At 40.0% G+C, this 119363-nt stretch overlaps 3 protein-coding genes across 7 annotated transcripts in view; 1 reads left to right on the top strand and 2 right to left on the bottom strand.

The window, feature by feature from the left end:
- The first annotated feature begins 44113 nt into the window (after nucleotides 1-44113).
- LOC131227652 (DNA polymerase epsilon subunit B) lies at nucleotides 44114-63851 on the top strand. Its single transcript, XM_058223453.1, has 13 exons — nucleotides 44114-44328; nucleotides 45557-45731; nucleotides 49480-49633; nucleotides 50372-50504; nucleotides 52269-52345; nucleotides 52970-53074; nucleotides 53198-53278; nucleotides 53365-53495; nucleotides 53935-54029; nucleotides 60027-60126; nucleotides 62605-62719; nucleotides 62807-62917; nucleotides 63330-63851. The coding sequence occupies exons 1-13, from the start codon at nucleotides 44166-44168 to the stop codon at nucleotides 63468-63470; spliced, it is 1581 nt and encodes a 526-aa protein (XP_058079436.1). The 5' UTR covers nucleotides 44114-44165; the 3' UTR covers nucleotides 63471-63851.
- Nucleotides 63852-65198: 1347 nt separating this feature from the next.
- LOC131227116 (uncharacterized) lies at nucleotides 65199-89405 on the bottom strand. Of its 3 annotated transcripts, XM_058222831.1 has the most exons (16): nucleotides 89127-89402; nucleotides 88433-88516; nucleotides 86072-86212; nucleotides 85912-85982; nucleotides 81431-81524; nucleotides 78643-78720; nucleotides 77865-77931; nucleotides 76336-76421; nucleotides 75586-75636; nucleotides 72990-73037; nucleotides 72652-72772; nucleotides 71864-72044; nucleotides 69616-69753; nucleotides 69416-69528; nucleotides 68977-69048; nucleotides 65199-65529 (listed from the first exon to the last, which is right to left on the bottom strand). In XM_058222831.1, the coding sequence occupies exons 1-16, from the start codon at nucleotides 89331-89333 to the stop codon at nucleotides 65408-65410; spliced, it is 1674 nt and encodes a 557-aa protein (XP_058078814.1). In that variant the 5' UTR covers nucleotides 89334-89402; the 3' UTR covers nucleotides 65199-65407. The 3 variants fall into 3 exon arrangements, 2 of the variants coding, with proteins under 2 accessions (XP_058078814.1, XP_058078816.1); XM_058222833.1 differs by lacking the exon at nucleotides 78643-78720; XR_009162072.1 differs by lacking the exon at nucleotides 69416-69528 and having other exon boundaries at nucleotides 65390-65529; nucleotides 89127-89405.
- Nucleotides 89406-99336: 9931 nt separating this feature from the next.
- The window catches only part of LOC131227994 (protein NRT1/ PTR FAMILY 8.3-like), a 23827-nt gene continuing 3800 nt past the window's right edge, over nucleotides 99337-119363 (bottom strand). The window contains exons 2-5 of one of the 3 annotated variants that reach the window (XM_058223807.1): nucleotides 104514-104625; nucleotides 103705-103922; nucleotides 101497-102053; nucleotides 99337-100346 (exon numbers count right to left, since the gene is read on the bottom strand). In XM_058223807.1, coding sequence (XP_058079790.1) covers nucleotides 99524-100346; nucleotides 101497-102053; nucleotides 103705-103922; nucleotides 104514-104625 — 1710 coding nt within the window. In that variant the 3' untranslated portion in view covers nucleotides 99337-99523. Of the gene's footprint in view, nucleotides 100347-101496; nucleotides 102054-102191; nucleotides 102334-103704; nucleotides 103923-104513; nucleotides 104626-119363 lie in introns of those variants that run through there. The other 2 variants (XM_058223809.1, XM_058223810.1) reach the window with 2 other exon arrangements.

Here is a 119363-nt window from a genome sequence, read left to right as displayed (position 1 = left end):
ACAAATTTTTATCTACATCATTATTTGGCTCATGCCCTAAAATGATATCTCAAAATTGATCGACGGTGTGGATGTAACACATACAGCATAGTGGGGCCCACAGAACTTGGTGACGTTACGTCAGTAGCCTTGAGAGTTGAGGCAGTAGCCTTGTCAGTAGCCTGCCCGATGGGACAACACATGCAGCATGCATTTATACAAATTTTTTATAGTCATGTGGGGCCCACCTTGATGTATATATGTTATCTAAGCTGTTCATCCATTTTGACATATCAATTTAGGCGTTGAACAAAAAATTATGATACATTGAGGATTAAAGTGGACCACACCATATGAAATGATCCAAATAGTGTCCAACCCGATCCGACTCAATTTCCTTCACCGACTCAGACTCGGATCGGGTCAAATAAATCAAGTATCGGATTTGTCCGAGTCCAGTGACCTGGACTCGGTCTCGGATCTCAGCCATTGGCGGGTGGCAGGGGGAGTAGCCAATCCGTTGCCCTATCATCCAATCCACTTCGTATGCCTTGCATGTCCAGGGCAGACACTATCAGGTTGGCAAAATTACATGGCGAGATATGATTGGTGGACCATGCGTTGTCAGAAATGGACAGGCTGAGAAGGCATGGGCCCATTTGATAGTACGCCACACCATAAAAAAGTGGTGATTGGACATCCCCCAATAAAAATTTCTTAAGACTCACCATGATATGTATTTGATCACACCGACTTGTTGAGAAAGTCATGTACCACCTTAACGAAGGGAAAACACAAATATGATCTTTGATCTAAAACTTTAATATCTCTTAAAAGTTTTTAATGATAGAATTCAATTCCTTAAATATTTGTTAGATTGGGAACATTTGAACGAGTGTTACCTTGAATATGTGTTACACATCCATGTGGTCCATCCATTTCCCGGGCCAATTTTAGCATTTGATTTTAAAAATTAAATAGATTCAAATTTCATGTAGACCACACATAAACTGTTGTAATTGAATGCCAACCATTAGAACTTTCCTAGGCCTCTTATAAGCAAATTTATAATATTTATTTGTCATCCAACTCATTTATAAGGGTCCGTTGGCTTGGACAAGATAAAAATTTAAAAATCAAGTTGATCCTAAACTTTTATAACTTTTATAACATTCAAGAAGTTTTTAACAGACATTAACCACTTTCTACGCAATAAGGCCTCATTTAACATCATGGATTTGTGTTGTTGTCCACCTGTGTTTTAATATGATTAATTTTTGGACTTATGCCCAAAAATAATCTCGCAAAGTGTATGAACGGTGTGGATCTGATAAATACATTATATGTTCATCTAACATTAATGTCCTTAGAACCGTTTGTACAACTCGAAGCGGTCAGGTTGAGCGGAGAGACTCTGAAGTGACGCCACCACGTTATGTGGCACCCACCATAATGTATGTGTTGTATCCACACCATCCATCCATTTGGAGATATCAATTTAGGACATAGGTCAAAGAATGAGTAAGAGCCAAAGCTAGCTGGATCCCACCATAAAAAACAGTGGACAGAGTGACACCAACTATTAAAATTTTCTAAGGGCCACAAAAGTTCTCAATCAAGCTGAAATTTGTGTTTTCCCTTCTTTCATATATGTCCTAACTTACAAACAGGTTGGATCTCAGATAAACATCACAGTGGGCCTTAGGAAGGTTTCAACAGTAAGGATCACTCTTCCCACAGTTTTCTATAGTGGGGTCCATTCCAGACTTCGATTTGACTCATTCTTTCTCTCATGCCCTAAAATGATCTCTCCAAATGGATGAATGGTACGGATATAACACATATATTATGGTGGGTCCCACGGAACTTAGTGACATTACTTCGGTAGCGACTCTCGCTACTCAACCTGTCAGTATCGAATCCGCGTCGCACCAGCCAGGTCGGTCTAATGGTACGCTAGCCCGTCCGATTCCATTATTCCTTATTTTACTTTCTAGAATGTCTTCGAAGATGGTAGGAATTGAAATCGCCAGTAAGATAGTGCCTCGTGGTGCGTCTGACGTGGCAATCGCGACCGACAAGGCGGGGAATACGAGATGCAAGTTTCTGCCTCGGGATGCTGATTGCCTACGAGAGCTTCAGTAGCGACGTGGCTACCGCCAGTGCTATGTAGGCTGATAAATGTATTATATGTATTTTTCAAGATTATTTTATAGCAGGAGATGAAAAATGAGCAAGATTCAAATCTCGTGTGGGCCACACAACAAGAAAGGTTGTTAATTGAAAACTCACTGTTAAAAACTTTTAACGACTACAAAAATTTTGAATTTAGCTAATATTTTCGTTTTGTCTCCATCCAAGTTTGAAAATGCTAATCAACAATTTTGAAGAGAAATAAATATTACAGTAAATCTTAAGGCGTGTTTAATTTTTCGCCTCAACTGTAGTTATCACGTAAATGGGTAATAATATTTATCTAGGTAAGTAACCCCATCTTTTTCAATATTGTGGTGACAACTTACTTTTTTAACATTTAAATTAAGAAATTTATAAAATTAATGTGGGCCCATCATGATGTATGTGATGTATACACACCGCTCATTTGTCATGTTAGTTGAATTCAATTCAGGGCATGAGTAAAAAAATAGGGCATATCCAAAGCTCAAGTGAACCACACCACAAGCAACAGTGGGTATCAATGTATTTCCCTTTATCCATGCCTGTGTGACTTTATGAACGGGTTAGATGATGAAAAAACCTCAATGTGGGGCCAATAAAAGAAATAACTTTCAACGATATATGAATTAAGGTCATTGTTTCCTTCCGCGTGAGCCATTTAAGTGTTGGATCTACCTCACTTTTCCACCTCATGCCCCAAAATGTTCTAATAAAATAAATGGACAGTGTAGATATATCATATACATTATAGCTAGTGGGGTCCACATATTTAAGTCAACACTTTTGTATCGATTTTTTAGGTGAAATTACTCTCACATTTTCAAAGGAGCTAAAAAAGTAATAATTATTTATTTACCAAGATTTACATGTATCATGGAAAATTAAATGAGCCTTTAGGAAGTTCTGAAGGGTGAGCATTCAACAACACCGTTTTCTTATGATCTGATCTACTCGAGATTTGAATCTACATCATTTTAAAGATCATACTCTATAGTGATCTGAAAAAATAGGTGGACGACTTTGAAAATTTACATATATCATGCGGGGTTAATAGAGTAAGTAGCTACTTGGGCACTCCGTGTCCGCTGCCTAGGAAGGTATAGGGGCGAACTGTGATTTTTCGATAAATCCGCTACGTCCATCCGTTTTTTCATTTCATTGTAGGCAGGTGAAATCCAAAATTTAGTGAGCCACACAAAGGAATAGGTGGGGTAAGAAATACATGCACTTGAAATTTCCTCACGTCTTTATGTTTATCTTCCATTCAGACTATTCATGAAGTCATTGCCACGGTTGGATGAACTGAAAAAAAATCTCAGACTAATACAAAGCTAATCATGGCCCTCCAATATATCAACGATGGTAGTTCAATCCTCACCTTTTCTTCTTATATAGTACTTAGTTTTGTATCCTCTCATTTTTAGTCCCCTATCATCAAATGAGCTGCAGAAACAGATGAATAGGATGAATTTCGGTCCCACTGTGTTGACGTTGATTGCGTGCAGCGCCTGTCTCTATAATATCTATCATCATCCACACTGTTCGTCCAATCTTCCAACAATACCATATGAATCTAGGGGCCCGTTTGATTTTCCAGTGCACTGGTAAATACCAGGTAAAAGAGTAACAATTATTTCCCTGTGTATTTACAACATACCTGATTTGGCTACTTACTTTTTTACACGAAAATTGAAAACATTACAATATATATGGGACCCACTGTGATGCATTTCGCTTATCCACACCGTTCATCCATTATGACATTTGAATTTATAGTACGAGGAAAAAAATGAGGTATATCTAATACTCAAGTGGACCACACCATACGAACAAGGCAATCGAATACTTATTGTTAAAAACATTGTGGGGCCACTGTTTCTTTTGGTGTGGGCCACCTGAGTGTTGTATCACTTCATTTTTTGTCTCATGCTTTAAAATATTATGGTAAAATAGATGGATGGAACGGATATATCATATACATTACTATATCATTCAAAAATTAAAATGATCTCTTTTGAACTAGTTTCAATGGCACAAATACCTATGAATTTTCAAACTGGGTAAACCGTAATAATTACCCATTTCCAATGTATTTACACTGGCTTTGAAAAAACAAACAAGCCCCAAATGTAAGGGGTCATTTGGCACCATAGATTGGAGGGGATTGGAGGGGATCTGAGGGGGTTTCAAATCCCCTAGTTGTTTGGCCGCATACTGGGGTTTCAAATCCCTTATTGAGGGGGTTTGTAATCTAAGGTGAGAGCTTGGATTACACCTAAAATCATTTCAATAGTTGTGGGTGTAACATGTGTGTCACTATACACCATCATTCTATTGGGCACATGGCCTGTAAGATCCGTTTCCTAGACCGTACCGATCCGTAGGTTTCCGCGATCTTTCCAGTCGAATTCCGGCAACCTTCGACCCTTAACTAGTATTTGCGCACGACCTTGATTCACATGCCGTCAACCCGAGTCGACTCAACCCAAGACTTGTACCCCTGCGATCGCGCCATCGCCGTGGTTCCGATGCCGTGTCTCGCGCGCCGATCCGATACTCTGGTTAGGAGATGTGGGCCAACGTTCAGTGCGAGGAAAACACCGTGCGTGCGAATTACGAGAGAATCTCTACGATATGTCACCCCAATCAATCAATCAATCCATCTCATCATGTCAAGTACACATCACCTTTCACCCATCCCCAAGCAACCCAAAGTCAAAAAGTCTCTTACACACCCATGCCTTTCTTACACCAAGCAACCACAAAAGTCAAAAGAAGCCTTACACACCCATCCCTCTCTCTCCCATCCATCACTCCATCACACATCACCCATCTCTCTTTACAACTCTCTCTCTCCTTCATTTTCAAATCACAATCCAAGCAACCCAAAAACCTCCATACGTCCAAGCTCTTCCAGTCCAAGAGAGACACAAGTGTGGCCCACCTTTCTTAACCTCTCATCTCTCATCTCAACTATCTAAACCTCATCTCCTCCGTTGGAATCAAAGCTAAGGAGCTAAGGAAGCCTAGGGTGCAAGGAGAAGCTAGTGGGTGATCGTAGATTTTTATTTTTCATTCTTTGTTTGATTTAAGGGTCCATATCTATTGGGACCCACCTTGATGTAGGCTTTGTATCAAAGAGGGGCCCATAGTGGCGGGGCCCCCTCCATCTTCACCGATGTCTCTCTCTCTCTCTCTCTTTCTCATGTATTGTGAACCCCACTATGATGTATGATCCACGCTGTCTCACCCGTAGGGCCCACCTTGCTGACCACCATTGGGTGGGTCTGGATGTAGGAGAAACACGAATGTCAGCTTGATCCAAAATTCAGGTGGGCCACATCCCTGTGGGACCCACCATATTGCTTGTGTTATACCCACACTGTCCAGCATTTAGGGTCGCTGGACGAGTGCTAAGGGTGAAGTATGGGCTGGCAGGGGGCGGCTAACAGTGATGTGTGACTAGCATGGGGTCCATGGAACCCATTCCTATCCTCCACCCCTCCAAATGGGCCACATCATGATGTATGTGTTTTATCCAAACCGTCCACCGCCTTGGACGGTGGGACCATGTCCGTATGGGGCCCACTTCCACGCCCAAATCCATAGCTCATTGGCAGACTGAGTGGGGATGCACCGTTTCAACGGTGGGACACACCCAAATCCATAGCTCACTGGCAGACCGAATGAAAGATACCTCATTTCACGCTGAGGTCCTGGCATCTATCCCTGGTGCGGTGGCTAACAGGGAAGTGTGGACTGACGGTGGGCTGTGGGATCCATCCACACCGTTCATTCATTTGGAGTGGGCCACACCACCACGCACGTGTGGTGTCCACCATCTTTGGACGGTGGGACCCACCCCCACGTGTGGGGCCCTCCCTGGTTTACGTGACCGTCCAGGCCCTGGACGGCCTGGACGTCATGCATATAATATATATGTATTATATTATATATATTATATATATTATATAATATATATTATATCTGATATTTTCAGCTACTGTGGTGGGCCCTACGTGGGACCCACCTCTGTTTTGTCTCTGACCAGAGAAAGGAAAAGAAAAAGTATAAAAAATAAAAAATAAAAAAGGCAACTATGCTGCTCATTTTAGCAGCCACGTGCTGCTCTCTCTCTATCTCTCTCTGTCTCACTCTCTTAACGTCCAGAGCCCTGTGGGGTCCACCATGACACACTTGTGATCTGACAGTGGGACCCACACTAGATGTATGTGTTTCATCCCCCTGGCATGGGCCCCAATGATGTATGTGCTTTATCGACATTGTCTACTATTTGAACGGCGGGGCCCACCATGATGCATGTGTTGTATCCATGCCCTCCAACCATTTGTGAGATCATTTTACAGCATGAAAAATAGTGGTGAGCCAGATCTAAAGTTCAAGTGGACCCCACCATTTAAGTAGTGTACCGTGTCATCCACCGTTCAAACCCTTAAGGGCCATGGTAATTTCCAATTGTTTCATTTTATCTATCTCTATGATAGCTTATAAATGGATATGTCGGATCTCAAACACATAAGGGTGAGCCCGATTTGATACACATTTGGCCCATTTGACTCGGCTGTTTAAATCAGCCCATTTGACTAGGCCCAATGCGATGTACTTGGGGCCCAGTTGGTTCGACAGATATGATATACGAGGCTATTGTTGAGGCCCACCTTGATATGCATGAAGCCCATATGATTAGGCTCATCTTGATGTAATTATGACCCATCTATTGAGGCCCACCTGATATATATAAGGCCCATGATTATGCGGCCCATTTGTTGTATCTAAGGCCAATGGGTTGAGGCCTAATTGGATGTACACAAGTCCATTACAATGTGTAACTCAACCATAGTTTGAGTAATGATGTTTATGATATCTATGCCTTGGGAGCAATGTTGGTTTGACGTCCACATTTTTAGAATAATGTTGATTAAATGTCCACATTATAATTCTCCCTAGGGCCCTTTGCTAGGCACATACTTGTAGGCCGTCTAGGCCCATGGTCGTTATGAATAGCATTCATCACCCTATAACATGTTTAGTATAGTTCCATGATTCATGATCATACACATCATATATATTCTTGATATGAGAAGTGACTGATCATAGCATATGCCTTCGGACAGATTGTTTAGGGGCTCCCGATTAGGCGATGTTACCCCACATGAGCGCACGATACGCGCAGGATTACCGCATGACTGGATAGTGTGATTCATGCATTTCACATTGTGTGACATGGTTATTGTACGCCCTAGCGACATCAGGGCCATAGCCGCCACAAGCATATCGTGGTTGGTAGGATTGGATACCAGAAATCTTGTTCTACATGGGGTGCTATAGATATCCCTGGGTGAAAGTCTCTAAACCCTTATGGTACCAAGAAGTTGCTCCAACGTTTAGACCGAGTGGTTGCATGAGCGTCGAGTGCCGATTACCAGACGGTCGCGCTTTCCACTGTGTCGTGGTCGGTTGGAAGGGGGTGTGGCCTTACCCGCCCGAGAGGGAGCAAAACTAGGCTGAGTCTGACCAGCTCGAGGAATGGGTCCGCTATCGACGAGCCGAGCCCGATATTGGCAAGCAGATAGTGAGGTCTCTTCCACTCGCCTTATTACGCGCGATGGGGCTGCAATCTGGTTTGTAGTGTACTACACCCCGGTGATATCCTAGAGTTGAGCTGTATTGATATGTGGACTTAGATAAGAATTCGCATGCTTGAGTTGCATTTCGCACTGCATGGCCTTAGTATGGCCGACATCATTCATGCCTTGCACCGCATGGCCTTGGTACGGCTAATAGCATTCATGGATTCATCAGCATATTCCGCACTACTCTGTACTACATAACTACTACCTTGCGCACACACTTACACCACCCTCTAAGCTTTCCATAAGTTTATGCACGATCGTTGCGTGCAGGTGACGTTGGAGCGCAGGAGCGCTGAGGCAGGAGCGCTTTGCAGATCATCTTGAAGCTTTTTGTTCATTATCATTGTATTTCCTTTTATGCTCATTGTACTTGTAAAGTTTTTTATCATAGTGAAAATGTGATGAAGTTTTTGGTTGTTGTTTGTGGGTTATGCCTTTGGTTATGCTTATTAAGAATCAAACTGATGTTGAAAATCCTCCTCGTAGCATCTAAGGATCGGAACTTGGCGAATGGGCGCTGGGAGCCGAGAATGGGGTTATACGGAGGCTGTCGGCGCATGATTCGGCGATCGAGAATTCTGTGAGCCCGGTTTTCAAGTTTGGGGCGTGACATAGCCCACTAATGATGATCAGCACTGTTCAAACATTGTCCATGTAAATCAATACCGTCCAAACATCGTCTAGCACCGTCTAAACATTGTCAATGTAAATCAACGATTAAAAATCGTTGGTTAGTCACTCATAGATGATCTTGTGCTCACGGCCCATTCGGGACTTGGAATTTCATCATTTTCGGGCAAAACATATATTTCAACAGGCTTGTCACAACCATTGTGTCAAAAATTACATATCTCACTAATTAGAGATATTAAAGTCGATTTAGTAATTAAATTCAAACCCCAAAAAAATACCATGCATAGGTGCTTTTGGATTAAAGTTGATTCACACTCCAAGGTGCCAAACGCACTTTGAAATCCAGTGGGTTCCAAATCCAGGGGTTCCAAATCCATGCTCCCAAATAGGCCCTTGATATAAAACTTTCATGCCTATAAAGTTTTTAATGGTAGGTATTCAATCCGCTTGATCTTTACATCTGCTCGCCTTTTAGCCTATGACATAAAAGTGGTGTATGGGTTGAATCCACATAGGTGGGTGGATACGTGACTCTGAGGCCTACTTTAATGTGTGTGCATTGTATCTACGCTGTCCATCTGTTTTGAAAGCCCGTTTTAAAGCATGATTCCAAAAAATAAATCAGAGCTAAATATTATGTGTACCCTAGTAAAGGAAATAATGGTAATTGATTGTTAAAAACTTTTACTTGACTATAAAAGTTTTGGGTCAAGTTAATATTTATGTCTGTTCATCCAAGTCTTTGTGGCTTATTAAAGATTGATGTCAAATAAACATTCAATATATGGTGTGGTGTACTTAAGATTTGTATCTACTTTAATTTTGAGATCACACCCTAAAATGAGCTATCAAAATAGATGGACGGTGTGGATGTAAGGCACCCCCACAACTAAGGATCCACTAAAACTGCACCTATAAAAATGATTCATAAAAATGGACCGGATGGTGCGGATAAAACACACCATGGTTTGGCTAGTGACCCCAACTCTAGGGCCTCCATGATGTATGTGTTGCATTTACACCATTCAATTCGCAATGTTTTATGTGGTGTGGTCCACTTGAGATTGAGAGTACTTGCCTCATTTTTAGATTCATGTCGTAAGTTAGTTGACAAAATGAATGTTTGGTAGGGGATAAAACACATACATCGTTGTGCAGCCTGAGAGCTTTGACACCAGTTAGCTGGGTGGTGTTGGGTGCAGCGTGGATAAACTGTCGCCCAAAACGGAAGTCGGCACACGGCGTGGATAAACCGAAATTGGATTGCGCTCCTATCGTGCTGAATAAACTCAATTGGGCCACCTTGAATGTATGTGGTTTATCCACACTGTCCATCCATTTTTCCAGCTAATTTTATGGGTTGATCTCAAAATTGAAGTAGATCGAAAGCTCAAGTGGACCATGCCACAATAAACAGTGTGAAATAATGATTTCCACCGTTGAAACCTTCTTAGGGCCCACAGTTTATTTGTCATCCAACCTGTTCATAAGATCACAAAGACATGGATGAAGAGAAACTATAAACATTAGCTTGATTCAAAACTTAAGTAGCCAAAAAGAATTTTTTAATGGTAGAGGTTCAATCACACTGCTTCCTGTAGTGTGGTCCACTTGAGCTTTGGATATGCTTCTGTTTTGGGCTCAAGCTCTACAATTATCTGATAATATGTATGAACAAAGTAGATAAAATAAATAAATAACAGTAATCCCACAAAGTTTACTCAGTACGCTAATGGTTACTCAGTACGCAATCCGTCCCGGATAAACCGTCGTCCAAAGCGGAAGCGGATTGGCTGGTGTATCACACACCGGCAACATGGTGTGGTAAGTGTCGTAGGAAGACAAGCTCCACGCTACCAGTAGTATGGACAGTTAAAGGAGAACAAAGATAGGTGGCCCCAAAATGATATATTTATTATATCCGTCAAAAGATAAATTGAACATTCGTGGGGCTCACCATAAAGTTTATTTTTCATCTAATCTGTTTATAATGACAAAAAGACACGACGAAGGGTAAAAACAAATGTTATACTGGTCCAAAACTTTCATGTCCCAGAAGGGTTTCAATGGTAATCGTTCAATCCCTCACTGCTTTTTGCAGTGTCTCCAGCTTGATCTTTAGATCTGTATTATTTTTCAACTTAAGCCTTCCCATGAGTATAAAAAAAAAATGTATGGACAGTTTTGCATATAACACGCATCTCACGGTACCTACGAAATTTGATGATGTCAAAACAACAGTTATATTGGTAGTGTGTACACCAGGCAATCGGCTTCCTGTCCAAAACGCACACGTCATGGTGAGCTCAGTAGCTAGTGGCTTAAGCCACGTCTTGCACGACGGGATATTTCCGCATGCAAGCGGCCGCAAGCAGTCCACGTCCGCATGACAGAGACCTGGACAGGAAAGAAAGGAGGCGGATTGAGTACTGAGAGTCCACCGTAATTTACATATTTTACCTATTCGGTACGTATATTTTAATCGATAATTTGATGGCTGGAGCCTAAAAATTAAATATATCCAAATCTCAGGTAGACGCAAGCTGATATTTGTGAATTGAAATTTTCTTGGCGACCTCACCATGGGAAACAGTGTGAATTGAAATTCCACCGTTGAAAATTTCTTATGGCCCATGGAAGTTTTGGATCAAGTTGATATTTTTGTTTTCCTTTCATCCATGTCTTTGTGATTTTATGAACAGGTTGGATGACAAATAAACATCACTTTGGGCCCTAGCAAAGTTTCAACGGTAGAAGTCATTATTCCCACTGTTTCCTTTGGTGTGGTCCACTTGAACTTTGGGCATACTTATCTTTTGGACTCAACTACTAAAATGATCTTTAATAATGGATGGACAGGGTGGATAACCCAAATACATTCATCGTAGGCCCAACTGAGTTTACTCAGTACGATAAAAGTGTACTTAGTAACTTAGTACGTGATCCCACCGATCCCATTCAGGTAGAGTTGGGTATCGGACCGAGTCGGATCGGATTGGGTCCAACTCGATCCGATCCAAAATCTTAATGGCCTAACCTGAACTCGATCCGATTCGGAACCGAGTCCGGGTCACTTGACTCAGACCGATCCGAAATCTACATTGCCTGATCCGATCCAAGTTCGACTCAGTCAGAAAAACTGAGTCAAATCGGATTGGACACGGTTTGGATTGGTCCACATAGGGATGGAAAAGGAATGGGCACTGAGACTTTCGGTGAGTAAGAATAACAGGAGTTGAATCTGGCAATGCAAGTGGCTTTAGAGAGAGAAATTGATGACACTGAAAGATTCCCAATGTAGATTCGATGAAAGAAATGGATTCTGGTATCCGACGATGATGGAGTGGGATCTAACACTGATCTAGCAACCTTTAGGGCTTCTCGACACAGATCTAATAACGTTTAAGGTTTCTGGTGCAATTTCAGCAATGCGCGAGATATATCCCAATGTATATCTGATGGAACCGGAGCCATCTGGGGTAGATCCAGCAACACTGGATGATTTCTAGGTAAATCTGATTCCAGATAACTCACCTGACTTGGATTCTATTATTGTTGAAGCTTCTCTAGTGAGATATCCTCCAAATAGAATAGCCGGTGAAAAATCTCTTCCGAATGATCCGCTGATGCATTACAATGCATATGTGGGATGGTGATGGAGAAACTCTCTCTTTCACCATCTAACAGATTGGAAGAAGAAAACAATCGGTGGACCTTCAAAACGGAGTTTGTAGCAATTTCAATGTGATGATAGAAAGTAGGAAAATTGAATCGGATCCAATCGGATCGAATTTCGGATTGGATCGGTTCGGATTGGTATTGATCCGAACTCGACCCGAAAAGATTTTGGATCTGGATTGTCTTACTCGATCTGTACCGATCCAAGCTATCGGATCGGGTCAGATCTGTTTGGATCCACCGGATCGGGTCAGGATTGCCTCCTTCTATGTTTAGGAAAGAATGGGCAAGCAAATTGGCTGGTGTGATGACATCACCAGGTTCTGTGCATCTCATCATGAGGTATGTGTTATATCCCAACAGTCTTTTTATTTGGCGAGCTAATCTTAATGCATGAACAGAAAAATAAGATAGACCAAAAGATCAAGTGGACCACACTGCAAAAAGCTACAGGGGATTGAATGTCTACCATTGAAACCCTTTTGTCACAAAAGTACTAGATGAACGACATTTTTTCCCTCTTCATCCTATGACTTTATGAACAGATTGCATGGAAAATAAATATTATGATGAGCCACAGGAATGTTTTAACGGTAAGAGTTATTGTCCCCGCTACTATTTCTGGTGTGATCTACTTAAGCTTTGGATATAAATAATTTTTATTATAATACTGTAAAATAATTTTATAAAATGGATGAAAAGTGTAATTATAATAAATACATCATTTCAAGGCCTCTACAACTTGAGTCCGGATCCTCCGTTATAAGGTCAACAGTGAATTCCTGATACCTAAATTCTCATTGGTCCACGTCACCGCTCACTAAAAAAATAAAAAAAATAAAAAACAGCTTCGGAGGCCAAACCATTAGGGTAATAGGAATTCTCTGTTGACCTGATACCAGAGGATCCCGACTCCGCTAACTTTGATCTCATTTAAATCGTCTGAACAAGTGGAGCTCGCGGAGCTGGAGCGCTCATATTCGCATGACAGGTACGCGCACCAGCCATATATTTATGATGTGGCCGGTTCGCTTTCAAGACTGGGGGTTGGGTTGTCGGACGCGCGGAAGCGCTTCGCATGAAGTTCCTCGCCAGTAAACCTAGGTAGGGCCCACCGTGATGTTTTTGAGAAATCCACCCTGTTCATACGTTTTGAGATCATTTTAGTGAACAGAGAAAAAATGAACCGGATCTAATACTCAAGTGGGCGAAAACTTGAGAATTGAACGTTCATAGTTTAAATATTAGTGGGCCACAAAAGCTTTGAATCAGGATAATATTTTGTATTTTCAGTTCATCTCATTAGGAATGATGTTATGAACGGTATGGATGGCTTGTAAACATCACTGTAGACCCCAGGTATGCTTCAACGGTAAGAATTTCCCTACCGACCTTTTCCTTTAGTGAGGCCCACTTGAGCCTTCCATCTTTCTAATTTTTTACTTTAAGTCCTAAACTGATCTCAAAAAACGGATGGACGGAATAGATGTCTCACAAACATCACGGTGGGCTCCACCTAGGTTTCCAGCGTAGGTACTTCCAGCGAAAGGCTTTCCCAGGAAATCTGCCAGGCGTCGCTTTTGTCCGTAGATACGTGTCTGAAAAAGACGAGTGGTACAGGTGAAACGGATTGGCTACTCCCCCTGACACCAGCCCCGGAGCTGGTGGTCGGTGCTCTGTGGGCCCCACCATGATGTATGTATTTCATCCATTCCGTTCATCCATTTTTAAATATCATTTTATATCTTTATTCCAAAAATGGGAGGGATATAAATCTCAAGTGGATCACCCCACGTGAAAACAATAGTGATTAGATATCCATCATTTAAATCCTCCTAAGGCTCTCTGTACTTTTTATTTGACATCCAATCCGTTGATTTGGTCATAAAGACCCAGATGAAGGGAGAAAACAAAGATCAACTTGATCCAGTACTTTTATGGGCCCCAAAAAGTTTTTAACGGTCGAAGTTCATTCAACACCGTTTCCTGTAATGTGGTCATTTTGAGGATATACCTCATTTTTTTCACATTACCATAAATTGATCTAGAAAAATAAATGGACGGAATGGATGAAACATATACATCATGGTGGGCCCACAGAGCACCGACCACCAGCTCCGGGGCTGGTGTAGGGGGAGTAGCCAATCCGTTTCCCAGGTACTGTGATGCAGAAGGTTGCGAGATCTGCAAGGCAACACGACGCATGAGTGCGACGTGGGACGGGCGCGGCTTCAGTGCATCCATGGGACGACCCATTATGATGTGGAAGTGGATTGCGTACTGTGTAACTCAGTACCCTTGGCGTACTGAGTAAACTCTGTGGGGCCCACCTTAATTCATACATTTTATTCAACCCGTTCATCCATTTTACCAGATAATTTTAGGGCTTTAGCCCAAAAATAAAGCCTATAAAAAGATTGAGTGGACCACACCAACGTAAACAGTGTGAATTGAACTTCTACCGTTGAAAAGTTCTTAGGGGCCACAGAAGTTTTAGATCAAGCTGATATTTGTTTTTTTCCCTTCATCCATTTCTATTTGATCTTATTAACAGGTTGGATGAAAAATAAACATTACTGCGTGCCTCAGAAAGGTTTCAACGGTGGAAACCAATACTTCCACTGTTTCATGTGGTATGGTCCAGTTGAGGTGTGGATGTACTTCAACTTTGATCTAAACGTCTAAAATGATCTCTAAAAACGGATGGACGGCGTGGATAAACCACATGCATTCACAGTGAGCACAACAGAGTTTACTCAGTAAGATAAGAGCGTACTGAGTAACTCAGTACACAAGATTTCTTATGATGTATATGCCTTACGGAAACGGATTGGCTACTCCCCTGACACCAGCCAATGGCTGGTGGTCGGTACTCCGTGGGCCCTGTCATGATGTATGTGTTTCATCCATGCCGTAAATCTATTTTTACAGATCATTTTACGACATAAGACAAAAAATGAGGTATATCTCATTCTTAAGTGGACCACATTACAGGAAACAGAGTTGAATGAGTGTCGACCATTGAAAAACATTTTGAGGCTATAAAAGTTTTGGATCAAGCTGATTTTTGTTTTTTCCCTTCATCTGGGCCTGTATGACCTAATCAACCTATTGGATGTCAAATAAAGGTACTGTAGGCCTTAAGGAGGATTTTAACGATGGATATCCAGTCATTATTGTTTTCATGTGGTGTGGTCCCCCTGATATTTATATACCTCTCATTTTTGGGATCAAGCCATAAAATGATCGTTAAAAATGGATGAACGGATAGGATGCAAGTCATACATCATGGTTGGGCCACATAACATCAACTACCAGTGGGGCTGGTGTCAAGGGGAGTAGCCAAACGTCCCATGCTCATCCATCTTCGTAGCTAATTTTAGAGCATTATTACAAAAATGAAGCAGAGCTAAATCTCAAATGGACCACAAATCTCATATGGACCATACCATAGGAAACAATGGTGTGTATAGTATCAGGCGGATTGGCAGTCCATATGCAAAATTTATCTAGCCTTGGGAAATGATAGGAGAGATTGGATCAATCCCAATATCATATCACCCAGTGTCAATAGTAACTACTATTGGATTTTATGGTGAATTTTGAAATCCACCACATTTGTGGGCCCCACATCGATGCATGTGTTTTTATTTATGTTGTTCATTTATATATTTATATGTGACATTTAAGTTATATGTGTTGTTGAAATTTGTGGTTTTTGAAAACTCAAAATATTTGAAATTTTTTAGAATTTTTATTTTGATGCCAAAAGGCTTTTTTGAAAATTTGAACCGAAAAATGTGGCATGTGCTTTTGTCCCACGTCGGAAATGAAAATAGGAAAATCGTTGTTTATATATGGAGGTGTGTGTAATATTCTTACTTGGAGCTTTAGAAATTAAGATACTTAGGTTGCGTGTTTTAGTGCCACTCATTGAAACACACACTCAGGCGTGAGCAGTGTGGCTATAGTGGTGTTAGTTGGCGCACTTCGCATGTGCGCATCATGTCGAATAGTAGTCGCTCTCTCGTAACCTCACGCGAGACGGTGCTATAACATATCCATCTTAGAGTACCGTAAACATATCTACTGTTTGATTCTACCAAAAGATCCGCCACCCATCAAATAATTAACCTTATTTTATTTTTATTTTTCGGTATTTCTAACACATTTTTCCAAAATGTGTATAGGTGATTGGGATCAATTGTAAATTATGGTTGGTTGATTATTATTCTATGAACCCTGGTAGGCAAGTCTTGTGTCAAAACAGCATGGTATTTCTAAAGATGTAATTTTTGTACAATGATGGTGTTAATTCGATATATTGCAATTATATACCATTTAATTCCCTGCACCAACTAAAGAGGTCCTAAAAACTTCCCAATTATTGATGAAGCTTATATTTGCATAGCCTTTCATTAGACATTTGACTTTATCAATAAAAGGTTGGATGAAAAATAAATATTTCACCTATCCCAAAAAGTTTTTAATATTGGGTATTCAATCACTATTATTTCCTGTGGTGTGGTCTACTTAAGATCTGGTTGTGCTTCATTTTTTTATCATACCTAATTTTAGCTATTAAAATGGTTGTACGGCATGTGTAATTCACATACATCAAGGTGAGCCCCACACCCAGGGATCCACCAAAGCTACTCACGAACACAAATCGCTTGATGACACAAATAACAGCTTGATCTAAAAGTTTTGTGGCATCAAGCCGTTGTTAATGATGAGCATTGTCCAGCAACAAGGCATCATCTCAGAATTTGAATACTTTACCTTTGGTTTCGGTATTATGTGAAACAATCACTTTCTCTAAGAGTTAAAATTCTTAGATGATGGTGTGTTAATATATATATATATATATATATATATATATATATATATTAAGAGACTTTAACAAACTTGTTGATAAAAAAATAAATACAAATATCAACTTAATTCAAAACTTTTGTGGTCCACAGGGAATATTAATGATAATCATTTAATCACCATCGTTTCTTGTGGTGTAGTTTATTTAAGATTTGAATCTGCATGATTTTTTGACCCATGCCATAAATTGAGTCGACAAAATAAATGAATGGCATGGATATGCCACACACATACTTCAAGTTAGGTCAAACCCTAAATGCACTTTCAATGGATAAGGGACAGCCGCTTCGATCAAGGCATCGCGTGGTGTCATTCCACTGGCCCGTCAAGACAAGAATTGATAATATGGCTGACAACCTTTTTAAATTTGGTGGACCCCACGGATCAATAAAACGAAGCCCCATCTCAGCCTCACAGAATTCTGACATAACTCGGCAATACCTCACCCGAGGGGGAAGCGGATTGGCTGGTGTACCACACACCGGCTATTTGACCCACCGAACTTATTGACGTTGATACACCAGCTATATAGCTTGTGTGTTGTACACCAGCCAATCCGCTTCCTACTCGACGGCCGCTGTTACCGGACGCGGATTAGCTATTGGAAGGTTGATGCCACCAAGTTTTGTGGGTCTTACCATGATGTATGTGTTACATCCATATTGTCCATCTATTTGGAGAGATCATTTTAAGGCATGAGCCAAAGAATGAGGTAGATCCAAAGCTCGAGTAGACCTCATCACAGAAATTAGTGGGAAGAGTGTCACCTACCGTTGAAACCTTCCTAAAGTCTAATGTGATGTTTATTTGAGATCCAAACAGAGACATTAAAGAAGGGAAAACACAAATATCAACTTTATCGAAAGCTTTCACATTCCTTAAAAAGTTTTTAACAGTGGGCGTCTCTCTTTGCATTTTTCTGCAGTAGGGTCCACTCAAGATTTTGATTTAATTCATTTTTTGTCTCATGCCCTAAAGTGATCTCCCATGATGGATGGATGGATGGTGCTCGTAAAAAAATACATCTCCATAGGACCCACATAACAAGTCTCACACCTCAACCTATAAGTGGCTAATCCGTGTCCCACCGTTTCCTCTTCACGTAAGAGCCGCGGATTAGCCACTTACAAGTTGAGCAGCGAGACACACTACTAAAGTGATGTCTCTAAGTTTTGTGGGCGTCACCATAGTATATGTTTTGTATCCGCACCTTTCATCCATATGGAGAGATCATTTTAGGACAATAGTAAAAGGATGAGTTAAATCTAAAGCTCCGGTGGACCCAGGACAGTGGGGAATGTGACGCCTACCATATTAAACACTGTAAAACCATGGAAGTTTTAGATCAAGTTAATATATATGTGTTTTTCTTATTTCGTAGCCTTTTTAACTCTTGAAGAGGATGGATTTCAATTTAACATCATGTTTAGCTTGTTTCATGTGGTGGCCCCTTACAGATTTTAGGATAGCTTTAACGGTAGGAATCACTCTCTCCCCTGTTTCATGTGGTGCCCCTTACAGATTTTTGACTTGAAATGATATCTAATAATGGATGGACGCGTAGGTATAACACGTACATCGTAATGGGGCCCACAAAACTTAGTGACGCCACTTCAATAGCTTCAGTAGCCGACTCGCTACTCAACCTGTCGGTATCCAATACGCGTCCGTAACGTTACGCGCTGATTCGGCAATCATTCGATGAGACACCACTTGCCAGCCGTACACGCGTGACCTTCTTTATGAACGGACCCGAAGTTTTGCACAATTCCATCTTTGCGTGGGCCCACCGCAGGCATCCACCAATATCGGTGACAGTTGTTAATCTTGCACATGCGATGACATGTGACGCTTGGGAAACTGAATGGTTACTGGCTATTGGTAGGTGCCATGTGGGCCCCTCCATAATGTAAGTGTTTCATCCATTTAGTTCTTTCATTTTTTAAGATTATTTTAGGGCTTCATCCCATAAATGAGAAGGATATAAATGTCAGGTGGACCACATTATAGGAAATAGTTTTAAATGAGCGTCGACTATAAAAAAACATTTCAGGCCCTATAAAAGTTTTGGATCAAGCTGATCTTTGTTTTTTCCCTTCGTCTTGGTCTGTATGACTTAATCAACAGATTTGATGTCAAATAAACAGTACAGTTAGCCTTAGGAGGATTTTAATGGTGGATATCCAATCACTATTGTTTTCCTGTGGTGTGGTCCATCTGGGATTTATATCCCTCTCATTTTTCGGATAAAGCTCTAAAATGATCTTTAAAAATGGGTGAACGCAATGGATGAAACAAGTACATCATGGTGGGGCCCACAAAGCACCGACCATACACGTGGCACTTGTAGACCTTTCAAGAGAAAGATGATTTGCCCGAATACATTCAAGGCTTCAAGTGTAAATACAATAAGTCAGAACTTTAGCCTTTGTATGTGGGCCATCTTTCAATGATCTAAACAATTAGTATTATGATTATTGAATATGGGCCATCTTTCAATGATCTAAACTGTTAGTACCATGATTACTATATGCAGGCCCTCTTTCAATGATCTAACCTGGTAGTACCATGATTATCGTTTTGTATGGTGGAAAATAAAACACGAAAGCTATCAATTGTGATTAAGACAACTGTTGAATAATTTTGCTCTTTAGCATTAAATGTCAAAGGTTATGATCTTGTTTGGGATTTTTTCACATGCAATCCTGCCTTTTGAGTTATAGTCCAAAAATTTATTACTTTTAAATTAATTTTCAAAATACACTCATCGTTTTTCTCCTTATACGTTAAGTTGCCTGCAGTTGGCTTGTGGTATTTTTGTATTGATTGAACTGACGTAACTTTGTTGAACAGCCATGCAACCTCGCTAGATTGAAGGTGAAACAACGTATGACTCTGACTTCCAAACATATGTAAGGTCCACCAGGATATTTAGGAGAAATCCACCGGAAGCGGATTGCGCACTCAGTAACTCAGTGCGGTAAGCATATTGAGTAAACTCTGTGGGGTCCACCGATGATTTACATATTTTATCTACCTCGTCCATCCATTTTAACTGATAATTATATGGCTTGATCCCAAAAATGAGATATATTCAAATCTCAAGTAGACCTCACCACGAGAAATAGTGTGAATTGAAATTCTACCGTTGAAAATTTCTTGGGGCCCACGGAAGTTTTGGATCAAGCTGATATTTGTGTTTTCCCTTCATCTATGTCTGTGTAATCTTATGAACAGGTTGGATGACAAATAAACATCAATGTGGGCCCTAGCAAGGTTTCAACAGTGGAACTCATTATTCGCATTGTTTCCTTTAGTGTGGTTCACTTAAACTTTGGGAATACTTCTGTTTTAGAATCAACCACTAAAATCATCTGAAAAACAGATGGACAACATGGATAACTCACATACATTCATAGTAGGCCCAACTGAGTTTACCCAGTACGATAAAAGTGTACTGAGTAACTCATTACCCAATCCTATTCCAAATCCACCATCTATCGAAATCGGAATGCTTATTGAGTACGCTCTTACCGTACTGAGTAAACACAGTTGGACCGACCTTGAATGTATGTAGTCTATCCACGCCGTCCATCCATCTTTTCATCTAATTTAAGGGGTTGATTCAAAAGTTGAAGCATATTCAAAGAACAAGTGGATCATAACCTTGAAAACAATGAGGATAATGATTTCCATAGTTGAAACCATTATAGGCCCCATATTGATGTTTATTTGTCATCCAACCTATTCATAAAATCATATAGACATGTATGAAGGGAAAACACAAATATAAGCTTGATCCAAAACTTCTGTGATCCTTAAGAATATTTCAACGGTAGACGTTCAATTTAATTGTTTCCTTTGGTGTGGTCCATTTGGACATGGGATATGCCTCATTTTTGGGCTCAAGTCCTGAAATTATCTGGTAAAATGGATGGACGGAGCAGATAAAATACACAAATCATGGTGGACCTCATAGAGTTTACTTAGTACACTAAGCGTAGTGACGCAATCTGCTTCCCCATCTATCTATTTTTGCAGCTCATTTCAGCAAATGGCCACCCTAAAAAAGCTCAAAGTGGGCCACATGATGGCTCTAAGATGTTTCAATGGTGCCATTTAATCCCACTGTTTCGTGTCGTGTGGCCCATGGGATGGATGGAGTAGATTTCTCACAGGCATCAAGGTGGGCCCTAGTATTACCTTGGAGTTAGAGCAACAACTACTCTATAGCTGCCCAAGACTCAGATGAATTAATGTTGGTCAGCATGCGAGGCCTACATTAATTGTTATAAGAAATACACCTCATCCATCTTTTTTGCATGAGGCAGATTCAATGCCCTTAGTTAGCCCCTTGATAGACCTGTGATATTTTAACAATACCATTTAATTTCACAGTTATGTGGTCCGGCTCACTTGAGCCTTGGATCATAATGCAAGGCAATTAACTACTTGCTCTAAAAGCTTGAACTGTTAGATTATGGCGAATTAATCGATTTATCTCATAGTCCAAACCCCACATCTCATAAGTTTAGGATGTTGTATTTTGTTTCAAAATATATTAAAAAATTTGGTTTTTAAATTTTTAGTTTCCCTCTAAAATTTGAAATTTTTGATGTTTTTGAGTTGTGGGTTTTGTTCCATATCGAATTTGACAAAGTAATATATCTTGTATATAAGATAGACTTTTTGCTTTGGGCTTAAGCCCTATTCAGGGGGCATGTGAATTTGGTCTTGTGCGGTATGAGTGTACTCGCGTGGATGTGTGTGTATGGGTACTCGCGGGACTTTATTTGCAAGAGTGTACTCGCACTTGTACCTTTTCGTTTTAAATTAGAGAAATGCATCCGTTCTGGTTGGTCGCACCTGTTGGGTTTAAACCCAACAGACCTAACCTTTTGTAAAGGGTGCTTATGCACCACTCTAGAGTCTATATAAAGACTACCGATTCCAGTTTCAAATATACAAAAATATTATCTCTCTTATAAAACTCTCTCTGATACGGTTTTAAGAATTTTACTGAGTTCATCGCTGAGTCAACTCAGCACTTTCGGGTTAAACTGCAAGTGGTTCGAGCTCTTGTACAGTGAGTGCACCGCTGGGACTGGGTCATAGTCGTTGTATCCTGGAGATCGATTGCTCTAGAAACCTATTGCACTTAAGACGTTGTCCAAGGGGAGCAAATTCGATTTTAAGTCGAGTGACTCAGTCACGCCTCGACTCAATTAAATAAGTCATCTTTCTCAAAATTTTTATTTTCTTTTTTAGTTCTTGATTTTAATAATGTAAGACACGTATCCTAGCTCGTACCATTCTGTATGGCTCTACGATCCTCCCGGTCGAATTCTGACTACTCACGATCTGTTATCAGCGTTTGTGCGCAATCCTAAGTCGTGTCCCATGTATCAGAGTTGGCTCGACTCAAAACTTGTACCCTAGCGACTGCGCCGTCGCCTTGGTTCCAGCGCCCGACTCGCGCATCGATCCGATACCCGGGCCAGGAGATGTGAGCCCGCGTTCATTCCGAAGAAACGCCGCACATTGCAAATCGAGAAAATCTCTGCGACACATCACATCATTCCATCAATCAAATGTCAAGTACAATACCCATCCCCAAGTACAACCACCTCTCCCCTAAAGTTAACTCTCTCTTACAACAAGGTACACCCATCACACCCCATCCCTCTCTCTCTCTCTACATCACCCTCTCTCTCATTACTCCCAAGCAACCCCATGAGAGTCCAACGTCCAAGCTCCATGAAGGAGAGCTAGTGTGGCCCACCTTCCTACCTCCAATCTCCACCCTTCAAGCCTCATCTCAACCGTTGGATCACATTCTTTGGAGCTATAGAACGTGTTGATGGAAGAAGGAAGAATGGATCTTGAGGTGGGTGATTTTATTATTTGATTTATGATTTAAGGGCCCACATATGTGGGACCCATCTTGATGTATGTGTTGTATCAAAGAGGGACCCATAGTGGCGGGGTCCCTCCACTACTCCGATCTCCATCTCTCTCTCTCTCTCTCTTTACTGTTTGATGGCCCACCTGATGTGTGCATCCATGCCATCCATCATGGTGGAGCCCACCTTGGAGTATGTGAGAAATCCTCACCGTCCAGCAAATCTGAACGGTGAGACCCACCTGATGGATGTTTTTCATCCTGGCCGTTCGTCCAGGGTGGACATGAGGTTAGCCACGTGGTGGCCATCCATGTGGGACGTGGGGCCCTTGATGTATGCATCTTGCCAGTACCATCCAGCTGAGGTCGGGTCCACCTTGATGTACGCTGTATACACACCGTCCATCCTTCATGCTACTGAGGGAGATCCGAGCTCAAATGAACCACGCTGTAAACCAGCGAGGATTGACGTCCACCATTGAAACGGTGGGACCCACCCCACGTGTGGGGCCGCACCTAATGTATATGCCTTGCATCCAGGCCGTCGTTTAGGACGCTGGATGCTGGCGTGTTTTTTAAAAAAAAAAAGAAAAGAAGAAGAAGTAAATAAATTATTATTATAATAATATAATATAATATATATATATATATGTTATATTGTAACATCCTAGATTTTCACTGTTTTGGATTTCCAAAAAAATTCTTGAAATTTTTTTTTGTAATTAACTTATAATATCACTTATTGACTATTAGCACTCAATGTTAGTTTATACACGAGTGAAACCAGTAAAGAACCACATAAGTCCGTTTAATCAACCATAGGAAGTCAACGAATCCGCCTGATCACTTGAACATTAAGTTTAGCCCCATGATTTACTTACATAAGGCCCAAATCTAATCGACCCATCATTAACTAATCAAGACAATCATAACTAAATTAAATATCTAACCGAAGCCGAGTCAGATAAAGCCGCTCAATACCTAATCATTGCCCATGAGAAATCTCAATACCTAATTCATTCCAAAAATGCCCTGATTTTCTAAACAAGTTTTAGACCGCTCGTTGGTGGGCCACTAGTTCCAAAACTATACAATAATGTTCGTCTTACTAGGCTCGACGTTCATCGCAAGAGTCAGACCTGTGTAGTGTCCAGAACCACTCAACTTAAGCCGAAGGACGAGTGCATGAGAAGTGTAAATACCCTAAAGGAAGAAGCTGAAACCTAAGTGAATTGGGTCATCTACTCTTATGCAAAATTGAGAATTTCGAACCATTGGTTTACGACCAAACTTCATGTGTAGAGTAAGGATATTTCCCTGCTCATATCTGTATAGTCGCGGCCCCGATCGACTATCGGTGATCGTTGAACAGATTTTTAATCATATCTGTCGATCAACGCATCCAAATGGCGGGCCGATTATATCCATACGTAGATCATCATTAGGGCTAATTATCCTACAGTGTATAACAATATCTACACCCCATAGTGGGCCCTAGAGGTTAGAAAAATCCTCCCATAAGGATAGTACAGTAAAAACCCAACCCATGAGGCCATTTACACCAAATTTGGCGTTATAAAAGGGCCTCATTTGGGCACCCCCTTCTCTCATACGAATTTCATGCCCTACTTTAAGTAAAGGAGAAGAGAAAGAGAAAGAGAGATGGAGAGAAAATGAAGAGAAAGATAAGGGAGAGAGTGTTTGTATGAGTGAGGGGAATCTCGATGCTTGTAGGGTTGATATTTCCTCAAACAAATCGGTGGCTACTACAAAACCTCCACCAAACCCACCCATACCAAGAATCGGAGGTAAGAATGGTATATTTTTCCTTCAATTGAGCAACCTAGTGTAAATTTCTAGTCATTAATGTCATTTTTCTTAATTTTGATTTAGGAATTAGTGGTTTTACCCAAATCCCCAAACCTTAAGATCTCAAAGAATGAAAATCTCTTCTTAAGGTGCGGACTATTATCCTTAGGTGGCCTAACACCGATTTTACTATGAGTTTAACGATTATGAGTGTTAGGATGATGTGCTTGAGTAATCTATAAACAGAACCTAGTCAAGACCCTACATGATAGGTCCCCCTAAATTCCATGAAATGATTAAATGCTGTTTATTTGTTCTTCAACATGATTATGTTTAATTTTCGTGTGGTATGTTCATCCCATATATGATTTTAGTATAACCTTCCTTGTGGCATGTATGATTGCATAAAATCCTTATTGTATATTGGTGCTTGCATAAATTCTGGTTGTATGTTTGTGCTATGAATGATGTATAACTTTTGATCTTTTCAGTAACTCATCACAACACACATGCACATTAATTTCTTATTTTTGTTAGTAGTTGCATTGTAGAAAAATCTGAATTTTATGTTTAATGTATGAGAGCATGACTTCACTCATGTAGAAAATGAATCCTGAATTGTTGAAATATTATTGAATGTCATTAAACCCTTAGGTTGGTTAGGGAGCTGAGGTGGGAGGATGTGGTCCCATTGGTAGGACCATCTTGCGGCTAAACCAGCGGGTTTGGACAGATATGAATGAGCGACTGTAGTTGGACTACATGGGTCGCTTGTACTCGATGTCGTCCGTCGCGCACTCGCCTAAACTCGCATGGTCTAGTCCACTTACTGACCAACCACGTTTGTTAACCCTATCTGCTCACACCTGTATGGAACCTGGAACACCCTTCAACCATTGAAGCCTATTGATAACTATTCAAAACCGATCCACAGACTCAAGAGCCGGGTATAGTGGAATGGGACACTGTGTTCGAACTGTCGGCCTACGCTGGGGTGACGAGTTTCCCTATAGTGATCGCAAGCGATCCCTCTTCTCAGCACTCCTCATATGCTTGAAATCGGGGATGGAGAATCCGATGGGATCAAGGATCGCGGGGTCCTGGTCTTGCACGTTGAGGGGCCTTAGCCTCGCAACTAGTTGATGGTAATGATACGTGGGGTGTACCAGTTTCCCCAATTTGTTGGATGAACAGAATTAATTAAATATTTGACTAACAGTATTCATGCATCGCATTAGCTAATATTTGGCGATTCGACAGTTGATGTCGCAATGAGGGAGTGTTGGTCATGCGCGACCGTGAGATGAAGTCGCTCGAGGGAGTATTGTTGCGAGGTCATACATCATATCATAATACATGCATATACATTAACAAGACTAGTTAAGGATCTGTGAATGTATGCCTTTCATTAAATTCATCATATAATTGATGCTTATTGTAACTTAAGGCTAATAGTAACCATTGAGTTAGCTACTCACTCCCACTTTGGGATGGTGTTTTAAAACACCAACCAAACCATTTACTAGATGCGGGTGAGGCGGAGCTCAACGAGCTGAGCGAGGTGGGCATGGATGAGGAAGAAGAGCTTCCTCCTTCTAGCTTATGGGCGGATCACCGTAAACTATGCGGGTTGATTATGGGTTGTTGAGTTGTGGATCTAGTGCACCATTTTTTTTGGACATTTATTTTATAAATTCTTTGGACGACGCCTTGTGCGACCCATTTGATGTTCCTATAGACTTGTGTTTCTTAGCTGCATTTCTTTCAATAGATTAATTGTAGTTGTAGTTTATGTTCCAACCGATTCCTTTATTGCTCATTATTTACACGTATCTACACATATCTAAATATATATTCGGGTAACTAGATAACATCATTTCAATAGCAAGTCTCGTTCCTCAACCTATAAGTGGCTAATCCGTGTCCCACCGTTCCTCTTCATGTAAGAGCCGAGGATTAGCCACTTATAGGTTGAGTAGCAAGACACACTACTGAAGTGACGTCTCCAAGTTTTGTGGGCGTCACCATAATGTATGTTTTGTATTCGCACCTTCCAACCATATGAAGAGATCATTTTAGGACAATAGTAAGCGAATGAGTTAAATCCAAGCTCCAACGGACACTGGACAGTGGGGAATGTGACGGCTACCATTAAAAACAGTAAAGCCACATAAGTTTTAGAACAAGTTGATATTTGTTTTTTTATTTTTAATTTCGTGGCCTTTTTAACTCCTGAAGAGGTTGGATTTCAAATTAACATTACGGTGAGCTTAGGATAGTTTCAATGGTAGGAATCACTCTTTCCACTGTTTTATGTGGTGGGCGCACTACAGATTTTTATCCACCTCATTCTTCAGCGCATAACTTAAAATGATATCTATTAATGGATGGACGTTGGCCCCAAAACTTGGTTAGCCGACTCGCTACTCAACCCGTCGGTATCTAATACGCGTCCATACGCGTCCGTAACGTAACGTGCTGATTCGGCAATCATTCGATGAGACACCGCTTGCCAGCCGTACACGCGTGACCTTCTTTATGAACGGACCCGACGCGGATTTCCTGCGAAAGCCTTTCGCAGGAAAGTTCCTCCGCCAGGATCTGGGTGGGGCCCACTAAAATGTATGTGAGAAATCCATTCCGTCCATCCGTTTTGATATCTTATTTTAGAGGGTGTGACAGAAAATGAGGTGGATAAAAAACTCAAGTGGATCACGCGAGAGGGAAAATTAGGGAAAGAAATTTTTACCGTTGAAATCTTCCCCGTCTCCACCTTGATGTTTATATGTTATCTAAACCGTTTATAAAGTCATTGTCAATGGGATTAAGTGAAAAAACCAAAAATATAGACTGATACAATAATTTTTTGGGCATACGAATGCTTCAACGGTGCTCACTGAATGATCACTGTTTCCTCTCGTGTGTCCCATTTTAATTCTATATACATCTAATTTTTTATCTCAAGTCCTTAAATGATCTCAAAAAACGGATGGACGGATTGGATTTATCAAAAACATTTCGGTGGGCCCCACCCAGCATCCTTGCGCAGGAACTCCTTTAGCAGGAAATCCGCGTCCCGAAGTTTTGCACAATTCCATCCTTACGTGGGCCCACCGCAGGCATCCACCAATATCGGTGACAGATGTTAATCTTGCACATGCGATGACATGCGACGCTTGGGAAACTGAATGGTTACTGGCTATTGGTAGGTGCTATGTGGGCCCCTCCATAATGTAAGTGTTTCATCCATTCAGTTCTTCCATTTTTTAAGATTATTTTAGAGCTTCATCCCAAAAATAGAAGGATATAAATGCCAGGTGGATCACATTACAGGAAATAGTTTTAAATGAACGTCGACCGTAAAAAACATTTCGGGCCTTATAAAAGTTTTGGATCAAGCTGATCTTTGTTTTTTCCCTTCATCTTAGTCTGTATGACCTAATCAACAGATTTGATGTCAAATAAACAGTACATTTAGCCTTAGGAGGATTTTAATGGTGGATATCCAATCACTATTGTTTTCCCGTGGTGTGGTCCATCCTAGATTTATATCCCTCTCATTTTTTGAACAAAGCTCTAAAATGATCTTTAAAAATGGGTGAACGGAATGGATGAAACACATGCATCATGGTGGGGCCCACAGAGCATCGACCATACACGTGGCACTTGTAGACCTTTCAAGAGAAAGATGATTTGCCCGAATACATTCAAGGCTTCAAGTGTAAATACAGTAAGTCAGGACTTTAGCCTTCCATCTATCAGTGATCTAAACCGTTAGTAGTATGATTATTGAATATGGGCCATCTTTCAATGATCTAAACTGTTAGTACCATGATTACTATATGTGGGCCCTCTTTCAATGATCTAATCTGTTAGTACCATGATTATCGTTTTGTATATGTGGTGGAAAATAAAACATGAAAGCTATCAATTGTGATTACGACAACCGTTGAATAATTTCGCTCCTTAGCATTAAATGTCAAAGGTTATGATCTTGTTTGGGATTTTTTCACATGCAATCCTGCCTTTTGAGTTATAGTCCAAAAATTTATTACTTTTAAATTAATTTTCAAAATACACCCATGGTTTTTCTCCTTATACGTTAAGCTGCCTGCAGTTGGCTTGTTGTATTTTTGTATTGATTAAACTGACGTAACTTTGCTGAACAGCCATGCAACCTCGCTAGATTTAAGGTGAAACAACGTATGACTCTTGACTCCCAAACATATGTAAGGTCCACCTTGATATTTAGGAGAAATCCACCATCTATCCAAATCGGATTGCATACTGAGTTAGGCTCTTACCGTACTGAGTAAACACAGTTGGGGCCACCTTGAATGTATGTAGTCTATCCACGCCGTCCATCCATCTTTCCATCTAATTTAAGGGGTTGATTCAAAAATTGAAGCATACTCAAAGATCAAGTGGATCATAACCTTGGAAATAGTGGGGATAATGATTTCCATCGTTGGAACCATTATAGGCCCCATATTGATGTTTATTTGTCATCCAACCTGTTCATAAGATCATACGGACATGGATGCAGGGAAAACACAATTATAAGCTTGATCCAAAACTTCTGTGATCCCTAAGAATATTTCAACCGTAGACGTTCAATTTAACTGTTTCCTTTCGTGTGGTCCATTTGAACATTGGATATGCTCATTTTTGCGCTCTAGCCCTGAATTTATCTGGTAAAATGGATGGATGGACGGAGCAGATAAAATACACAAATCATGGTGGACCTCACGGAGTTTACTCAGTACACTAAGCGTAGTGACGCAATCCGCTTCCCCATCTATCTATTTGTGCAGCTCATTGTAGTAAATGGCCACCCCAAAAAGCTCAAAGTGGGCCACATGATGGCTCTAAGATGTTTCAATGGTGCTATTCAATCCCACTGTTTCGTGCCCATGGGATGGATGGAGTAGACTTCTCACAAGCATCAAGGTGGGCCCTAGTATTACCTTCGAGTTCGAGCAGTGGGTACTCTATAGCTGCCCAAGACTAAGAGGAATTAATGTTGGTCTGCACGCGAGGCATACATTAATGGTTATAAGAAATCCTCCTCATCCATCTTTTTTCCATGAGGTAGATTCAATGCCCTTAGTTAGCCCAATGATAGACCTGTGATATTTTAACAGTACCATTTAATTTCACGGTTTCATATGGTCTGGCTGACTTGAGCCTTGGATCATAATGCAAGGTAATTAACTAATTGCTCTAAAAGCTTGAACTGTTAGAGTATGACGAATTAATCTATTTATATCATAGTCCAGACCCCACATTTCATGGGTTTAGGATGTTGTATTTTGTTTCAAAATATATTAAAAATTTTGGTTTTTAAATTTTTAGTTTCCCTCCAAAATTTGAAATTTTTGGTGTTTTTGAATTATGGGTTTTGTCCCACAAAATTTGGAATTTTTGGTGTTTTTGAGTTATGGGTTTTATTCCACATCGAATTTGACAAAGTAATATATCTTGTATATAAGATAGACTTTTTTCCTTAGGCTTGAGCCTCTTTCAGGGGGCATGTGAATTTAGTCCTGTGCGGTATGAGTGTACTCGCGTGGATGTGTGCGTATGGGTACTCGCGGGACTTTATTTGTGAGAATGTACTCGCACTTGCGCCTTTTCATTTTAAACCAGAGAGATGCATCTGTTCCAATTGGTCGCACCTATTGGGTTTAAACTCAACGGGCCTAACCTTTTGTAAAGGGTGCTTATGCACCACTTTGGAGTCTATATAAAGACTACCGATTCCAGTTTCAAATATACAAAAATATTATCTATATTATAAAACTCTCTCTGATATGGTTTTAAGAATTTTACTGAGTTTATCGCTGAGTCAAGGATCAAACTGCATGTGGTTCGATCCCATGTACAATGAATGCACCACTGAAACCAGGTCCTAGTCGTTGTATCCTGGAGGTCGATTGTTCTGGAAACCTGTTGCACTTGGGACGCTGTCCAAGGGGAGTAAATTCGCTTTCAAGCCGAGTGACTTAGTCACGCCTCGACTCAATTCAATAAGTCCTCGTTCTCAAAATTTTTATTTTCTTTTTTGGTTCTTGATTTTAATAGTCTATTTAATTCAACCAAATATTCCAACAATCTTGAAATCAAATTGTTGAATTACATAGACTGTGGCTACAGTAACAGTAAATGCTTTTGCTGAGTTAGCCAAAATCGAATCGTTTGCTGGACAATGCTTTAAACGGTGGAAACAGAAACTGATGTTCGTATTTACCACCCTTAAAGTTTCATACATACTATCTGAATCATTTACTATAGATCCAGCAAATCAAACTGAAGTAGCAGATGAAAATAATTGTAAAAACTATAATCTAAAGTCTTTGTCCAACAAACTATATGACATGTATGCTTCTTATGAATCTGCTAAAGGCATATGAACTGCTTTAGAAAAGAAGTATATATTGGAAGATGCAGGTGCTAAGAAACAAACAATTGCTAATTTCCTTTATTATGAAATGACAGAAGATAAACCTGTCACAAATCAGATACACGATTTTCAAAGTCTAGTTCACAAACTATCGACAGAAGGAATTAAGTTGGATGAAGTGTTTCTGTCAGGAGCGCTAATAGAAAAGCTACCACCGTCCTGAAAAGAATATAAGAATAGAATGAAACATAAAAAGAACAGTATTTCTTTAGAAACTACTATCGTACATATACGAATAGAGGAGACCAATAGAATTAGAGACCAAAAAGAACATGCAAATGAGATATATTCAAAGGCAAATATCGTGGAATCAAGTCGGGCAAATAATAAGAAAAATGGCAACTGTCATAACTGTGGCAAACCTGGACATTACGCAAATGAATGCAGGCTCAAAAAGAAGAATGCAAATAATCAATTTAAGAAAAAGAGAAATTGCTACAACTGTGGAAAGCCAGAGCATCACATTAAAACCTGTCGGCTTAAGAAAAACAAAGATAAGTCGCAGGTTAATCTTATAGAAACAGGTAATGAGTCTGACATGGTAGTAGTTGTGGTGTAAGAAGTCTTTCTTGTAAACAACTTGGAGTGAGTACTAGACACTGATGCAACTAGGCATGTGTGCAAGGATCGTAGCATGTTTACCTCCTACCAAGTATCAAGAGATGATGAACAGGTGTTCATGGGTAATGATAAAATATCTTCAGTTGTAGTGAAAGGGAAAGTACTTCTAAAACTCACTTCTAGAAAGACTCTGATGTTGAATGATGTCCTACATGTGCCCGACATTAGAAAAAACTTGGTCTCTAGTTCGCTCTACAATAAGGCTGGTGTTAAGTTAGTATTTGATTCAGATAAGTTTGTAATGACTAAGAATGAAACTTTTGTTGGTAAATGATACTATAGTGATGGTTTATTCATTGTAAATGTATCCAATGATAGTAATAAGAAGACATCCAGTTCTGTTTATATCATTAAACCTTTTTATCTATGACATAGTAGATTAGGTCATGTGAATGTAGTATCTTTAAAGAAAATGAAAAGATTAGGTTTATTACCTAATATATCTAATGAATAATTCGAAAAATGTGAAACATATGTAGAATCAAAATTCATTAGAAAATCCTTTAAACGAATAGAAAGATCATCTGTTCTATTAGAGTTAATACACAGTGACTTAGGTGATTTTAGAAATCACATGTGTAGAGGTGGAAAAAGATGAAGCTTATCTGTTAAGGAACAAATATGGGAGGTGAATATGAATCTTCTCAATTTAGAAAATTATGTGAAAAGAATGGAATAGTTCACGAAACTACTGCTCCTTATATACCAGAACAAAACAGAATAATAGAACGTAAGAATAAAACTCTAAAGGAGATGATGAATGCTATATTAAATAATTCAGGATTACCCTCAAATATGTGGGGAGAAGCAATTCTGTCTGCTTGTCATATCCTAAATAGAATTCATTTTAAATCTTCTAAACAAATACCTTGTGAACTTTAGAAGAATTGCAAAAGAATAGTAAGACCAAAAGAATAGGACTGAGCCTCCTGCTCAGCGATCCAATCCCGCCTCTCAAGCTGGCGGAGAATCGCCCATCAACTGGAAGTAAGACAGCTCGTCCTCCTCCTTGAAGCTCGCCTCACCAGGCTCCTCAAGCCTTGAGTCACCTACATCTATGAATGAGTCCGGTTGGTGTTTTAAAACACCGTCCCAGAATGGGAGTGAGTGATCAACTCAGTAGGTGCTATTAATCTCAAGTTATCACAGGCATCAATTTTGATATGATCTTAATGAAAAGCAAACAATCACATACGTCTAAGTAATCTTATTAATGCGCATGTATGCAGCATGACATGATGCATGCCCTCGCCATAACTCTCCCTCAAGCGACTCCATCTAACGATCGCATATGACAACACTCCCTCAGTGAAACCTTGACTGCCTAGTCGCCACCCTAACTAGTGCGTTGCAATGCGATCGTGTTAGCGGTATGATTAGTCAGGTCCATTCATCAAGTAAATTTGAAAATCTGGTACACCCTACATATCAATGCCTTAAAAAGGTTGCGAGGCCAAGACCCCCCAATGTGTGAGGCCGAGACCCCGCGGTCCGTGATCCCGTTGGGTTCCTCATCCCCGACTTCAAGCACATGAGGAGTGTCATGAGAATGGGATCGTTCGCGGTCACTACGGGGCGGCTCGTCACCCCAGCGGAGGCCTACCGCACACGATCCCATTCCACCATGCCCGGCTCACGAGGCTGTGGACCAATTTCAAGTGGGTTATTGATGAGCTACAACGGTTGTAGGGTGTCCCAGGTTTCATACAAGTGTGAGCAAACAGGGTTAACAATCAAGGTTGGTCAGACAGTAGGCTAGACCACACGAGTCAGGCGAGCGTGAGGCGTGTGACATCGGGCACGAGGGTCCCATGTAGTCGAACTACAGCCACCCGAACACACCCGCTCAAACTCACAAGTCCAACCATAGCGTAGTTCTACCGATTGGACTACCGTATCTCCTCAAGTTACTGACCAACCTAAGAGTAGTAATAGGGGATAATAGCATGACAACTACCAATGTAATATCAAGCATATTCAACACCATGTTCTCATGTTGCTCAACATACAATTCAAATTTCTCTAACAAGCAAACTATTAACATCATAAATAAACTGTATGTGTGTGGTGTGGGTTGGTGAGGAAGTTAACACTTCTTCCATGTTGAGAAATCATATGTACAAGAGCAATAAATCATACATCCTATGAGGCAACAACACATGAGAAAATCACACAAGGCATGAACATGTAATCATCCATACACCAAATCATGTGAGAGGCAAGAACAATCATCATAAGAGTCAAACCAACAATTCCATATCATTTCAACAAACTTACAATTCCTAGGGTTTCTCTAAATTCTCCAAATATGACATCCAAGCAACCAAAATCATTAATCTCGTATTAAAATTGGTGCTAGGCCACCTAAGAACAATAGTCCGCACCTTCGAATTCGTTGGAGGCTTGGGAACGACCTAGGAGCGGAGATTTTTGGGGTTGAACGGCCGGAATCCCTAAAGCAAGCATTTGTATGTTAGAATCCATACTAATCTCTCCTCAATACATGGATTTCAAGAAAAAGGGGTGATGGATTTTACCTAGACGATCAACGGAGCGAATGTGTGGTTGTGGTGGAGGGTTTTCTTGGAGAAGAGGTGGAGAGTTGCAAGGTTGAGCTCCCTTGGGCCCCACCATCAACAACACCCTCCTTCACTCTCTTCTTCCTCTCTCTTTCTCCTCCTTTCTCCTCTTTCTCTTCTCCTTTTTCTCTCTTCTCTCTTTCCTTCTCTAGGGCAAAATCGTATGGGGAGAGAGGGTGCCCAAATGAGGCCCTTTTATAATGCCAGATTTGGTGGAAATGGCCCCAAGTGTTGGGTTTTTACTATACTAGACCTATGGGAGGGTCTTTTCAAGATCTAGGGCCCACTATAGGGTATACATATTGATATACACCGTAGGATAGTTAGCCCTAATGATGATCTACGTATGAACATGATCGGCCCGCCATTTGGATGCGCCGATCGACAGATATGATTAGAAATCTGTTCAACGGTCACCGATGGTCGATCGGGGCCACGACTATACGGATATGAGCAGGAAAATATCCTTACTCCACGTGTGAAGTTTGGTCGCAAACCGACGGTCCAAAATCCTCAACTTTGCATAAGAGTGGATGACTCAATTCACTTAAGTTCCAGATCCTTTCTTTAGGGTATTTGCGCTTCTCATGCACTCATCCTTCGGCTCAAGTTGAGCGATTCTGGACACTACCCGAGTCCGACTCCCGCGATGGACGTCGAGCCCAGTAAGATGAACATTACTCTATAATTTTGGAACTAATGGCCCACCAACGAGCGGTCTAGAGCTTGTTCGGAAAATCGAGGTATTTTTGGAATGAATTAAGTATTGAGATTTCTCGTGGATAATGATCAGGGTTTGGATTAACTATATTTATAGGGTGACCTATTTATAACTAGTGGAAGTGGATATTTGGTCATGATCACTCTAAACCGTCGGTTTTAGATTAAAAGAGTAATGGGGTTGATTTGGTCTATTATTCAAGATCCGGGCCTTATCTGACTCTGCCCCGGTTAGATCTTTAATTTAGTCATGCTTGCCTTGATTAGTTAGCGAAGGGTCGGTTAGATTTGGGCCCTCTGGCCTTTAGTTTCAATGAATTCCCACAATGGCCCTCTAGGATTCCTCATTGGCTTTGGGGCGGACCCAACACCCCCTTGGCCACCAAATTTGGTGTGTAGGTGCCTTATGGCCCAATGAGGGGCCATATAAAATTTGGGAACAAACGGATGAACGGTTATGGGGTTTGAGTAAACGGTTCCGATCTTCAAATGGCCCTGTGGGGTCCATTCCAGTGATTGGATCAGTTCTGGTGGCCCTCTGGTTATGAAATTCATAGGATAGTTGCTCCATGGCCCGATGAAGGGCCACGCAAAATTTGGGGATGATCGGATCTGGAGTTTGGTCGCACGGGCCCGATTTGCGATCAACGGTCACCGTTTCACGATCGGGTCCCAGAGTTTGTGAACGAGTGTAGAAAAATTCATTAGACCTCCCCTGAAAATATAGAAGAGATCTGACGACTGGATAGCCTTGTATCTCAGCTTCATTTGTGAGCGCCAGATTCCGGTCCTGGCATAAGTGGGGTGCATTTAGTCAGTGTCAGATCCGACTTTTGGGTGTCCACTGGGTCCGTGGTCCACGATGGTCCCCAAGCCCAGTGAGATCTATACTCCCCTAAATTTTTATAATTTTTTGATCTTCCCATGTCGCGGTATAGCCCGCACGGGCTGTCGCTAGGTGTAAACGGCCATCTGGCTTGGAGGCCCGCACCAGGTTCTATCAGGACCCGTCTGGCCTAATCAATTGGGCAAATCTTGGTCTAATTTATTTGTGATACCTCACTACGAGTAGCTTAAACGAACGGTCTTGTGGCAAATCCTACGTGGACGCCCCAGGACACTGTTCTGGTTGGGCGGGACGTTACACTACACCTGATGTTCAAGTGATCGGGCGGATTCATTGGCTTCCTACGGCTGATTAATCGGACTGGTGCGGTTCTTTACTGGTACCACCCCTGTATACACTAACATTGAGTGCTAATGGTTAATAAGTAATATTATAAGTTAATTAAATTTAGAAAATTATGTGAAAAGAATGGAATAGTTCACGAAACTACTGCTCCTTATATACCAGAACAAAACAGAATAATAGAACGTAAGAATAAAACTCTAAAGGAGATGATGAATGCTATATTAAATAATTCAGGATTACCCTCAAATATGTGGGGAGAAGCAATTCTGTCTGCTTGTCATATCCTAAATAGAATTCATTTTAAATCTTCTAAACAAATACCTTGTGAACTTTAGAAGAATTATGTTCCTAGTTATAAATATATTAAAGTGTAGGGGTGTCTTACTAAAGTAGGATTACCTGAAACTAAGAAAAGAAAGTTAGGTCCTAAAACGACTGACTGTATATCTATAGGTTACGCACAAAACAGTGCAGCCGATGGGTTTCTAGTTTTAAAAAGTAAGGATAATATTCTAAATCCTAATACAATTATAGAAGCTAGGGATGCAGAATTTTTTGATAACGTATTCCCTATGAAATCTAAATCTTTAGGAAAAGAGGAAGTTAATGAATCAAATATCGCATCTACAAGTAAAAGTGCCTACGAGAAAGTAGTAGAAGAGATACAACGAAGAAAAAGTACTAAGGTTAGAAGAGAAACTAACCTAAGAGATGATTTTTTCACATTCTTAGTAGAAGATGATCCTACAACCTATACAGAAGTTATTAACTCTCAAAATGTAACTTTTTGGAAGGAAGCAATAAACGATAAGTTGAAATCTATAATATCTAATAACACTTGGGAACTTGTAAATCTGTCACCTGAAAACAAACCAATAGGCTATAAATACACCTGGAAACAAACCAATAGGCTGTAAATGGGTGTTTAGAAAGAAACTAAAATCAGATAGAATTAATGATAAGTTTAAGGCTAGGTTGGTAGCGAAAGACTTTAAATAAAAAGAATGAATAGGTTACTTTGATACATATTCCACTGTAACTAAAATTACAGCTATCAGGGTCTTAATAGCGATAGCCTCCATATACAAACTAGTGGTGCATCAGATTGTCGTTAAGATGACTTTCTTAAATGAAGACTTAAAAGAAGAAATATATATGGAGTAACCTGAGGGTTATAAGATATTACGTAAAGAAAATGAAGTATATACACTAATTAAATCACTATATGGTCTAAAACAGGCTTCTAAATAATGACATGAAAAATTTGATGGTGTTTTAAAATCAAATGGTTGTCATATAAATGATGCAAATAGATGTGCATATAATAAAATTTTTGGAAATGATTATGTTATTATATGTCTTTATGTTGATGATATGCTTATTTTTGGAACTAATATTAAATTAGTTCAGGCAACTAAGAAATTCTTGTCATCTAAGTTTGACATGAAAGACTTAGGAGATGCTAGTGTAATATTGGGTAATGAAGTAACTAGGAAAGATGGTGTTATTATATTATCACAATCTCATTACATTGAAAAGATATTGAGAAAGTTTAACCATTTTGACTGTTTACCTGTCAGTACTGCTTATGATTATAGTGTAACTCTCATAAAGAATACATAAAATAGTGTGTCTCAATTGGAGTATTTCAGAATAATTGGTAACCTCATGTATCTAACAAACTGCATTAGACTAGATATAACTTTTGCAGTAAGAAGGCTATGTAGATATACACATAACCTTAGAAAAGAGCATTGGAATACCTTGCCTAGGATTTTGAGATACTTAAAAGGCAGTATGGCCTATGGTTTATATTATAATGGTTATCCCCCTATATTGGAAGGATACAGTGATGCTAACTGAATCAGTGATTCAGATGAGACAAAATCTACTAGCAGATATGTCTTTACTTTGGGTGGAGGAGTAGTCTCTTGGAAGTCTACCAAGCAGACATGTATCGCTTGGTCGACTATGGAATCCGAGTTTATTGCCTTTAAAAAGGCTGGATCAGAAGCTGAGTGGCTTAGAAATCTCTTAGCTGATATACCATTGTGGCCAATGCCTATATCAGCCATGTCTATTCATTGTGACTGTCAAGCAGCTATAGCAAAAGCAAAAAGTAAAATATATAATGGAAAGAGCAGACATATTAGACTCAAACACAATATAGTAAAACACATGTTGCATGATGGAGTCATATCTATTGACTTTGTGAGGTCAGAAAAGAATCTGGCAGATCCTCTGATCAAAGGACTATCTAAAAGCTTAGTCAATAATACATCGAAGGGAATGAGGCTGAGCCTAATATATGAGCTACCAGTGTTGGCAACCCAACCTATACAAGTGGAGATCCTATGATATAGGTTCAATGGGTAAACAACAAGACACGAGGTAGACGATTGCACTGAGTTATATGAACCCCTTCTATGGTGTACAGTGCGAGCAGCAACGTATAAGGATGGATTTTTTAGAACTCTTAATGGATCCATAGCCATATATTTGGTGGTGTATACAGTTACTGCATACACTTGATGGAATTTACCTATATGGGTGTGGAGGTGGAGGCCACTTCCTATGAGAATCTAGGTAAATTCTTTATAGTACTCATGAAATCCAGGTAATGGGTATGACCGAAACGCACCGAACCGCATAATCACTTGTAGAGGAAGAGTTGTGTGAGTGACATGTACTTGCGAGCTACATTAAAAGGATTCAGATTCAAGAATATGGTGTCACCTGATTCTTGTAGACTTGTCTTGCTTACTCCAATGTCGGTTCAAGTCTATGATGACACCGGCACCATTGCACAACTATTACGCTTTAATCCAAAAGAGTTTTATTTTGAAACATGTGGAGGATTATTGTATTTTGTTTCAAAATATATTAAAAAATTTAATTTTCAAATTTTTAGTTTTCCTCCAAATTTTAAAATTTTTGGTGTTTTTGAGTTATGAGTTTTGTCCCACATCGGATTTGACAAAGTAATATATCTTGTATATAAGATATATTACTTTTTCAAAATATATTAAAAATTTTGATTTTCAAATTTTTAGATTCCCTTCAAAATTTGGAATTTTTTGTGTTTTTGAGTTATGGGTTTTGTCCCACATCGGATTTGACGAAGTAATATATCTTGTATATAAGATAGACCTTTTGCCTTAGGCTCGAGCCCCATTCAGGGAGCATGTGAATTTTTTTTTTTGGGGGGGGGGAGGGGGGGTCTAATCTATGCCATTGACCAGACATGCGCGCGCCGAGCCGAGTCCGTGTCCATGTCCGTGTGCACGTGCGCGATGCGACGGGCTGGGCTTGGTGTGGGCACGGGTGTGGGTGCGGTATGAGTGGATTCGTGTAGATGTGTGTGTATGGGTACTCGCGGGACTTTATTTGCAAGAGTGTACTCGCACTTACGCCTTTTCGTTTTAAACTGGAGAGATGCATTCGTTCCGATTGGTCACACTTGTTGAGTTTAAACCCAATGGACCTAACCTTTTGTAAAGGGTGCTTATGCACCACTTCAGAGTCTATATAAAGACTACCGATTCCAGTTTCAAATATACGAAAATATTATCTCCCTTATAAAACTCTCTCTGATACCAATTTAAGAATTTTACTGAGTTCATCACTTAGTTAACTCAACACTTTTTGGTTAAACTGCAAGTGGTTCGAGCCCGTGTACAGTGAGTGTACCGCTGGGATTGGGTCATTGTCATTGTATCCTGGAGGTCGATTGCTCTGGAAACCTGTTGCACTTGGGACGCTGTCCAAGGGAAGCAAATTCGATTTCAAGCCAAGTGACTTAGTCACGCCTCGACTCAATAAGTCCTCTTTCTTAGAATTTTTATTTTCATTTTTGGTTCTCGATTTTAATAGTCTATTTAATTCAACTAAATATTCTAACATAGGACCTCGGCCGAACCCCCTTCGTGAGCTCCAGATCACATGGGCCGTCCACCCCAAGTGTGTCCCAGCATCCCACGGGCTACCCCACTCGAGTCCGTTATAAAATGCTCATTAATCACTCCTAGTGAGGAGTTTCGAACACGAGACCTCCCTCGTGGGCACCAAATCACATGGGTCATCCACCCCGAGAGTGCCCCCGCATCCCACAGGCAACCTCACTCGAGCCCAATGTGAAAATGCCCCTGCATTAGATCAGCCCCCATGTTTTGGACCATGCCTCCTTATAATGTGGGGTCCATCTTGATGAATCTTTTATATATCCATGTTGTTCATCCATTTTCTCTGATCCAAATCTCAGGTGGACTGCACCATTGGAAATAGTGGTGAATGACCATTAATACCTTTTTGTGGACCATAAAAGTTTTGGATCAAGCTGATCTTTATATTTTTTTCTTTATCCTGGTCTGGTTGAGCTTATTAATGGGTTGGATGGAAATGAAACAATATGGTAGGCATTACTAAGGGCCCAATGATATTTTTAATGGTGGGCATTCAGTAACTAATGTTTATTTTATTTTTATTTTTATTTTTTCTGTAGTCCACCTGATATTTGGATCTGCTTAGGTTTTTTTAAAAATGTCCTGAACTGGACTGAAAAAGTGGATGGATGAGGTAGATATACAACACATCGTTAACGTGGGCCCGTGGCAAGGGTAACACCTAGATTGCATCCTACCCTGCCTGTCTCGAGAACGCAACAGGCAGGGACTCTGGGTCCACCATGATATATGGGTTTTACCCACACCGTCCATCAACTTTACCATGCCATTTTAGTATATAAGTCAGTCAAGTGGACTACACCGTGAAGATCAAACACCTTTAGTTGAAAACTTCTCGGGACCTTCAAAAGTTTTGGATTGAGCTGATGTTTGTGTTTTCCCTTCATCCATGTCCATGTGACCTTTATGAATAAGTTGGATGACACTAACCATCGTGGTGGGCCCTAGGTAGGTGTCACTACCACTGCTGCCTGTTGTGGGTCCACTTAAGCCTTGGATTTGTCTCATTTTTTTTTTTTTGGCTTATATACTAAAATTATATGACAAAGCCAAGAACAATGTGAATAAAACTCAAACACGATCCGGATACAAGAGCGAGTGAAGGATACAATCCATCTTCTTAAGGTGTTACCTACTATGCTCCCATTTACTTTCAAATCCTTCCTTGGAAATAGAACTTTATTTACAGGCCTATTTACCACATCTTATTTTATTTTCACGAATTTACCCTCATCCAAACATACCTCAAATGTTATTTATCTTAATTTACTCCCATTTTCTATTTATCTTCATTTACTCTCCCATCCAAACGGCCCCTAACCTTGCAACTCAGCTCCTAAAGCACAAGGCCGTACCTGAAATGAGGTATCAAGTCAGGTCCAGCGGCCCAGTTGTGTTGAATATGTCAAGTTGGATGTAGTCGTAATCACGGTTTTCTGAACCGGCGACATGGTCCGTGTCATTGAGTCCTTCCTCCAGTTGGGACAGAGGTAAATCAAGTGGCATCCTGTCTGAGTTGAGCACATACCTAACTTAGACTAAATCATAGTCAACTTGGACAAGTTTCTATCAATCGCCCGACTAAACCTAATGTCAAGTCACTTGTGTTAACATTGTATTAAAGCAGATATATTAGGTTCAGCTATTTTATGAACATTTTTTCATGTATTATATGTGATGCAACATGCCTATCGAACAACTTAAATCCCAAGCATTTTGTTGTCATGGGTGGTTGGGATTAGCCTCGGATGGCATATTATCATTGTGGCACCAGCGTGAGCCATTGTCTTGAGCCCATAGCTCTCTTAGGACATGCAAGTGGTGTGAGCTAACCCCAACTTGCATGTCCTCATATATATGTGTACATACTTGGCTTATGTGATCTTATCAACATGTTAGATGGAAAATAAATATTATTGAGACATTACAGTGGATCTTAGGAAGTTTTTAATGATAGGGTATCAAATCAACACCGTTTCCTAAAGTATGATTCCCTTGAGATTTGGATCTTTTTGGTTTTCGGGCTCACGCAATAAAATGATCAAACAAAGCGAATGGACAACATGGATATAAAATATATACATCATGGTGGGCTCTACAGGTTCAAGACTAACATGTCAAAGGTAGGCTGTCTGACCTGGCCCAGAGGGATATAGGTCTTGTAATTCTTGTGGGCCCAAGACGTGATCCTTTTCTCTGATGGGTCCATTTTCCTACATAAGGGTCCGTGATGTCTTCCCCAGATAAATGGTGAGATGGGAACTCCCCTCTCGAATTTGGATTACTGACCATTTTCTTTAACTACCCGTTTAATGGCCACTGATTGGATGGTTAGGATCATCCAATCAGTGTCAGTTTGTCTATCGACACTGTAATGGGCCCAGCTATTTGGATGGTCTATCAACACTGTAATGGGCCCCACTATTTGGACAGTCTGAATTGATGTAACGCTATGTTCGATGTGGGACCATTATATAGATGGAATCAAATCGAACCATAAAGCACTCAACAAAGGACTGCTGCAAATTGGCTGGGCTCGGCCCTGGTCCAATCCGCTTTGGGTTGATCAGGGCCATAAATAGGCTTGCTGCCTGGATCAAGCCTAAGGGCACGTTTGGGAGCCTGGATTCGGAACCCCTTAGATTTGAAATCCCCTATATTTGAAATTCTCTTACTGGGTTTGGCATCCTACATTGGGAATCAACTTGAATCCAAGAGTAGCTATGCATGCTACTTTGACGTATGTGTAATGTTTGATACAATGGATGTAATAAGCCCACTATGCTTTGCCCTGAAAATGATGAAATTCCAAGTCTTGGATGGGCCACAAGCACGAGATCATGTCTGAGTGACTAACCAACAATTTTTAACCGCTGGTTTACATGAACAATGTTTGGATGGTGCTGATCATCATATTAAAGTAATTACAGTGATGCAATTGATAATCTAGTTGTCCTGGGATATCATTAGTGGCCATGTGCCCAATAGAATAATGGTTTGGTGACACACATGTTACTCATGCAACTTTTGAAAGGATTTTAGATGTAATCTAAGCTATTACAGGATTTCAAACCCTTCTTTGAAACCCTAGTTATTTTATGCCGCCGATGAACAAGGGGATTTGAAATCCCCTCAAATCCATGGTGGCCAATGACCCTACGTCAGCTCCTACCCACAGATTAAAGGCCCAGTATACCTAAACCAGTATCCTGCTGTGGTGGGCCTGGATACGGGGACTCCGACCGGTAATGACCAGTCGGTGCTGTGGGCTCCACCATGTTGCATGTGTTTAATCCACTCCGTCCATCCATTTTAGCATCTCATTTTAGCAATGATCGAATGAAATGAGACAGATCTAAATCTAAGGTGGACCACACCACAGGAAAACAATGATGATTGAATGGTCACCATTAGAGCCTTCCTAGAGCCACTGTAATTTTTTTTACCATCCAACCTGTTGATTAGGTTACACACACCTGGATGTGGATGAAGGGAAAACACAATGATCGGCTTGATCCAAAACCTTTGCGTCCCCAAGAAGAACATGGATCACCTGGGAAAGATCCAGAACATTCATCAAGTAACGATGCATATGATCAGCTCCTATCTAAAATGCACTGCGAGGAACTGCAACGGTCCGTATTCAGAACACATGTGTGGCCTATATAAGGAATGAACCGTCTGATTTTTCTATTCAGAGAATGCTTACAGCGAACCCTACCAGATAAACGGAAAGGATATTTCACACGCATAAAATTTTTGCACGTGTTCCTCGAAGACCTAGTCTATCTCACGCGAGTAATTACACGTGCGTCCTATGCAAACAACGTTCTTCTCCCTACTTCTTTCCCGCCATTTCCACAAGCGAGAAAGCGGGAAAACAGAGAGAGAGAGAGAGAGAGAGAGAGAGAGAGAGAGAGATGGGAGCAGGAACAAGGAAGAAGGTGCAACGGAAGTTCAAGATAAGGGGATATGCACTGAAAGTAGAAGCTTTGGAAGAGATTCTCTCATTCCTCACCCGATTCGAAGACGCTGAAGACGAAGCCCTCGATCTCCTCCTCGACGAGATCGAAAAGGAATCCCGTAATTTCATCATACACATTACATGCATCCATCCATCCATACATTCATTCATACATCACATCGAGAAATAGTGTGGCGATCCGCCTGCCCTAGCCTGGAAATCACGTCCGCCGACTTGTCAGGTGGGCCACACACGTATAAGGACTGGTGATCATCTTTATTTTTCATGACCGTCCATTTTTGTCAAGCATGTATGGCCCCTACCTGATGACTGGTCGAACCTGATTTTCGGACCACTCATGTTCATGGCAGGGTCCGTCCGATGAGTGGCACGGATCTCGTACTTGCATTGCACAGATCGCCCTATCATATATAGATGCCAGTCCGTAGGAGGCACATTAGTCTGGTGGCTCCACTATGGATAGACCACGCTCTGTGAATTTCCCAGATTGGCTGATCCCAGCCATTCAAAGTTTTGGCCGTCTTTCTGTAGATGCATTTTTTTTCTCGAGTATCTATTTGTAGGTCAAGGATTGAATGTTCAAGATTGTCCTATCTGGTAGGTTTTGGAGGGATGGGCTTTTCACAGATTGGCCAATCCAACCCAATCTAGTTGGTGGACCTTTTCTCATTCTGATGATGACCATTGCCAATATTCTTTTCTATCATCCATTCACTGGTCACCATCAGACCGTTAAGATGCTTCGCTGGAGATATTTCTCTACCGCAGCTGATATATCAGTGGGACCCACGCATTGAACCGTATGGAGCATGGGCTTTTTCTTGGATGGACCATAAATTTGTGAATATTTCCCAGATTGATTGATCCTTGCCATTTAAAAACTTGGCCTTCTTTCAGTTGATGCATTTTATCGCAAGTGTCTATTTGCAGGCCAATGATCGAATGGTCAGGATTGTCCCATTTGGTAGGCATGGTCTTTCCACAGATTGAACAACGCGGTCCAATCCATTGGCAGACCTCTTCTCGTTCCAATGGTGATCGCTGACCAATATTCTTTTCCAGTAAAAGACCATTAAGATGCTTCGCTAGTGATGATTCTCTACCGCAGCCAATCCACAGGCGGGACCCACAAATTAAACCATCTGGATCATTGGCTGTTCCTATTCATGTTCAATTTTATTTTTGTGGTAGCACCCGATAAGCATCAATGCCTTGCACCAAATAGATAATATCACCACCACTGTCATTTTATATTGCATAACTCTCCTCCTTTTTCATTTGATTTGGTTTTGGGTTTTCATCCATCTTCCGACTTCCGAATGGCAGTTAAATCTTCTATCCTGGACAAGGAATCCATCCACCGTGTTGTCAGCCTTCTACTCGAAGCTGAAGCTGCAGTAGAGACAAGTACCAGCTCCAGCAACCGGTCTGCACTTCGCATAATAGACTCCTTTCTAATTCCTAAATATTGCTATGATCCTATCAAGAAGGTCTTTTACGAGTAAGTTTCCACCCACGATTTGCTTTCAGCTAGTTGTTACCATTAGTGCGGAGTTTGTAACTTAGTTTATTCATTTTGATAGCCAATTTGAGGTTTTAACATTTGGATTGGGAATTAAGGCTGCGCTTATGTCTGCATTTCACCATTGAATTGAATTACAATTATTATTTCGATATATAGGAAGAGAATTGATCATCTATAGGTGCTTGCACTGCTATTTTCCATTCAGGGTTTTTTCTAGCCACAAGATGTATTAACAGAACAATTAATTTTTCTCTCCACCCTTAATGCATCTTGTGGCTAGAAAAGTCTGGTAACACAAATAGTGGTACAGGTGTCCGTAAGTGATCAGTTCTCATATAGGAAATGATTAAATTATTATTGCTAGAAGAGCTAAGTTCATCTTTTCCAAATCCCTTATGCCAACCCCTCCCTCCTCATAAGGTCTACACTCATTTTTCCACCCTACAAGGTGGAACCTTTTCCCATCGTGTGTTTCATGCCATAAAAAAAATGTGTCTTAGCCTTTTCAAGCTTGTTAAAACTTATTTTGGGTAGTTGAATAGGGACGTGAAATTGGAAGATTTGACAATGATGTTTTAGTAAGGGTGATTCGACCACCAAACAAGAGGTATCGAGATTTCCAGTTAGAGAGCTTCCTTGAAAACCTCTCCACCATCGCATCCCATAAGTTTTTTGCCGGCTTTCCAATACAAAGGTGGAGCCCTAGATAAGCGGAAGGAAAAGCCCCCACTCGACATCAGAGGATCGTTGCCATCTGTTCGATTTCCTTATTGGTCATATGCATCCCCAGCATTTCACTTTTTTTTGCAATATTTATCTTCAAACATGTGACCACTTCAAAGCATAAAATAATAATTCTTAACTTGTCCACCATAGTTTCACTTGCTTCACAAAAAAGCATAGTATCGTTGGTGAACTGGAGATTGGAGCGCTTGCCTTGCTGGGCCTGAAACCACAAATGATGTTTGCATCTTAACCTGTGGCTAACATTTTTCTTAGAGCTTTTGCCACCACAACAAATAAAAAAGGGGAGGGGGATCCCCTTACCGAACACCCCTCGATGAACTGAAGAACCCTTTAGGGGAACCATTATTTAAAATTGAAAATTTGTATGACTGGATACACTCCCTCATCTAACCCTTCCGCTTCAACCCACATCCCATTTGATTCAACAAATAGTTCAAGAATTTTCAATTGACATGATTGTACGCCTTCTCTATGACTCCATGCCCAATTTGCACACTAATCCTTTCACACCCTTCTTGTATCGGGAGTCAATGCACTTGTCAGCTATCAACGCACTATCCAAAAGCTGCTTGCCTCCAATGAACGTGCCTTAAATCTAAGCGCTACCATTTTTGCAAGAATCTTATATTAGTTTAGGTTGACCAGCCTAATGTGCTTCAAGCTATTTGCCTCGGACACCTTTGGGATAATAGTAGTGAAGGAAGCTCCCAACTCCGTCGTTAGATGACTCCTCTCGTGAAACTTTGCCATAAAGCCCATGACATCGCTCTTCATCACCTCTCAAAATCTTGGGAGAAGGCTGATGGGAAGCCGTTTGGACCCGATTCGTTTTCTCACCCCATTGAGTCAGCTACCTTGATTTCATCTTCTCAAAATGGTTTCTCCGAAGAGGTAGCCTCGATGTCGGAAAGGCCCTCAAGTCATCAATAGCGTCTCTCCTACCCATCATTAGTGAGAAGGGATTTGTAGTAGTTGACCACCTCGTCGCACACCTGCTTCTTCTCTTCAACTTTTCTACCATCCACCGCCACACTTCCAAACTTGTTGCTTCTTGCTGCGCACTCGCATTGCAGTGGAAAAAAATTCATATTTTTGTCCCCTTCTTTAAGCCAGGTTGCCTCAACCTTTGCCTCCATTTCATCTCTTCCTCTAGCTAATTTGAGTAGTCTTGCGATATTTTTGTCTAAGGATTTTTTTGATCCTCCGAAAGCTCCATATCTTCCGCCTTTGAGTTCAGCGACTACTCCTTGTTATAATCCCACCTAACTCATTCTCCTGACTTCCCAACACCTTCCTTTTCCATGTTAGGATTGTGGCTTTTCAAAGCGTTAACTTCTGACTCAATTTGAAACTAGCATAGCCTTCCGCTTCAAAGGACCTCCACCAATCCTTAATTTGATCTGAGAAACCCTCCATTTCCAGTTGTGTGAGCTCGAACAAAGGTTTTGGGTCCCAGCTCTTCACCACACCATCCAACATGATAAGGTAGTGATCAAAAGTTTTTCTCAAAAGCCTCTCAAAGAAGCCAACGGAAATTTCTCCTCCCAGTCAGCCGATACCAAGAAACGATCTAATTAGGGCATGATTAGACAATCCTAAACATTTGACCACGGAAATTTACTGTTGATCATTGTTAGATCAATCAGCTCCTGCAGGCTTAACCCAATCGGAGAAGTCCCGCATGCTTTGAGTGATTTCCCCTCCACTAGATTTCTCATTGAAATCCCCACCAATCCACGAAGGTAGGTCAAACCTACTAGGAACTGAATTGAGCTCAAACTGGAAGTCTTGTCTTCTTGCGGCCAGATTCAGACCATAGACCAGAGAAAAGCACCAATGGAACCCATTCACGACACCTCGCAGGACCACCGAGACGGAAAAAGAGTGAACCCCCGCCAATCCTCTTTCAACCAAACTCTTGTATCCCAGGCCACCATAATCCCCAACCAAAAATCCATCAGCTTCCTATCAATTGCTTGCATCTTCGTCTCTTGGAGTGTCACTACTTGAACCTTCCATCTCTGATAGACGTTTTTAATCTTCTCCCTTTTCTGCTGGCATCCTAGAGCATATCTTGAAAATCAACCGTCCAAACAATCGTACCATCCAATTTATGGCCATCAGTTGAAAAGAAAGTGGTCAGTGGTGGATTCCAGATGGAGCATATGTTGTAGAGGCTGGATCCAATACAAAGCTTTGCAAGGTAAGCTTAATGTGCAAAAGTGTGTCCAAGTGGATCTATATTTCAATACAATTCGTAAGTGCATCTGAGTACATGTAAGTGTATAGATTTAGATGGACTTAGATGCACTTTGACACTTAAAATTCACTTAGATGTGCTTAAGCATACTTAGATGCATGTTGTATGTGAAGCTTAATGTCCAAAGCTTTGTATTGGATTAGGGCTCTATCTCGAAATTACAGTCTAGTAAATCCTAACCATCCAATACGTGGCTATCAATTGGACAATTCAAATTCAAGGTGACTAATTAGATGGTTAGAGTATTCAATTAGAAGGATAACAACAAACTTTGTCCAAATAGAAGGATAAAAGAGATTGTCCAATTAGAGTGGTACTGTGGTATTTGGGCTGTAGCCTATCAACAATGAGGCCCACAATTTGGACAATCAGGATCTTCCTACATGTATGTCACATGTAGGGTGGATGAGTTGCCACCATTTTAAAACGGTGGTGAACTATAAACACAGTCTAGCTGTTGGTTCTGTGAGACCATGGCTTGATGATACAGACTGATGATCTGATGGGCCCCACTCTAGATGGGTGTGCCTCAGAATCTTCTAAAAGTGTAGTTAAAAGTAGAGTGCCTTGTGGGCACTATCAGCATTATCACATGTTTATGTTGCAGACCGATAACATTATCAGCTTTCTATATTAGATTTAGGTCAAACACTTCTAAATGAGTCTACTAAGACTTGCTTGTATGTCTTAAACAACCATCATGATGCTTAACTTTAGGCACACAGGGAAGCTACCAATTCATGGTGAAGCAAGCGCAAAAGCTGCTTTGTACCGGGACAGATTTCAGTTGTTGCTTCAGAGGCTATCTCGTGATCGTCATTTTTCTAAACCTGCATTTGATGCTGAAATGACTCATTCTGGAAACTGTGAGGTTAGTCTCAAATGCCCTTCTGGTTTCTTTACTGTTTTACTGCACCTTAGTCGTATTTACACTGCTGGCTGTACCCGTATTTTAAAAGGCTATCAATGATGCCTGGGCTTCGTGGCTCTATGAAGTGATGTTCCATGTCACATGCAATGAACATGTATGCTCATGAGGTGATCAGAACTGTTCATATGCTAGACCCTCATGTGGATGAACCATAGGACACAAACAGTGGCAGTTGGACAACTATGACCATCCAGTTTATGCGAGGTTTGCCTGTTGATTATGGACAATTGCACATTTTTGGAGTTACATTGCCCCTTTTCAGGATAATGAACAGGTGGATACCATGGTCCAATTGTCTGGCCTTTTGGGCTTTGGCCCATCTACACAATGCCCCATCAACTCAACTGCCTTCACTGTACACAAGTACCAAGTGTATAGTAGAAATTTTCTAGTGCACAATTCATGGAACACTGTAAGACACATGTTTCCTCTTTTTAAAATGCTAAATTTAATATTGTCGCATTCTGTTTTCTTCTCCCATTGTACACATGAGTTTGCATCTTATTCAATATTTGCCATGTCTACATGGCTGTATATTTCTGTTCAAGTTTTTTTTTTTTTCTTTCCTGAACGATCATCTGCATCTTATCTGAAATAATAAAGCCATGGAAGCGATGATCTTTGAAATTATTTTAGTGGTATAGGTAATGTTGCCAATTTTATTTTTTTTGGCTGCAGATAACTCCCATTCAATCTCTGATCGGATGCACAGGGAGGAGATGGATCATGGGGGTGATATCTCAATTGGAAGATGGTCATTTCTTCTTAGAAGATCTAACTGCAGCAGTACCAGTCAATTTGTCCAATGCAATATCCTCGATGCTGTTTGGGTTCCTGTTTTTCATGTGAATGATTGGTTACTTATGAATTTGCTCGAACATGCTCCTACATGGTTCTTCAGAAAAAAAGCACTCTCATATATGATGAAAATTACATGGTATGTGGAACGGCATACATTTTTTTTTTTCCACATGCGCTCACACCCCACACACACCCACGCACTCACACGTTACACCTCAGTGGGATTTCACCACAATGGATACTTGAACCCATGACCTCGTGCTGAAACTCTTGTGAGTCTACCACTGAGGCATGAGTAAGGACCCATGGAATGTCATACATTTTTAAAAAGTATAATGAACTATGCAATTTGAATTTTGAGCTGGTTCCAATACAAAGCTTTGTACGTTAAGCTTAATGAACAATGTGGGTCAAAGTGTGTTTGAGCGCGTCTAAGTGCATTTCTGTGCATTGCACTTAGATGAGCTTAGACATGCTTGCAAACTGTATTTAGATGCACTTAGATGCACTTTGACACACTTCTGTGCATTGCACTTAGATGAGCTTAGACATGCTTGCAAACTGTATTTAGATGCACTTAGATGCACTTTGACACACTTTTTTAGATTAAGGTAATGTCCAAAGCTTCGTATTGGATCTGGCCTCTTGAAATTTTGTTTGTTTAGTTGGAAATATTCCGAACTCTTGTGATGAGTTTTTAGAGCTTTCCTCACAGCTGTATCTACAGGCACAAAGTTGACTTCTGGTGTGTCTTGTATGATATTCTTATCTAAATCAGTTTACACCACCGCCCAACTCAACTGAATTCGTTCTTTCTTATGTAAGTGGTCTTGCTTTCCTTCTGGAAAAAAGCAACCATTTATATTATTTTATTCAGTGCAATGGTATGTCATCTTTACTATTGGGTAATTCTCTCTCTCTCTCTCTCTCTCTCTCTATATATATATATATATATATATATATATATATATATTATTTCTTTTACTGGCAGGTGTCATGCCATAGGACCATTCTGTCTTCTCATGGTCTTTTAGAATATTTATCCCACTATTGGAATTTGGTATATGATCTGTATCAAAGTTACTTGTATCACTTAACCCCTATGTTTTTTTGTCAGATCATGGGCCATTTGTGATTGGATAACTATTTTGGCAACCAAAAATTATGGCCTAATTTTTTAATACGATTCTACACGCAATATTTACAGTAATATTCATCATTTCAAAGATAAATTATAGCAACCCTTAGTGCAAAACTGTGTAATGGACTGGTTCTATGCTGCTGAGCAGAGGCCATGATCATGGTGGCCCGCTATTGGTTCATATTCTTTAGAATAATTTGTCGAGGAAATATGGCATAGTAAGAAACGAGTGACAGTAGCAGGCTTGAATGTTGAAGGTGTGAATAAAGGCAATTACAAGCTGACAGTTAAACCAATGTCACCTAAATTGCCAACCCCCCTATGGCTATCTAATTCAGGACATTGTGTGCCAAAGAAAAAAATGCGGCTCTTAAACATGGTTATTTTATTTATATAATATTCATTTTGACTTATATTGTCTTGTTTCCTTTTGGTTCAGCTTAACTAACAAACATGTCTATTGAATAATCTATAACACATAGGTTATTACCTAAGGTGACTACAGGGAATCATGGTTGTTGGAAACAAGTTATCTGGACTCCAACATTTCCTTTGCTTACATTAAATGCCAAATCTGGTAGCTAGGTTGTTAGAAAAGAATTGATATGATTGTCATCTTTGACGCTTAACACAAGATCACTTCGGGATTCTTTGTGGAGAACACCGTAATTGTGGCAGAAGGCGAGCTGCTCCCCAATGGCATTTTCCAGGTCAGGTTCTTTATATTTCTATTCACATTCTTATCTTTTGGTTTCTCAGAGAATATGTGAAGCATCCAAGGAACTTAATCCTTTTATTCATGCTGAAAAGTTCTTTTAAATGTAATGACTTAGTCTTGATGCACTTTGCATTGAAAACCAGAATAATGACATTCCTGTACTTCATAACCATGGACCACTGGCTGCTCCGGTGCATACAACGTGTTATCTACAACTGATCAGCCAAATTTCATAAAAAATGACACATGCACACTTACATAAGATAATGTGTGCATCATGGCTATCCTTTACATTTTCTGCAATAGATTGGCACATATCTAGAGATATACATGGAACAGAAACAGAGGCTACACTTCCATTTCGACGGGAAATCTAATAGAGAGGAAAAGCAAACTAATGAGGAATCTGAATAGTCTCTTGGGAGTTCGTTGGGGAAGTTGGACTGTTAGAGTTGGAGTGGCAACTTGGGTTCCAGTTCTAGTTTAGAGCTTTTGAAGAGAGTATCAAATTGGTTTTGTAGATAAGTATGGCGAATCATTTTATGTGCTGGCATTGCCTCTTTGCCTTCACTTATTCAAACTGAAGGAATAAAACTATCTTTTGATTACCGTGTAGGTAAATACATGTGGGTTTCCCCCATTAGAGGATAGGGATTCCTCTCTTGCACTCCTTGTCGGACTTGACTTCTTTGGTGGCGGTTCTCTGTCATCAGAAGAAACTGTATCCTCAAGCACACCCTTATTTATAAAACACAGTCAATCAATCATTTGTTAGTTCAATCATCAAAGGTTTGGAGTGACTGAAAATTGATGGTGGTGATTTTCCATTTTAACTTCCAAATAGCTCAGACTTGCAGGATTGGAAAAGAAGGCAATCAATGACATGTTTGTCATTCTCTCTGATGTTTGGCTAGACAATGAAGAGGTATAATTTCCTAATTTCTATTTCTTGACGTGTGATTATTGTTTGCATAGCCGCAATTTACTGACACTGTTTTATTCGTAGAGAAGACCATGGCAAAGCTAGCTGCTGTCTTGGATGGTTATGAGACCGTGGAGGTTGTGCCTTCTCTGTTTGTTTTGATGGGAAATTTCTGCTCTCGCCCCTGTAACCTGGCCTTCAACTATTTCTCAAGTCTCAGGTGAGAGCCCTCTTATGTAAGATCCTAATGTGAGACTCATTTTTATCCTAGAGATTAGCTAAATCCACATGCGTATACCAAGTGCCTCTAGAGGCCGGCACATGTGCGATTCCCAAGCTGTCCATTATGTGGGCCATGCAACGTGCGAATCAAGTAGGTGGTGGGTAGAAAAACTTGGCCAAGATTTTTCATGGTCCATTCTTACTGTAAGACCGCCCCGCCTGCTGGGTGGACTGACCTTATTTTTGGGCTGGGGGAATCAAAATGATGGGGCCCAATGGACAGATGGACTGCTTGGATGTGCCATGTGGTACGTGCAGCCACACATATTGTGCCTGTACTATAAACTGGTGAGGAATTAGAAAACCTCTTTTTGCTACTCAAAAGTTGGATATGTGATGTGTCGGTTTTATAAAAGATTAACACTCATGACATGCAGATTGCAGTTTGGAAAGCTCGGGGAAATGATAGGAGCCCATCCGCGGTTGAAAGAGCAAAGCCGATTTCTGTTTATTCCAGGTCCTGATGATGCAGGTATTAGCCAAGTGTTCTTATATTAAAGCTGTGGAGGCGTGAAATTTCCTCTTCGCTTGATAACTAGTCAAACATATTGATTCATCTTCTGAAAAGAGCAGTCCCCTCATCTGATGGCCTTCATTTTGAGTGCATGGGCTGAAATCACCAATGGTTTCAGTCGAATGCATATTTTTCTAGGAGGAATTGTTAGGTCCTGATGCATGAGGATATGAATAATGTCCTTACACACCTAGTGGATAGTGGATACAACAAGGCTATGGTTTAGTACTCCCGACCAATGTTTTAATTATCGACGATATCGGCTAATATACCCCACGATATATCTTGTATCCCACTTGTGCTATACGAAACGCACAGGTAATGCCGGTATATTCCACATGTTCGATCTGGTGAGCGTCTTCAATTTTTTATCCTTTTTTTTTTTTGGTCGAAATTATGTTAAAATCAGTGTCAAATGGTTATAAATCCATTGGTTCTTCATGTTTGCATGAAAAATCATGAAGTTGGTGCTTTGATTTCGATATCCATCGATTTTTCATGTTCTTCATTTTTATTGTATTTTCCAAAATTTTCCTTCAACCAGCTATCAATTGCGACTAATTTTGAAGTATTTAGGAGTATTTGATGAAATGATCATCAAATACACTCTAATTTTGAAATTTGAGCATAGGCAGTTTAATTTGGGAAAAATTCGAAATTCTCCAATTTCTCCCAAATTGCTTGCAATGTTGCACTCCAAAAATTAAATCAAGCATATATGAGGGTTGATCTACTGATTTGTCAAGTCCTTGTCAATTTTTTGAAAATAAAATTCATTTTTTTTTTTAATAACACAGGGTTTCCTCGCCCCATATTTGAGGCGAGACTATTCCCTAAGGATGCACGCAAAAGCAATCATCATGATTTTTCAATTTTAAAAATTAATAAAATTTGTTTTTTTAATTTAAAACTTAATAAAAAATTATTATTATTTTCTCGAAATTTCCCTTAAACCAACTGTCAATTGAGATTGAGTTTGAAGTTTTTTGGAGTGTTTGATGAAATGATCATCACATACACTCTAAATGTCATTCATTCTATTTGAATATAGTTGCATTAGTTCAGTTAGATAACGCATAGCCTAGGACCCTATACAAAGGAAACCTCTTATGCACACTTCTTTTTTGAGATGTTATGATTTAAAGTGTGTATTAAGGTCTTTTTTAACAATCCCTGAAGTTTCATTGAAAAATTCAACAATTTTCCTAATGTTTTTCCATGTTTCCCAAAAAGTGTGATAAATTACCCAATATAAACGATATATCTTGTGCGATAACCGATATGTGCTTGTATCCCAAGGATGCGATACGTAATGTGATACCAATATTTCGAACATTGCTCCAGACCATTGATCTAATGGGCACCACAATTCACGGGGGATGACCTAAAACTCTTCCAAACTGAAAGATACTAGCCATCCAATCTTTAGCCTTTTCTCTTGATCATTACTTTATTTTCTTAACCATCCATTTGTTAATCAGTGATTGAAGGGTTGGAATCTTCCAATCTGGGTATTTTGCATCCATGATGAGGTCCATCAATGGTCGGGATCGCTGAAACATAGAACCAACGTGTCTGTGCTAGACGCATCTGAAAATGCCCTTGTTTGTCAATTAACGTGATGGTTGTGTCATAGAGTCTAGTGAGCCCCACGTGAAAACTACAAGCTGAAGACTCAATAAAATGGACGTGTTCAATGATTTTCAAAGGAAAACTAAACCTCACATCCCATGACTAAAACACCTCAGGTAATAATCCCCTTAAAAAAATGTTCTAATCTATCCCAAAATCAACTAGGAAAACATCCTTGGAAGATTAGAGAACAGAAAATCAAGTTACATGAGCATACGAAAAATTTACAAGTTTTCTACAACTGACGATGACATCGAACACTGATTCGATGACATCAAAACTCAAGTTTCAATAACATCAAACTTTGTTCGATGACATCAAAAAAGTGCCCAAATATGTCCAGCAACCAAACCACATGTCTGGAGAATTTCTCGATGTCATCGAAATTCAAAATTTGATGATATCGAAAAATAGGCACCAAATGTCCAACAAGCTCAATACGAAAATCACGAATTACTCAATGTAATCAAATTGCATTCAATGACCTCGAAGTTTAAACTTCGATGATATCAAAATTGGGACCAATCTGTCCAGAGAGTTTGTGAAGAAAATCATGGATTATTCGATGCAATTGAACTCCATTCGATGCCATCGAAATTCAAACTTCGATGACATCGAAGTAGGCTCGGTGACATCGAATTTCGAATCCCATAAACTCTCCAAGCAAGCCTCAAGTACTTTCGGTAGAAAATCTCGATGACATCAAAGTCCGTTTGAGTCATCAAAGGAAACTTCGATGACATCGAACCCTAATAGACTTATACCGTTTGAACTTCATTGCCTATTTGAAGATAGTTGCTTCTTATGTTCCTTGTGAGAAAAAGAGAGATTTAAGAGAGTTATTGCTATAAAAGATCTACCTACCATCTTAAATTCATTTTCTCATGGGAGTTCATCCTTCAATCCTTTCTTAAATGCAATCATTGTTAAATCAATAGATTGGATTGAAGAATGAACTCCACCATTCAAGTATCCTTTAAGGAACACTTTTAATGGCAAATTATTAAGTTGGAATCCTTTGAATGATTAATCTGGAATCTCTTATTCACTTAAAGACCAACATTTAATAGAGAAGATTCCATAAAATAGCTTGACCCAACACCAGCGACTTGTATTAGAGCATCTACAGATGTTGCCGATCAAGGGAGCTGAAGATGCTCGATCAACAAGGATGGTCATCTTCAGCATGTGTTAGAAATGGGGCTCACCTACTTACAAGTAAGTCATTAGAGTCTAGAGATCCTGAAAACTTTTCCTTGTGTAGGACTGGGATTCAGAGGTTATCTCACAAACTTACTAAGACCTTCATAGGCCTCCGACGGGAGAATACGTTGAGTCCTTGTGTAGAATTTGTTACCCTTGTGTAGGTTGTGAAGGTTAATGGTTAACCTGATTTAAAACCATTTGATAGTGAAAATCTAGCATACTCTAAGGGGGAGTGCATCAGTCGGGCGTGGAGTAGGCACATAGCTGAATCACTATATATTGTTGTGTTTGTGATTGATTATTCTTGTTCATATGGATTGATTGCTGAAATGTTTACTTATGCACAATATATGTTTGATGAAATGCAGTGCCTTGATCTCTCACTATCTTAGAAAATGAATATAGATGATTTCTTGATAATCTTGCTTAGCTAGACTTGAATTGGTAGAATTTATTGTTAGTAGGATTATAGTTTTTTAAAAGTCCTATTCACCCCCCTCCAGGACACTTGGTCATACATCCATACCAGTGTTTTAAATAGCGGTAGCGTGATGCGTAGCGCTCAGCCCTCTATAGCGTGTAGCGTAAATACGTAGCGTGTAGCGTAAGCTACACAATATTTCTATTTTTTAATTTAAAAATAGGATAAATATAATAAATAGTGGAAAAAAAGGGGGGGAAAATATAAAAATGCCTAAAAGATGATTCATTTTATCAATTATAAGCATGTTCAAAAAAGTTATTAGTTATCATTTATCAAAAGCCAATCCACATATATAAGCTAAATCAAATAATTATCACATCAACAACTTCCTAAGTAAACCACTTTAATTAATAATGTCTAATTGAAACCACAAGTCACAATTATGAAAAGAAATAAAAATCCCATGGGTTAAAAGTATCAAGTACAATACAAGTGTCACATTGCTCAACATTAGAAACAAAGAAAACGTGAAAAAATAATAAAAAAACTAAAATAGTAAAAAAATAGATTGTAGCTTACGCTACGGACGCTACGCGCTACGTAGCTGTAGCGTACGTTACGACCCTTGTAGCGTGCGCTACAGGGGATTTACGCTATTTGGGACGCTACGTAGCGCTACGGCCACGCTACGCTACGTAGTGTACGCTACGGGCGCTATTTGAAACACTGATCCATACTTCAAGTGTAGTGATCTAATCACAATTTCAGTATCAGGATGTTATCCACATTCTGATGCATTACAACCGGAGTGTGTAGACTCTCGGCATAGGAAAGAAGGGCATTGTTTGCAAGCTGGAAATCAAGAAGGCCTATGATCATGTCAATTGGGTGTTTCTTGATCATATGTTGGGTCGTTGGGGTGCAAGCGAAAGTGGAGAGGGTGTGTCCAAGATTGCCTTCAGTTGGCCTAGTTTCCTATTCTTGTCAATGGGTCCTTTAAAGGCTTTTTAAGATCCTCAAGAGGCATCCAACAAGGGGATTTGTTTTCCCTATTTCTCTTTATGGTGGTGGCTGAGGCGTTGAGCAAAATGTTACTTGGAGGGCAAGAAGTTGGCCTTATTCAAGGGTTTAGGCTAGAAACTGTCTATTTTCAAATCTCTCATCTTTAATTTGCTGACAACACCCTCTCATCTTCAGGTGCTTTGAAGTGGTTTCATGGTTGAAGGTCAACATTATGAAATGTGAACTTTTGGGCATTCACATGTCCAATGACAAGTTGGGGAGACTAGTGGAGGTTTTTGAGTGTAGGGCTGGGTCCTTTACTTTGACCTACCTTGACCCGCCTTTGGGACAAGGTAGTGGAAAGAGTTTAAAGGAAGCTTTCATGGTGGATGAGTCAGTACTTATCCTTGGGTAGCTGGCTTATGCTAAGTAAAGCTGCAACAATGTCTGATATGCTGGTGTACTTTATGTCCTTTAGATTTCCTACAAATGTTTTGGATAGACTTGAAGGTTGAGGTGGGTATTCTTGTGGCGTGGCTCGAAAGCGAAGAACAAATTCCATCTTTTAAAATGGGAAGAGGTGCAAGATCTTGGAATGATGAATCTAGCACTTCTTGGTAAGTGATTGTGGAGGTTTGGGATGGAAGAAGAAAATTGTGGGGGAGGTTATTGCTTGCAAGTATGGATGTTAGGAAAGGGGATGGTGGGTTAGCTGGTCCTTATATAGGGCGTTAGGAATGTAGAACACAATGTCCAGATTGGAGTGCACTTTTAGGGAAGGGATAAGCTTTTCTATTGGCAATGGGGAGAAAGTTTGCTTTTGGGAGGATTTGTAGTTGGGGTTAATTTCGCTCAGCAACAAGTTTCTATGTTTAGTTTGCCTTTCCCCAGACAGACATTCTAGTTGCTCATCGCCTTTCTCTGTGGAGATGTTGTTTGGGCTCCCACTTGCTGTAGGAACTTGTTGGATGAGGAAGTCAACGAGTTTGTTAGGCTTCAGAGAAGGCTTCAAGAATGTGCCTCATCGTTAGGGAAAAGGGACATGGTGGTTTGGAGGAAGGATAAGACAGGTTATTTTTCTATCAAATCCTTCTGCAAGTTGCTTTTTGTCCCACCAAGGTAGGAGAGGATAAACTTTGCATGTCCAAGATTTGGTTCTGTAATGTTCCTCCGAGGGTTGTGGCTTTTGCATGATTAGTTGGGAGGAAGAAATGCGGAATTGATAGATCATCTCTTTATTCATTATCCTTTTTGCATAAAATTTGGGGTCGGTTCCTTGACATCTTCAATGTCTCATGAGCAATGTGGAGCACTATTGATGACTTGTTTTTGGCTTGGCACGGTGGAGGGACCAGGAAAGATCATAAGGCGGTGTGGGAGATGATTTTGTTGGCAGTCTTGTGGGTAGTGTGGGGAGAGGAGTAGGTGGTACTTTCAAAATAAGTGCCTCGGAGCAACGTGTCTTCAGTTGGGCAAAATTAAATGTGGTGAGATGGGTGTCTAGTTCTAAGGCCCTTGGTGGATGTAATTTTTCTCCTTTGATCACGTTGTAGCTTCGTGTGCTTTTTGGTGCTTTTCTTAATAAAGTTCTCATGATCTCATCGAGCATTTTAAATCAAAGACATCGCATTCTGACTCAATTTTTTGCTGGAATTTGTGAAAATTTTAAGCTTGTCTTTTGCCATGTGCAGGCCCATCAACTGTTCTTCCAAGGTGTGCCTTACCAAAATATCTAACAGAAGAGCTACAAAAGCACGTTCCCACTGCCATCTTCTCAAGTAATCCTTGCAGGTTAAACACCTACTCCTTACTCTTTTTATTCAATCAACAAGCTGCTTGCTTATCATGATTGTCATAAAGTACACAATAATAACATGGAAGTAAGCTGAAAAATGAAATGGTAAAGGATCTTCTGCTGAGAGTTGATACTAAAGTTAGTTATCAGGCACTCAATCTCCATATGATGCATACCCAAGGTGCATCATGATGCCCAACATGGGTTGAATTTGTGGGCTGCTTGTTGTCAACTTCTGGGTTTAAAAGAATCGGGGTTTATGGTTGCTATTTTTGGATGATTCTAGTTGAAGATTTTGCTTATTTTTGAAGATCTTAGGAGATGATTCTCTGGATTTGCATCAGCTATTTTTAGGCCATTACATTTTCGGAGAATCTTTCTAGATTCATTTGTTGCTATTTTGCTTTATTCGATTGATAAGAGATCTACTAAGAGTTGATAACTAAGTTATTGAGCACTTTATCTCTTTATGATGCATGCCCAAAGCCCACCATGAGGTCCAACATGTGTTGAATTTGTGGGCAACTGCATATGTGATTATGCGATTGCATATGTGCACAACCCCCTTGGGTTGCACGGTATAGCTTATGCCATTTGACAAGAGTGGACGCCCAGCCTTTATTCTCGTAGATCGCCCACCATGTTGCCTATATGCCATCCATTCCATTGATTTGAAACATCTGCCCCAGATGATGGCACACCTAAAAAAGTTAGGCCATTTCTAGGCTTGGATGGGCCCCAACAAGAGTCAAGGGTGGCATACCCTCCTAATTGTTCCTACTCGTGTGACCCACCTGAGTCATTGATTGGCCTAGTTTTTGGCCCATGGCGAAACAGGGGAAGGCGTGCATGATGGTTGAAATTGATTTAATACATGATGATGGGACCCTTGACAACCATTTGCACCATGTTGTGCCAAAAACGTTTACACTAGAATTTCCCTACACACATGTTGTGTGTATGCCATAAACATCTGCCCCAGATGATGGCACACCTAAAACATCAGGCCATTTCGAGAATTGGGTGGGGCCCAACAAGAATCAAGGGTGGCATACCCTCCTAATTGTTCCTATTTGTGTGGCCCAACTGAGTCATTGATTGGCCTAATTTTGCGGCCCATGACCAAGCAAGGGAAGGTGTGCATGATGATTGAAGTTGTTTTCATCACCACATGATGATGGGGCCCACGACAACTGTTTGCACCTTGTTGTGGTGAAAATGCTTGCACTAGAATTTCCCCACCCAACCACACACACACATGCACATCACATATATAGAAATGCTCACACAACTAGGTGTACATCCAACTAGTTCTCCTGATTCGAGTAATTAATGTTAATAAATGTCTGGATAGAAGAGATATTTAATGTAACTTTGAAAAAGGGGTGGCGACTATATATACATGTATATATGTAGGGAAAAGGTTCTATGAGGTTGACCTTATGGGAACTTCCCATGAGGTCAAGCTCTGTGGGCCCCACCGTGATGTGTTTTGGACATCCATGTTGTGCTTTTGGTGGGTCCCTTCTAGGTTACCGGATGTCCCAAAAATCAGCCATATCCAAAACTCAGGTGGGCCACATTAAAATCATGCCTAAAACATCTAAAAGCAGTTGGTGGGGCCCACTTGAGTTTTGCAATGGCCTGAAATTTGGTATGACCCCTCGTCTAAGTGGGACATGCACAATGGATGGGTTATATGTCTGAACCACATCTCTGTGGGTTCTATAAACAATCAGAAATGTTTCAATGGGTGGGCATCCACTCTCAACTTTTGTCTATAGTGTGGCCCACTTAACTTATGGATTGGCCTGATTTTTAGGCCTGTGGCCCACCATGGAAGGGTGCATCTAATTGATGGTGTGGATGTCCGATACATATTAGAGTGGGGCCCGTAGAGCTTGACCTCATGGGAAGCTCCCATGAGGTCGACCTCATATAACCTTTTCCCATATAGGTATGTACACACACACATGAGAAATAATCCAGTGCTTATAGTATGAGATATAATGCTCCTCGATGCTTTTGGATACTTAGTCTTATCCATGGATCTAGATTGTTCATTAGGTCCAATGCATATTTCAGGGGCTACCGTGCAAACATCACACCAATTTGACAAAATTTAACCATTTGATCAATGGCCTTTAATTTGGACAGTCAAGATCATTTACACATAAATAGGTCCAATCAACAATTTGATCCATCTGTTTGTAGGGCCCATCATGGATTGCTTATGATTCTAAGGAATCACTTTTGTTGGGCAATCATAGCATCTCATCCTGAGGGAGGGAGGGAGTTATATTCAGATATGGACATATTGGTATTTATATAGATCATAGTTTTGCCAGCTAAACCTGTGTTTTGTCTTGGCTTTTGTTTTGTCTTGTTAATTTCTTTTATGTTGGAGCTTTTCCTGAAACTAAGACCAGTGCTTGAAATTAACTGGCCTAGAATTTTTTTTGGGATGGATTCAGAATCAAGTTCTATACCCAAGAAATTGTATTTTTCCGGCAAGATCTTCTTTATAGAATGCGCCGCTCTTGTTTGATACCCCCTTCGAAGGAAGAAACCAGCGATCCTTTTGAGCATGTAAGTTGATTTCCTTTTTCCTTAAAGATATATCTTCCACCTATGCTGAACATGGGTTTTGAAGTTTGTGAATTTCGCTAATTGCAGCTTGTTGCTACCATTACTCATCAAAGTCATCTTTGCCCTCTTCCTCTTACCATACAACCCATTATTTGGAACTATGATCACTGCCTGCGATTGTACCCGACGCCACACACGGTATCTTCTCTACATCTCTTTCAATCTAGCACTGAATGAGTGCCACATATGTGCCAAAGTGACCCATGTGTGGAATCCTGGCCTTTAATCAGGCAGGGCTGATGGTGAATGTGCCCTAACCCAAAACTAGGCCATCCCACACATCAGCTGTGCTGCACATTAATGTTGAATGGGGACAATTGGTTATTGCTTTTTCTGTATATGTGGCCTACCTGATGAGTGGACCTGCCTGATGTTTGGGCTGGAGAAGTTAAATGATGTTGCCCATATGATGAATGGCATGGATAGTGCTTGTACATGTCACCTAGGCAAGTGCGAGGGTGCCTGCAGATGGTTATTCCTATCAGGACTATGCATGCCCTGTGTTACAGGCTATAAAAGGTTTCTCACATTTCTCCCATCTCTGATGCAGATAGTGTTGGGGGACCGGAGTGAACAGAAGGCGTTCAAGTACACCGGTGTCACCTGTTTCAACCCAGGTTCCTTTTCTAATGACAGCACATTCGTGGCATACCGTCCTTGCACCCAAGAAGTCGAGTTGTCAGCCCTCTAAAATTTAGTAGTTCTGAGCATTCATCGATCCCCATCGGGATTCGAATGGTGAAATGCAACTCTTAGCTGATCTCACCCTCCTGATGAATGCAATCCATGAACATGAGATTAGAAATTTCGGATCCATACATGCCATGGCCAGGGTCCAGAATGCAGGCTTGAAGATGGATCATCTGACCAAGGGCGGGAGCGGTGGAATGCAAACATGGAGGCTTTCATCAGTGATTGCTGCAGGCACCATGCTGAACATGGATTCAGCTTATTGTATTACTCATTGAGGATTGATTTTTGTATTAGTATGAAAAAATTTCTATATATTTATCTCTAAACAAAAGGAAATTCTTGAAGAAAGACAACAACCAGAAATGGGTTCAAAATCAAATTCCTGAATAGAGTTGTCTTGATAAAATAAAATGGGCATTTATCTTTGAAAACAGATCTGTTTGTGTTGTTTGCCAGAAATTCAGCATTACAAGTACCGCTAAGCAAATGAATACTGTTAGAAGAGTGCTCTGTCTATGTTTGGCTTGATGGCAAACCTGATGATTTGATCGGTCAAAATATGATATGGGGCTCATGAAATGCATAGGGTTTCTTTTTTGCAATTAGCTGTTAGGAATTTGTCACCTGTTTCTTTATTTTTATTTTTATTTCACTCTTTGGTGGGCCACCTTTTGGGTATACAACAAGGTTAGAATGACACTAAATTGGTCACTTTTCAAAGCCAATCGAGTTAGCTTTCAAGATGTTGTTTGAGTGAGTTCTAATCAGTTTATTATAGCTGAGATGGGGTTCAAGGATGATTAGGTCAATTCCTGTGATGATTCTATAACACGACAGATTTGGATATACACACACGTAAATCAGAATTGCGCACTGACCACCTGTTGCATAAATGATCCACACCATTGGTGTGTTGGCCCACCTTGGATGGACCATGCCTCAAAACTCCTCCAGATTGGAGGATGCTGGCCACAACTCTTCAGCCATTTTTTCCATTGAATGTGGACAGTTTCCGTACTGCTTCCTAACTGTATGTTTGTGGCCAACACATGGGCCATCATTGTCCAACCAAGGAGAATTTAGGAAAGCAGTTCATCAACAACTCTGGATCACTGAACCACGGGCCCCACGTCCAAACCGAAAACCATAGAATATTGTTGGATGTGAGGTGCAGATGGTGATGATCACCCCGATCTTTGTTTTCAGACCTGGGTAACGAACATATATAAACCAAGGCAGGAGGTTCTTCATCGACGGTCCCAGCTGCTTCTTCCGCGGTCGATCGACAACAGGTAGGGTAACATGGCCAGTAAGTCAGCAGCCAGGAGGACTTTGCAATTATGCAGGCAACACCATCTCCTCTGGTGAATCAGCAATCGTCGAATGCTCAACCACCGGTTCCGGAGCCGGAGTTTCACACGTGGAATCAGGTCTCGGGCATAAAGATTCCACAGACCTGTACAATGTGGGCCCAACCTTGGGCAGAGGATCTTAGAATTAATCCTTAGAAGTCTGGCAACTAGATGTTCTCAGCTTATTAATTACCAAATACCAAGGTAGATCTGTTCCTGAACTGATCCCAACAATCCAGATCCCTCAATTGACACATAGTATTCATAAAACACTCCATAAAGAACCAAAAACACAACATCAATTGGACGAGATGCCATATATTGTGGCAATGATTAGAAAATTACTAGTACAAAGTATATAAACTGAACATCAATTGGACGAGATGCCATATATTGTGGCAATGATTAGAAAATTACTAGTACAAAGAATATAAACTGCATGTACAACATTGCCCATCTGCATAATCAAAAGGAGCAATTTCGATGTGACATTTGCATTTCTTGCCTTCTCTTTTCATATCTTTCCCTGTGGTCTGTCATAATACCCAATAATCTTTGGAAAAACAGCACAGCCAGTAACTGTTCACGGTTTCAACTTGAGGAAACCTCTATTAAAGAAATGAACAGCTTCGAACAGCATCCTCTTCAATGTATCCATGAGTGAATGTCTGAATGCCTCCACCAATGAAAGAAACTCCAGGATTTCTGAAACATGACATGTACGTTAAGTTGGCAACTGTCTTACAACGGTTACCCATCACAAGGGTTAGTTTGGATGTTTGTCCATTTTCACAGATGGGACAGCACATGCACCACCCAATATGAGGATGCGGTGAAAATGGGCAGGAGCAATTTCATCATATTCCCACATTTTGCGTGTGGAGATAATTCACACATCCTGTTCTGTATTTTGAGGAACAGGACAGATGGTCAGCCACCCCAAATGCAGATGCGAGATGCAGTGATGCAGAAACTTCAAGGAGTAACTTCTTTTTGCTTAAGCATCCGTTTGGATGGTCTTTGGCTTGTTGCAATGATCTTTTCAAATATTACTATGTTTTTCAACCCATTTTTCGAGATTCAACTACTTTGGGCCTCAATATTTAAGTCAAAGGGGGAGGATGAATTTTTGTGAGTATATTTTGAGGTTTCTTGTTTTATGGTGTTATATTTTTGAAGGGTGTTTTGGGCATTTAATGTTTGCAATCCCGAAGGGTAAATGTTGCTTAGGGTTGAGTATAAATAGTCTGAGAAAGGAGTGTAGGGTAGTTCATATTTTAGTTCTTCTTTTATTCTGCTGCTACTTTACAGACTTGCAACGCTCTTTGGAGGCCATTGGAGAGTCTTTTCCACGGTATTGCAACTGAATCTTGGGTACTATCTTTTTTCATCTTTTCTGTTGGTTGCTCTACATCAAGCAATATTAGAGCAGGTATCTTTGCACTTGTTCCACTGAGAATCAACAAGATCACCATCCATGTCATGAGTCAAACTGTGATTTTGTTCAATAGGAAAGTGACATGGTTTGCATCCCATCATTCGGCTTTTTTTAAAAAAATAATAATAAATAAAACATCCAGTGCATACTACCAATGAGAGAGAAAAAGACCACCGTTCAGCAAGAAGAGGCCATGGGGCTTGAAGTGATACTGAAACAACAAGTTGATGCTAGAGGAGTTCAAGTTGAAGAGGAAATTAGAGGAAATGCATCAAACTTGCGGAAAGTGTTAATTGGTTACTGATGGAAGCAGCGATTCCAACTCTTCAAGTGAGAATCCCTTCCAAAATTGGTGGGAAAGAGAGGAAAGCTTACCATCAGCCAATCACCTAGGTTTAAGCCCTTGAATTAGAGTTGATGTCATTATGACATGTCATAAAGAATTTCTTGATTGGCTAGCTGATATAGAAGCTTTCTTTAAATGGAAAGATTTGAAAAACCCTATATGAGTAAAATTTGTGGCCACAAGATTGAAGATTCATGCTCTAATTTGGTCGCGACAAGTTCAAGCATATAGGGAAAGGAAGGGGAAGGCAAGAATTACATCTGATGCAAAATGAAATATGAAATCTTGTTTGCGGGGAATCGTTGTCAAATTGATTATGCTCAAGATGCATACAAACGGCTTCATCATCTTCATAAATAAATAAAAAAAGATGTGAGAATTCAAGAGTATATGGATAAGTTTCACATTCGATGAGTCGGATTGAGCTTAAAAAAACCAATGATCAATTGATTTCTGTTATGTTAGTGGGTTGAAGGCACAAATTTAAAATGAATCGATGATGTGGCATATATTCAACCTTGAGGAGGCATATCAACTGGCTCTGAAGGTTCAAGTGAAAAAAAAGAAGAAAAAAAGGTCTCTAACCAATACATCCATGAAGGTAGGATTAAGGTTTAATGGACAATATGAGTCCTGGACCGTGGTGGAAAGCTCCATCCATTCCAAGGTTCAAAGAAAGAGGTTGTATCAAACCGACCATCAAATGTTTGAGATCAGTTCTCAAAAATGTTTTAAGTGTGGGAAGAGTGGGCATTACTCTTATGAATGCTGGAATGGAAAGCCAAAGATCATCTCATGGATCCTATTGATGATGTGTGAAGAAAACTTGAACTATGATGAGGAACAAGAAGAAGACCCACGTGATGGTGAGGATTTATATCCAGGCTAAGGAGAAAGCTTAGTTATTCAATGGCTTTTAACATCACCGAGGATATGTACATCTTTGGAACTAGATGCACATCCAAGGATTGCACCATCATAATTGATAGTGGATGTGGTGGCAATATAATGTCAAAGGAAATGGTGGACAAGATCAATTTGAAGCTTGAGGAGCATTCAAAGCCTTGCCATATCTCATGTTTCTAGCTAGGTAAACTCCCGTTGTCTAGTTACTTTTACCATTGGGAAAACATATGAGAAATCATTGGGGTGTGATGTGCTCCAAATGGATGCATTACATATTCTTCTTGGTCGATCTTAGCAATGTGATCGAGAGGTCATGCACGATGGCAAGAAAAGTACCTATACTTTTTGAAGAATGGAACAAGAATTATTCTTTGGCCATTAATAGAACCATCTAAGCCTAAGAAGTTGGAGGGTGAGAAACTTCCTTTCGTGAGTCAATTTAGGGAGAGGCAAGGAAGAAGGGGTTGTGTATATGCTTGCGATGAAAGCATGTGGCTCCTATGCCTATAATACTGGAAGATGTAGCACCTTCCTGAATGAATTTTTTAATTTAGTTTTGGAAGAGTTTAGTGGCTTGCCACCCATGAGAAACACAACATCACGTTAATCTAGTGCCTAGATCTAATTTGCCAAACCTGCTGCATTGCCATATAAACCGTAAAGAGCATGAAGAATAGCATTGAAAAGTGACTGATTTGTTGAAAAAAGGGGCCGATTAGAAATACAATGAAACATTGTGTGGTTCTGGCCTCACTCCAAAGAATGGCACGTGAAGGATGTGTGTTTATAGTAGGGCCATCAACAAGGGAATGGTTAAGTACCATTTTCCCATTCCTCGCCTTTTGGTCATGGTCTCTCTAATGCATCCATAGTGTTTGGTCAAGCATGCATTTGGGGTGGTCTTTGGCCTGTTGCGAAGATCTTTTTGAATAATAACATTTGCTATTTCTACCGATTTTTCGGTATTAAGCTGTTTTGGGCCTCAAGATATGGGTGAAAGGAAGATGATGAATTTTAGAGCGGATATTGATGATTTTTTGGGGAGGCTTTTTTGGGACTTTGTTATATTATTGTATCTTGGGTTTCTTGATTTATGGTGTTATTTTGAAGTACGTTTCAGGAATTAAATGTTTCAGATCAAGAAAGAGATTAAATGGAGAGCTAGGATTCGATGTTGCTTAAGGTTTGAGTATAAAGAGCTTGAGAATGGCATTTAGGGTAGCTCATATTAGTTCTAATTCTTCTTTTTTAACAGACTTGTAACCCACTTTGGAGTCTTTTGGAGAATTTCCCCCAGATTATTTCACTTGAACATTACCACTTGGGTTCATTCTCTCTTATTGCATCTTTTCCCTTGGTTGTTCTACATCATGCACATGCACACTCATTCTTGATACAACTCAGATGTCCCCTCAGTCCATAGGATATGCATGGATGCGTAAAAGAAACAGCTTAGACTTACCAACAAGTGCCCTCAGTTGAACATAACTCACTCTTGTTCTGAATCTTGAGAGAAAATAATCAACTGCAGAACCTGAATACATGATAGCAAGACATGTTATTTAGGCTGTGTTTGGACACTCGAGTGAGCTATATTGGCTGTGAGTGGATAGAAGTGAGCTGAATTGCATTAATCCAAATTTTGTAAAGAAGAAAGAGCCAAAGTGGATGTGGCACCATTCTAATCCACAATGATGGCACATCTAATTGCAATCCTGGTGCACTTGTGCTTCAAAGTGGTGAATATTCCATCATCATGAATGGAATTGAGTATAGCTTCGCTCTGTCCATTTCCACCTCATTGAATTGAATTATTTCAATTCAACTCAATTTAGTATCCAAATGTGACCTCATTTTTCTGAGGTTCATTAATATAACTTGGTATTTCTGTTGGATTTTACCAGCATCTGTGTCGGACTTGGTTGCAAGACCGTACACTGCATATTTTGCATAAGCTAGTAGCCGAACACGAGATGATGCACCCAGCTTGCGAACTATTGACCTCAGTAATCCACTGAAACAAGCATTTACAAAAACAGAAAGGATGTGAATCAAGTTCCACTTTTGACATTTGCAGGCTTTTGGTGGAATGATTTCTTACTCTGTCCGTAATATTGTAAGAAAGTCAGGCGGCAGTGATTCCATAAATGAAGAAACATCACCCATATTTAAAGAATTCAGTTCCTGCTTCAGATTCCTTTTCTCCTCAATTGACATTCCTCTCCCCAGTGCTGATTTACTGATCAATGAAAAAAGAAGAAGAAGAAGCTGCCATGTAAGTCTTTTTTGGGTTAATTACTTCAACCGTCATGAGGAATAAGAGGCTCAATCTAGGGGTACCAGTACCACCATAGCCTTATGGTGGTGCCAGCCCGATGTAGGGCCCACTGATGTGTTCACCGAATTCAACACATCCACCAGATGCTTCACCTCAGAAAACCCCTGTGACCCAAAATTCAGCCTAATCCAAAACTAAGGTGGACCAGCCATAGCACATTGAACATGTTGAGAGGGAATGCCCACTGTGGATTAGAATGGAGGGCCCACTGTGTTGTATACATAGAATCCAGTCCGCCAGGCCCTTAATCCAGACCAGATGAAGGGGCGGGCAAAAAAATCAGGCTGTTAAATTCAAGGGTGGGCCTTCTCCCCCAGCTTGATTCACGTCAGTTTTGAATCGGGATGGGTAATGGGAGCTATTGTTTCTTGAGGTGATACATCTGATAAATGGGTTCGATGCTATGGATACATCACATGGGCCCCATATCTAGCTGGTACTACCGTAAGGCTATGGTGGCACCGGTACCACTTTAGCGTGCCCCAGGGAATAAAGCAGTGAACAGGAATGATTGCTTAGCAGTGAAGGCCTATGTCCCTGGTCAATAATGATAACAACCTGACAAATTTCTATGCTGATGGTAATTGACATTCTGATTAACATAGAGAAGTGATTATTTAAAAAGGCATATGGAGAGTTTCAATTTTCTTGTGCAAGGAGTGCTCAAAATGATCAGGAAGTAACGTGAACAAAGAGGTCTGCTTGCACAGTGTTGAACGTATTGGTATAGCCACAAGTTTCGCTGGCCGGGGATATGGAAACAATATCGATATCGTCGATAACCAGAAATGCAGAGAAACATTAGGAAACATGGCGAAAACATTAGAGTTTTTCAGTGAAACTTTAGGAGATACTAAAATATACATATTTGTATATTTAGGAATAAAAAAATGCATACATAATAAGTTTCCATTTAATGGGGGGCCTAAAAGCATGCGTTGTTAGGCAGTCGTAAGAAATCAGTCCAACAATCCCATCAATCCCATCTATCTATCCAACCATCCAACCTTTCATCCAAACATCCATTGATATTTCAGAATATTGACAACACACATCTTAGCCGAGAAATTGTCGACTACTAGAAAAGAAACGAAAGATTGTGCTCTCGATATCGCCAATGTTGCGATAATGACAATATCATGATATTATCAATATTATTGTTAACAATTTGAACATTGCATACAGCCATGTGCCCATAAAAAAATTTAAAATGAAATTTTTTTAATAAACAATTTTTAACGATATCAATACATTGGCAATATTATCAAAATATCACTGATACACTAGTGATACAAGCCACACTTGGAATTTACACAGTTGAAATTATTGGCAATACTTAACGATACATCACTGGTACTTGGAATTTTTTATATTACCAGTGTTATCGGTATCGCTACCTGTGTTATTGATATCACCAAGCTGGAGATACGGATAATATCTGGGATATTTTGATAATATCGGCGAAACTCCGAAGTTACACCACATGTACCTTTACATGCCACACACATACCAACCTGACATGTGCACATGGTGGGCAGCGGGCACCACCACGAAGATTACATGGCACAGAAATCATGCTGATTGACTTATCAGGCAGACCACATGTACCTAGGTTGCAGCAAGTTCTCTTCAAACTATCTATTGTCTTCATCTACAAGATGTAGAGAGAGAGAGGGAGGGAGGATTTAGGGAAATGTTTCTCATGTGTCATGTTCAACACTAGGGCTAACACATCTTTATAAATAGAATAGAAAAGGGGAGTATGATACATACTCCACATGTTCACAAGAGAATGTACACATACGCATAAAACAAAAGACATCCCTCACATATCTCATCACACAAGATTGTGTCCATCTTATGCCTGACTCAGATGTCTCGCATGCAACACCTGTATGTTGTGTGTAAATGCTCGTGTGGGGCTAGCAAACCTCTGTGTGCACATAGTTCACATTGCCAATATCAAAGAAATAAAATGGAAATGTTCTAGATTACAATAAGCATCAGTTACCTGTCAATAGTTCTCCCAGTGAAAATAACTGGAAAGTATCTTGCATACTTTCCAACACCAAATTGTTCACCTAGTTGCTGTATTTTGCACGAGTCCTGAAGAATAAGAGCCTTCCACAGTTGACAATATTTCAATCTGAATCCTTCATCCAACTCCTTATAGATGCCATGATCCAAAAGAACTGCATTCCAACTCTAAGTTCGGAGGGTTATTTTTAAATGGGGTGTGCTCCAATGGCACCAGGCAGATGTGGGGTCCAGTGATGTGTTCACAAAATCCAACCCGTCCATATGATCACCTCGGAAAACCTTAAGAGCCAAAAGATCAGATTGATCCAAAACTCATATGGCCCACAACACAGGAAACATATTGAGAGGAAACACCCACTGTTGATTAGCATGGGGGACCACCTTGTTGTGTATATATAATCAAGGCCATTCAGACTCTTCATCTGGCTCAGAAGGGTCATGCCAAAATTCAGGATGTTTTGTGGGCCCCTGTTGGATGCAAGGGTGGCCATTCCCTCAAAGCTCATTCCCTTGGCTGTGGCCCACATTAGCTTTGGATCGGGCTGAGTATTGGGTGTTAAGGGTTTTTGGAGGCAACACATCTGATAGATGGCTTTGACGGTGAAAATACATTACGCCGGACACACATTTCCCTGGTACCACTGAAGCACACCCCATTGGGAGGAGAACAAAAATCTTGCATAGAAAACTGCAGACGGAAAATCATTTGAATTTAGTTCAAAATTCAGTTTAGTGGCGAAATCAATGTTCAATGCATACCCAGGGAGAAGCCTCCGCGACCTTTTGGAGAAACTAATATATTGCCGGGATGTGGATCTCCATGCAGAAAACCATATACACATATCATTTCAGCAAATATTTCCATCAATGCTTTTGCGACCTACAAAACCAATCCAACCGTAAATATTTTGAAATAATAGCAGATGGTAAAATATAGCTATTTTCTTAATCAATTGCTATTTTGTTCAATTCCAAAGAAAAATAAAAACAATCATTTAGCAAACAAATGCAGAACATAAGGTTGACCTTTGCAATTCAAACTTAGAACATGTTAAGATGTGAGAGAAGCATCGCCATTTATAAAGATAGAAACCAACCTTTACTGGATTTATTCCTGTTGTTTCCAAGAATTCCAAGTCATCTACCTGTATGCTTGAGCAACTGTTTGTTAATGGCACACCATCGGATAATCAGAAGTATTAAGACTACAATTGAAATAAGCTAAAGACAGGTGTTAATAGCATATACGCCAATCATGTAGAGAGCTTGCAACATGATTTGGCCCCAGTGAGTCAAGAAGTGTGGGCCTCACCATGATGCTTCGCAAACACCCAACCTGTCCATCAGTTGCATCCCCCCTTTAAGGTCCAAAGCCCAAATATCAGCTTGATCCATGACAGCATGATCCATGTGAGCCACAAGCACAAGAAATAGTGAAGGGTGAAAGCCCACTGTTGGTTCCTGTGTGGGGCCCACCATAATGTTAATATGTGGTCCAAGCTGTTCATTCTATGCACCCCACTTGGAGGAAGGGACCAAGCAAAATTCAGGCCATTCCAAAACTCAGGTGGGCGTTATGCGGTGACTTTAGTGGTTTTGGTTTACACGTGATTTGGAACTGTTCTGGGTGGTGTGGTCCATCTGAGTTTTGGATCCTGTTAATCTTTGAGGGTTCCATTCTCATGGCGATCTGCACCTGATGAATGGCTCAGATTCAACATAAACATCACAGCAGGCCCCACAGCAAGTTGAGTATACTGCACAGTGAACACTAACTGATTAATATCAATACATATGTACGTATGTATGTAGTTCATTTTCTGACTTCATTGAGTCTATTCATCAAGCTGACTTGTCTTGCCTGAAAGGGATTAATCATTAGCCAAGTCTGAGATTTCAACCCTCACACAAGCTGTGTGCATGATCACATAACACACCCAATTGGGAAGATGGTTAGTCAGCTTAATCATGAACAGGAGGATAAAAGCACCATGTTATAGATGTGACCTTGTAAAGAAATGAAAACTTGTCTCTTCATAGAAGCCAACAAATAAAAATAAGCAGTTACTCCCAAAATATTCTTGAGAAATGAAAATGAACGAGAAAATTCAAAACTAGAATCAGAAAATCAAGCCGATTCTGTAAATGGCGAATTATGTCACTTCTGGAGATTGCTTAAAATTACCACAATCGTTTGGAGAAAGTCACGCAGACACCAGTGGTCCACTTTATGAGTAGTAAGGCTAAATTTTTCAATAGGTGAACCTCATGGTGGAGTCCGGCGTTCAAAATATCGGAATCTCGTTACGTATCGCATCCTTGGGATACAAATATGTATCGGTTATCGCATGGGACATATCGTTTGTATCGGGTAATTTATCGTACTTTTTGGGAAACATGGGGAAACATTGGGAAAATGGTTGAATTTTTCAATGGAACTTCAGAGATTGTTAAAAACGACCTTAATACACACTTTTAAATTATAACATCACAAAAAAAGAAGTGCACATAATAAGTTTCCTTTGTATAGGTTCCTAAGCTATGCGCTATCTAACTGAACTAATGCAACTATATTAAAATTGAATGTATAACATTTAGAGTGTATGTGACGATTATTTCATTAAAGTTCAAACACTCCTAAATACTTCGAAATTAGCCTCAATTGACAGCTGGTTGAAGGGAAATTTTGAAAAAAACAATATTTCAATAATTTTTTTTTATTAATTATTAATTAAGAATGATTTTTATTTTCCGAAAATTAACAACGACTTAACAAATCAGTAAATCAGCCCTCATACATGCTTGATTTCATATTTGGAGTGCAATATTGCTAGTAGTTTGGAAGAAATTGATTTTTTTTAAAATTTTCCCAATTTTCCTCAAAGTGGACCACCTACACTCAAATTTCAAAATTAAAGTGTATGAGATGATCATTTCATCAAATACTCCTAAATACTTCGAAATTAGTCTCAATTAACAGCTGGTCAAAGGAAAATTTCAAAAAAAAAAAAAACAAAAAAACATGGAGAACATCAGAAACCGGTGGATATCGAAATCAAAGCTCCAACTTCATTATTTTTCATGCAAAACATGAAGAGCATGGATTTATAACCATTTGACACTAATTTAACATGATTTCAACAAAAAAAGGGGATCGGAAATTGAAAACGCTCACTGGATCGAACATGTGGGATATATCGGCACTACCTATGCATTTTGTGTTGCACAGGTGGGATAATATATCGTGGGACATATCGGCCGATATCGTCCATATTTAAAACATTGGTGGAGCCAACCTGTTGGAAGGTTTAGATGTTACATGCACTTAACAGGTTGGAAGTTACTGGCTAGTTGGACTGTAACTTGTGTGTGCAGTATGTCTATAATCTATATACAGCATAATTGAAAAAGCCAAGGGGACCCAAGTAAGAAGGCTTGCTGAGTGGATCTGACTTGATCAACCCACTGAATCTGCCTGAAATAGTTCCTGAACCAGCCAGGATCTGGGTTTGAGTCGGGGTTTTAGAACTATGGCCTAGAGAACAAATTTTAGAATCTAAACAAAGAAGCAAAAGGTTGCTTCCTTTATTTATTTATTTATTTTTTTAATTTTTAAATTGGAAATGGTTACTTCTAAAGTCAATCTCCCCCACAGCAAGGTACAACGAGTTGCACAAATTTGACCAGACATACCTTGTGTCCATCGCAAAACTGCATTGTCAAAACCTGCCTTGTTGTCAAATCCTGGAGAAAGCATTTTATAATGATCAGTTTTTGCTACAGAATTTCATATAGGGGCACAATCCAGCGGCACCAGTACCACCATAAGCTTACGGTGGGGTACCCGTCAAATGTGGGACTCACGTGATGTATTCACACCATCCAACCTGTCTACCAGTTCTCACATCTGAAAACCACTATGGCGAGGAAATAAAAAAAACTCTGCCCAATACAACACTAAGGTGGGCCACAGGAAAGGGAACAATCTGTGAGGGAATGCCCACCCTTGAATTTCACAGGGCCCCACATGAATTGTAAAAACAGCCTGAGTTTTGGCCTCACCATTCATCTTGACTATAGGAATGGTTGAACAGACTTGATTATATATACACAACACAGTGGATCCCCCATGCTAATCAGCAGTGACATTCCCTCTCAATATTTTTCCTGTGTTGTGGCCCACATGAGTTTTGGTTGGGATGATTTTTGGACTCTTGCGGTTTTCTGAGGTGATGCGTATAATGGACGGGTTGGATGGTGTGAATAAATCATGTGGGGCACACATATTGCCGGTACGACTGGAGAGTACCCCATTCCACTCACTATATTGACCAACCTTCCAAATTTAGACAAAAAACTACACAATCCACACTGAATCAACCAAATTTCAGATAGGCTAAATGTGAATCAACATACTGCAGACCTTATTGTTAAAGAACATACCCAAAATACACGAGGGACTGTGACCACTCTGTTGTTTTTAAAGTTTCTGGCAGTTCTCTCAGAGTTCTTTGCTTCCTGAACAAAATCTGTAGAGCAACCATGTCAGAATTCTCAGTTCATCACTCAGCAGCACTTCTATATCATAGCAAACAGAAGATTTGTTAAAAGAGGTATTATACAATTCTCATCCTCAACTCCCAATGTTTTCACTTGGGCTAAGCATTCCTTACAGGTGGGGTCCATCTTTCAGTGATCCAGGTTGTACATCTGGTGAGGTGCACTGTGGATGGGCAATGGACTAAGAATCTCCTCCATTGAACAAACACGCACATCATGCATTTGTACATTTTTTAATTGCATACGTACTGTTGGCCATGTTTCTTGATAAACTTCTACTTTCATACCAATTACCGGTGGCTGGGATTGTCTAATGGGGAAAGCTTTTTGCAGTGTCATCCATCCATGATGGGCTGGACAAGATGAATGGTGTGGATGTGAAGTGCTGACCTAGGTGAAAAACACAGTAATCTAGACCATTGTTTAGAGTACCCCCGATATTATCCCTATTCCAGCTCAGTGACACCGATAACACTGGTAGCGTTACCGATAACGGCGGTAGTCCCAGAAATTCCAAGTATTGACAATGTATCACTAAGCATCAACATTGTATTGATATCGCCAAAAATGTGTTTATTAAAAAACTTTCCATTTCATTTTTTTGTGGGCGCATGATTATATGCAATGCTCAAATTTTCACCAATAATATCGATCGTATCGCAATATTATCGTTGTCATAACATGCGCAATGTTGAGACCACAATCTTTCATTTCCTTTCCAGTTGTCAACAATTTCTCAGTGAAATATCATGTGTTATTGATATTGTGAAATATCGATAGGTATTTGGATGGAAGGCTGGATAGATGGGATGGAATGGATGGTTGGACTGGTTTCTTATGACAACACATGCTTTTAAGCCCCCATTAAATGGAAACTTATTATGTATGCATTCTTTTTTGAAAATTTTTAATTCCTAAATATGCAAATATGTATATTTTAGCCTCTCCTAAAGTTTCGTTGAAAAAATCCACCATTTTCCCCCATGGATCCCTGCAATTCTGGTTATCGACGATATTATCAATATCCCCAACCAGCGAAACTTGTAGCAACACTGATACTTCAAGCACTGATCTAGACCAAGCTGTATATAATTCATCTTGTAGGAAAAATAATCTAGAACTAAATTTATGTTGTTATCCAATCTTCTGTTGCTTCAAGTTATCATAACAGAACTGCTGAAAACAGGATAACAGCAAAAAGTATGCCACTGGTCCACTACTAGATCTTTTTCTAACAACCTCAACAAACAGCAGCTATAAAAAAGAAAAAGAAAAAACAGCTTTAAATGAAGAAGAAGAAAGCAGATTTGAGAAAAAAGAAAGAAAGAGAGAAAAATCAAAAGAATGCAAAATGTTGAAGGAATTTTCTAATAATCATTATAAAGAATATCCTACTGTATTCTCTGACTCACCAAGTTCCAAAGTAATTGTCTTCTCAAATTCTGATACCATCCACGTAAACCTGTATTCAGGAAAAATCTGGAGAAAAGAAGCAAAACAAGATCTTTAAGTATTTTTATTTTTATTTAAAAAAAGACCACAAATCAACACTATTAGGTTATAGAGTGATATGATACAACCATACGCTCATAAAAAATTTTGAAATGAAATTTTTTTAATAAATAGATTTTTGGTGATATCAATACATTGGCAATATTATCGAAATATCACCGATACACTAGCGATACAAGCAACACCTAGAATTACATAGTTGAAAATATTGGTTATGCATTGGCGATATTGATACATTGGCAATACAAGCGACACCTAACATTTACATAGTAAAAAATTATTGGCGATACATTGGCGATATCGATACATCAGCAGTACTTAGCAATACATTGCCGATAACTGGAATTTCTAATACTACCAATGTTATCGGTATCGTTGCCAGTGTTATTAGTAGCTCCAATTTGGAGATACGGAAAATATCGGGGATATTTCGATAATTATTGGGGATATTTCGAACAATGATTGGAAGTAACATCATTGTAGTTGGAGACCAGATCCTCACTATGAATGGTAAGTAATGATGTTCCAAATTGGTTATTTCCACCTTAGTAGACTAATAAATGCAATTCAATTTGATAGTACATCCAAACACACACATAGAAAGAGGTTCTTATGAAGAATAACATGTCACCAACAAAAACCATTAAAATGGTAACAAATGAAAATGTGTTCTCATACCCTAGCAACAACATTTGAGAGGATAGCCATGGTTGTAATGTCTATTTTCATCTGGCTCTCTAAGCTCGGGTACTGCACCTAGATTCCACAAAGAAGCAATATACATTATTAATTAATGCATCATTATAAAGCTCATTTACACTTGACTTTTAGAGTATTGAAAATTGGCTATAAAATGCTAGCTTTGAATTGAATCATGTGATAGAAAAATGGAGGCTCAAGTATCATGGAGCAACTCTACATTCAGTTATGGAAAAAAAAAAAAGTTCAGTGTGGAACACCTCCCTTCAAACAAGTTATTAATGATTATCAAACCTACAAATACAAGAGATTCCTAAGGGGCCATCATTGCACCACAGGCCATTGTAATTGATTTTCATCTACAGTTATAGATTAATTGAATTAATAGGGCTATCAAATGCAAGCTTTGAATTAACAAAACAGCAGACACCATATTTTGTTACCTTTCAAAACACACACACACACACACACACACACGGAGAAATAAGAGATACTTATTTACAGGGCTATCAAATGGCAGCTTTGAATAATGAAACAGAATACATCATATTTTTGTTGAATTGAACACATTTCATACAATGCAAATGTTAATGGAGGCTTAAGTATATTAGAGCAATTGCATGTTCATTTATATATATATATATATATATATATATATATATATATATAAAGACGGCAAACAGAACCTAAAAAAAAAAAAAAAAACTTAAAGCAGAGAAAGAAGGGGTGCCCATCTCAACTTGATGGGCCCTTAAGCTATAAATGGGGTACCCGGCAATTCCAACCAGGAGCAAACAAGAAGTTTGACTTGGGATGTGATCATAGAAGACCCCGCTGACAAGCCATTAAAAGATCGATCATTCCATTCCTTCCAAAGGGCCCATAGAATGGCAACAAAGCCTCAGAACCACCTGCCTGTTCTATGGAAAGGATACCCTGCCAAGCCCCAAACTCTTGAATGGAAATCGGCATCACCCATGTAATTGCAAATGGGTCTCTAGCTTGTTAGTTGAACCGGTAGAGACGGAGTAGTGTGTGTCCATTATCCAGGGTTCGATCCCTGGCTGTCTTACTTCGCAAACCTTACTAGTAGCAGAAAGGGTCTCTAGCTTGTTAGTTGAACTGGTAGAGACTGAGTAGTGTGCGTCCATTATCCAGGGTTCGATCCCTGGCTGTCTTACTTTGCAAACTTTACTAGGGTTCGATCCCTAATATACAAACAGCACCTTTGACAATAATTATGTTGCGGCAGTGCGAATGATCAATGGTAAGAATAGGTTCAGTTCTAAAAATAAAAAGTGCAGAACACCTCCCTTCAACACAGATGTTAATGACTATCGAACCAAAGGATACAATGCTTCATCTCCAGTTACAGATCTATTGAACTGTGAAGCGGACAATATAACTATACATTATTGCTATTATTATGAAAATAGATGTGTGCTTCTTTACGTAATCTCTATTATATATAATGCAAATAGCCAGGGGCAAAATTCCCACGCAATTAGTTTTTGGAAGACTTTAAAACTTTGCCTTATTAATGGACATCGAAAGGTTTTTTAGCCAAAAGAAAGGGAATTTAGGAAATTTAATTAGGTGTGCCCAACTGTCTGTTGTATGAAGCTCTCCTGCCTTTTGCTTTGATACTCTGATTGAATAGTAAAATTGTTGATACGCAGGCACTAAGAAATTGTACCAGTGGAACAACATGGACTCAAACTAAACTGTACAAGTCATGGGCTTTGATTCAGATGAATCTTAAACAGAATCTATTGACTAGATGTCCTAATTGGCAGATTGGTGGATCTTTAGTAGACAGACAAATGAAAACAGTCAATGGTCCAAACGCAACAAATAAATGCTTGGATTAGGAACTCTAAACCTATCTAATATTGGTCCCACAGCTTGGACGGTTTGATAGAGTTCATGTTTTCCAACTGTACAATTTCGAAGTGCCTAAGTATCAACCATCTGCATGAATATCACATAACTCTCTTTAACTGCTTCTCCACCCCTCTCCCACATCCTGCAAACCACTTTATACCACATGCATTGCACATGCCAAATCCACAAGTCATATTAGCTAAAGTGTTCATCAAGAACACCGAAACATAGCTATGATAAATGAATAGCTCCTGCTCTAACACTTTAATATCCATGGTAAAATGACAAAGGAATATGAAATAATTGCATATGATAAGGAGAGCTATGCTAAGCACACCAAGTGTGCAATAAAGCTCATGCACACACCACACATGTGCTAACATGGCACATAGGTGCAAGATCCAATCCATCCATCAGTTTGGCTTGACCTTCTACATGTCTCCCCAAAAGAAAATATGGTCCATTCAACATGTGGGCCTCAATGTTAGAAACAGATGAATGGGTTAAAAAAATTTCAGTCAAATTTCTCTGAGCCATACATTTGCTTTGCAAACTGTAGGTAAACCGACCAGTGGATCCACCTGATTCTTGGGCTAGGGCATAAATCAAGTGGTTCCTTTTTTATGGACGGGTTGGATCTCGGACCTATCATGCCATGCTGGTACATGTGTGGCGTGTACATGAGCTTTATTGCACACGCATGTGCGCTTATCAAAGCACTTCTAAGTATGGGAGTAATCAGGCATCAGTCATTAAGAAGTTACCTAGCCATATAGTCAATGAAATGAAGTTACTAAGCTGCAAAGACAAGGCTAGATTTATGCAAGATGAGCAATGCAAGATAAAACAAAGGAAAAATATGTATACCATTGTTAATTGATACCTTAATTGCTACTTCTTGATGATCTTTCAACAATGCACGATGTACTTGAGCAATTGATGCCGCAGCTATTGGTTGTTCATCAAATAACAAAAATCTGATATTTTGGTCAAATCAAAATTGGATACTAGCCTTGAAGCATCAAGTACATAGAAACTAGAACCATTTTTCTCCACATAACTTTCTCGTTTTATAAGGATTTAAGGAATTCATTCAACAATGATAGTCAATATTAAATAATTAATGGAAGAATCTATTGCTACTATTTACCAGAAAGATGATATTATTTGACTAAAATGCAAAAAACAACTATAACAGAGGCCTAAGATACCTAGCATATATGCTCAGCATAACTGTATAGACACAATGTAATAACAATATTAGTACCAAATATGTTATGGATGTTTGTCAGATATGGTTTAACAAAATCCTCTTGCATTTGGCTTGACGTCTGTAACTTCTAATGAGTTTCTCATGGTATCAATGTGTTATATGGGACACCTGTAGCTGTATCCCTCTCTTGAATTTCAAAAGATACAGAGTCAAGTTCCTGCTCTTTGTATCCATGTCTTCATATGTATATGCGACTCATGGATGGAGGGTCAAAAGATTCCAAATACAAAGTGCATACAGCATTTTCTCCTCATGGTCTCATGCCAATGGCAAAGGCTCCGATTATCAGGTGAAGCAATGTGTTGCACAAAATACTGGGTGCCAATTCCTACTCCCGTTCAACCTATCTTTGCACAAGCCTTGTCATGACCCACAATCATGTGTTTATACACATAGTTGTGATCAAAGATGCTCATAATGTGCCTGAGCTTTTCTATAAATCTGGTTCAAGTTAATGCATCTAAAATGTTTTTTTAGAAACTCCACCCCACTTCTTACATGATAAAATTAAGCTGATGCAGGATATGGAAATTAAACATGATATGTAAGATTTTAGACTTTAGATCATACTAATTTAGAAACATTCACAAAACTTCCACATCCCACATAAAGTCAAGCATTCAATCAAGGGGGAATCTACAAGGGTCCAAGCTTACACATGCTAGGGCTGGATCAATTAAAATTATAGACCAAACAATGATCAAAGGAGAGTAGATTCATCCACACATGCAAAGGATTATTTCTCCAATCAAAGGGATTCACATGTTTCAATTCGGGAAACCCTAGAGTTGAAAAAAGGGAATAGAAATTGGGATTTAGGATAATCTAGGATTAGGGCTAGGGAAATATAGTGAGAGAGGAGTGAAAGAGAGGAAAGAGAGCCTGTGATGCAGGACATGAAAATTAAATATGATATGCGAGATTTCAGGCTTAAGATCACGTTAGTTCAGAAACAATTACACAAATTCCATATCCCACATGAAAGTCCAAACATTCAATTAAGGAGAATCTATGCGGGTCCAGGCTTACACATGATAGGGCTGGATCAATAAAAATTATAAACCAAACGATACTCAAATATAAGAAATAATCATCTACACATGCATAGTAATTAGTCCATAATCCAAGGGATTCAAAAATTCCAATTCGGGGAACCCTAGGGTAAGAAAAGGGGCTTAAAATTGGAGATTTGAGTAATTTAGGGTTAGATCTAGGGATTTTGGGTAAAAGCGGAGTGAAAGAGAGGAGAGAGACAAACCGGAGAAGTACCGCACGCGTGAACAACAATAATGGCTCAGACACACGTGCGTGTGATCCTGGCCGCACGTGTGTGGGGCTCACTATTTAGAAAAAGGTCACCTTGGCCCTGGTCGGCCAGGGATGGACTCCAAAACCCCCAAATCTCAGCTCGATCCGATGTACAGTTTGTGCGTGATGCTCCGCCGAAATTTCAGCCCTCCTGTAAGGCCAGATTCTGAAATTCTGTTGTGGGGAGGAGAATTGCTACAATAGATGATTGATTCGAAGTGTAGATGATGGGGTGAGATGAGAAGAAGGGATGGTAGAAGATGGGTAGTAGAGATGGCGATGGATGAGGCGAATCGGGATAGATGTAGCTTCGCACCACGGTAGTTAACCCTTCGATGAAGGGAGGGCTTCACAACTCAGAGAGTAGGAAAACGAAAATTTTTTATTAATCTTCAATGAATGAAAAAAGCTACAAAGGATGTCTATTTATAAGAAAACCCTATACCCCAAAACTCGAGCCATGTGCGCAACCTATTACTTGGCGATGAAGGAAACCAAAATAAAAACTAATCAAATAAATCTAAAGCGTTCATGATGTTCTAAATAACATTAATAAGCAAAACCTAAAATATAAAATCAATTTGACTAGTGAGCTACGATCATGAGATCCCATGATGAGCTTTTCTTGACTAATGGGCCCACTCTTTTGAATCAAAATTCCAGCTTCTAGCTAGAAGGCCCTCCCTGGACGTTGTCATTGATCCAGATCGACGGTAGGGCCCTCCTTCTAGCGTACGAGCGTGGGGGGTAGTGTGCGTGCACGTGTGGACGGCGTGCGCGGGATGTCCCCATCAACCTGGGATCAGTCCACGCGTGTGGGCAGTAAGCGGGCCTGACACATGTCGTGGATTGTGGCCCACACGTGTATGGGGCCTACGAACCCAAAAAGGGTCAGCAAGGGGTTGGTGGGCTAGGGGTGGGTCACCCACACACCAATTTTCAGATCGAACGGATCACTGGTTTGAGCACGGTGCTCCGCTGAAGTTTCAGCCCTCCTGCAGGGCCTGATTCTGGAAATCTGTTGTAGAGAAGGATTAGCTGCAAAATAAAGGTGGATTTGAAGAGTGGATGGCTGTGAGAGATGATGATTATGGATGGTAGGAGATGAGGGTGATTTGAGATCGGTGTGACTTCGCACCACGGTAGTTAGCCCTTTGAAGAAGGGAGGGTTTCGCACCCAATTGGATTTCCACAACTCAGAGAATTAGAGTAGCAGGAAAATGCAGAATTTTATTCATAATATTTAATGTCAAAAACCTTACAAGGGGTCGCCTATTTATAAGAAAAACGTATACCCCAAAAGCCCCGCCATGTGCGCATCCTATTACTTAGAGACGAAGTAACAAAAATAACAACTAATTAAAGCAATCTAAACTGTCCATAATATTCCTAATAACAATAATAAGCAAAATTTAAAGTACTAAATCATCTAGAGTAGTGGGCCACGATCATGAGATCCAATGGTGGGATTCACATGACGATTGGCTCCACTCCATGGAACCAAAACATAGTCCTCTAACTAGAAGGCCCTCCCTGGACGTCGTCATCGGTCCAGATGGTGGGGCCCTCCTCTTCCTTGCGTACGTGCGTAGGGGGGTCGTGCGTGTGCGTGAGATGTCCCCATCATAAGCACTTGACCATAAAATCCAAGGGTCCATTTGGTATCAGCAAAAGTTCAATCCCTGACTAGTTAGTCAAGGGGAAGCCCTTGTCTATGGATTTTCTACTACTTGTCAACACAGAAACCAATAAAAATAAACAAGCTTCTAAATTATTATTTTTACCATGGTACGGTTTCTCTTGTTACTAAAAAAATAAAATAAAATAAAATAAAACCTAGAGACCAGTTTGTCCCTATCATGGTATAGGGTGTACCATTCACACATGCCATGTGTGCCGGTATGCCACACGTGCTTACGTGCCACAAGTGCCACCTTCAAGCTTCAAGCGTCAGAAGTATACACATTCCTTTCATGCGCTTCTTGTGTTGCATTTGAGATGTGCAACTTGTACATGCAAAGCACGTGCATGTACCAAATGTGCCACCATACATGAACATGCACCTACATGTGTAACATCTTTAAGCACTCTGCATGTATGCCAATGCCACAAACACCACAAATATGCCACATACCATGTTTTCAATGTGCACATGTGCCACATGTGCTAAATTAGTCCTTATTTTGGATGTTTAACTAGCATCACCCCGACTTAGGCAGGCTGTCCAAGACCAAAGTCTTGCTACTACCAAACAGCCCTAAAGGAAAATTAATACTCTGCACGACAACACCTTGAGAACTAAGAAAACAAGGTTGTTTATTGAGGGAAATGATCCTGCATGAAACCATTTTCTTCTCTCTATAAATCAATCTAATACCATTAATTCGGCACATAGCATGAGATCTAGACTGCTCGTCCAGAGCATCCACTGTGGATCAGCCACAGCCCCAAATTTGCACCAATCAGATAATCCTAATTGTCCTAATGGAGGACAATTGAGAACTGAAATGGATGGTTAAAAAAGGACCAACAATTCACATTCAATGGAGAAAAGTCTTGTGATGGCGCAGTTAGGATTGTCCTCCTATAACTGCATTTCTTTTTTGCCATGGCCTATCCATGATGGCACTCAGCCACTCACAAATGAACAGTCATGATCTCATACATATGTGCCATTTGGGAACTAGTTAAAAAACAGACAGTCCATGTGAAAGAAATGTCAATGGGAGAATTTAACAGAAACATAATGTTTTAAAAAACAATCTTGTGGATAAGCAACTTACATATCGGGTAAATCCTTGCCCAGATTGTTAATTAATACTTCTCTAATAGCTTTGAAGTGACAAGGAACTGCCTAAAGCATAGAGATAAGAAAGTTAACAAGATACTCAACTGCCAGTGGACCCAAAATCCACTCACAAAACATGCGCAGTTATTAAATACCTGGTCTTGCAAGGAGGAAAGAATTGAAGAGTATTCTGTTGGGACAGGTCGCAAGGATGCAACGAACTGACCCGCTTTCACATAAAAACCTTTATTGACTTCACATAACTTCAAAATCCTCTTGGCTGAGCGAAGATGAACCTAAAACCCAGCAGAAACCAAAAACTGTGGGAAATACAAGCATAAATTTTCCATTATTGTATTTTTTTTAACTGTCTTTTTTTTTTTTTTTTTTAAATACAGTGAGAGACACTGGTGACTTTGTAATTTTCGAAACAGTAGTTCTCAAAAGGCCCCAGTACTCTTTGTAAGCAGTTCAATACATGAAAGTAATGCATGAATATTTCAAAGTTTCTCCGAAGGCAGCAAATCCACACACGCACGAAAATATTATATACTTGATTAAATGATATTTAGTAATGAAGCCATAAGTCCAACTGGTTGAACCAAAAGTTACAGTCTACCCAGAGGATAACTACCAACCTATTAAGTGCGTGTGACACAACCCATCCAATAGGTTGGCCTCACCATGAGGATTACCTTATGTAAAAAATCAGCCATATCCACTCACTAAGTGGACCACACATGTATTTTGCTAGTTATAAATGGCTAGACATTGTTTCTATGGTGTGGCCCACCTGATGAGTACATGGAGCAGATTTTTGCAGTAGGTGATTCTCATGGTGAGGCCACCCTATTGGTCGGGTTGGATGTCACATTCACTTAAAAGGTTAGATCTTGGAAGTTATCTGCTGGGTGGACCTAATTTGTTTTCCAACTGGTTAGACTTGAGATCTTCTCTTTAGTAATATACGCACAAACAAGTCGAATAAACCCCATTACTGCCATTAACACAAAGCTACTTAGCAAATACTGATTAATGCAATATTAATCACATCACTCATTTCTGGTGCAGGAAGTTGAACGTGTTAGAACATCAAGATGGCTTGTGATACATTCGCATCAATCTCCGGAGTCTAGACAAACACTATGAGAGAATATCCTTGGTGGAGAGAGCCTAGAGATATAATGAGCCCTAAATTGCTTTCTAGTAAACCTTCTACGAATCGATCTTTGTATGTTTTGTTCTAGCACAATATACATGGCAATGTTTTCAGTATCAACAATATCGACTGATATGTCACGCAATAAATCTTGTATCCCACTTGTGGGATACGAAACGCACAAGTAGCGCCGATATATTCCACCTGTTTGATCTGGTGAGCAATTTCAATTTTCAATCCTTTTTTATTTTTATTTTTATTTTTGCTATAAATCATGTTAAATAAGTGTCAAATAGTTGCAAATCCATGATTCTTCATGTTTTGCATGAAAATTCATGAATTTTGAGCTTTTATTTTGAGATTTGAAGGAAATGGGCCGAGTTACAGAAAATTGGGAAATATCAAATTTTCTCAATTTCTTGCAAATTGGTTGCAATCTGTGTCCAAATACAAAATTAGATGTGTATGTAACTTAATCTAATGATTCTTGGTAATTTCGAGATTTTTTGAAAAAAATATATTTTTAATTAAAAATGTTAAAAAATATTTTGTTCGAAATTCCACTTCGATCAACAATCAGTTAGCCCCCATTTCAAAGTATTCAAGAGTGCTGGATGAAATCATCGTCACGTACACTCTAATTTTGGGATTTGGGGGAAGATTGGCCAATTTACGGAAAATTGGAAATTTTTTAAAATTTTCATAAATTTTCTCAACTCGGAGAGGATGAATACCAACATTATGGTAGAGGGTATCTTCACTGGTATCATTCTACTATGACATGGGCATAATATTATTGGTTTGTGGATCCACAATACTATGCCCAGCCCCATTGAGATACAAATGATGATTTTGAGCCGTTGCGTAGCTCTACGTGGGTTTGAGCCACAGCCACACACATTATTCACGGGTATATATATCTAGTTTTCTACTTTAGCTTTTGCTTTTGAATGTATTGCTTGTATTTCCATACATAACTTCTTACGTTTATAAATTATATGAATAAACTTTGAATATACTTGCACAAGCTCTAATCAGACGGTAATTGTTCCCGGGACTTCTAATCACACTGTAATCGTTCCCGATACCTATAACCGGACCATAATTATTCCCGAGACTTATAATCGGACCGTAATTATTCCTGGGACCTCTAATTAGACCGTAATTGTCCCTGGGACTTGTAATCGCACCGTTATCATTCCTGGGACCTATAATCAAACCATAATCATTCTCGGGACCTATAATCGGACCGTAATCGTTCCTGGGATCTATATTCAGACTGTAATCCTTACCGGGTCAAGGACAAACATGCACTCATCAGCCTAGAACTTTGATCTTCACTGAAAGAAAAACATACCTCCGACATTTTACTGCGATATTCATCGGAATCTGGCGATAACCCATGCAAAGAATACTTGTAGTCAATAACATTGGAAGCGATCTGCAAATCTCAGATTTTTTTTATTTTTTTTTCAATGTGCAGCTATTAGGAAGAGGGATAAGTAGAAGAAGAAAGCACATTCTAAAAGCAGAACAGAACAAGGTATTTACAATACAAAGAAAATTAGAGGATTGTCAATCCAAGCCAATGTACAATATACTCTGGTCCATGGTTCAGACATCCAGACCATTGATCTATTGGGCACCACTGTGGATGGCCCATGCTCAAAACACCTTTTCAATTGGAGCATCTTATCCTTTCAAATTGTGGCCCGTAAGTAGATGGTTACAAAGAGAACCACCATTCATCTAAAAAGGATTGCTCATCCACAAATCAGGACGGAACAGACAACGGTCTAGATCACTATAACCTTTGGGCCCACTTTTATAAACTGAAAACCGGAGCACGCTACCCATATAATCCAGTCGGGAATCGCATGTTTCAGTGATCTAATCTGTTGGTATAATGGGACCCACCATGGATAACCCATATGCCAAAGAACCCTTAGATCGGAAGATCCTGGCCATCAAATCTTTCGCATTTTTCTTGTTGAATGTGGACTGTTGCTGTATTAGAAAGACAGAGAGGCGGGTTTTTTTTCCCCTCTTACAGTGTAGAGAGCGCGAGACGAGCGGGCAATGGCATGGAATCCGACGGCAATGGAAGAAGGGAGAGGCAGGTCGTCGAGGAAGGGGGTGGCGTGATTAGGGTTTGATTGGTGGGCCAGAGCAGCGACAGCAGCAGTGGCCGTGATGAGGTAGAGAGGCCTCTTCGACTTGGCGGGAAGTTTGAAAAACCGTTGGCCAACGCCTTTCATGGTTGAGAGAGAGTTTGGCGGGAAAGAAGTGATGGTTGCTAGAGAAAGAACGAGGGAGACGGAATGAAGAAGAGGCTTAGTAGAGTAGGTTTGCTCGATACATCCGGATGTATTGAAATACAATACATCGAGTTCTGTAACCGTTGGATTTGATTATTTCTCAGTAAATCCAAACCGTTAATTTCATAGAGATTCGTTTGGATGGAGGATGCCCAGAAAATCAATTGTATTAAATGTTGAACCCTTGCATCATGCACGGGTTTTGGTGGCCGTTCATGTTTTTTTATTTAAAAAAGTGTGTTGAAATGGCATACTAATGTTGTCGTTAAATTCGAATACGTGGCCACATATGAAACAAACGACTCGATTTTAGCTACTAAATGTGTGCGGTTAGAATAGAGGCCGGGCATGCTAAGTTCTAATCAACTTAAATAAAACTGAACGCTAGTAACTTTAGATGCCTGATTCCGTTATATTAGGACTAAATCTATCAAGATTTTCTTGGCTGTTTAGGCACCATTAATTACTGCAGCAATTAGGTGATTTTAGAAGAGGATAATTAAATTTTTTAAATAAGATTTTTATTTTATTTTATTTTATTTTTTGCGTTGAAGACAATAATTTTCTTTCCAACAGTAGAAACCTGGATCGTGTTTCACGATAAATAATAAAAATATATAAATTTAAAAGTAAAAGTTAGATCATCCACTTTATATATTGATTAAAGTATCATATAAGTATAGTCAACAAAACAAAAGGAAATAAGTGGAAGAAAAATATTTATGTTGATTTGTGCTGGCAAAGCAATCATGACAAAGACCAGACCATTGTAAGATATTCGTGGTGTAAAGTTCATGGGACGTGATTAGAGATGTATCAAGTAAGAATATAGTTCAAGGATTTGACGAATAAGTCATGAATATTTAAATTACTTCTACACACATATTACAATAATGTTTTATGAAAATGAGAGTTTAAAATGTCCTAGAGGGAGGTGAATAAGACTATGTCAAATAATCGAAATAAGTATTGAATATGTAAACAAATAAGTTATCTTAATTGCTTAAGTATTGAAACATTAATTCCAAATAATTCGTAGAACAACCTTCACCTAAAGTTTTAGTCAGGACAACATTATTTCACGAATTTCTTTAAAATAAATATCTCAAACTTACAAGAGTAAATAAAAATAAAATATTACAACATTCACCACTCAACTTGAAATTAAATACAACCATTCACCACATAAAAAATAAAGGCATTCACCACATAACACAAAGGATTATAGTGGTTCGGTGCTTTAAAAACAGTCACACCTACTTCACTCCCAAAATTACTCTCCATGTAATTCTGGCTTTCACTATGGAAAAGGTTTTCTCATGGTTACCTTAAAATCCAATACAATTCTTGTGATTTTCACGGGCTATCACAATTAAACCCCTTGCTGTGATTTTTAGGCTAGGTATCTCAGACAACCTACACTGAGATTTTCAGGCTATCTCAGAAAAACCAAATAAAATTTAGAAGATATACTTATCTTCACCGTAGAAGACGTATCAGAAGCTTGTAGCCGAAAAACTACTTTCTTTAATATAAATTGTTCTTTGTTCAGTCAGATAGAAAAGGTCTAAGATTCTATTGATTTTAATTAAGATCAAACTGATGGATACTTGAATCAATTCTCTTAAATCTCAAAAGAATAGTATAGTTTACTCCATTTAGAATCAAACTAGAAAGATTTGAAATTAAGGAAATTGAACAAAAAGCTATATAAATTAAATTTATAAATACTGTTCAAATAGCTTACTAATAATTTAAGCTTCTCTCTCTCTCTCTCTCTCTCTCTCTCTCTCTCTCTCTCTCTCTCTCTTGCAGAATGATTTTGATAATTAACTTATATATTTCGGATCGAAAGAGGAACTCAATTTATAGGCAAAGAAGTTGAATCTTCGGCTAGCCCAAGGCAGTCTTCGACTAGCCCGAGCAGACCAGATTTAGTTCAACGGACTTCGGATCGTGCGGGATAAGATTTATCTAAAATTCGGTTGGCCCGAAGTCATCTTCGGTTGGCCGAATAGCCCAGTTCGGCTAGTAGAATTTGACCTTCGGCTAGCCGAATTCCTATGAATTCGAAATGTTGAAGTTGCTGGAATTTGACCCGAAGATTCTTCAGCTAGCTGAATTTCAAGCTCAAGCTAGCTAAATTTGCAATTAAAATTAGTTGTTGCTTCGGCTTGAAGTTTGGGCTGGCCAAGAAAGCTTAGGCTAGCTAAACCAAAAGTTACGCTGGCCGAATTCCAAGTAAAATAAGCAAAAAAATTAATTTTTAAATATTTTCTAAAGTACTTAATCTTAAGGTCTTTCTAAGGTTTTATACTACCTGAGATATATCAAATATCTGTTCTTCTTTGTCTTGAAGTAAGTCTTGAACTATATCTTAAGTCTTGAGTTTGACTTGTCTTAAACTTCAGTCGATCTTTAGCTTGATCTTCTCTTGATTGTGGACAGGTCTTGAGCTTAATCTTCTTTTGATCATGAGCTTGATTTTTTCTTGATCTTGAGCTTGATCTTTTCTTAATTATGGACCGATCTTGAAGATCTAATGTCAAGCTGTTCTGGCTATACGAAATTTAATAACAAAAGTGTGCTCAAACATTTTAGCACTTACACTTTGGACAATGGCAAAATTAAATTAAAATTTCATGGCTCTGAACTTACTACAACATTACTAGACAAAAGTGGATGAATTAAATTAAAAAGCTAAATTAATCATTGTTAATATAGGATGAAATGGATAAGCAATGTAGAGTTGACAAGAGATTAATTGATTTGTGTTGGCGATGGCCTAGGCTCTTATGAGAGGCGGTGGTTGTGTGTTTTGTTATTTACAGATGAGTATTCCATGACTCTCACACGAGGATCAGGTATGCATCCTGTTGAAATCTCTTTCAGCTTTACATGAGTCGTTCAAGAACTCGTTGTACACCAATAGATTGATCATTAGCATCGAAATCGTTATCTCAATCCTTTAATCAAAGGTGATGAGAAAGAAAGGCGATGCCGCGTGTGCCTCTACAGATGCACTAGTTATGAGAGGGCAGAATTCTAAACATGATAGTAGATCTTCCGATCGAGGTCCAAATCTAAGAGCAATGGTAAAGGCAAGTTGAAGTGATGGAATTGTGGGATGTCCGGGTACATGAAGAATGATTGTTAGAATCCTAAAACAAGAAAAGAGAATTAAAAAAATTCTTATAAGGAGGCCAACACAGCAAAATCTAGTGATGAGACAAATGGTAGTGACGTGTTGACCGCATCAAGATCCGGGTACTTCGATGAATAATAGATTTTGAATATGGAGGCTTCGTACCACATGACCCCTTGTTGGAATTGGTTCATTAGTTACAGTGAGTGCGATGATGGTTAGGTCTTTATGGGCAATGATAATGGGTGTAAAGTAGTTGGTTTGGATCAGTGCGCATCACTCGAGGGGCTTGGTGCAAATTTACTGGATTTAATCGTGTCTTTAAAATTTCAAAGGGGGCACTCAGAGTAATGAAGGCATAAAGGAACGGAAACCTTTACAAGTTGATTGGAAACACTTCGTCAGGTGAAGTTATGTCATCTGTAGCGGATTATACATTTGCACATATGTGACATGCGCGTTTGAGTCACATAAGCGAGCAGGGTGAATGTACTTTATGACTGTCGTTTAATTTCAATTTTTTAAATAATTGATTTTAGTATATATATGGTAAACAGTCGAGGTTATCTTTTAAGTCTAGGAAACATGTTTGTAAGGATGTTCTTGATTATGTACACTCTAATATATGGGGGTTGGCGTTTATGGTTTCTGGTGGAGGGTCGTCATGGTTTGTCACCTTTATTGAATACTATTCCAGAAAAGTGTTAATTTATTTTATAAAAAATAAATATGATATTTTCAAACTTCAAGCAGTAGAAGATGATAGTGAAAAAACAGTCACGGTAAAGGGTGAAGGTATTAAGGACGGATAATAGTAGGGAATTCACTTTGGGGATTTTGATAGGTATTACAAAAATGAAGGGATTGTAAAGTACAACATGGTGTCCTACACACTAGAGCAGAACGACGTAGACGAGCATATGAATTACTCTCTTGGAAAAGGCTTGATGCGTGATCAGTAATGCTTACTTGGTCAAGGAACTGTGGACTGAGGCCGTTAACGCAGCTTATTACTTGGTGAATCGGTCCCATTCTACGACCATTAAATGTAAAATCTCAGAGGAAGTGTAGAGTGGTCAGTAGGTAGACTACTCGGAATTGCATGTATTTAGTCTCGATGCTTATTCTTATGTACTGTCAGTTGAGAGAGATAGTCTATACTAAATAGCTAAAAAGTACATCTTTATCAGCTATGGTGGTGGTGTGAAGGGGTACAAGTTGAATGACTGAGTCAAACGGAAAATCGTCCGTAGTCGTGATGTTAAATTCGACGAAGGATCCTTATTTCGTAAGGATGAACACAAGGAACCGAAGAAGTTGGTTATGGACGTTCAATTAGATTGAAATGATACACAAGAAGATACAAGTATGTAGATAGAGGTATGAGAGCAGGTTGAGTAGCCACCCATGAGAATGAATCTACCTTGGGATAAGATACAAGGATGACTCGATATCGCATTTGCCCTCATTATACATGAAAGACAATTATTTACTTTTCAGGAGGCCTTGATGAGTGAGATGCCGAAAAGTGAAAAGCAACAATGGATGATGAGGTGAATTTCTTGTACAAGAATGAGACGCGAGAGCTGGTGGAGCTTCACATCGGTCGTAAAGTGATCGGATGCAAGTAAATCTTTAAGCAGAAACATGATAGTTACAAGGCAAGGTTGGTAGCAAAAGGATACGCTCAGAGAGAAGGTGTCAACTTTACTAAGATATTCGTATTGGTTGTGAAGCAAGTATCTATTAAGTTCATGTTTGCGCTGGTTGCCCAATATAATATCGAACTGTCGTTTAATTTCAGTTTTTTAAATAATTAATTTTATTATATATATGGTAAATAGTCGAGGTTATCTTTTAAGTCTGGTAAACATGTTTATAAGGATGTTCTTGATTATGTGCACTCTAATATATGGGGGTTGGCGCCCGTGGTTTTTGGTAGAGGGTCGTTATAGTTTGTCACCTTTATTGAAGACTATTCCAGAAAAGTGTTGATTTATTTTGTAAAAAATAAATATGATATTTTCACAAACTTCAAGCAGTAGAAGATGATAGTGGAAAAATAGTCACGACAAAAGGTGGAGGTATTAAGGACAGATACTAGTACGGAATTCACTTATGGGGATTTCAATAGGTGTTATAAAAATGAAAGGATCGTGACATACAACACAGTGTGCCACACACCAAAGTAGAACGACGTGGATGAGCATATGAATTAGACTCGCTTGGAAAAGGCTTGATGCGTGATCAGTAATGCTTAGTTGGTCAAGGAACGGTAGACCGAGGTCATTAATGCAGCTTATTACTTAGTGAATCGGTCCCATTCTACGACCATTAAATGTAAAATCTCAGAGGAAGTGTAGAGTGATCAGTAGGTAGACTACTCGGGACTGTATGTATTTGGTCTCGATGCTTATTCTTATATACTGTTAGTTGAGAGAGATAATCTATATTAAATGGCTAAAAAGTACATCTTTCTCAACTATGGTGGTAGTGTGAAGGGGTACAAGTTGTATGACTGAGTCACACGAAAAATTGTCCTTAGTTGTGACATTAAATTTGACGAAGGATCTTTATTCCGTAAAGATGAACATAATACGCTTAAGAAGTTGGTTATGGACTCTCAGTTAGATAGAAATGATACATACAAAGATATAGGTATGCAGACAGAGGTATGAGAGCAAATTGAGTAGCTACCTGTGAGAAGGATTCTACCGTGGGATCATAAGTTACTGCGAGATACAGAGATGACTCGAATATTGCATTTGCCCTCATTATACATGAAAAACATCTGTTTACTCTTTAGGAGGCTCTTGATGAGTAAGATGCCGCAATGTGGAAAGTAGCGATGGATGATGAGGTAGATTCCTTGTACAAGAACAAGACGCGAGAGCTTGTGGATCTTCACATCGGCTGTAAAGCAATCGGATACAAGTAAATCTTTAAGAAGAAACATGATAGGTACAAGACAAGGTTGGTAGCAAAGGAATATGCTCAGAGAGAATGTGTCGACTTTACTGATATATTTGTGTTGGTTGTGAAGTAAGTATCTATTAAATTCGTGTTGGCGCTAGTTGCCCAATATAATATCGAACTGGAGCAAATGAATGTGAAGACCACCTTCCTTTATAGAGAATTGGAAGAACATATTTACATGAAGCAATCAAAATATTACGAAATACAATGGGCATATAACAATGTTTGTAGAATAAGGAAGCCATTGTACATCTTAAAACAGTCGCTTAGGCAGTGGTATAAAAAGTTTAACTCTTTCATGGTGAATTAGATGTTTATAAGAAGTGAATATGATCATTGTATCTATTACAAGACCTTAGGTGATGGAAAGTTCATTATGCTAGTTTTGTACATCGATGACATGCTCATTGCTAATCATAGCATGTATGAGATTAACTTACCAAAGATTCAGTTATCAGGGACATTCAATATGAAAGATTTGGGGGTTGCAAAGAGGATTCTCGGCATTAACAAACACAAAGACAATAAGAGGAGCAGGCTATGATTATCTTAGGTGGAATACCTTGAAAAGACATTGATGAGTATGGGATGGACAAACAAAAATGGTTAGCGTTCTCCACGCGGCTCACTTCAAGATATATTCAGAACAATGTCCTAAAACCGATGAAAAAAAGTATGCTATGTCTCGTAAGCCTTATTTAAGCGCAGTTGGCAGCTTGATGTATACCATGGTCTATATGAGACCGGATATTTCACATGCAATGGTGTTATTAATAGGTGCACATCTAACCCCAACAAACAACACTAGAAAGCAATAAAATGACTATTTTGATACATTCGAGGTAGACAAGACTATGTCTTATCTTTTGAGAAATTATGGGCCAAGTTAGTAAGCTATGTGAATTCTGATTACGCAGGCAGTGTAGATGATAGAATGTTGACTTACGGTTATTCATTTGTACTAGCAGGTAGAGCGATCAGTTTGTGGTGGCTCTTTCCACAACAAAAACTGAGTACATGGCGATGACGGAAGCGTTTAAGGAAGGTGTTTGGTTGAGAGGGATAATAAATTAGTTGGGACTTCAGCAAGAGGCCATGCCGATTAATTGTGACGGCGAAAGCGCGATCAATTTGGTTAAAAGTGTATTCATCACTCACGTACTAAATATATTGATGTGCGTCATCATTTTATCTGACATATACTTGAAGAATGAGGCGTGACTCCAGAGAAAATTCACACGAGCATGAATCTGAGTAGCATGCTTACGAAGATGGTTCCCACAGAGAATTTCAAGTTATGTACAACTTCTGTAGACTTGGTGAAGATGTAAAAGAAAGACGGAGTAGAGTGTGCATGAGAAGTGATTGTAGAGTAATGATGTAAGGTGGAATTAGAGAATAAGATATAAAGTCATGAAGAATGAAAATTGAAGACAATGTGGAAATTGTTGTTGTTGTCTTAAATTTATAAACAACAGGGTCTGTCGATGCCATGGACAGATGCTTGATGCTAATGGAAAAATCCATATTTTATTGCTGGAACGTTATAGTGTTTTTCTTGATGCCATAGAAGGTGTTCGATGCCATTGACGATCCGAAGTTCCATTGAAGGTGCCATCGAGCACACATGCAGAACTGTGTTAAGTGTGGGATTTGTTTTCTATTCCGATTGTGATACTATATGGGGTTACATATATCGGGTGTAATCGGGACTTAGGAGTATAGAGTGGTGTTCTAGCTTATCTAAATTCGTTTCTAAGGGTTTCAAGGCCATAACTTGTGCTTGAAGAGTAGATTCGAGGCTTGTTCGAATCGATATTCTTTCTCTTGTAAATTTCTACTTTCATAATGCATTACTATTGCTCCATGTCATTAATGTTTCTTCCCGCAAGAGTTTTTCCACGTAAAATTTAATTTGTTTGTGTTTGAACTTGGTTGTGCAATTAGAATACTTTGCTTGATTCATCTCTATCTGCTTCCACGGTTCCAACAATTCTCATGACCTAGCTGATCGGACGGCAATGCTTATTCCCATGCTGTGTGGAAGTTACCATAGAAGCTAGCCCCATAGCTTCAGTTCTGGGAGAACTGACAAGTGATGGTTGAAAGACTCGGCCGCTCGGACCAACTCGTTCGGTACTGAGTCGGATCGGTTGCTTGCAGGGCTGGACTGGTCTGGGATGGCCCAGCCCAGTGGGTTATCAGTTTGGAAAGAGAGGGTCCAATTTTCAGTGACCAGAGCCACTAGTCATGATCCAGCGTGGATGGACCACACCCCAAAAATTTCCCCCATAAAACAATCCTAACTCTTCATGATGGTTTATGGTCCATGATTGTGGAGTTCATCAGATCAATGTGCTCAATCACCAAACCCTGAGGACCGTAGGATGCTGTTAGAATTTCCAAACCAGATATCAATTTTCAAAACAGAAATGCATATTCTTTAACATACAACGTTTTATTTTCCGCTGATGTGTCACTTCAGTAGATCATCCAAGCCATGAAATGGGTGGACCATATCATGAAGGTCATCTCCAGCGAAAATTGGAACAATCCACTCATCAGATGGGCACAGAATACATCGAGACAGACCATCGACTGTCCGAATATTTCAATGGTGTGGCCCGCCTGATGAACGGTCCATCTTTTTTTTTTTTTTAATCCTAGGTGATCTTTATGATCAAGCCCACCTTTTGCACAGCTCGGATTTTACACACATGTGACACATTGGCAGAAAAAAAAAAAAAAACGTTGTATGTTAAGCGTGCACGTTTGTATGTGAACATCTCTCTTTTCAAAATGGTGGTGATGATCCACCATACACGTGGGGTACATCAAAAGGAATCCAGAACGTCCAAATAGTGGGCCCGTTGTGGACGAAGAATAGCTCCAAAATCATCCTGCTTGGACAATCTTAACCATGTGATTCTTCCCACTGAATTTGGACCGTTGTCTGAATTGTGGGGCCCGTTGTCTGAGGATTGACATTCATGCACTCCATGTTTACGATGGATGATTCGCACTACTCTGAAATGCTTGGGCTGAAAGTTTGTGTAGGAGCATTCATGCTTTCAATTTGGACAAGCAGGGCCCATGGTTCAAAGATGCCAACCGTTGATAATGTGGGCCCCACAGTTGATGGCCCATGCACCAAAAATTCCCCAAATCAGAAGAATCCTAACCATACCCAAGTTCACATTCAACCAAAAATAAGTGAAATATTTTACAGTTAGGATCATCAAATCTGGAGCGTTTTTATGCATGAAACATCCAAAGGCCCTCGGTACTAACGGTTTGGATCACCAGAGCACGGACTTCACACATGCAGACCAGAAAACCCAAACATTTTTGTATAAAATACCATTTTAACAAATGGGTGCAAGCAAGGAAAAGACTCTGCAACTCAGACTGACTCGTTCAGCCCTCTGAGCCGAGTCACCCCATATTTATGATGCTGACTCGTGGTGACTCAACCGAGTCTGAGTCGACTCGGACGAGTTGCATCTGACTCGGACTAATACAAGCATAGTTCAAAAACCTGATAACACAACTCAATATCCAGTCGAGTCAGGTCAACTCAAAGACTACAAAGAGAAATGCAACTTCTGCCCATGGTTTGCAGCTCTGGGTTCAATTCTCACAGGCCCCATTTTGCATTTTACAACTAAAAACCAGCTGACAAGGTGACTGACTCAGTTTGAGTCTGCCGAGTTTCATTTATAGACTTGGCTAGAAATCTCATTGAGTTGACCCGGCTGATTTTCGAGTTGAATCAGTGACTTTTAGAACCACAGTTGCAAACCCTCAAAAGAACAGTTCATATGATACCAGCCATTTCCTAATGAAAAGCAATCAGATTATTACAACATGAATCCTAAATTGAGTTCCCAAAAATTACATGGGTGAGTGTAATATCAGTCTCCAGAAAGGAATTACCAACAGATTTTCAATTTGGGCAATTTCTGCAATTGCATGCATCTATACATCCAAACACCATTCTGAAGGATGCTCAAGAAGCCTTCTTGCACTTATACCTTGAAGCACAGTACATGTACACCAGCAAGTTCAACAAGCTGAGGCCCGCCAGAAGCCAAAAGAAGTAATCGAGATGCCCCTCGTTTAGATTATTCGGAATCCACCCGGGTTTCCCGCCCTTGGTCGTGATGGACGTGACGATCGTCAAGATGAAGGAGCTCAGGTAATTCCCCAATGCGGTTGTGAGGAGCGACAGTGCGCTGCATAAGCTCCGCATGGCGTCGGGCGATTGGTCGTAGAAGAACTCAAGCTGCCCAATGAATGTGAATATTTCGGCTGCACCCACCAGAAAATACTGTGGTATTTGCCAAAATATGCTCATGGGCACTGCTATTTTCTCATGCGTTAGGCCCTCAGCCTTTGCAATCTCCAACCGTTTGATCTCGACCAGCGCGGCCGCTGTCATGGACAATATCGATATGAATAGGCCAATGCCCATCCGTTGGAGCTCTGAGAAGCCCCTTTCCTTCCCTGTAAACTTCCTTGCTATTGGGACGAGAATCCGATCATAGATTGGGACCCATATGATGACGCTGATTGTGTCAAAGGTTGAGAGCGATGCAGGCGGAATGGTGAAGGAACCGAGAGAGGTGTCGAGGACCATGCCTTGCTCGAGAAACATGGTAGACATCTGTGCATAGACAGCGGAGAAGACGATCCCAGTGGCCCATATGGGGAACATGCGGACCAGTATCTTGAGTTCCTCCACTTGGGTGACAGTGCAAAGCCGCCATGGATTTGAAAAATCATTAGTCTTCATGTCAAGATTGGTCACCGTTGCAGCTTTGTCGAGGCACCTGCAGCAGAGCAATTGTCAAAACTCCAGGCTTGTGCAATGCAAGTAAAAAAAGTATTACTATCCATCTACCATGTAGCTATGTGTCAGCCAAATGAGGATCTCATTTCTATATATGAGATTGAAGACAATACACTGGTTGGAATTAGCAACCTTACTGCATGGACTCTAAGGGAATCAAAAGTACGATTTGCAGTTCCTACATCATTAGGAATGCTAGGAAATGTGAGTATGATGTGGTCACTGTCTTTGATTGTATTGAATGCTTGCAATTCAACATAGTGGTGAGTACTAACACACCGTGAGCATGTAGCAAGATTCATTTCAATTCATATCAAGAGAAATGCAGACTTACAGCCCCCTTGTACATGGCATGCATATGAAAACTATGCTATAGTTCTAAAACTCAGTGACTTGACTTGAAACTCAGCTGAGTCAACTCAAGTCAATGAGATTTTGAGCCAAGTCAACCTGAAACTCGCTTGAGAGCATGACTGTCTCAACTCAGCTTGACTCGTTAACTTGATGACCCGGTTGACTTGACTAGATGCGACTCAAGCGAGTCAGCTGAGTTCAATGTAAGAAGATAAGAAGTGGGTTTTGAAAAAGACAAGTCTAGCAAAGAGGGCTAAGTCTCCAGCCAACAAGCCAAGCAATACATGCTTGCATATTCTTTCATTATCTATATATTTTATCATAATTACAATTTAACTTTTTTTATAAATAATATTTAATTTAATTATTAAATATTGAGTCGAGTCATGTGAACACTTGTCCAAGTCTTCGAGTCAACCCAACCTGGCTAGAAATCAGGTGAGTTAAAGTTTTTAAACTATGATCTATGCTAATCATCAGGAGGGCCACATCATGGATGTGATATTGGCAAATTCAGATGATCCCAACCATTGGATGCAGACCATTTCAACATTTTTATTAACCATCCATTCTTTTTGCTCAACTTCAGCAATTATAACCATCTATCCAGCCTGATTTTTGGGATATGGCATATTAGTCGTGGGGCCTGCCTGATGAGCACCCTAGAATTGGTAAACATGTGCAACGTATGGTATGATTCGAACAATAAAATAGTTGGGGAAGATTGAAACGTTTTTTAAATTCAGAAGAGAAGTTCAGATGAGATCAATAAATACTCGAGTTCATCACTGTGCTCCAGTTTCCGACTCCCTCCAATCGCTGAGGTTTTATCCTGTACTTCATACAGGAGAGAGCTGTCATGAGGAACCTCTACATTCCACTTCCGCAAAGATGCAACCACAACCTGGCACATTCTTGTAATGGGACTTCCGCCGGGTTTCTGAAACCTATAAAGGATTGTACCCGAGAAAAAGCTTCCGATAGCGAGACCCATAAACAATGTTGGAATGCCGAATCCCAATCCCCATCCACAATTGTCTTGGATCCAAACAATCAAGCTGCTTGATATGAGAGCGCCAATGTTGATAGAGAAATAAAACCAATTGAAGAATGACCCCTTTTTCACTCTCTCCGTTAGGTCGGTATCATCGAACTGATCAGCTCCAAATGATGACACACAAGGTTTGATCCCACCTGTCCCTAGAGCAATCATATAGAGGCCGAAGAAGAATACGGCGTACTGAACTGGAGATGCTGATGGGCAAATGGACCCCATGCAAGAGGGAGGCTTCAACGCGGGAATGGATGCTGAAAGTGTCAACATGCACATACCCTATGTAAAGACCAAAAAAAATAAAAATGATATGAGTTACTCAAGTTCAAACACATGAGTTGTTTTTTGAAAGGAAAAATATATAATTAATTAAGACATAAAAGATCCAACACCTATTATGAGTTTTGATGAGCCTACGTGCACTGCTGCAGATGTGGATTGGCACATGTGCAACATCCGAGCCTGCATCATGGGTTCCCACCATGAAAATGACTTGGCCAAGACACGGTGATCACTCATCAGGTATTAATCCTTTAACTTCCTTTCATACCAATGTATTATGAAGTGAAATGATATTGGATCTGTGTTGATATGGATTACACAATGAAATATTTTAGATAGGATAAAAAAAACCTATTCATGAAATAACTATCTAAAAGTTGTAGAATATGAATAAATATAAAATATTAGATATCCCTGCATCCCCATACCCTCAGATTTGGGGGGTTAACCAAGTCAAATGCCTAGGTCCAAACAATAGCTAGCAAAACACCATAAAGTAAAAAAGAAAAGGTAATGGAAATCCCTGCATCCCCATACCCTCAGATTTGGGGGGTTAACCAAGTCAAATCCCCATCCCCATAAAATATTAGATATCCCTGCATCCCCATACCCTCAGATTTGGGGGGTTAACCAAGTCAAATGCCTAGGTCCAAACAATAGCTAGCAAAACACCATAAAGTAAAAAAGACAAGGTAATGGAAATCTTCATGTTTAAAATGCTTTTGATCATTAAAAAGACGATCAAAATTCCAACAAATAAGAGGAAACAACAACAAAAAATTGGAAAATGAAAAGTTTGGGCTTAATACATTTCAGCTTTTAAAAAAAGACAAAAAAGAAAAAAGAAAAAGAGGCTATGTAATGTATGCACACTCGCTGAGTATTATATAGAAATAAAATAAAAATACAAAATTTTCACTTAAAATGCAAATATTTCTATCTGCATGAGCAATCATGTTTAATGTACATAGGTAATCGAATGGTGGTTGTTGTGGGGAAAACCGAAGTGGCTGCTATCATTATTTGCCTCTCTCAATCCTTCATTTTTCAAGTAATCCTCGTATAAACCATCAATCTCCACTAAAATTTTTCACTTTCTACTCCATTCTATCAATGGATGGTGACCACTAGTCTCTCTTTTAAATCGTGACCGATTTCTTTTAGGATGAAAAAAAGATTTTTTTTTTTATAAATAAAATAGAACACTTAGAGAAACTTGTTTAATTTGGTTTGCACCCAAAAATGATTTATTTAATTTTTATTTTTATTTAGTTTTTATTTTTTTGCCCATCTTCTGAAATATATGGAGTTTTAAACACTGAACCAATTAGACAAGCTCCTCAAAAGATGCCGAGTTTAAAACGGAGTTTTGCTAACTATGGCCCAAACCCACACCAAAAAGATAAGCATGCTGAATACGGACCTTCAGCAACCGTCCAATGCTTTTCTACATGTGACATGTGTCCACCAAACGAATTAACTGGGCCCCATTCTTATTCCAGGCCATCTACATGCATGACAGCTCAAAGCATTGGCCCTTGCAGAGGGAGATGCAAGTCAGCTAGCAACTTTTTCTGATATGGTGGGACCGTGGAAATGGATACCAAAAAATTAGTGGAAACAAAGGTTGAGGATGGTTTATGCTTACAATGAAGTAAATGGTGGAGAAAATGGCGATTGTCCAGTATCTTCCCCAATAAGCATCTGCTAAAACAGCGCCAAGTAGGGGCATGAGGTAGCAGGTGCCTGACCATGTTGTAACATTCCTTGCAGCAGAAACATTTCCTTCATGTAGAGTGTTGGTGAGGTAAGTGACAAGATTTGTAGCAATTCCATAGTAGGCCAAACGCTCACAGCATTCAGTCCCTGCATTTTACATTACAATCTTTATCAGATGAATTTGGCGCCGATACATACATACAAACACATGAATGCACATATATGGGGTCTGTTCCAATGGTACCGGTACCACTCTAACTGACGGTTGTACTGGGCAGAAGCGGAACCCATATGATGTATTCACAACATCCAATCCATGCATCATATGCAGCGCCCCATGTTACTCCCAGGGCTAAAAAATCAGCCCAAATGGAAACTCAGGTGGGCCACAGCACAGGGGACAAGTTGAGAGGTGAGGTCCCACCATGTTGTGTCTACGGAATCCAGGCAGGATGAAATCAGGCTGTTCTACAACTCATGCGGGACCCAGTGAGAATCAAGGGTTGACATCCCCTCCCGCCTTGTTTCCTATGTTGTGGCCCACTAGGGTTTAGGATAGAGCTTATTTCCAGGACCCGTGGGTAACCTGAGGGATGCACCGATGTAGTACATACACCATGTGGACCCAACATCTGCTTCATACCGCCACCATAAACTTATGAGGGTACCGCTACCAGTACTACTGGAGCACACCTCTATATATATTGCAGTTGGCACAGAGACCAAGAAATAAAATACCTAGAATGAATGGGCATGCTCGCCAGTTGCCAGTGTTGTGCCTCAAGACAGGATTTCCTTTAAGGTCAACCGATCCATCTCCCGTATAGGGACCAACAGTTCCATTCTGAATCTGAAAAAGAGACATTACATGCATAAAGAAAGAAATCCAAAACTAAGCATTGGATGGAAGGGCAGATATTCATAGAGATATCTTGTGGACTGATTCCAAAAAGTAGAGTAACTGAAATCTATGAAACATAAGAGGCAAACAACATAAATAAACAAGCATGTTTTTGAAGACCAACAGGCTTCGAGATATTATGGTTTCTGATGCTGGAGAAATTTTCAACTGCTAGGGTAAACAGAGAACTGAATTCAATTCAAATAATAAAATTCTACATCATTGAACCCAAAACACTACTTATAGAATCTTCAAAATACTAATTCTAATTTGTGGAGAAAACCCCAACATGATAAGAATTTTGAAACTTGGGCTCCATTTGGACAAGATATAGTTTTTAGAAAAATCAGGATTTCCCGCATTGCCACGTCAACATTCACTCGTCCATTTGCAGTGGAAACGCTTTCCTCTGGAAGCCCACAAGCAAGCGCTGAATCGATAGAATGGGCCCACCACCAAATCAGGATTTTCTTAAAATCAAAATTTTCAGCAATGTGATCACTGGACAAGGCCTTAAAGATAAGCAAGTGTGCATGAAACCAGTGTCTTTCTCCCTAGTCTCTAGTGTTGATGTTGCAACAATTCAAGGATGACTACGATCTCTGTCTGTTGCCTGGAACTTGAATTGTAAGTATTAAGTTTGTAAACTAGAAGTAGCAGAAAAGAAGAAATAAGTGAAGGGGGTGTGTGAAAGAAAGGAAAAGAGGATGGGTGTGGCTCAGCATCCTCTCTCCTCCTGTTCGTATTAATAATAAGGAAGTGAAAAAAACGCAGAAATACCCTTGTGTTAAAAAGCAAAAAATTCCTTTTTGTAAGTCCTAAGCTAGATTTTTAATACAATTTAAATAAAGAATAGACAAGAGAAGGTTGTGCAGCCCACAATATATCCATTGGATGGGTTGTCCCAGTTGTACAACCCATATTTCTTATACATTAACATTCCCCTTCAAGCTGGAGCATAGATGTTGTCGGTTGAATCTTTGAGTATATACGTATATACTGCCTGTAAAGTAGAACCTTCGTGAATATATCAACAAGTTGATCTTGAGACCGGACATATGGAGTAAAAAATTTCACCACTGGAGGCCTTCTCACGATGTTGGCGTTTTCCAAATCCGCAGTGAGAGGTTGGTACAAATTCAGTTCCCGCCACATTCCTTAAGTTTTGAATAGTATTCAGCCAGGGATTTATCTCCTTGTTGAAATCCAAATATCTTTCAAACAATTGGTACATATGAGAGATGATTTTGTCAGGTGAATACATTTCTTATAATGCATCCTACACATCCTTTGTAGTATCCAAAACAATAATGTTGGCATGGATGAATAATTCTATACTATTCCTAGCCATATCATAGTTAGAGAATTATCCTGAATCCGTTGTTTAGAACTCTAATCAGGTTTCTCCACAGTTAAGTATTTCAAATTTCCCCTTGTCGTTAAAAATACTTGAATGGACATTTGTTCCATTTATTTATATTTTTTTTATTATTATTATTATTATTATTTTTTAAGGTTATCTAGACCCCTAAAAAATCAGATGGATTTATGAATCCAGTTTTCAGATCATTTCCCATCTCCATTAAAACAAGAGAGAAGAATGTCACAAGGCTTCCACACACATGAGCTGGCTATCGCAATCGACAAACAATTCACTTGCGCACTTCACACAATGCGCACACCACGCTCGGAGAGAGCAATCAGTTACAAGTCCACACTTTTCAGCCGACCATGGGGGTCACCAACATGGTATCCAACGAGAGAAACTAGCCATACACTTCAAATAATCACACAAGAGGTGATGATCATGTAAACCTCATTCACCTACTCACGCATGGGCCATTGGCCATTAGAAAGACCTAGTAAATAAAAATAAGAAGAACATGAAGAGACCCTAGGTTTCTTAAAGAAGTTTTAGCATAAGATTGATGAGAAAGTCAAAGAAAAAGAAGGATGAGAATGTAGAAAAGAGTAGTAGAAGGCGGATTAAACCAAGACCAAAGATGCTTTGATATGATGTAGGACGAATGGTCTAGACTAAATATGATGCAAAAAAAATTATAAACGGATTAAAGAGCATTTCAAAGCATAAAATCTACTAACCTACCACAAATCTAAGAAATCAAATAAACAATAAAATTCAGATTTCAAGCCAAATCACAATCCCACATTAAACTAAACCATATAAAACATGAATGTCAAAGGATCAATGGAAGGTAGAACTTCCACTTTAGCATAGGCTCTGGCCAAATTCTAAGGGGTTGATTTGGTCTCTCTAGGGTTAAGGATAGAGAATCTAGGGTTAGGCTTTGAGTATGTAAGGTTAGGGATTTGAAAGGAATTAGAGCTTTGTAAGGATTTGGGAATCCAAGATCTTATAGGAAATAGGGGATTAGGGTTTCATAGGGAATTGGGGATTAGGACTTGAGAAAAAAAAACTAAGGTTTAGAGGTGAATGGGAACTAGGGTTTAAGGGATAAGAAGAAAAATTGAAGAGGGGGGAAAAAAATGAAGTTAGGTGGCTGGTCGTACGGTTGTACGGCCCTATCCGTACAGCCGTGCAGACTGACTTGTACGGACAAGCAATCTGTATGTCTGGGGCTTGATAGAGATGGGATGGGTTGGGTTTTGGTGGAGAGGAGTAAATTTATTTAGTTTTAGAGAAGAAAAATAGAAGAAAAGAGAGATTTTTTTTTTTTTTTTTGAAAGATTGAAAAGAGGGATTGAAGAAGAAGATGAGAAAGACCAGAGAGAATTACCTTGTAAATTAGAGATAAGAGAGGAAAGATTAGGCTTCACACCTTAACATCACACCATCAATCTCCACTCACAAGAGAATCCATTCACAAGAAGATAAAGCTTCAAGCGAAGCAAATAGATTTCATTCAAAAAAACATTCCTAGGGTTGGCAGTTCTCTCCCTTTTATAGTCTTAAAAAAAAAAACTTTTACAAAATGATGCTCTTAGATAAAATTTTCAACATAAAGACGGTTAATGAAATAAAAGTTGTTCCTAACTCCCTAATCTCAACTAAATATCAAAATAAATCCAACATGAATAATTAACTAAATAAAAGAAATAAATCTAAACACCTTAAAGTCTACGATCAATGTAATCTAAGATAACAATGATCCAACCGTCTGATTAAAGCATCCTCAAGATCCAACCATCTGATTGATGTGTCTTCACAATCCACAGGTCCAAACTCCTCGATAAGCAACCCACATGCACCTTCCTAGTGGAGGATCTTCAAAGATGCACGATCATACATTTGGGGTCTTCAATGTGGCCCACTTGGGCCCATGTAGTGGTCAACAAGCCAAAGTGAAACTGGAACTAATCTTCTCCTCCTTTGGTATAATCTGTAAGGTGCTCGGATGTCCTCATCATTATGCCATGTAAGTTTGTATGCTATAAGTAGAAGAAAAGAAGAAATGGGGGTAGCGAAAAGATAGCTGTGAAACGTAAGGGAAAGAGGATGAATGAGGATGGTCGTGCACTCTCGTCCTTTTTGTATTAATAATAAGCAAGTGGAAAAAATAGAAATGTCCTTAAGTAACAAAAGCAAAAATTCCCTTTTTAAGTCCTAACCTAGACTCCTAAAACAATTTAAGTAAAAAATAGACAAGAGAAGGCGTAGGTGGGCCGTATAGCTATACGACCCATGATTCTCATGTGCTAACAAGAAAACCCCTGATTTCTAAATGTTAGACTTCACAAAGGTCTTTTCACCACAACTTGGGTAAGGACCGCAGTAATGGAGTAAGAGAGGGTTAGACACCCTACCCGACTCTCAAAACAGCGGTCTCTATCCGAGGAGAACTAGATTCCAAAATTTGGGATTTGAATAAACAAATGATTGGACACCTAAAAGTGAATGAAAAAGTGTAAAAGGAGAATGTTGGAGGGTTGGAGAAAGATGCTCGAAAGAGGGGGGGCTGTAGAGATTTGATTTCTTGACATGTCTTCTCTTAGCTTGGATAAGCTCAATTTTCTAAACTCACAGACTTGATGCTTGAACCTATTCTCCTCAAGATAGAATTCCAGGCAGTGTTTTAAATAGCGCGTAGCGTATAGCTTAGCGTTTGGCCATCTATAGTGTGTAGCGTAAGCTACATAGCGTATGGCGTGAGCTACATGATACTTAATATTTTCTAATTAAAATAATAGAAAATATGATAAAATTTACAAAAAAGCATAATTCCTACGAGTTTTTTGTGCTGTGAATCTGGATTGTCAACCACATATTTCCATGCAAAATCTCTATGCCTCTTTGCCTTTAGATATCTCTAAGTGTGACCTCTTTTTTTATTTATTGAAACATCACAAATTCACAATATGGACCACAATTTAGAATGTCTGGATTGATATGTGTTCTATCCACGATATGGACGACAATTTAGATGGTCCAGATTGATCTAATGTAGTGCCACGTGTGATGGGTCGAGTCACCGCCATTTTAAAATAGGCGTTGAGCCTTCATAGAAGAAAAGCTTTTAAAAAAGGAGATTCCATGTAGCATATGCTACCTGCGCTACATTGTACGCTACGCTACATTGTATGCTACGCTACATGCTCTGTAGCTAACAATACATGCCTCGTAGCTTACGCCACATAGCGCTTTAGCTACGCTACGAGCGCTACCAAAAACATTGATTCCAGGTGGCTGTAGAAGGAGAACCTTCCCTTTTATAGTCTTTAAAGCAAACTGAGGGAGGAGGAAGAACAAGTGAATTCTTCTGTCCCCAGCGGTTGTTGGAGCCTTGGCTTGGGTAAGAAGAAATTTTGAAGCTCCCAATCCCCTTCTCATGTTCTCCTCCTTCACCACAGGTCTTGTAGAAACTTTCCAAGTATTGGGACTTTAGGCTCTTGGATGCTAGCTATGGGATTTAGAGATTTTGGAGAGTCAAGACCCTCGCTCTTGCAGCAAAAGACCTCTATTTATAGAGGGGTCAATGTTGTAAACTTGGGGAGTTTGGGATGTGTTAAAGGATTGGAAGACTAGGGATGATTGACAAGTGGCATGATCCTAGATGCCAATTGGGTGGTTTGAGTGTAAATTGAGGAATTTCTAGGGGTTGTTAGGATATAGGGAAGGTTCTAGGAGGCTTCTAGAAATGAATGTTAGAGATTAAAACACTTGGGAGATCTAGTGGTTTGTAGGAGAGGCAGTCTTGGGATTTCACCAAGGTAGTTACGGGCATAGTTTGTTAAAAATATGATAGGTTGGGTCAAACTAAGCCTCCTAGGTATAGTTTTGTTAAAACTTGGTCAAAGGGTCAAAGAAAAATGGAAATTGGGTTTGGGATTTCTGTGCAAGCACAAGGGACGTTGTTTCCTATACATAGTCCAACAAACCCACTTTTTGGTTTTTCAATTGTAATTGGGTGCTTAGGTGTTGGATTTTGGTGATCTATAGCTTTTGTAAAGGGGGACTTAGGCTAACTAATGTTCTTCGTTTGAGAGTAATTCCTAGTGGCTAAGGAGATGTGGGCCCACAAATTGGGTCAAAATCATGTTTTGTAATTGTCAATTGTTCAGGTGCACTATCCGGTATTTCAATGATAATTTTGTGAATATGGATTGGATTGCCCTGAAATTAGGCTCATTGGAAAGACCATTTGATGGGCTATAACATGGACCTATGGATCAAAAGGTTAGAACATTAGGAACCTGAGAAATTGGGACAAGGTATTCCGTATAGGTAATGGTGGCCATAACGGTCACCACCAATATCGATACGGTATCGGCCCTAACAGCCAATGTGGGGGCGTAACAATTGTTATGACCCCCGTAACGGTTGAAATTTTTTTTACCAGAAAAATTCTTAAAAAAATTTCTAGAAAATCCAAAATAATATAAATATTCCAAATATGTATTCATTTTTTGTTTTGAACATGTTTGTGGCAATGCAATGGTCCACCCTTTGGTGAGAGTGTTGTTTCGGGTTGCCTAGTGAATTTTTTAACATGATTATATGTCTCTAATGTTTACCCATCGCAATTAAGCACTAGAACTAGAAATCAGAAAAAAAGAAGCACAAATACTACGTTTTCAATTTTTTGAAAAAAAAAAGCCCTTAGAGCTTCTATTCGCTCAAATCACTTCAATCTATGGTTTTAATCTTAAAAACTATAATAAGAGTGGTTGAAATCTGTTGTAAAATGATTTAGGTGAGTTTTTGGAATGAGAAAGTGAAAAAATAAGGAGAAAAATAGATTTAAATAGAAAAAAAGGTGGTTGTTTTTTGACTGTTACAAGGGTAGTGGTCATTATGCTTCGTAACGGCCTTTATGGCCACCGTAATGGCCGATATGGTCCCAAAAAACCAGTTGCCCTATTTCACCCCCGTATCGCGTAACGGTCATAGTCGTTACCTATACTTATCAACCTTTACGGGCGTACCGTAACGGATATGGAATACCTTGAATTGGGACAAAGTTGGCCCAGAAACTGGCCTTAGGTATGGAAACATTCTCTTGCATCCAAGGCCATTTTTTGTGGTCTTGTCCTTTGGAAGTGGAAAAACTATTTCCAGTTCTAGGATTTTATTTTTTTTAAATAATAAATAAATATTGGATGTGGGGCACAACCTTGGGTTAGGCAGGGTTTGGCACCATTTTGCTTCACTTTTGAGCCTCATTTCTTAGACTCCGAAAACTGAGACAAGGTTTTTGGGCTGTAGGTGGGCTTGGGCATTTGGGCTTTAGTTTGTGCTTGAGAATGGTCTTGGGCTTCCACACTTGCAGAATTCCACAAACCTATCACCTTGATACAATGCAAGGCTCCCCCACTGACGCAGGACAGCCCTAATTATGATACATGCTCATGGACACAATTAAACAGCGGAAATAAAAGGAATAAATGATCTAAAATTCTAACAGTAATCATCATAACTGAGAAAATCATAAAGGAAACATGCAATGGAGCGGGCCATCACTACAACCACGGGTTATGGAATTCAATTACTACTTGGGTTGGATCCGGCGAGGGATGAGACCTCCCGATCTTGCATGGTCACACCCAATCGATCAATGAAGATCACTAGTCCGAAGAACCAAGAAGTTTCTCGGATTAGGGATTTGAGAATTTGGGGATTTAGGGTTTAGATCGGTTCTCAAGATTTTGATCGAAGAAGGATTAGCCAAAACTGGAAAATAGAAGGAAGAAAATTATTACCTTGAAGAAGTTGGAGGGGCAAAAAAAGAAATTAGAAGAAGAAGATCAAGGGGAGAGAAGCACCATAAGAGAGAAGAGAGGAAGGAGGCAACCAAAGGGTTTGCTTTTCATTAATCAATAGTTGAAATTCGTGTTTAGGGCTTTACCACACTTAAATAAGCAAATAAAGACATAAAATTACTAAAATACCCATAGGATAAGCAAATAAAGATATAAGATTACTAAAAGACCCCTAACTAAGTCAAAAAACGCGCAAATAATATAAGTATGGGAAAGTTTGGGCGCTCGGTCTTATTTCTTCAATCTTCCTTCACATGTGTCTTCCCTAAGTGGGGTCTTCTATATGTCCAATCACATGTGAAAGGTCTTTAGCTCCTCAATATTCGCCTATCCACAAGGACGGCACTTGTAGTTGGCGCTTTCTTCGTTGGTACACCTTGAATGCACCTGTGTCCGCATCAATTCCCCTCGGGTGAGAAAAACTCGACTCCGACGAGTTGGAACTTTTGTAGCGCTCGAGTAGATCTGGATCAATACCTTGCAATGCGTCGCCCGACAGCCACATAGATTCAGACGATGGTTTGTTTTTCCACCTGACAAGATACCTTTGGAAACCCCCATCTCTCGTGGATACTATCTCGTCATCCAAGATTTCCTCAATTGCTTCTTTATGGGTAATAGGTGGAGGAGGTGGTGGAAGGGGTTGGGTAGCAAACTCAGAAAAAGGCCATGAAATGGATGATGTATCAACAATGGGAGTATGGGCACGGACTAGATCTTCCACATTAAAAGTTGGATTAATGCTCATTTCAGGTGGAAGGTCAACCCGATACGCGTTGGACCCAACCTTTTGTAATATCTTGAATGGTCCAGCACTACGCGCTTGTAATTTCTTTGCAGATCCTTGAGAGAATCGCTCTGGCCTTATTCGCACCATTACATAGTCTCCTTCTTGAAATTCTTGCACTTTACGATGAGAATCAGCTGAAACTTTATAATCATTATTGCTCTTATTTAACCGCTGTCTAATATGTGTATGCAAATCATGAATATGGCGTGCAAATGCATCGGCTGACTCAGAAGACCTTTGGGTAACAGACATAGGTAAGAAATCTATGGGCATTCTAGGTTTATAACCACTTATAATTTCAAAAGGACTCAACCCTGTAGATCTATTAACTGACCCATTATAAGCAAGTTCAGCAGTTGGTAAAATTAGGTCCCAAGTCTTAACATGTTCACCCACTAGACAACGTAGAAGATTTCCAAGGCTACGGTTTACCACTTCAGTTTGACCATCTGTTTGTGGGTGGTAAGTAGTAGAAAATTGCAAACGAGTTCCCATAATGTGCCACAGTGTCTTCCAAAAATAGCTAGTAAATCGAGCATCACAATCAGACACTATGGTTTTAGGTAACCCATGGAGACGCACCACACCATCAAAAAAAAGACGAGCAACATGAGACGCATCTGACGTCTTCGAACATGGGAGGAAATGCGCCATTTTAGAAAAACGGTCCACAACGACAAAAATGGAATCGTGCTTTTTTATAGTCTTGGGAAGCCCGAGCACGAAGTCCATACTAATGTCCTGCCACGGAGCATGTGGCACTGGCAATGGGTGTACAGACCGGTATTTTGCTTTCTTTGCTTTGCCGGTTGATAAGTGACACTGCCCTAAAACTTTGGCTACGTCTCGCTTGAGGCTTGGCAATAAAACGATCTTCCACGAGGGCAATGGTCTTATCACGACCAAAATGGCCACTATCCCTCCTGAATGAAGCTCCCAGATGAGGAATTCACGAAGGGACATACGGGGAATACAAAGTCTGTCTCCCTTGAAAAGAAAGCCATCTTTAAGAACATATTCACCCATAATATGCTGGTCACTAGAGAGCGACGCGTAAGTACCCCCAAAATCAGGACATATGGGGTATTCATCTTTCAGTTGCTCAAATCCGACTACCTCTACACTCAAGGAGTTGAGCAACGCCACTCTCCTACTAAGGGCATCCGCTGGTTTGTTTTCAACCCCGGCCTTGTGTTTCAAAACAAACGAATATTCCTGAAGAAACGCTACCCACTTGGCATGCCTTGGGTTGAGTTTCTTCTGAGAATGCAAATATCTCAAAGCCTCATGGTCAGAAAACAAAACGAATTCTTGCGGTAAGAGGTAGTGTCGCCAATGTCTCAGGGATTGCACTACCGCATAAAATTCTTTGTCGTAAGTGGAGTATTTTTATTTTGCCTCATTCAGTTTCTCACCGAAATAGGCCACTGGGTGTCCTTCTTGACTCAACACTCCACCTATACCGACACCAGACGCATCGCACGCTACTACAGAGACTGTAGAAAAGTCAGGTAGACGCATGACAGGAGCTTCCACCATCTTGCCCTTAATTTCTTTAAAAGCCTTGACGGCGGCTTTAGACCACACGAACTCTCCCTTTTTCATGCACTTGGTAATGGGAGCCATGATCGTGCTAAAACCCCTAATGAACCGACGATAAAAAGTTGCTAGGCCGTGAAAACTTCGCACCTCATGAATGTTCCTTGGTTCTGGCCACTCAACTATGGCCCTGACTTTTTCAGGATCTGCGCGCATCCCTTCAGATGACACTATAAATCCTAAGAACACAACTTGGTTAGACATGAATGCACATTTCTTAAGATTAGCGTACAACTTTTCCTTCCTAAGGACACTACAGACCTTCTTTAAATGTTCAAGGTGTGATTCCTTAGTGGTACTATAAATAAGAATATCGTCAAAGTACACCACTAGGAATTTTTCCATGAACGGCCTCAAAGTTTGTGTCATCACCTGTGTGAAAGTACTGGGTGCGTTAGTCAAGCCGAAGGGCATGACCAACCACTCATACAGCCCATCTTTCATCTTAAACGCCGTCTTCCACTCATCTCCTGGGCGTATACGAATTTGGTGATATCCACTCTTGAGGTCTATCTTAGAGAATATAGTGGACCTGGCCATCATGTCAAGCATATCATCAAGTCTAGGTATAGGGAACCTATACTTGACAGTAATTTTGTTTATGGCACGGCTGTCCACACACATGCGCCACGTGCCGTCTTTCTTTGGCGTCAACAATGCAGGCACGGCACACGGGCTCATACTCTCTTGGATGAAACCCTTTTGCAGAAGCTCATCAACTTGCTTCTTCAACTCTGCATGCACTGCAGGGTTCATCCTGTAGTGAGGAAGGTTTGGTAGAGTAGACCCTGGGACAAGATCAATGGCATGCTGCATGTCCCTCATAGGTGGCAACTCATTCGGTAAGTCTTCAGGAAATACATCACTGTATTCCTTCAGGACCGAGGTCACCTCACAGGGCAACTCTGATGGAACCTTAGGTGTAATTTCTCTAGCCACAAGGGCATACACCATAGAATCCTCCTTAGCCTCTTTTTCAAACTCTCTTGCGCTGATTATATGTAAAGACTTAAGTTTGGATTTCCCCATTTCTCTAGGCTCACTTGCCTTCTCATCCTTCTTCTTCCCTAGTGTATTCTCAGGTGGCATGGGATTAAGTTTGATCTTTTTACCATTATACATAAAAGTACACGCATTCGAACGGCCAAAGATCGTGACATCATTATCGAATAGCCACGGTTTACCTAGGATAACATGTCCCACATCCATAGGTAAAACATCACACCACAGGGACTCTTTGTATGACCCAAACTCGATGGGGACTAGACATTGCTGGGTGACAGGTAGGGATGTCTTGTCAACCCAAGAAACTTTATACGGGTCTGGATGAGGTGTGGATTTCAGTTTTAAGCGATCTAAGGTGCTAGTGGAAATCACATTCTGACAACTTCCACTGTCCACTATCACCTTACAATTCTTTTCACCACACTTGGCAATAGTGTGGAAGATAGTGCTTCGACGCCAGTTAGCACTACTTCTAGACTGAGCTAACACACGCCTGACTACTGCAAGCGTTGCTTCTCCATCCACTTCTTCATCAGTAATTCCTCCTTCAGGGTGATACTCTTCAACTTCATAATCACCCTGGTCATCTCCACCCTCGTGGGACTCGCCTATAACTAAGGCTCTCCCACAGCTCTTTGTAGGACACTGATTAGACATGTGGCCAAGGTTGCCACACTCATAGCACCTCACTTGGCTCATGTTACTAGGACCGGCACCAAGAACCCCTTTGCCCTTGTCCTCCCTAGGCCTAGGTAGAATGGTCGCCTGTGCTCTAGGTTGACTACCAATATTAAGTCTAATTCCTTGGGAACTAGATCTAGCACTGGAGTCTCGGGACTCAAAACGACGAACGACAGAAGCCTTCAGATATTGCTCTAACTCCTGCACGACTTGATATGCTTCATCTAAGTCCGTTAAGGGCCGAGTAATAAGCTCGCGCTGAAGATCCGCACAAAGGCCCGTCTTGAAACACGAGAGCGTTACTAGAGGGTCTTCTCGGATATCACATCGCATCACATACTCTTCAAATTTAGCGATGTAGTCAGCGGCAGGCATTGACCCTTGGCGTAAGGATTGCCATTGGTCAAGGAGCTTCTGACGGTATGAGAGAGGAAGGTACTTCTCCTTCAACTTCTCTTTCATCTCATACCAATGTGTGATAGGGGCTTTACCAACTCTCTCTATCCTACGCTCGGTGTTGGTCCAGAAGAGCTTGGCTTGACCCACAAGCTTCATCTTAGCAAATCGCATTTGACGGTTTTCTGACATGCCATACCACTCAAAGTAGTGGTCCATGTCAGCAACCCAGTCAAGGAACGCCTTGGGATCCAAGCGTCCATCAAAACTCGGGGCCTCAACTCTCACACTCTTCATCGCACGCTCATTTAGATCATAGTGGTCTTGATGACCACATGTGGCTCGTGCCTCTCGCACCACACCACGACCGTTACCACGATCTCTATCCTCACTACCACCACGTGTGGCATCACGTTTTTCCATGATTCCTTCCACTTGGGAGTGCGCATCTTCCCCTACAGCGGGGTTTTCCTTTTGGGACGCCTCTAGTTGCTCCACCTTAGTCATGGTAGTGGTAATTTGGTTCTCAAGGTGGGCAAACTCACGCCTTTGACCCGCTTCTAGAGCGGTTATCTTTTGTATCAATTGAGCAAGTTGCTAAGATAACTGCTCGTTATTCATGGTAGGTTGAAGTCCGAAACCTCTACCTCTTCTCGTGGGCATACAATGAAGACTTGAACCAAACTCTACCTAACTAGACTACTAGGTGTTATGACTTTCAAGATGAATGCGATGAATGCAAAACTACTATGAACTGACACAATTAAGTTGAAACAGGAAACAACTCAAATCTGGAAATTTTCCAGATTAGGAACTTTCTAAAATTGGAAACTTTCCTAAGTTAAACCTAAAAATCAAAACCCTAATTTGATAACTCGATCTAGACAAAAACCATGCAAGCCTAGGCTTTGATACCAAATTTGACGCAGGACAGCCCTAATTATGATGCATGCTCATGGACACAATTAAACAGCGGAAATAAAAGGAATAAATGATCTAAAATTCTAACAGTAATCATCATAATTGAGAAAATCATAAAGGAAACATGCAATGGAGCGGGCCATCACTACAACCACGGGTTATGGAATTCAATTACTGCTTGGGTTGGATCCGGCGAGGGATGAGACCTCCCGATCTTGCATGGTCACACCCAATCGATCAATGAAGATCACTAGTCCGAAGAACAAAGAAGCTTCTTGGATTAGGGATTTGAGAATTTGGGGATTTAGGGTTTAGATCGGTTCTCAAGATTTTGATCGAAGACGGATTAGCTAAAACTGGAAAATAGAAGGAAGAAAATTATTACCTTGAAGAAGTTGGAGGGGCACAAGAAGAAATTAGAAGAAGAATATCAAGGGGAGAGAAGCACCATGAGAGAGAAGAGAGGAAGGAGGCAACCAAAGGGTTTGCTTTTCATTAATCAGTAGTTGAAATTCGTGTTTAGGGCTTTACCCCACTTAAATAAGCAAATAAAGACATAAAATTACTAAAATACCCCTAGGATAAGCAAATAAAGATATAAGATTACTAAAAGACCCCTAACTAAGTCAAAAAATGCGCAAATAACATAAGTATGGGAAAGTTTGGGCGCTCGGTCTTATTTCTCCAATCTTCCTTCACATGTGTCTTCCCTAAGTGGGGTCTTCTATATGTCCAATCACATGTGAAAGGTCTTCAGCTCCTCAATATTCGCCTATCCACAAGGACGGCACTTGTAGTTGGCGCTTTCTTCATTGGAACACCTTGAATGCACCTGTGTCCGCATCACCCACCATGATGAATGGGATAATTAGCCTAACATTCTGTTGAGTGGGTTGTCTACACCTAGAGATGCAAACAGTGAGGCTGGTTCTTTGGCCAAACACTCTGTTTAAGCAAGGAGGATTCATCTTCTGGTTGTGGATAGCAAATACTTGTTTGGGTGCCCTTTGGCATGTCTATTTTATATTTCGGCTTCTCGCCTGTGCGGCTATTTTCTAGATTGCTTGGTGTGAGTTGTTCATGGCTGTTTGGTATTGTGGCTCGTGTGCATGCGCATGCACTGTTTGGTTCCTTCTGCTTTTAATAATATCTTCATTACCAATCAAAAGAATATCCAAGTTGACTACCGTGGAAATAGCACACCTTAGTATGAAATTCTATTCAACAGCCTCTAGACCACATCAGTTTCTCAGATGGAGTACTTGTATCATTGCACATCTTATCTAGACCTGAAGAAAATGTGAGGAAGTTGGATCTCGTGGGATCATTCTAGAGATGATGCAGAACGAGTTTGATGCTGCAGATGTAGAACTGATATAGAGTGTATGCACTTGGGCTGCTTCTTATCAAGTTAGTATCAGTTGCACCCACATATAATACATTGCTTGCTAGTCAGACCGTTCAATAGACAGGTGGATAGTTACTTTATGCATAGGACACAAAAAAGAAACAATTAAGTGGGGATGCAACTTGGGTTTGGGTTTACCGAACCCAATTGACCAGACCCGAGTTTGGGTCGGGTAGTCAGGGTCCTCAGGTTAGGTTAGGATTTGAAAACCCCAACCCTATTTGACATCGAGTTGGGTTGAGGTTGAGTAGATTTGGATCAAGTTAGGTTGGGTTGACTAAAGAGGGAATTCATATTAGGTTCGGGTTGGGCACCTCGGGTTGGATCTTGGGTCAGGTGGGGTTGGCATGCAGGTTGGATTGGGCTCTGGTTGACCGTCAACCCAACCCAACCCACCTGAGTTGCACCCCCTACAATAAAGTAGGAATCCTCAAATTGCTCCAGCAGAAGGGCTAATACAAAACATGGTTTTGCAGCAGAATTGCACCTTCAAGATTACAAGAAATTGACAAAATATGAAATCTTTTGATCTCTTGATCTTAATTTCCTAGAGAAGTGTTAATGTGATCCACATGTGAAGCGATTGAAGAGGCTATTTGAAACACATGGACCTATGGGTAGTAGGCACACATCTGGGAAATTCATCAT

The sequence above is a fragment of the Magnolia sinica genome, chromosome 15 (assembly GCF_029962835.1).
Source record: "Magnolia sinica isolate HGM2019 chromosome 15, MsV1, whole genome shotgun sequence".
Classification (NCBI taxonomy): Eukaryota; Viridiplantae; Streptophyta; class Magnoliopsida; order Magnoliales; family Magnoliaceae; genus Magnolia; species Magnolia sinica.
Note: the sequence above shows the minus strand (reverse complement) of the source record. Positions and strands in the feature narration are given on the sequence as shown.

Excerpts from the sequence above, each read along its gene's own strand:
- LOC131227652 (XM_058223453.1), top strand. The coding sequence starts at position 44,166 with ATGGGAGCAGGAACAAGGAAGAAGGTGCAACGGAAGTTCAAGATAAGG. Across the intron at positions 49,634-50,371 it reads CTCATTCTGGAAACTGTGAG|ATAACTCCCATTCAATCTCT; the intron begins GTTAGTCTCAAA and ends TTTTGGCTGCAG. Across the intron at positions 62,918-63,329 it reads TGTACCCGACGCCACACACG|ATAGTGTTGGGGGACCGGAG; the intron begins GTATCTTCTCTA and ends TCTCTGATGCAG.
- LOC131227116 (XM_058222831.1), bottom strand. The coding sequence starts at position 89,333 with ATGAAAGGCGTTGGCCAACGGTTTTTCAAACTTCCCGCCAAGTCGAAG. Across the intron at positions 73,038-75,585 it reads AGTTTTGCGATGGACACAAG|GTAGATGACTTGGAATTCTT; the intron begins GTATGTCTGGTC and ends TCAAGCATACAG. Across the intron at positions 72,773-72,989 it reads CAGGAATAAATCCAGTAAAG|GTCGCAAAAGCATTGATGGA; the intron begins GTTGGTTTCTAT and ends TTGGTTTTGTAG.